The sequence below is a fragment of the Pipistrellus hanaki genome (genome assembly GCF_964339955.1).
Source record: "Pipistrellus hanaki genome assembly, chromosome: 1".
Lineage (NCBI taxonomy): Eukaryota > Metazoa > Chordata > Mammalia > Chiroptera > Vespertilionidae > Pipistrellus > Pipistrellus hanaki.
The window spans coordinates 34,440,640-34,584,818 of record NC_140503.1 but is presented as its reverse complement, the minus strand read 5'-3'; the positions used below and the strand labels follow the sequence as shown (position 1 = coordinate 34,584,818).

Sequence of the window (144,179 nt, the reverse complement as noted above, 5' to 3'; positions counted from 1 at the left end):
GGTTTTTACCTGGTGTGGGATAGAAATACAATGGACTCCATCACTCTGCACATATTCCTGCAGCCTTGAACACCTTCTTCTCCTTCTCTCCCTTTCTGAACTAACCTTTCCTTCTGTGCACAAGGAGATTCCTAGTAATTCCTGCTCATCCTGTAGGTTCTACAGAAATCATCTTCATGAGACCTTCCCTGGACCCAGTGTTAGATATATTTATGCCTGCTCCCTCAACAAACTCTGCCCTGGCACGTATCACACTGAATCATAGCTCTCTCTTATCTTTCTTCACCACCAGATTGTGTTTCTTGAAAAGTTTTATTTGTATATGTCATATTCTATTCCCAAGACTGAGTTCAGAGGCTGACACAGACCAGCTGAATCAAAGAGAACTCCAAACAAAGTTACATGTTACATGTAATAATTCCTTAAGAAATTGTGTTGCTGGGTAAAGCACACAGAAAACTTTGCTATGTGGGATGGTAAAAGAGCATACTTTTCAAGGATGAAGCGCCCTATCTCAAAGAGAAGACAATCCAGTCTGGCTTTTCTACTTTTGTTTGCTGTCTTCTATAACCAGCAGACATCCTCAATCCCTTCACCAATACCAGCTCTCCAAATGTATGTGGTAGAGGGAGAGTGCTCTCATCCATGGACCATCTCTGAGAAGGCAAAAACAGCCTGAGCTTTGGAGGTTTGAATTTTGGCAAAGCCATGGTCACACTCTACTAAAGAGCAACGTGAGTCAATGAACCTCTTTGATCATCAGGTTGCTCATTGGTAGAATGAGAATAACAGTTCAGAGGGTTGTTTTGAGTATAAATGATACTACAGATGTAATGTGCACAGCACATGGTAGATGCTCAAGAAAGTATTATGAATGTCTTATATCTTCAATGATATGTATAATTTTATCAGGTAAAAGTTTTCTTTTTGCAGATGTTTTCACTTCCTTAGAGTCAGAAAGTTCTATATCACACATGAAGTTTGGAAATGTCTTAGCACTATATCATGCACATATCTATATAGCTCTATATCAAAAAGAAAACCTAGTGATAATATATCCCTAGGTTAAAGAAAAGGTCTTAGGAAATCCCCATAGCAACCATAGTTATTTTTTTTTACATGTACATCTTTTAACTTTATTTTTATTGTTTCCATTATTACAAATGTCCCCATTTCCTCTCCTTGTCCACTTCCACCCAGCTCCTGCCATCCCGCCCTTCCCTCTGGCCAACACCACACTGTTGTCTGTGCCCATGGGCTATGCACATATGTTCTTTGGCTAATCTCTTCACCTACTTTCATCCAGGCCACACTCTCTCTTCCCCTCTGAAAGCAGTCTATTTCATGTATACATGCCTCTGTTTCTGTTTTATCAGCTTATTTTATTCATTAGATTCCACATATAAATGAGATCATATGGTATTTGTCTTTCTCTGACTAGCTTGTTTCACTTAGCATAATATTCTCCAGGTCCATCTATGCTGTCACAAAAGGTAATACGTAGTAAAGTTATATATGTTCTAAATGTATGTAAAATATTCATAATTAACCCTCATTCATTCTTTCATATATTATATATATATATATATATATATATATATATATATATATATCACATACCATTAAAATTCACCCTTTCAAGTTTAAAGTATGCAATTCAGTAGATTTATTATATTCTGAGTTGCAACCATTATCACTAACTACAGGATATTTTCATTACCCCCAAAAGAACCCATGTACCCGTTAGCTATCACTCCTCATACTCCCCTCCCCCAAGTCCCTGGTAACCACTCATCTTTTTTCTGTTTCTATGGATTTCCCCATTTCAGATATTTCATATAAATGGAATCATAAATATAAGAATGTGAGGGTTGATTCCTAGACTTTCAATTCTAATCTGTTGACCTATGCATCAGTCAGAGAAACAGAACTAGCAGAATACACACACACACACACACACACACACACACACACACACATACACACACAGAGAGATTTATTGCAGAGTTGGCTTATGCTATTGTGGCAAGTCTGAAATTCACAGGGCAGACTGTGATTAAGGGCAGGCCGAAACTATCAGGCACAAGTTGAAGCTGCTACACCCGGGCAGAATTTCTTCAGGGAAGCCTATATTCTTCTTCTAAGACCTTCCCACTGATTGAATCAGGCCCACCAGATTATCTAGGATAATCTTCCCTTCTTAAAGTAAACTGATTATAGACTTTAGACACATTCCACAAAATACCTAGACAGCAACACCTGGATTATTTTTGACTGAATAACAGGGGACAGTAGCCTAGCCACGCTGACACATGAAATTGACCACCACAGCCCACATCTCGCTTAATGCCAGCACAGCATGGTCTTGGTAGTACAGCTTTGTGATGTGTTGCAATAGGGAAGTGTTTCCCAACTTTGTTCTTCTTTTTTCAAAATTGTTCTGGCTATTGTAGGTTCTTTGCATTTCCACATGAATTTCAGAATCATCTTGTTAACTTCTGCACCCACATTCATTTTACATTAAGATAAATTAATGAATCAGTAACTTTGAAATCTATTCCATGTGACTTAAGGAAGTGGGCCAAGACACTCTGCTTTCTCTCTGAGGATCATTTCCTGTGTTTATTTGATACAAGCACCAGTGCATGTCAATGTGAAAGAGTGAAAAAGCACCATGGGTATCAATGGATTAATATGACATCCATTAAGTAATTTCAGTTCTCACATATCATAACTTAGTGTTTCTCTCTCTCTCTCTCTCTCTCTCTCTCTCTCTCTCTCTCTCTCTCTCTCTCTCTCTCTCTCTCTCTCTCTCTCATTGTTAAAGAGAAAAAGTGGCATGTTCCACATTTGTTACTTCATGTTATTATTGGTGACAAGACAAATGATACTATCACTTTCTTCTAGAGGATGAAATATCCTCTCAAAATCATTTTGTTCAGTCACTCATGAATTTCTTAAATCTTGACAAAGATCTAAGTCCTGTGAAGTAAGTGACTGTGGCTGGAGAGATGAGTAAATGTGGTTTCTGCCCTTGGGAAGCTTGGGGAAACTATCAAAGCAAGCACAGCACAGACACAAAGAAGCCAGAGCCAGCCCATCTTGCTCTTTGGCCAATGGCCCATTTCTTTACTCAAGTATCAAATTTGCCCCCATTTACTGGGCAAATTTGCCCCCATTTACTGGGCATTTTCTAGTCATAGGGTTGACTATTTCTTTCTTTATTTTTCTATTACAATTGACTTTTTCTCAAAAACAAGCCAAGCTGGTAGGGAGTCGCTGGGAAGTTTGGTGCTCCTTCAGGACAAGAGGGTAAGTAGAAGGCTCCTGATAACTGCAGCTTGGCCCAGGTCCTCCTCCCTACTGGGTTATTTCGTTTTTTAGGAAGGTTTCTCACCCCCCAGGCAACCCGAAGTGATTTGTGAAACAACAGGTATTGTTAATGGCCACTTGCTTAGAAAAATTCCGAATTAGCAGTTGGCCCTTTTGAGGCTTACTCTGAGAGCTCCTCATCTTCACTGGTCTTTGCCAGTTCTTGCAAGGAATGGAGCTAAAAGCTCTTAGAAATGAAAGAAACAAAAGCTTTACTTTACAGACAAGCTTTCTTTCTTCTTTTCTCTTTTTAATTCAATAATCAGATCCCTGGGAAAGCCATACGATACTGAGGTCAGGGGTTGGGAAGTTGTGTCCTCTGCTACTCAAAACTGCACCCACAGTTGATGTGGGGTCTGGGGCAAAAAGGTGGTTTGGAGTTTTGTTTGAAGACACTAAGTTCCTTATGCCATTGTGTAATAAGGATGTTTTTAAAGGACCACTGAAAACCCTTTGTAGAACCATGCTCCTTAAGGTTAAGCACCTTAGTATAAAAGGATGGTTTTTGGTTTTGTTTTTCTCAAAATAAAGATGGTCTGGGCATAGATGTTGATTATTCTTGAGATTCTCCAACCAATGAGGCAGAACCTGGCACCCTCCCCTGACCAGGCCAGTTTAAAAATCAGCATGAAAGCTGTGTAATCTAACCAACAGGATTGATCAGGTCAGGTATTAAGGGCTAAATGGATTAAACAAAAGACATTCCCCTTGTAACAAGACGGAAAAACTTCAAAGGTGGGATTTGTTCTTGTTATGACAAAGAAAGTGGATTTGCAAACTGCCTTGAGGAACACCCCTCTGTGACTTTCAATTTGCTCTCCTCCTCTTCTCTTCCCCCCTGGCTCCCCGAGCCCTCCTCAGGGTAAGAACTTCAGGTTAAGAGGATCACATTGAGAATGATTTTATTTTGTTTGTTTTTAAAGACCAGGCACAAGCCCTGATCAAATGGCACCCATGTCAGGGCGCCTTCTAGTTCCCATTGTTCAGCCATGTACCAGTGGCAGTGAGCAGGTGACACAGGGAGCACTGGTCAGATCCCTTAGCAGAGTAAGACTGAACTCTCCAAACTCGTACCTGCATTTGGCATGAAAATCCCAAGAAGAGACATGCAAACAAGAAGCAAAGTATCTTAATGAGCCAAAACCGGTTTGGCTCAGTGAATAAAGCGTCGGCCTGCGGACTGAAAGGTCCCAGGTTCTATTCTGGTCAAGGGCATGTACCTTGGTTGTGGGCACATCCCCAGTAGGGGGTGTGCAAGAGGCAGCTGATCAATGATTCTTTCTCATCGATGTTTCTAACTCTCTATCCCTCTCTCTTCCTCTCTGAAAAAAATAAAATATATTTTAAAAAAACAAACAAAGTATCCTAATGAGTTAAAGAGTCCTATACTCCAGGAGAGGGATTACCACACCTCAGTGCATAGACTTACCATCCTGGCTCAGAATTGGCCACATTGGGCTTTATTCTTAATACCCTGATGCAATGTTATAACAACTTATTGTAATAGCACATATGTAAACATAGCTTATCTGCTGGGAGTTCAAAGCATTTTGTAGTCTTGGTAAGATATATGTGCATATATATATTCACATACGTATGTATATATAACCAATGTATTCATCAGTTGTCACACCCAAACATCATTCATTGCCTCTATTAGTGGGAATGACCAGCACATGTGTCAAACACAAGGCCCGCGGGCCAAATCCAGCCCGCCAGGCCTTGCAATGTGGCCCGCACTGTGCTGTCATCACTGCACTCCGCTGTCAGTTTATGACATTGTCAGTTTATGACTGTTCAGTAAACCATTCGGCCCGCGATTTAGGCTGGATTTTAGATTTTGGCCCCTTCTCTGATTGAGTTTGACACCCCTAATAGAGTATAGGTTGCCCATGTTTGAGGTCTGTAACAGTCTGTGTTTGTAAGCCATGCATCTGCGACCATCCAAGGCTCAGCAAGTGTCCCTGCTGACTTTGATTTGGCTCCATCCCATGTCTAGAGTTAGACTGGCTGCAGGTTGATCTAGGCTGGTGTGACTGGGATGAGTCAGCCCTTGCCAGGCTGGTCTCGGTACGGTCCCATGGTGGTGGCAGAAGTACAAGGGAAAGCAAACCAATGCACAGCCCCATTTCAAGCCTCTGGTTGGGTCCAGTCTACTAACATTGCATTGACCAAAGCAAGTCACAAGGCTGAGTTCAGTCTCAAAGTACAAGGCGATTCTTAAACTCTCTTAGACAGTCTAACACTATTTACAACCTTAGATTTCAACTTAAAACCACAAGTTTAAATCAATTTCTGATTCACACATTTTAACACTGGAATTACAAAACGGACCCATCACTCTAATAGCATAGATTCTCTTAAATATCACAAATAGTAATATGTATCAAGAATCCACAGATTCCAACTCAAAGATACTGAAATTACACATTGAGTCTCTTAACACTTACACGTTTCGTTCTACCTTCCCAGAGTTAAAAGACTTGAGTTATCTCAAACCATGTCATGGATTGAGATTACTTAATGAGTCGGAGGTCCCAGGCAGGACAGAGACAGGATTCTTGTCAGCAGTCTGGATGATATTTCTTCCAATGCCTGATTGGAAAATGTTCAGAGTTGGAGCTGGTAGGAGTTTGGACAACTATGAAAGCATCTGGGCTCTGACCTGCAAAGGCGGCTTCAAAGTCTGTTTATCAAACCAAATAATGATGGGCTTCAAATGCTACACAGACTTATTTTCAGAGTTATTGGGAGGTACCTCTCACTTGAGGACATTCCTGTTTCAGTTCTGCTTAAAATAATTTCCAAATGGAATTGTCGTTTTGGTGGGAACACACCCAAATTACCACTCTGTTCTGTGGCAAACAAGTGTGTCCTCAAATCATCATTCTAAGATCTGTGAGGTGACAGTAATGATATGTCTTTCAGGGACTGGCAGAGGGACTCATCCCAACAATGTCTTGCATCCAGAATTAGTTCTTCATCATCTAAATTAGACTTAACCTACTTAGTCAAATCTGGTGAGCACTCTTCTCCTGCCCCCTGGATGAGAGAGAAAACAGCCTATAGATCTTCACATCTCTAATTCCTCTGATTGGGTTGCCAGTAATGAAATGAGAAAGAAGCTCCCTGAATCATTTTTAATCTGAGCCTTTTCTCTGAGGAATGGTCCCTGTGGAGTTAATATGTTGCTAAGTAATTACTAATAGATCTCCATTGCTTAGCAAGAATTCTATACCAAAGGCAGGGTAATTCTATTAGTAAATGAAACCACAATATTATACAGTTCTGAGGCTTCTAAATGTGTATTTAATTATCCAGGTAATGTAATTATGCAATCAGTTCTAATCTGATATCAAGAGAAAGTTCTTGGTGTTGTATTGTGGGTTGTTGTTCTTTTTTTTTTTTTTTGGCAAAGTTTTGTGAAAGGGTCATGCAATTAATATGACACACTTAATTGCTGAAATGTAAAGATATCGTTGCAAGAATATTTCACCATTTAAGCATGTACACTGTAGTAGCTGCTTAGATCTTTGCCATTACTAATGTATTTGTGGCTTCTTATCTTATAATGACCCATGGTAATAATTAGCCCCTTGATAGAACAATGACATTAGCACTGTTTTTGCAAAGCTCAGTTCTTCACATGATTCCATGGAACAGAGAAACAACAGGACTTTGATTCCCTTAAGTGCTCTTAAGAAATGTTTTAAAAATCTATCATGAAAATCTACTGAAGCATACAATTTCAAATATGTGCCTTACTAGAAAAAGAAAAAAAAAATCAAACATATGTAATTAAACTTGTACGTTATAATATATAATTATATAGATAAATTAAATTTTCATATGCAATCATATAAATAAGATTCTTCTCTTATAGCCTATAATCACTTATAAATACAGACTTCAAAAAGTTCCTTAAACAGTTGCCTTGATTCTTAAGGCTAATATCTACTCTACCACAATAATTATTTAAAGTCCTTTTATTTCAGGCACATCTCTACCACATAAACAAAGGCCCCTGTATGCTTTATTTCACTTTATTTTCTTGAATATTTTAGGTGTTTGCACAAATATTTAGGTGTTTTAAGAAAGAGCATAGTAGCTTAAAGAAACAGGTAGTGCAGACAAGAATGTATGTGCCAATACATTCACCTTTTGGTAAGCCTTCCTTTGTCTTTCTTGAACTGAGAAAATTTCTAAAGCCTCCCATTATCACTTTTGAAATTAAGTGAGCTAACTAAAAATGTCATTTCAAGTCAGATATTCTTCTCCGTTGTTTCTTCTTGCTTGTTTATCCCTTTGGCCAAAACTGTGCAAATGATTTTTCCCCCAGCACGGGTAGAAGTCTGATGTGTGGTTGTCATTATTTAACATTGTTTGAAATCTTGTTCCTGGAGGACAAGTATTCAAGATAAGTGAGCTGGAAGTGTGGGGAGAGTGTGTGTCATTTACTGATGGGGAAGCCAAAGGGTGGAGCAGTGTAGTGTCTGAATTGGAACCAAAATGCATCTTCTTTAGAGTCAGGAAAGGAACTTGCTGGCATCATGCTTGGGAATGAATTAGTTTTCTATTGCTGTGAAGCCTTCTATTCATCTGGGTGCATCAGGCTGAAATCAAAGTGCCAGCTGAAGCCACAGTTCTCATCAGGGGCCCAAGGTCTTTCTGTGGACATAAACCATTTCCTTGTGGTTGTAGGAATGAGGTCTTTGTTTTTCTGTTTCCCTGCTAGCTGTTGGCTAGGGACCACTCTCAGCTTCTAGAGGCGGCTGCAGGTCTTCACCAGGTGACCCCCACAAGCAGCATGATCTGGATGTTTTCTTTCTTCCACACCATCTGGAGTGCATCTCTGTCTTCCTCTCCTGTGACCGGCCAGAAGAAACTATCTGTCTGTGAGGGGCTCATATGATTAAATCAGTCCCACTTGAGTAATCTCCTTATCTTAAGGTCAATTGATGTGGAACTTCAATTACATTTGCAAAACCCTTTCAAAATAATAACTATATTAGTGCTTGATTGAATGACTGGGAGAAGGAGTGTGTATACCATGGGCTGGGAAACTTGGGGACTATTTTAGAGTTTTGCTCCTCCTTCTCCACACAGGGGATTTATCAGGGCCTCAACCTTTTGTTATTGCTGTGGCACCTGAAACTTCCCCATGAGAAAGTCATTTCTTTGAGCTTAAGCTTTATATTTCCAAGACTATCTTGTAAAATAAAAGCGCATACTCCCTCGACTTCTGTAATACTATTGTTGAGCCCCTGCTATTTGCCAGGTACTATCTATTATCCTTTTCTTCTCAGTAATCCTGTGAGAACAGTGTTATTATCCCCACTTTATAAATGGGGAAACTGAGGATCAGTGAGATAAAAGTATGTGCAGTCACACCACTGTTTACGGATGGGGTTGATGCTCAAATTTATGGCCGACACCAAATTGATTTTTACCGCCATACCACTTTACCTCTCTACCAGCCAGAGTGCTGATGGAAAACAAATATCGCACTCAAAGAGGTGCAGTCAAAAAGAGCTTAGTTAGGCCCGTGGTTGGCAAACTGTGGCTCGAGAGCCACATGCGGCTCTTTGGCCCCTTGAGTGTGGCTCTTCCACAAAATACCACGGCCTGGGCAAGTCTATTTTGAAGAAGTGGTGTTAGAAGAAGTTTAACTTGAAAAAAATTGGGCTCTCAAAAGAAATTTCAATCGTACTGTTGATATATGGCTCTGTTGACTAATGAGTTTGCCGAGCACTGAGTTGGGGGATGCTTCATAGAGGTATGGATAGAATTAATAGGATTGACAAGAGGAGGGAGCAGCATGAGCCCTGTAGCATGTGTGGCCAAGAACCTGAAGCCAGGAGTCCACTTTGCCAACTGCCATCGGCCTCTCAGAGTGGGTGCACATCCCACCCCAAGTATGAGAGGTTGGTGTTTAAAATGTGTGTTTTTGTATATCTTGGTTCCTAAACCAAACCAACAACTTCATCTGGTGCTCAACCAAAGATATAGCAATTCCTGTTCCAATCCAAATGAGACTGGCTGGTCTTATTCAAAAACAAGTATGTTGGAATCTATAGACTTTAAGAGCCCAATCCCTATGTACAATATGATTCTACCACAGCAATTGCACAAATTCTACAAAGAGAGGGCATCCCTTCATTGAACTGAATGAAGCATTCTCAACCATTCTGTTCCTTCAACATTATATCAGCATTTATTAAGTGCCTTCCATGCATCAGAACTACATGAACAAGACGTGTGCCACTTCTAAAGGGCAGAAGCCATTTGGGTCCTGGCAGTCTGGCTTTATGTCCCATGTCTCCCTTCTCCCTGTCCAGCACCTTCCCTAGTCATGCTTCCCCTTCAGAATCTAATGATTCATGATTTCAATTCCCGCCTGACAGCTGTCACTAGCAGGAGCACAAATCATTGCATTGCCTCTCTTGGGAGTACTTGCCTCTTGTCTGCCAGCAGGGAGGGCAGGCTTCCCAGGTCAAGGAACCTTCCCCTTGACTCCTCAGACCCAATGGTATCTGCAGCTGCCCACCGGCCTGCACACAAGTTGTGGCCTGCAGAAGCAAGTCTTAAGTGTTTCCAAAAAAGGTAAGCCAAAATAAACTCAAATAGATCTAAATAGTGTCTTGCCTAAGCAGCGAAGAGAAGGAAGCAGGCCTCATCTCTCTTCCTCCGAGAGGCCATATGCTTTCAGGCCTCAAAGAATGCCCCATTTTATACAGTTCACTACTACTACAGCATTAAGCCTGAATGGCATTTGGCGGCAGATAAAGTTTCTCTGGGTCACGCAGCAGCGGGCTGTGTAGCCCGATCTTGTTTAGAATTACATTTAAAACCTGGAAATAAAATGATATGTCCAGATAACTTCTGTAGTAAACCCCTAACCAGTTATGCTTCAGGTTAAGCCTCTGCATTTCTAAACAACATGCCTTTATTCTCTCCAGGCCAATACTTGGACCTTCTTGCAGGCAATATCAAGTAGCAAGAGGCTGAATGTACCCTCTGTGAGAGCATTAGAGGATAAGGGCCAAGAGGCAGGGCCTCTCCGCTGAGCAAATCTCCATTTTTTATATATCTCAACACACACACACACACACACACACACACACACACACACACACATCAAATTGGCTCGTTCCTCTTGGTTTCTTGAGTTATTTTTTATTTATTTATTTATTTTTATTTATTTATTTTTAAAATATATTTTATTGATTTTTCACAGAGAGGAAGAGAGAGGGATAGAGAGTTAGAAACATCGATGAGAGAGAATCATCAATCAGCTGCCTCTTGCACACCCCCTACTGGGGATGTGCCTGCAACCAAGGTACATGCCCTTGACCGGAATCGAACCCGGGACCTTTCAGTCCGCAGGCCGATGCTCTATCCACTGAGCCAAACCGGTCCCGGCTTGAGTTATTTTTTATTCTCCAAAATTAAAACAAGTAAACAAACCTAACAACAATAAAAAAGTCCACCACTCCATAAAAATAGAACTCTTGGTTTTCTCAATCCCTCTCCTCCATCTCTCACTTGCTTGAATCTCTTCTGGTCATTGATTTGCGTCCCCTTGCAGTGTCTTATTTCACAAAATCTCAAAGTGTCAGCATACCAGGAAAATGGACAGACTGCTCTTTGGGGCAATAAAATAATTCAATCCTAACAACAGAGATAGAAAAAGGACAACACTTGTTAATCCTCATTTTATCGCTAAGAAAATTAAGGCCTACAAGAGAATGCAATGTCTTAAGCAAGCTTGACAATATGGCCATAATGTTGATGGGGGCTGTGCTACTGTCTGTCCCTTGTGGATGAATCCCGTTTCCTCTGGACATCCTCCTGGCCTTCCCTTCTGCCTCTCACAGAGGAACCTTTTCCATTAAGCCCATGTGCTCACAGTAACGCCGGGCACCAGAAGAGCCTGTAAGCATTGACAACAGTTTCCTCAGGCTGTTGGGATCAGCTTCCATTTAAGACCAGAGCTCATAAATGAGTTGCTAAGATTTCTCTGCTGCACATGCTCTCCCTCCCCACCCCCCCAGCCAAGCACTCTCTGGTACAGAGAAGGGGAAGGCTAGGCGCCGACACATGTTTCAGTCTATCAGGGCAAGGACGTGGCATCTGTGGGCTTCCACCAGGCATCCTCTTATTACTTTACAAGTAAGAAGGATTTTTTCTTCCCCTCAGGGGGGAAAATGTTTCAGTAGATTCTCTTGCTAAAAGAGTCATTTAAATATTACTGGTCACGTCACATTGTAGTTGTTTGAAAATAATTATATCCATATCACAGACAGTAAATAATAGATGTGCGTTCGCTAACGTTTTATTCATGTTCTGTTTTAATGTGGCAAACTTAGAAGTCATTTAATCTCCCGGTAAATTAAAGTGGTGGGGGGTTCTCCACACAGAAGACCGCTAGTTATTAATTCCGGGCAGTCTTCATCTTGTACAATTAGTCACTGTTTGCAGCTGGAAATGTTTTATTAATTTTCCATAGCAGTTGATTTTCCACAGTTTCCTCAGTTTAAATTAAGCAGTAAGAGCTGCTGTTTCTTCTTAAATAAATTTTCTTTCCACAAAAATACATGCCACTGGCTATGTCAATTTTCCCATTTGATTAAAGTGCCAGCAGGCAATTAATAACTTAATGCATTTTAAAGTACTTTTGGAAAAAGTAATTTGAATAGCCAAACGTGTGCATTTAAATTGATTGTTGCAGAAGATTTAATGGGCAATTGAAAATCCTAGAACCTTGGAAAGGACGAATGCAGCCCAGCAACCATGTCTGGGGGACTGTAGGGTGGTCGCCATAGAAGGCCCACAGCTGGCACTCACACTTTGAGGGGAGGAGAAGAGGTGATTACCACTTTTCAGAATGTTGAAGGAAAAAAAAGGCAACCTCAAAACGGTCTTCTTGGGGCTGTATGGAAGACTCTAGGCTACGATGGTGTGGTCTGAGTGGAAAAGCCATTTAAAAAGCAATAAGAAAACAATGGGTAAATCTCACAGACATTATGCTAACTAAGTGAAAGAAGCCAGGTACAAAAGGACAAATATTGCATGATTTCATTTATGAGGTGCCTAGAGTAGTCAAATGCATGTAGATAGAGGGTGGATAGTGGTTGCCAGGAGTTTGGGAGGAGAGAATGGGAAGTTAGCATTTAATGAATGCAGACTTTCTGTTAGAGGTAATGAAAAAGTTCTGAAGTTAGACAGTGGTGTTGGGTGTGCAACATGATACTTAAGACTCAAAGGATTTAGAAGGGTAAATTAGACTATATATAATATAAATATACATTACCACATTTAAAAAAAAGAAATGTAGCCTTTTTCCATGGTCAAGATGTAGAGGCAAGGATGTGCAAATTTTTGTATTTTCCTGGGTCTTTCAGGAAGAATCATGACCAACTATACTGATGACACAGGAGCCAAAATTCTGTATGTTATCTGTGAAGTGGATTGAGGAATGGCCCAAAAGACTTCCCTGAACTGCTGTGGGTGACATGGTGATGGCCATAGTCAAGAAAGCAAACCAGAGTTTGGAAAGAAGGCACACCCAGCTAACTCATCCACAAAAGTCATCTTGAAAAAACACTTTCTTTATTTTGACCATTGGGTGGGGATCATTCCAAATGGTAGTAAACAACAGAGGTGAGATGAAAGGTTCTGCAATCACAGAACCAGTTGCAAAGGTGTTTTGCAGACATGTGTCCAAAGCTGAGACATTGCATCATTCTCCAATGTGTTTAAAAACACCTCACTCCATTAAACAATTATTTGCTCCCCTACTCCTGCAAAAAAGAAAAAACATAATGACGACATTCAGAGCAAATAGATTTCCTTTTTTTTTTTTTTTTTGAGAAAACATGCTCCAGTGTTATCTATAGTGAATCTGAGCTCCCACTGGTGAGTTGTATGCCTCCCAAGGTTCAGTTAGGATTGTTCCCAAACCTGTTTACACCAGGCTATTTTAATTATGCAATTTAATTAAATATTATGTAAGCCAATGAAATGTGAGCTCACAAAGAGTTGTTTCTATGAAACCCAAGTTGAATGCCTTAGTAAAACTTGATAAAACTGAGCCATAAAAAAAATATGACAGATGTACTAGGTGTGGACAAAGTCAAATGTAAGCCTGGGGGAAGTTCTAAAAATAAAAAAGCATTCTGAACTGAGGGTGCTTTACAGTTGCTTTTACATTTTTACTTCACTTGATGAAAACTGAAACTGGAAACCAAGGATGAGGCACTCAGGAGCCTAGATGACCATAAACTCCAGAGGACTCTGACCCAAATCAATTGCATTGAATAAAATAACATTCACCAAATTTCAAGCATCCAAAGCAGGGAGCCAATAATCATTTTTATAGCAAAGCCTATGGACTGGTACTAGCTGCCTAGTGCTGTGTTGAGAGGTACACTGACGTTACATCTGGATTTAGCATGCACGCTAAGAATACATTTTTTCCATGGGTGTGAAAGGGAGACAATGAAAATGGTGCCACATATTCACCATGACTGATTTAGAAAAAAGATAAACACAAATGAAAAACCAAACATTTTGCTGAAACTGGTTTGGCTCAGTGGATAGAGCGTCGGCCTGCAGACTGAGGGGTCCCAGGTTCGATTCTGGTCAAGGTGATGTACCTGTGTTGCGGGCACATCCCCAGTGGGGGGTGTGCAAGAGGCAGCTGATCAATGTTTCTAACTCTCTATCCTTCTTCTTTCCTCTCTGTAAAAAATCAATAAAATATATATTTTTTAAAAAGGATAAAAAGAAAAACCAAACATTCTAACTGCTGGTTATTATTTTTTAACTCTTTGCCAGATCTAAGCTCAAGTCTGTTTTTATTCCCACAAAATGGCATGAGTTGTCCAGTGTACCCTTCTTGTTTCAATCCTAGCACTAGCTCCTCATGGTTACAACTGACACGTGACATGTGACAATGGAGACAGCAGAGGGGTAAAGGCATGTATGGGAGTGGGGTGGGGGGGCAATCATGGAATGTGGACACATATGTAATACTTTAATCAATACAAAAAAATTGGGGGGGGGAGAAAGAGGCATTCTCTAGATGGACACTCTGCCATCCTTTGGATGCCATCTCATGTTCCAAAATGGCTACTCAAGTCCTACCCATTATTTGCACCTTTCAAACAGAAGGAAGAGTCAAAGAATAGTATACCTCCTCCCATAAAAAAATTAATCTAGACACTACTCTTACATCCAATCAAAAAAATTAACTCAAAATGGATCACAGATCTAAATAGAAGACAGAGAACTATAGAAGATAGCATAAGAGAAAACCTGTATGACTGTGGGTATGGTGATGCCTTTTTGGATACAATACCATGATCCATGAAAGAAATAAGCTGAATTTTATTAAAGTTAAAGGCCTCTGCTCTGTGAAAGGTAATACCAAGAGAATGAGAAGATGAGCCACCAAAAAGTGGAAGGAAATATTTGCAAAAGACCAATCTGATAAAGAACTGTTAGCCAAAATATACATATAACTCTTAAAACTTAAGAAAAATACCTGATCTAAAAATGGGCTAAAACTTGAATAGACATGCCATCAAAGAAGATATACTGACGATACAAGCATATGAAAAGGTGCTCCACATCATATGTCATCAGGAAAATGTAAATTAATACAATGAGATACCACTACACATCTATTAGAATGGCCAAAATCCAGAACACTGACAACACTAGATGCTAGCAAGGATGTGGAGCATCAAGAACTCTTATTTATTGCTGGTGGAAATGCAAAATAATAAAGCCACTTTATTATTTCTACAAAATTACACATACTATTACCATACAATCCAGCAGTTTCTTTGTGATAATTGTGTTTAGAGAGTGCTAAATGCTGCTCTCACCACTCTCACCTCCCCACTAGAGGCAAGTTTATAACTCTCCTATGGGGAGTCCCAAACCATCCCATATCCTTCTACTCCATCTCCAGAAAATTTCTAGACTAAGAATCAGCTCATCATTCAACCCTAAAACAGAAAAGAATGCAAATTTCTAAGTATTTTTTGAAAAAAAGCTTATAACCAAAGTCATAATAATAGATAATATGTAGAATTTAGTAGAGTTACCATTTCTTTCTGCCATTTTTGGAGTGTATTTGGTGGTGTATTTTATTTTCCTTCCTTCCTTCCTTCCTTCCTTCCTTCCTTCCTTCCTTCCTTCCTGCCTGCCTGCCTGCTTGCCTGCCTGCCTTCCTGCCTGCCTTTCTGCCTGCCTGCCTTCCTGCCTTCCTGCCTTCCTTCCTTCCTTCTATCTGTCATCCCAAACGGGATTCAGAGTTAGTGAATAATTGCTGACAAATGCAAAAGTTCTAAGTCTCTGGAACTTTGGTTGCTGATATAGAATACTCCATGCTTTAGGCAACAGGACACAGCTATCTGCTGCTGGATCTGGTATCAGGCATCCTCCAATGCTCAGGTCCCTACCCCAGTACCAGGCAAGGGTGCTTTGGGACAGCACTTCCTCTCTCCCTTTCCTAAGCTTTTTCTCTTCTGCATTATGCCCCTGCCAGTTCCCCCTGAGCTCAATTGCATTGATTCCAAAAATCATCAATATATAAGCTTTTTTTTTTTAACTGCTTCAAATATTAAGCATGAGTAACTTCTGAAAACTTAAATGGAAAAGGTGAGTTTACAGGCTATTGGATATATAATGTTCTTTACTCTTGGTTGAGGGAGAGAGCATTCTAAGCAATAATTTTAAATCCTTTTCAATGAGTACCTTGAAGCAATGAAAAGGGAGTAATAAAAAGCAAACTCAGTGGAGAAAACTAAGCTTAAATAACAAATAACTTATTCTATAAAATCATACGAAGTACTGGAAAGGATTCTACACAATTTTCCCCATGTAGCAGCTGAAGAAGTAAACAAAAATGTTGAATTCTATAGTAGAGAATTAATATAGTTTTGAGGGCGGCATTAAAATACCTGAATATGATGAATCATTGCCACAAATGGACTGGCAAAGATATTTAAACGACTTTAGTGGTATGAAACTTAATAAAATGTAAACATTGGGTTTTGAGCTAATGATAAGCTTGTCTTCCCATCTCTTCCCATATCCCCCCACTTCTGCCAAAAAAAATGAACACTTTCCAATATTTACAGAGACCACCAAGCACTGTGGTTAAACCAGACTCTGGAGCCAGACGGCCCAAGTTTGAATTGCAATTCTGTCACTCTGAGATATACAGCTTTGGGTACATCAACTAAATGCTCTACACCTTGGTTTTCTCATCTATAAAATAGGGCCAATAGGTGAGTCACTCATGTGAGGGCTTAGAGGGAAGGCCAGCACACAGGACACTATGCATCAGCTATTTCTATTTGCTACACATGCATTCTTGGCTTGTTGGGTAGTGCCATCTTTAGGACTGTGAGCTCTGGAGGAAATGCATCTGTCAGCACGCTGAATGCCTTAGTCTTCACAGAGGGATGCTTGCCATCTCATGGTTCCTCATTCTTTAAATTTTTTTTTTTTGTTAATTGACTTAAAAGAGGAAAGGAGATAGAGATATATATATAGAAACATCAATAGTGAGAGAGAATCATTGATTGGTCACCTCCTACACGCCCCACAGCAAGGATTGAGCCCACAACCTGGGCATATGTCCCACTGGGAATTGAACCATGACTTCCTGGTTCATAGATCTACACTCAACGACTGAGTCATGCCAGCTGGGTGGTTCCTCATTCTTGGAGTGTAGGGAGGGGAGTGTCTTCCCATCTCACTCCCGCTGCTCAGGGTGCTCCTATCTGTGGTAAGAGGCCCAGTGGTCATCTGTTCTATCCTCAGGACTTCACTTAATATTTACTAAGTACCTGCTATGTGCCCAGTGAGGTGTTAGTAACACTGAGATTGGTAGGCACTACTTGCTCTGGAGACCAAGTGAGACACAGTGAGAAGCAAACGAATAGACATAGCACAAAACGGACACTATGAGAGCCACAGGATGCATCAGCCAGGCTTGGGAAGGATCAGGAAAGATTTGATCCAGAAGGTGTCACTGAATTGAATGTTGAAGACTTGGTGGGCTTCTCCAGATAGACAAGAACAGTTGAGGCCAAAGAAACGAAGCACCAAAGTGCCCAGTTGGGGAACAGCAAGTCATATTCTATGGCTCTTGCCCTGGTCCTGGATTAACCCTCTGGCAAGGCTGTGATGAGCCCATATGGGCTCTTTCTAGTGAAGAGGACAGCGTTCTCTGGAGGAGTGAGAATAGGTGGGACCAGCCCCCACTGCTAGGGCTGGGTGCCCTATGTTGTGGTCCTGTACTCTGGCTCTCATAACTCTTGGTTATACCAACTGTTGTTTTTCTCCTCAAGGTCAAGAACTGCATGTGCGCTCTCTCTATATATATATATATCCTCTGGGATAGCATATCAAATTGAGGTTCTCAGACTTCGTCAGAATCATATAGGGGGAACATTTTTAAAATGCAGGTCTCTTTGCACATCCAGCTCTGCTGACTTAAAGTTCTGGGGTGAGTGCTGGAAATCTTCATTTTTAATCAGATAGGGCAGGGCAGACACAGACTTTTAAAACACATTCCCCAGGTAACTCTGGTGTGTGTTATAGTAGAAGAAACCATCGCTGAAGGCCTAGAAAAGAGCCTGGCATATTACTTACAAATTTTTTTTTAATTTAAATTTATTTACTTATTTTGATAAGTAGATATCTAAAAGGGGAACATGGTGTAGATAGAGCAGAGAACAGAGGAATGGAAAGCCGCTGGGGGTAACAATGGACAGCTACTTCCATCAAGAGGAGCACTGACATTCTGGGATGGGGGAGGGGATGTGTACAATGACACAGGCCATTCTGAATCTTCTGCTCCCCAATATAGCCTCTCAGGAGAATCCTTGACTCAGAGCCCTCCCCTCTGTCCCTTTCCCCAGCTTTTTCTTTTTTTTTTCTTTTTTATTATTATTATTTTTAAGTAAATCTTTATTGTTCATATTATTACAAATGTTCCTCATTTTTTTTCTCCCTCCATTGCTCTCCTCCACCAAGTTCCCACCCCACCCTCTGCCCTTTCCCCACCCCCCATTGTCCTCATCCATAGGTGCACAGTTTGTGTTCAGTCTCTTCCCACACCCTCCACTCCCCTTTTCCCTGAGAATCGTCAGTTCACTCCCCTTCCATACCTCTGATTCTATTATATTCACCAGTTAATATTGTTCATCATATTTTTTTTTAATTCCCTTGGTTTTTAGTTTCATTTGTTGAAGTTACGAATTTGTTGTTCATAATTTATCTTTATTTTCTTTTTCTTCCGAAAGAATCCCCTTCAGCAATTCATGTAATTCTGGTTTGGCAGTGATGAACTCCTTTAGTTTTTTTATTAGTGAAGCTCTTTATCTGGCCTTCGATTCTGAGTGATAGCTTTGCTGGGTAGATTATTTTTGGCTGTAGGTTCTTGCTATTCATCACCTTGAATATTTCTTGCCATTCCCGTCTGGCCTGCATGTTTTCTGTTGAGAAATCAGCTGACAATCGTATGGGTGCTCCTTTATAGGTAACTACCTGTCTCTCTCTTGCTGCTTTTAATATTCTCTGTCTTTTGCTCTTGGAATTTTAATTATGATGTGTCTTGGTGTGGTCCTCTTTGGATTCCTTTTGTTTGGGGTTCTGTGTGCTTCCTGGACTTGTTGATCTAATTCTTTCACCAGGTGAGGGAAGTTTTCTGTCACTATTTCTTTCAGTATGTTTTCGGTATCTTGCTCTTTCTCTTCTTCTGGGACACCCATAATTCTGATGTTGGTTCACTTGAAGTTGTCCTAGAGGTTTCTTACATTATTTTCAACTTTCTGGATTCTCTTGTCTTCTTGCTTCTGTGGAGGAGTATCTTCTGGCTCTTTATGTTCCAAATCTTTGACTTGATTCTTGAGATCTTCCATTCTGTTTTTAGGACTCTATAATATTTTTTATTTCAGACAATATATTCTTCATTTCTTGTTGACCCCTTATTACTTCTTGTTGATCCCTTATTATTTCCAGTTGATCCCTTTTCATATCCTCATAGGTCTCATTTATTTTATCTAGGAAATTCTTGAAAAACCTTATAAGTGTGGTTTTGAACTCTATATCCAGTCGCTTTTTGTCCTCCATTTCTTTCGTTTGTGATCTGTTTCCTTGTCTCAGCATTTTCACAGCTTCCCTGAGTTGGTAGCCTTAAAAGTCTCTGTGTTCAGCTTGGATGGGGCGAAGTTTCAGGGTGGAGCCTAGAGCCTTGGCTTCCATCAGCCATGCCCTATGAGACTCCTGAGTCTCAGTATTCCTCAGGGTCCTTCAGTACTCGTTGCAAGCACCTCTGAGAGTAAAGTGTCCTTGAGTTTCGCGGGCTACCAAACAGTCTATGAGCCCAGAACTGGGGTTCAGTTCAGTTGGAAGTGGGGTTGGAAGTGGGGTTCAGAGCAGTCTGGAGCTTTTGTCTCCTTCCCTCTAGGGCAATCCAGCGGCACAGTCAACTGCCCGTTCTCTGCGTGCAATGTGCGCGCCTTTGGGGGCTCTCCCTTTCACAGCTCCCCTGAGATTCCGCCTAACATCCCAGGCTCCCTCTGTATGAGCTTGGGTCCCCAGGGTCTGGCCTAGAACTGGGGTTCAGTGCTGTCGGATCTGGGGTTCAGCACAGTCCGGAGCTTTTATCTCCTTCCCACTAAGGAACACCAGCCAGGCACTCAGCCTCCCCCTCCTCTCCAGCTCCATCCTCTCCGCGCGCACAGCGTGTCTCCGTACCTTAGGCTTTTACCACTCCTCTGCTTTTCCTTCTGGTTTTCTCTTTCCTTCTCGTTGTAGAATTTCTAGTCAGTTGACTTTCCTGTAGTTCTGGGTAATGTCCATTTTGTATTTTAGTTGTATTTTATTGAAATTGTTGTGTGAGGCTGCAGTTAGGTGTTACCTATGCCACCATCTTGGATCCTCTCTGGCCCCCAGGTTTTTCTTGTTCTTGTTTTCCACAGGGAAACTTTTTCCTAATTGCTTCTCTAGGAAGTGTTAGCCACACATTTAGGCTAGCTACCCATGTAGCCCCAGTGAATACAAGCTCACAGTTTGTTGGGGTTTGCTATACTATAGTTTCGCATGCTCCTCTTCACTCCTCTTTTTTAAAAATAGAAACATTTTTCCTTGTCCTTTACAGACCAGCTGATGAAGTAGCCAACATTTTCAACAGATAAATGTATCAAAAATGCCAGGTAAATAGATTCAGATGAATATAGTGCCAACACCAGGTAAGAGCCATGTAAGCACAGTCCTTCCAAGCCATGGGGTTCAGCCTGAGCTGTACACTGGAATCCTCTGGGGAGTTTTAAGAGTCCTCCTGCCTGGTTCCATGTAAAGAGATTCTGAGGTACTGGTTTGGCTGCAGCCTGGGCATTGGAAATTTTTTTAAAGCTCCTGTGGGAATTCTGATGTGCCATCAGAGTTGAGAATGACTGATCTAGAGATCCCATCCACTGAGAAGTTCAAATGGTAATCTTCAAGCATCCCAACAAGTCAGTCTGTGGAAGGATAGTTAGGGCAGGAGGGCATCAAATCATATCATCAGAGCTCAGAGCTGGATTCAAGGGTGGCTCAGCAAAACAGGTGTTCAAAACCCTGCTGTCGCAGCTCCAGAACTGGAAGGAGATGGAGAAAACTACACTTACTACAACACTTTTCAGGCTGGAAGGAATTCTTTGATGAATTGTTTGAAGTTTAAAACAATCAAAACCCAAAATGGCATGCTAGGAGGGGCATTTGAGGGTTTCCAAACTACACAGTTCAGTGCATGTTCAATATCATGACCCAATCTGCTTGGGGTGCTGCCAAAGTGGTGTCTCTTTTCTCTAGGAGTTTATAACCCTACTGGGGAGAAGGTACCTTTTCCCATACAGTACTAAGCAATTACATAGCAAACTATATCTCTAGCACAGATTACAGAACGTATACCTATATTTTAACTCAGTTATCTCATTGGCATTGAAATGAAATATTTAAGCACCTAAACATAAGTGTTATTTCTTTTCCATATATTAATCAATGAGAGAGAACTTAAATATCACCAGGTCTAGTATCGTCATGTTAAAGGTAATGAAAGTGAACTCTGGAGAGGTTAAATGAATTGCCCAAAGACACCAGCTACAGAGAGGCAGAGCTAATAACTTAAGGAAGGGACTGTTATTTTTCTTTGGATTTCTCCAAAGTGGCTGCCAAGGCTCTTCAAAATTCCACATTGCCCTCCAAAATGAGTTTCCCAGAACACCACCTGAGGTCGTTTAAATGACAAAATGCTAGTCCCTCACCTAGGTTTAAAGCCACATTCATCTGTTTTCAGTTGAGAAAGCTGCTAATGGCTCTTACCATGCCTTTCCCAGTTGAAGCACAGAACCAAAACATTTGCAGCCTGAGGATTCCCTCCCACTGCTTGTAGATCAAACATAAACAGAAACAGTGGGAGGCCAGGCCATCTCTAACTGAGAGAATCAATATCAATGAAACAGACAAAATCCCAAAATCTCAAAATAATGAAAACAAAGATATCCGAGTAATAAAATCTGCTAGAATCACAAAGACAACACAACTCCGATCTCAGCTGCTCGAAGAAAGTGTCCATTAACAAGGGATTAACACAAGGGAAGTACACAACCAGTCAATAGGAAATGAAAACATTTCACACAGTCTAGTTGCATTTGAGCCCACCCTAGGATTAAGGATGTGGGTGTGTTGAGATGCTGTGGTTCTGACTAGAGAGGGAGTCTCTGAAACCCTTCAGCCAGATAGATACCATATTAAAGAAACACCCAAAACTGCTATTTGTTGGACTGAAAATTTGGAACCGAGAAGCCAGAAGATGAGGCAAAGCACTGATTAACTGTTCTTTGCTAGCTTGGTCTGTTATAATTTTCAAATTTAAATTTGAAAGAAAGCCTTAGAAAGAAATGTCTTGATCACTGTAGTTATCTTTTAAAATATGCATTTTAGTCAAAGTTCCCAAATGTAAGAGCTTTAAGGGAGGGAGGAAAGACCAAATAAAACAACAACAACAAAAACAGCCAAAACACTGTAGAATAAAATTTTATTAGCTTATCACAAAATGAGTAAAATTCCATTTCCATGCCCCATTGAAGACAATGTGGCCATATTTCAAAATAAAATCATATTTTGAATGAAATTGGAGGCAAATATAGAAAATTAAATTATAGTTGACCAGTGGGCATAAATTAATACAATAATCATACTCTTGTAATGGCAGTGATATTCCTAGTTAATAGCCAAGCAGTCCAGAGAGTTGAATTGAAAGTATGCTATTTATATGATAAAACTTTTTTTGCTTATTTTATTTGTAGTTATAACTACATCCATTTGTCAGCATATCTGTAACCAAATGCAACGATTTCAGATAAAGTGGATCTAGTGTGTGTGTTTGTTAATCATTAGCAATTCTCAAGAAGATTTCTAATTTAAGAAAATGCCTTGCCCTGTGAGCACTCTGGTCTCAATACAGAGGTGGCTTGGTGTGAAAATGTGCGTTACACCCCTGGAAATGTATTACAAAGAAGAGACCAGAGGAGAGGGAATGGCCAGACTTTGAATCCCTCATAGATGTTGAGCCAAAATGGGTTCAGACCATGTTTACTAGTAATAGAAAGTCTCACCAATGATCACCAGTAGCTCATATTTCACACATGACAGATCAAGACAAACATTTAATCCACCAAGGGACAGATTAAAGTGAGACTATCTCATAAAAACTCTGACTAGACCATAGGGTTTTCCTATGATGGACTTGTCACTATCCTAGAAAAAAAAAGTCATATTTATGGTGGCATGGCTTTACCCATTCCTTCCAGTGCTCTGCAAGAGGTCTGGTTCATCAACGGCTGTCTAAAAGAGTCTTTCCTCCACAGCTCTTATGTCTACAGGTGTATGTTTACACAGGCTCACAAAAAATGATTTGTTTTCTAACTACTAAAATATTCCTTATTTCATCTACTGTCTCCTAGAGAAAAGCATTATTTCAGCAAAAAAGCAAAACTTTGTCCCAATAATTTGCTACTTTAAATGCAAAGGATTTGAGGCAAGTGTTTGGGGCTAAAAATATATTAGCAAAGACTTAGAAGAACAGACAAAAATACTTTGGAACTGTTTTCTATATCTAGCTGTCGGGAAATCTTTTCATATAGATGGTCTCCAAGTCTTCCACAAACATCATGTAGCAATGTAGCAATGCTTAGTTAGCATCCTGCCTTTTTTTTTTTTTAATTTCCCTAATCAGAGACTATTTTAATGTTCAACTGATCAGCAGGCAAGTGTGCTGCATTCACCATCATCCATGAGGAATTATAAGAATGGTGACCCTTACCTGTGGCGTTTTCAGAATGGTATCTGTGAAGATGTGGGAGAGAGATTGGCTCAACATGGGAAATTAGTGGAACCTGAAGTGGTAGGAGGAAATGAACAGAAGTAGGAGATGCTTGATGCATGGAATGAGAAGATAGCAGTGAAGAAGAGGGAAAAATTTGAGAAAATAGAGTGGTGCTCTGGCATGATGGTCAGTGAGCACAGGAGAGAACAAATGAGGTGGAAGTCATGCAAGTGGAAGATGAGGGGACACTCTGGGAAGGAATCAGAGTCTGAGGATGAGGAATACAATGAAGATGAGATGGAGCCTCGCCTTAAACCAGCCTTCATTTGAAAGGATTGAGTAATAGTTCAAGAACAGAGCAGAAGGCAAAACACATGGCTGAGGAGAGGCACAAGTACACACTCGAGATTGTAGAAGAGGAGACCAAGAAAAAACTGGGGGAAAACAAGAGGTCCCTGGATGCACTGAATACTGATGATGAAAATGAGGAGAAGAAATATGAGGCTTGGAAACTTTCGGAGCTGAAGAGAATCAAGAGGGACAGAAGATATTGAGAAGCAGAAAGCAGAAACTGAATGCATGTGAAACCTGAGGAAGAGAGGCCAGCTGAGCTCCAGGCAAATAGCAGTTATTTCTAACAGAGCTGCTAAGGGCAAATATAAGTTCTTACAGAAGTATTCTCACCAGGGTGCCTCCTTCATGGCTGAGGATGAAGAGACTTCAGCGCACCTATCCTGGAAGATCATTTCAACAAAACCCTTCTTCCCAAAGTCATGCAGGTCAAGAACTTTGGGCACTCTGAGTTCTTGTGCATCAGGACACCACCTCCTTGGACAGCAGAGGGCCAAGAGAGTGCCCAGAACACAAAGTTCTTTGAACAAAAGGCAGCTGGGGTACAAGATGTATTTAAATGGCCATCTGCCAAGAAGTGGAAAACAATTTAAAGTTCAAATACTTATTCTTTTGGCTGTAGGACATGCAGACAAGTCTCAGCATCTGAGCCTTGATTTGCTTTTACTGTTATTTACATGGCCCATGTATCTAGCCTTTCGCCATACTTGGAACTCTAGGCAACCCAGTCTTTGAAGGTGCTTTGTGAAGTTTGGACTCATGCTTAAAAACCCACCATCCAGCTAGGATTATTCCCACTTAAAATTATTTCTGAGAAATCTTAGATTTCATCACTGCTCTGGATTTCCAAATTGCTTTCCCCAGACCCTTCGCTTGGGTCGGAAACATGCACATGTATGTGAACAGTGTGTTGTTTCTACCTTACAGGAAATCTAAGCTCACTGAAACTTGTATTTTTGGCTGGAGTCCATTTTTCTAATAAACATACATTTTTAATCCATTTATGAGAAGCAAAAAAAAAGTGGAAGTCTCCCCTATCTACAGGCTGGTGGCTAAACTACCATTAGAACTTAATTTCCTCCTCAGATTTTTACTCACAGTTTTCAGCTTGGAGAAATTTCAGAGTTTTTTTCCCAACAGAAGACACAGAAGCATGGGGAGAGGATCCTCTCCAGAGGAAGAGGGGGACAGCATCTAAAATAAATTCCTCCCACTTCAGCACAGGCTAAGGCCATTGCCCAGAAAATTATCATTTAAATAATGAGGAAGAAGGGAGTGAATATTTATCGTAGTGGTTCTCAACCTTTTTAATTCTGCAACCCTTTAGTACAGTTCCTTACGTTGTGGTGATCCCCAACCATAAAATTATTTTCGTTGCTACTTCATAACTGTATTACTACTGTTAATGAATCATAATGTAAATATGTTTTCTAATTTGATCAAATTGGTCAAAACCCACAGGTTGAGAACCGCTAGCAGGGTCGACCCTTTAATACAGTTCCTCATGTTGTGGTGACCCCCAATCATAAAATTATTTTCATACCTACTTCATAACTGTAATTTTGCTACTGTTAATGAATCATAATGTAAATATCTGTTTTCTGATTTTCTTAGGCGACCCTGCTAGAGGTTCTCAACCTGTGGGTCGCAAACCGCTGCTGTAGAGCCTAAGACCATCGGAAAACACAGATATTTACCTTACGATTCATAACAATAGCAAAATTACAGTTACGAAGTAGCAACAAAAATAATTTTATGGTTGGGGGTCACCACAACATGAGGAACTGTATTAAAGGGTCCACGGCATTGGAAAGGTTGAGAACCACTTATTTATCGAGTGTCTACTCACATGTGCTTTGCTGAGAATCTTATATAAAAGCAATATTAACTATCATTTTTAAAATAACCATGTGCCCTTAGGCATTACCTATGTGTGGGTGTTTTTTTTTTTTCCAGTTTATTCTCATGACAATGTGATCAGTATGTAGGTAGTTATCTCCATCCTATATAATAAAAGGCTAATATGCAAATCTATCAAACAGAGGAATGACACAGGAGCTGCCCCTGGTGGTCAGTGCACTCCCACAGGGGGAGCACCGCTCAGCCAGAAGCCAGCTCATGGCTGACAAGCGCAGCGGCAGTGGTAGGAGCCTCTCCTTCCTCCACAACAGCGCTAAGGATGTCCAACTGATGGCTTAGGTCTGCTCCTGGCAGGGAGCAGGCCTGAGCCATCAGTCGGACATCCCCTGAGGGCTGCTGGACTGTGAAAGGACACAGGCAGGGCTGAGGGACCCCACCACCGAGTACATGAATTTCATGCACCAGGCCTCTAGTTTTACAGAAGAGGAATGGAAGCTCAGACAAGCTAAGTAATTTGGCCAACATCACACAGGTTGTTATTCTAATTCCTGCTAGAACTAGAGATTGGAGCTGCCAGACTGCAATATGGCTGTTTGCTCTTTTTCATGCACCACAATGGCTCTCAACAGGCAAAGCTCTTCATGGGAAAGATGGCCATTTTCTTTTACTCTTCATATGCCCAGCTCTAGTCCATTTCTCACTCATAGTAGGCACTCAGTAAGTGAATAAAAGTAGAGAAAAGACTGGAGAAAAATAGGTATGATGTGTTAATGTATTGCAGAGAGAGGGGAAATAAGAAACAAGTGGGTGTCCTTCATAATTCAGAGTGATACCACGTTGCACCATTTCTGGTCGGCTGCATTTAATGACGCCCGATTTACATGGTCATAAAGCAAGTCAACTGCAGCGACCATCATTTTGTGAGCCTGGTTGGACTCTTCTTACCTGCTGATTTCCATTAAATGCCGTTTAGAAAAATAATTATGTGACTTTGCCCTGTTGGCTTTAAGTATAAATAGTCAGTGTGGCTGCTAAAAATATAATAGTCAAGGAGTGCAGAGAGACAAGCAGTTATTTTAAAGGTGCTTTAACTGAAGACAGGAGAGACTAGATGGTTTCTCATTGCAATCTGCCACACGTGCGCTGCTCACTCTGCTGGAGGGGCTGTGCCATCCATGTCACAGAGTCATCAGTCATGGATTATGGCTGCAAGGGGTGCCTGGTTTAATCTCATTTCTGAATGAATTAATATTATTAGTTCTGATAAATTAATGGTATTAAACGTGCAAGGTGAGTATGAATAGGGTCTACATCTACCTATTACCAAATGTGCCTCATTCTTGAGTAAGAAAGCTTATTGAACCAATTCCGTGGAATCAATCCTCTATTCTAAATTATAAAATACCTCCTTAGAAACTTAAAAATATGGCTTACTACACCTGTGAACAAGGGTTTATAAAGATATAGATTTGTACTTCAGTCCATGTTGAAAGTGGCTACAAACGGTCCGTCACCAGAGAAAGCTATGACATTGTGGTAGTTTACACATCCTTACAAATGTAATTATAAGTATATTATACCCAAGAACATCTATCTTCTATAAAAGCTTGGAGCTTCCCTACCTGCCCTTCCACCTTCCAATTAATAAATCATTGCTGAGGTCTACCCAGTTCCTTGGAATTAAAAATGAAGTTGTGTTTAAAAAAACAAAAAAACAAAACAACAACAACAAAAAACCAAATGCTTCAGTGTATCTTAATTTGAAACCATTTTTATTTCCTAATCCAAATCTAAATGAAATATGTTGTCAGATTCCCACGTCAGCAAAACTAAACTTTATGTCTATGGTTGAAGTTTTGTGAAGACGATGATCAAATGTGAATGAGTCTAGGTGATTGTTTTGTCTGAATGATATTCTTAATTATTGATTTAAGGGCTCTATTGCTGTGAACCTGCTCGTTTTAAATCCTGGACACTGCGGCACACATTGTGGCATACAGCCATGTTACCTTTATTCTCTGCTTTAAAAAAAAAAAAAAAAAAAAAAAAAAAAAAATCAAGGTTTAAAAAAATAAAAACATTGTCTTAAAAATAATAAGACTTTGTTCAGGTGATAGGTAGAGATTCCCTGAAAGGTAGATTCTTCCCCCCAGATTTATGGCGATCCTATTATCTTCTGGGGATTAGCAGTTCTGACCAATGAGATGTAAGGAGATAAAGCTTTTGAAAACTAGTGTCAAGCATAATGCCTGGTACTTGATAACTATACTTACTGCATTCATGAGATGTATTTAATCTAGGTATTCTTTTTTTTTTAAATATATTTTATTGATTTCTTTTTACAGAGAGGAAAGGAGAGAGATACAGAGTAGACAGAAACATCGATGAGAGTCATCGATCAGCTGCCTCTTGCACGCCCCCTACTGGGAATGTGCCCACAACCAAGGTACATGCCCTTGCCCGGAATCGAACCCGGGACCTTTCAGTCTGCAGGCCCATGCTCTATCCACTGAGCCAAACCGGTTTCGGCTCAATCTAGGTATTCTTAATGGGCATTTAACAGGAAGATGTTCTATACACCTGTACAGAACTCTTACACTTTTAATAACTCTTACACTTTTCCCTAAAATGTACATAAACATACTCAGGTGAACATATCATTCCCCTCCTTGATTCCTATTAATTTCTTATTTAACATTTCTAGCATTTTTCACTTTAGTAAAGCCTTTTGTCAATAATCTATAGAAGTGCTGTCCCAATAGTCATCTAATGCAAGCCACATACAAAGTTTTAAATGTACTGAGACCATTGATGTTATGTTTAATCCAATGCCCGTATATCCTTATTTTAATTGTTTTCATTATATTCAGGAAATAGATGACATTAATTTGTAAGAATCTTCTGAGGATATGTCTTATCCCTTGAATGACATTTAACATCCCCTTCTCATATTTTCTTTTTTCTTAAACAGAACATTATATTTAATACACAAGTATGATACAGTCAAAAAGTAACACACCAGAGTAAAATAACAAAAAAACATGGTTATTTCATTTGCAATGCATGAGAAATGGTTAGCATCTTTAGTCATAAACAAGCTCTTAAAAGCCAGTAATGCAAGGAAATTGGGAAAAAAATAAAATGAAATAATACAAGTGATGATTAAGCATTAAGCATATTCGGTGATTTTGCTGAGCAGTGGTGAAAAATAATTTCTCTGCAGTATCAGAGTGAGCAGAATAAAGACACTGGCACCTAATGTTTTTCAGTTTTGAACAGTGTTATACAGTCCCTTCTCATATTGTCAAATGGGATCAGGAAAGAAAAAGGATTTCAAAGGTATTTTTCTAAGAGAAGGCTGAGCAATGCTTTAAGCTAAATTTTCTATGCATACATGGAATGTCATGAATGGGAAAACACACCATGTTTTGATTAGTAGAGAGTCACTACTAATACCATAGTTTGCATTAGTCATTGACCAGTGACAATGGCATGATCTAGGCAGCCAAATTCTAGCCCCAGGTCCAGCTAGCCTCTCCATTTCCTCTGGTTGGAGAACTAATCAATTAACTACTCTATAAAACAGCGATTCCACAGGAAAGTAGAAACAACTGTTCATCTCCATGGTGTGTGTGTGTCCCAAAGCTTCTTTCAAACTCGAGTTTTGCAATTTTTAAACACCTTTTGAGTTGCTCTCTCTGAAGCCATCTAAGTGTTCCTTTTCACCAGGATATTTTGTACCCCCAGGTAGGCAGTAATCCCCAACAATGTTTTTAGCTCTAACCAGTATTTAAGTGCTTAATTTATTTTCAAGTTCTATTTGTTTTGCCATGACACTAATTTGTGGTTAGGTTATAATGATAGCTACCACAGTCATTTAAATTGCTGGGAATCTTATTTTGGGGAAGAAAAAAAAAAACCCTAAAGTCTTATTTTTATTATTTTTGTTTAAGAATTCTCTCGGAATTTCATTTTCCCCATTCTACCCCATTTTTGGGTATTTTAAGAATAACTAACAGTGAACTTGTCTGTAAAATTGCCCTGAGCTATTCTTTAAGTTAATTATCACTTCTTTTGGTTCTGTGAATGGCTGTTCAATGACACTGTCAGCAAGTGGAATGAACCAAATTACTTTAATTATGGAGTAATTTGCACAGAGTGATGGTAATTAAATCTTGATCAGTTTAAGCGAGAGAATTAATTGCTCTAACTTGGAATGCACACCACAGCAAGAGGAATTGTTTTGTAGTTTAATTAGCACCATCCACTAAAGTCTTATCATATCTAAAATTAGACAATTAATGATTTTGATATTATTCTCACCTTCATAAGAACTAGGACAGAAAACATGCTGAGAAAAGTAATGCACTAGGGAATGATAGAAAACTTAATATTCTTGTCACTTGTTTAGATATATTGGTTGCAATCTCTACTTTGCCTTCTGGATAAATGTACAAGTGGAAATATAATACTTCCATATAATTAGCTTCTGGCCCTACTTCATTTCTAAATTCTCTGATCTGTACAATAGTATATATTTCCAAATTTGTTAATGTTTTTCATTTCTACAGCTTGAATTTTATTGTGATTCTTTCCATCACTTACTTCTCTTTGGTTTGGAGGAATCCTACCCTGTGAAAAGGTGTTTGATACATTGTTCAATTTTATAAAGACCCCAATCATTTGCCCGTGCTTATTCTTTTATCCATTCTGCAGCACTGGAGAATACTTTGTTTTTAGAGAAACTTTCCTGCCAAGACCTAGATCAGTGATTTTCTGCCCTATTAGAATCACCTACAGAACTTTTTTTTTTTTAAATTTTTTTTTTATTGATTTTTCACAGAGAGGAAGAGAGAGGGATAGAGAGTTAGAAACATCGATGAGAGAGAATCATTGATCAGCTGCCTCTTGCACACCCCCCACTGGGGATGTGCCCGCAACCAAGGTACATGCCCTTGTTGGGAATCGAACCCGGGACCTTTCAGTCCACAGGCCAACGCTCTACCCACTGAGCCAAACTGGTCCCGGCATCACCTACAGAACTTTTTAAAATGATCGGTGAGCCCTAGCTGGTTTGGCTCAGTGGATAGAACTGAATGGTCCTAGGTTTCATTGCGGTCAAGGGCACATAAACAGGTATCAGGCTCGATCCCCAGTGGGGGCGGTGCAGGAGGCAGCTGATCATCATTGATGCTTCTATCTTTATCTCCCTCTCCCCTTCTCTCTGAAATCAATAAAAATATATTTTTTAAAAATTACCAATAAGCAGGCCCATGGCAGGATTTGGATGGGGTAGAACCCATGCATATGTTTTCAAAGCTCCTTAGGTGATTCTAATGTGCATCACAGGTTGTGATCCACTGATTTACAGAGTCTTTACATCCATCCCATTAACTCTCAGAGAATTATCATAGAATTTTAGGTAGAGATTGTCTGGCTGATTCAAGTGGTCAGGATAGAGTATGGGGATTAAGACTTGCACCTCCTCTTCAGACCCTCTGCTGGTTCTGTCCCTTGAGAGCCAATTCTTCATAATGTTTCACATCCGTGCTCTAGAAGAAAGCAAGTTGATAGATATCAGTTTACAAACTAGGGAAGCAAAGAAGCAAAAGAAATGAATGAGATTTATTTAGTTATCTTGGGCATTGTCTTATTAAGCTCCAAATAAAAAAAAAGACATTGTTCTAATCTCTAGGCCCGTAGATATGTGTGCAGTTGCTTTCAGGGTCATTTAAGTGTCAATGGGTAATAAGGAAAATAGAATTAGTCAGGGGTATGACACTTTTCAGCTCATCCCTGATGTGTGTAATAAGTAAGCTTCTCAAGGTCATGTATTGCCAAAGCCAGGATTTGAACCTGGTCTCCTAATTTTAACATTTGGCAGATGTAGAGCCTCTACATACCACACACTCTAGCTCAGAGTTAACACAAGACAATGGGAACTTGACTCAAGAAAGTACATAGGGCCGAAACCGGTTTGGCTCAGTGGGTAGAGAGTCGGTCTGCGGACTGAAGGGTCCCAGGTTCGATTCCGGTCAAGGGCATGTACATTGGTTGTGGGCCCATCCCCAGTGGGGGATGTGCAGGGGGCAGCTGGTCGATGTTTTGCTCTCATCGACGTTTCTGGCTCTCTGTCCCTCTCCCTTCCTCTCTGTGGAAAATCAATAAAATACATTTTTTTAAAAAGAAAGGAAGTACATAGGGTCTTAGAAGTGTTTACACAAGTTGACTTGAGAGTTGGATTAAAAAAAAAAAAAGCCAAGGAAATGGCAGGTGGAGGGAAGAGATATATTAAAGCCAATGGATCAAAACTATTGATAACTTACTCCTGGGAAGAAAAAGGAAAAAAAAAAAAAAAAAAAAAAAAGGTAAATTCAGCAAGGGAATGAACAGCAGAAGATTCCTGGAGCAGCTGAGTAAGAAAGAGGGAGTTGGGAAGGGCTCATGACAGGATTGGGGCTTTTTCTGGGTCTTTCTAAGGAGGTTTTAAGAAAGTGCAGGCCCATTCTGTATTGAATGTCATCAAAAACAGGGCTAACTCAGTAATTGGGTATTTAATAATTTTATCTAGGACAGTGGTCGACAAACTGCGGCTTGAGAGCCACATGCGGCTCTCAAGCTGCAGTTTGCAGCTCTGTTGACTGAGTTTGCCAGCCACTGATCTAGAAGAAAGAATTAAAGTGGGCCTAGCATTGTCAATAGTATAGCCTTCCATGTTAGCTAGGAAATAGGCATATTTAGTCATTTTTTTAAATCTTAGAATATCCTTGTCTGTGTGTTCCAGATGTGGTTGCAGAGAGCTATCTGATCCTTGTTCTGTGAGCACAGTATGCTCAGTGGGAACACCACAGGCTAGCTGCCTGGAGTGCTTTTTACTTTCTCAAGGGACCAGGCGCTTGGTGGCCATTTTAAGGAGTGAGGGCTTATATGTTAAAAGGGTTTTAAAAAGCACAATAACATAATACAATTTCAGTTTGGACACACCCCTCCAGTGGCTATGTGGAGGATGGTTTTGAATGTGGTGAGACTGGATACAGATGGTCCAATAGGAATAGAGGAAAGAAAATGTTCTGGGAGAGAGAAAGAAAAGGGCTGCTAAATGATACTCCATGGGCAGAAAGAAAACACTTGTGCTGCAAAAGAATTCAAAGAGAAGCAATACAAAGTTATTTGGACAAATCAAGAGCGTCCCTTTATCTCCATTATTTCATGGGGGAAAATTCTTTAAAGTTTCAGATTTTCCTTTTTTTTTTTTTTTAAACTAAAACCCAGGGTTTACTAAGTTCCTGATGGACAAATAGAATTTCTTTAGGCACCTGAAACTTGTTTCAGCTCTAGTAATGTCCCTACAGTAGCCTTTCCTTACTTAGGAAGGAAAAATTTTGCAATACAGGGGTGAGCAACAGTAGGTTCACAGTTGTGAGTACACGAAACAGAATTCATTCTTGTATTATTATAATCATAACCTGCATGGCTTTTTTTTTTTTTTCATATAAATGGTAAACCTACTGTTGCCCACCCCTGTATATTTATCCTGGTACAATTCAAACCAATTATCCCAAGCAAAGAGATAGGTTAGCCCAGGTTTTCTTGGGAAATGGATTCCTTCTGCTGACCCTGGGCCTTGAGTTCTGAATCAGCTGCCAGGCCTGAGCTGCAGATAGGAAAGGCAGATAAAACAGGGCCAGGTCACCTGGCTTAGCACTTTTGTATTGTAAAGGGACCATTCTGGAGGAACAAGAAATTAGAATAGAAACCTGTTAAGTAAGAGGAAAGGGAGAAAATTCTCTTTCACATCAGGCAGGAGATGGATTGTCAGTAACTGAGCGTGAAGGAGAGGGGACCATCTTGTTTTTGAGAAACAGGGCGCTATGTATGTGGTTGTCCTGCTTTTTTAAATCCATGAAATTGTCCTTTATGAATGTAAAGACAGATGCACAGAGAACATGTGGTAGAGGTTTGAAAAGGAAAGCAAACCATGAGCCCAGTCACAATAAGTCATAGTATTGCAACTATTAATGGCCATTAAGACAGAAATTTTAGCCATTTCAGGGAAAAGGATGTGAAGAAATCCAAGAGTCTTTCCTTTTAGTCTTTTGTTTGTTCTTTGGGAGATTGCCTCAAGTCACTTAATTGTAATCTGTGACAGCGCATTTATGTAAATAGCTCTGAGCAGAGTGCTTCTTAGCATTTACTTCTACTCCATTTAACAAACGTTTTGTGGAACAGACGTTGGTTTGAGAGCAACATTTTATAAACTCAGATATCTTGTTTATCCAGTACTCCGACAAGCCTGTTTTGTAGATTAGTCTTTTCTAAAACTGTTTTTAAGTCAAATAAAACCCTCAGAAAGTGAGGATTTTGTTAATTCATGACCTTGTGTTTTCAGTAGAGAGAGAGTGGGCTTTGCAACCCATAAAATGTGTTAATGTAGGGATAGAAATCTTTATATTTCCACTTACACTAGTTCCAATCAACAGAACGGATTAGGCTCTAAATAATCTGACATTAGCATTAAAAACAAACACTTATAAGCATGTGTATCCATTACTGTGGTACATTATGTATGAAGCTTTATTGCTTGGTATTAAGACATATCCTGACCCCAAACACATTTAGTAGAAATCATGACTCTGTGAAGTAGGGTAGGGAACACAGATTATAATTTACATCACGTTTTCAGTTATTAGCTGAGGAAAGTCTAATGGCCATTTAAGAACCGATTAGTGAGACAGCGGGTTAAAGAGAGGGTACCTTGTGACATATTTTGCTCCCCTGCCTTTAAATGCCTGGCTTTGGTGCTGAAGGACATCTGGGATGAGCAAACAGGGTATCAATGTTCAGATTACACACCTGAACTAGCACAAAAGGCACGCCAAGGTTTCCCCAAACCATAAACCAGTTCAATTATCAACAGTTTGGAAGTGGCATAGCATACAGCTGTAGGTGGTTAATTTAAATTTTCCAAAACAACAACAACAGTGTTACATACTTCAAGATATATTTTCCTTTCCTCCAAACTGCCTACATTTTTCCAGTACCTAATATTACTCAGTGACATATTTCTTTTAAAAATATGTTTTTATTTATTTTAGAGAGGGAGAAAGAGAAACATGAATGTGACAGGGAAACATCAAGTGGCTGCCTCCCACGCACCCCCAAACCAGGGATTGGATCCACCACCTGGGCATGTGCCATGACTGGGCATCAAACCAGCAACCTTTCAGTGCACAGGACGATGCTCAACCAACTGAGCCACACCAGCCAGGGCAATAACATTTATCATTTTAGGGACATATAGATATGCAATACTTTGTCCTTCCTCTCATGGAGCTTACAATCTACATGAAGGACTCTTAAAGGTAAAGTGGTGACATGTTAAAATAATTCAAAATCAACAATCTAAGCCACAATATATTGTCTAAGTGTCAAGTAAGTGGAGTAGATCATGTAAGTACTCTCAGCTTTTGACAGGCAAGAAATCATTATTGTCTTGGAATAGTACATTGAAGCTTTATTAGAAACTAGAGGCCTGGTGCATGACATTCATGCACTGGCTTGGGGTGGGGGGTGCAGGCAGGCGGGCATCCCCCAAGAGATCCTTAATGCTGCCCTAGAGGCTGGAGAGGCTCTCACCACTGCCGCGGTGCTAGCCAGCTGTGAGCCCCGCTCAGGGCTTCTGGCTGAGTAGTCAGCACACTGACTACCAGGGGACAGCTCCTGCATTGAACATCTTCCCCCTGGGGGTCAGTGCGTGTCATAGCAACCGGTCATTCTGCAATTCAGTCAATTTGCACGTTAGCCTTTTATTATATAGGATGAGTACTAAGTCAGTTCATGGAAGATAGATGGGGCAGTGGCATACTGGTGGAAACCAGCTCTTCAGCTGGAAGTGGGGGGGGGGGTGCTGATTTTGCAATTTTCATAAATACTCACATCCTTGACTAATTTAAAGCTACCAACCCAACATCATTGAATGTAAAGTGGGAAACAGATGTTCACAATTGGCTCTTGTGAGCCAATGACTACACATAGGTGGCGAAGATTCATTCATTGCAACAAGTATTTTTTTAAAAAAGAGAAAAGATGGTGTTTGGGGGTTTTCCTAAGAAATGAAATAGCATTTTGCCTTCTTCCCCCTCTTTAATTTCAAAATTCAAGCACAGTCCTAAATATAAATCAAATATCTTTGAAACTACATGAAGGACCTTTCATACTTCAGGTAACAATGCTGATATAGTGCCAGCACTACCCTTGGGGTTGCTTTTCCCAGGGGCGATGATAGTCTCACCCTGATCGATCTATCCCTTCTTTCTCAGGTCTCTTGTGAGCAAGGTACACATTTACAAGGTGATGGGACCAGATTAGAAGAACAGGCTATGTTCCCAGAACAGATCAAAGTTACATACAAGCCCAGAATTAGACTGAATTTCCAACTTGGTAGAACTCGGCTGACTGCTCTCGTGGCTATATTTGTCAAGTGTTCAGTGGGGACCCCAAGTCCTGATCTCATTGCTTAAGAAATGTTATGCCTCGGGTGAAGCCGACTTTAATTCACCATGACTACTAAAACAGAGGCTTTGGAAACGAAAACAGAAGCAAATCTCCCACATAAGATCAGAGCTCTTCGGGGGACATTCGGCAGCAGCTGCTTGGGATATTTGTGTGTATCCAAACAAAATTAACATGACAAATATTTCTAGCAATTTCACCAGTGCACTTGCATAGCTGAGGGGAAGAAAGGGCAAGAAAGGGCAATTTGCCTATTCATTTATTTGCTTTAGAAAAAAAAAGATTAAAACAGACCTCATTTTCCTTGTTTCAATCCTTACCTCCTTTCTGTTTCTTTTCCCCATTTTTGCTTTCCCTATCCCCCCACCTTTTTTTGGTGTTTTGTTATCTCCCCCTCCCATGAACCTTGATTAACAGACAACCCCAAAGCTTACGAAAACAGCTCTTGAAAGAACTGTTCTGAGTTTCTGGAATAAGATTACTCCAATGATCTTTAGCAGGAATCATGAAAACCCAGAGTCATTGCTAAACTTCACAGTAGTTCGAGATAAAGAAAACTGCACCCTAGGCCAGAGCACAGGTCCCATGCCCCTCTCTTTCAACCTAGAAGACCCCAATCCTGCATCGTTTTGGAGAGTTTCTGGGTTTCAGGCCCAGATTTGCATCAGCTGAATAAAGCCTGTGACCTCACCTTATTAGAAACACCTGAACTGTTTCTTTTTTCCTGACACAGCAGGTATTTGTTGAGCCTTCCTCTGGCCCAGCACTAATCTAGGGGCTTTGGGCCATCAGTGAATAGTAACCAAGACCCCCACCCTCTCAAGTCTAATTCCATGAAACCACGGGCAGACTGATTTTGGATGAAACACAGCTTTAAAGAAGGGTGTCATGAAAGTAAAGACTGAAGGCAGAATTCTACGCTTCTGGACCCACTACCCATTCCCTAATTATTTCCCTCCAGAATCTCCTTTCTGAGATCCCATTTTCATCCTAAGTTGTAATAAACTGACTTTCACTAAACACTATACTTTTCAGAAAGGACCCCCAAAATACCAGACTCTTCAAACGGTATCAAGTGGAAAATGAAAAACACAAATCTTAACTTATTTGACAGAAGAGGTCAAACACGAGACAAAAAGACTGATTTTTGAGAGTAAATGTAAAGCCCCCAGCTGACAGCACTATCTAAGAATTACTAAAGCAATAAAGGACTACTACTAGGATAGTCTTTTCTTGTCTAGAATTGCTGTTGACACTAAAGACTGGACTACTTTAAGCTGATTATTTAGACTCTCTCCATTCTGACTACAGACCCAGCTGACTACTTTCATGAACCCACTCCCTTGTACATCAGCACTCTTCTTTCAAACATTGGCTTAGATTCTTCTCATCAACAGTCCTTCTGACTAGCTCCTGTCAAGCTGACTCCCAGGATCTATTTCTTCCCTGACTTCTTATAGTCACTAAAGTACTGTGAATTAGCCCTATTTCAATGAAACCTGGAATGTGCCAGGCACTGGAGAAGAGAGAGGAAAGAGAGTTTCTTCAGATGAATAGACAGGAGAGAAAAGGAGATCTTCGGGTGAACAGTCTGCAAACTGGGGAGCATAACCTCCGCCTCCAGCAGAGACTGAAAATTGGCTCCACAGAGACCACGGAGGCTCCCTCTTATAGAGAAAGTCTCCGCCCAGATTCCCAATTGGTATAACTCTATGCAAATTAAGTTCCAGGGATTTGAACAGTTTTTATTGGTCAGTGGCTCTGATCATGTGGCTCTGATTGGTCATTATGAAGCAGTTCTGATTGGTTGGTAAGTCTAATGAACCAACGGCAGCTGGCCCCATGGAAGGGAAGGGGGAAATCTGGCCTGGGAACCTGACCTGGTAGCAACATTCCAGGAATAAAGGGCAAAAAGCTACTGAAGTACAAGGTGGGGACTATGCCTGGGGCAGAGGGAGGAAAGGAAGGAAAAGCTTAGTGAGAACGTGGGGCCCAAGCTGCCCTGCATAACACCTGGGAAACAGAATGTGTCTCCCAAAAGAGTGGGACTCTGCTCAACTTTGCCACAGATTCCTGTGCAGTCTTCAGACCATGGGAGGCAACCATGAGAGAGCAATCTGATGGTAAATAGTAACTATTTTTAAAATTCAGTATTGAGAAGGGATAGTGGTGCCTGGTAGTGTTGCAGAAGACCAAAGAAAACCAAGAACGTTTCTGAGAATAAAAAGCAGAGACACTGTTTAATACACCAGTGGATTCAGGGAACAGCCTTCCAAACCTGAGTGAAGGAACACACATGGGGCCCTCCTTTATATCTCCCTCCCTGTGGTCTTTGTCCCACAAACATGGATGATGCTTCTGGTCCGTTTTGTGGGCCTTGCAAGAAGGCCCCCAGGTGTTGGGGGTCTCAGGCCATATCTGATGGTCTGGCCTGGCACCAGCGTTACTAACCCTCCCTCCGGGGCAGTGCACTGTTCACAGTAACAGGTTCTGCAAGACCGGTGTCTGGGAAGGAGAGAGGGACTAAATTATAGGTGATCAGGAATGCACACTGAGCTTGCTGGCTTGGATTCAGATCACTAGCCCCAAATATCAGGGTCACATTGGAATTAGGCCTTTTAGCCTTCTCATTAGTGATAGCCAAGCTGGGCAGGTGCCATCAATTAATTGCAGAAACCCTAACATCATTGAAAATACACCTCATTCTGAGCACTGGGCTAATGGACATTACATATGTTATTCACTTACTAGTCACAGTCCTTTGAGGTCATGTGACCTCCCAGATAGGATGTGACAGAACCAGGATGGTAGCTGACTGCATTTGTCCGAGCACACACATGAGGCATCCCCACTCCCCAGGGACTTCAGACACACTGTGGGCTGAGCTCTCCAGGGGCTAAATATCGGGGTGAGTTTTTCTGGCGGCTGTTTTACTCACGTGACCCTATTTGATTTTACTGTTGGTGAAAGCACAGAAAACGTGGGTGACAATAATAAAATAGTCCCATCGGTTAAGGAGAATACAGATAAAGTAGTCCAAGCTCAGATATCTGAAGGGATGGGCTTGTGCTGCCATCCCCTGGGGCAGGTCAATCACTAGGAAAAAACTGATGAGCACTGAGAGGGGGCAGATTGAGGTCCCAGCAGGGGTGAGAAAGGGAAGACAGCCTTGGGGTGTGCATGGGGGCTGGGGAGCCTCTCCCCCTTCTCCTTCCCACCCCACCACCCCTGGGGCAGGCTAATGAGCTGGTGCCTATCACGAGGCCCCTAAGAAGCAACTGCTCCTGAGCTACACTTAGGCTAATGGCTGAACTTGGGACCACCTGGGGGCTTTAAAAGTGGCCCCTCACCTCCTCAGACTATCATTTAATTGATCTGGGTGTGACCTGGGAGAGGGAGTGAAAGATGAGACAGAGGGCTGAAAACCAGGACTACAGGCTTTATTGGAGGAGAAGGACCTGCCGGGCTGTCTCCTAAGCGGGTGTAGCAGCACGTGCAGAGGTGAACACGCCTTCTGAGGGGAGGAATGGGAAGGGATGGGGCTTAGGGTACTCGGCATGCGCTGATTGGTGGTTTCATATAAGGCACATGATTAGGCACTTAGGTACTTAGGAATCGAGGACTTAGAGCAGTGTTTCCCAAACTTCTCTCATGATGAGAATCACCTGGTGGAGTTGTTAAAACACAGATTCCTGAATCCCAACTAAGAAGTGCTAAACTAGGATTTTTGAGAACATATAGGTAAAATTGTATACTTAGCTAGTGCTCTGAGACAGATTTTATATACAGAGCACTAAGTTAGGTATGCAATTTTACCTATATGTTCTCAAAAATCCTAGTTTAGCACTTCTTAGTTGGGATTCAGGAATCTGTGTTTTAACAACTCCACCAGGTGATTCTCATCATGAGAGAAGGTTGGGAAACACTGACTTAGAGTATTTGGCAGGTGCTGATTGGTGGTTCAACGTGCAGTCCATATAAGGTGCCTGGTTAGGTGCTCAGGATGTCCAGGCTGCATGTGCAGGTTACATCATATTCAGTTCATCAGTTGGGGGAATGGAGGATCTATCAGGGAGTCAGGATGATTAATAGCTTCCTTAGGTTGCCGAAACCCGTTTGGCTCAGTGGTAGAGCGTTGGTCTGCGGACTGAAAGGTCCCGGGTTCAATTCCGGTCAAGGGCATGTACCTGGGTTGTGGGCACATCCCCAGTAGGCGGTGTGCAAGAGGCAGCTGGTCAATGTTTCTCTCTCATCGACATTTGTAGCTCTCTATATCTATCCCTTCCTCTCTGTAAAAAATCAATAAAATATATTAAAAAAAAAAAAAAAGCTTCCTTATGTGATTCTAAAGTGCAACTGCCAAGGTTAAAATACCTGGGTTAGAGCAAGCCCTGAGGGAGAGTTAATTGCACCTAATATTTTGTGAGCAACCACAGGCACTGTGCTGGGTGCTTTATAGGAGTCCTTTCAACTCCTTAAAACCAGCTTGCAGGTGGGTGTGCTCAGCCCATTTTGAGATGTGAGTAAACTAAGCCTAAAAGCCAAATCAAGGTCACAGAGCCTACCCTGTGGGCCTGCCCCAGGCCCAATCCTTACCGCTGTGAGCTGCCTCTTGGGAGGAGGATGGCACCGTCATTTCATACCTGAACTAACTGGTAGGTAGAAAGAGACCAGAGAGGATCTTCCCAGACCCTCTTCGGGACAGACTGTAAAGGCTCCCGGCACCTTTTCTGCCAACATCATGTACTTGTCCTTGAACACAAGTCTTCTTCTCACAGGGGTGCTGCCATGACCTCTGAAAAGGGTTTGCCCCCGTTACCGTTAGCACTTCTTTCTCGTTTTTACAACAATGACACGCAAGGAGCTAAGGGATATAGCAGAGAAACACAGCAATATTAAATGAAACCATGTAAGGACTTGTATGCATGCATATAAGCCTAATCAATGGACACAGACACCAGGCGGGTGAGGGCATGAGCAGGGGTGGGGGATGGAGGGGGGGAAATTGGGGGATAAGGACACATATGTAATACCTTAATCAATCAATGAAAACATTTGACAATAAAAATATTAATAGGACTTCCTGTAATATAAAATGTATTTTTTTTATTACCATAGATTGGTCTCTAGTAGTATGATATGTATGACTTTATCTGTTTCCTCTGTTAGAGCCAGAGGAAACCATTTTCAATCAAGTGTTGCAAACTAGAGGGGGAAAATGAGGGTCACAGGAAGACAGGAACCACATTAATTTTTTTTTGAGACAGTAGCTGCATATACTTACATCTGTATTATAAAACACATGTATTGTTTTATTTATTAAATACTATCATCACAAACCTGCTGCAGAAATAAATAAAACTACTTTGGAATAGTAATATGGGGGGAAGGAGGGCAAATTATTTGAAAAGCAGTGAATGTCTCGAGCCCTAATTATTTAAAATGTGGTCCTCAGACCAACTACACCGGCACCCCATGTCGCTTGTTAGAAACGTGGAGCCTCAGCTCCACCGCAGACCTGCGGATGTCGCCGGCATCACTTGCTTCATTGTGTGGCTTTGGGAACATCTGTTTTGTCCTCTTTTTCCCATGAATTTCTCCCATAAATGTAAGATTTCGTTCTTTCTGTTAGAGTGCGGTTGCATTTCTCCCTGCCGCTCTTAAAGCACAGGAAGCCAAGATGAGCAGAGAACCCAAGTCTTGCCCATAACGAAGCCTTTTGTCAGTGCTCCTCTATGGCTCCAGGGGCCCGGCTCAGCTGCTGATATTTGATTCCGTTCTGCACCAGCAATCTTAGCATTTGGGAAGTAAAATTCATTTTTATCTCTCTGGCTTATGAAAGCCTGGGGCAGAGGAGGTGAAGACAGGGGAACTCGCAATGGGGATTGGAAGTATCAGGTGCAGCAGTGAGGTCAGACTGTTTTCCTTTTACGTTCTGGCGTTTTATTTGGGCCTTGGCAATCTATCCCTTTAAGTGGAGATGGGAGACTATCTTTAATAAGGCCATGAACAAAGGTGTGTAGTTTTAAAGGGCTCAGCATTTGACTCACAAGTAAAGACTATATTGAGTCACGCTCTGAACAGGGGTTAGGTTCTGCTGTTTGGTATAATTACTCTCGGAAACGTTACAGCATGATCTTCAGACACCTGCAATATTCATTGTTTCATTTAATAAGGGAATTAAGCTCACATAAATGTATCATTTTCACTCAGTCAAGCAATAAAATGAGTGACTTCTTAGATCGTGGATCTACCTGTTTAACAAACCTGCTCTGCTCCTCATTTTAGCATCAAAAATAAAGCCCTACCTTGGTTACTGAGCAGATTCTAAAACAAAACCTACTCGAGGAATAAATGCTTGGGAAACCCTTGGGCATTGAAGGACGCGGGTGACTTTGAAACAAACTACTATTCTTGCAAAGTTGCAGAATTATGCTATTATACTGTTTGCCTTTGGGAAAATTAATTATGAGCCTAAGTCATGGGTTAGAAATAGAATGAAACTGATTAGTGTCATAGGATAAAAATAAAAAGGGAGGCCCGTGACAGCTTCCTGCGTCCCTCCCACTCCCCAGAAAGGCTCTTAAAGGAACATTTAAAACACAAGCCTTTGTTCCCTCCATCTGTGGTGCTCCGGTCAGGTGGACCCTGTGGCGTGGCTGCAATATTTCAAACAGTCACTCACAAATGTGTCATTTGACCTGCTGTTCTTCCAAAGAGGTATGAAAAGTGTGTTTCTTGCTGAGATAACTTGAAATCAAGTAAACATAATCTCTTTAATTCTTTCTAAATAGTTCTATATTTTTAAGTCTAAACACAATAGAACACAAAGCTTCTGGCTTTTTTTTTTTTTTAAAGTTGTTTTATGTGTGTTGTTGAATTTTTTTTTCTTCCAGTTTGTGTTAGATTTTAAGAGTATAATTTACACGTTGAACCAAGTGCATATGTTTCCTTTACTTTAGAACACACACACACACACACACACACACACACACACGAGTCTGTGCAATGTTGCTACTTGGTTAAACAGATATGTGTTTTTATAAGAGCCCTTGCTATCTGTAACCAAAGACAAGTTTCTTGTGTATATTAAGCATCACTTGATAGAGCAGAGAAAATTCTTCACCAAGGCTTATAACAATTGCACAATATTTCCTTATGCAAAATTGGTTTTGGTCCATTGTTTTTATTTATCTGCAATAATGGTACTCACTCGAGTTTGTAATAACCCCGTCACGGCTGAAGGGAGTTTGTTTTAGGTATTATATCTATTATCGGCTTTCTCTGCCTTCTTCAAACCTCATCTCCAAGGAGAAAGTCTGGATGTAGCTCGGATTTAAGAAGAAAACAGAACACAAAAGCTTTCCTAAAATCTCACGGGGTTGGTTGTTATTTTAGATTGTTTTAAGATTTTTAATAATTTTTGTTTGTTTGCCCTTGGCGTTGAGCATTGAACAAAACAAACTGCCTTATTCTTAGAGAATTATCGGCTTGGGGTCGCCATATAACATTCTATTAATTTATCTCACTCTTTTGAGGCAAGCCTCCCTAACCTTTCGCCCGAACTAGTGTGCGCTTTGCCTCACCACCACTAGAGTGTGCTCTAGTGCCATGAGAGTCGGAGTTTCTGTAGATGGTTGGCAAAGGAGAGGGATGAAATACCTAGAAAAAATATCTCCCGTGACCCAGGGCCCTTTTGCTCTCCGGCCTTGAAGCAGCTTCAGGAGGAATGTAACTTTCTTCTCCGGGTATGAGTCACTGTTGCTCCAGCAAAGTCTGAGAGCAAAGGTCCTTGTGGCTGGAACACTTGTCTTCCCAGATCTCTAAAGCCCTCTGTCTGCTCAGGGCTGAGAGACCATAACCATAACCTCTGGGGCTCAGGAGGTACCCCAAGACCACGTTCACAGAAGTGTGGAGCTGCCTGGAGGCAGTGTGGGGGCCCAGCTCAGGTCCTGCTCTAGGGATCCCCCTGCAGCAGATGGTCAAGACAGGAAGAGGTAGCTCAGGAGATTTCAGGACCGCCCCCCTCCCCCCAATAATCTCCACCTAGCCCCTTTCAAAGCCACCTCAGATGAAAGTAGAAACTAAACAAAAGCAGTGCCTTTGCTATGTAATGTGTCCCTCTCCAGCTTCCAAGCAGAGCTCCATCAGTAGGGACACCTGTGATCCAAGGCTCATCTGCAGCGCCCCTGTGGGACTCTGCGCCTCCTGGGGCAAAGGAGCCCCATCTGTCCTCCTCCTGGTTCAGGGATTCTGGTCCGGGCAGGAGCCCTGAGAATACCAGGCTCTGAGGCGGCACCTGAGAGGCTCTGAGAACCCCACAAAGGTGGTGTGTGATGGCCAAGCTTCCAAGCTGAGCCCGGCTCTCTTCTTGCTCTGACAGTCTTTCAGCCTCGGTGCTTGTGTGATTTGCAGATGCTCTTTGAAGAGCAGAACCAAAACACAACAACCCAAACCCCGATATCTGCTCCTCACTCGGGCAGAGTGTGATCCTGTAAGGAGCACAGGTCCCCAATTCCTCAGCTTGTCAGGTGTGTCACCAAGGAGGGTTACTCAGACTTTCTGGGCTCAGTTTCCTTTTTTATACAAGAGAGGTGATGTGAGAATCAGGCTTCCTGTGGCATCCTGCTACCCGGAAAGGGAGAATCGGGCTCTCAGGGAGGAGACTCTTAGGCCAGTGTACTCATTCACTCACCAATTGGTCCACCTGCAGGGGGTGACTCAGTCCCATTGGTCACAGCTGCCTTAAAAAAAAAAACTCATGTGTTGTTCATCTTGGGTTTATATTATTTACTAAGCAAGCTGTCATTTCAGAGCAAGAGGTTTGACAGACTTGAAAAGAAAAAAAAATATCTTAGACACAAAGGTTTTCCTACCACAATATTGACTTGCACCACTAAACATGTTCTATAATACTAAAGGCACAGTGCATGAAATTTGTGCACTGCTAGGGTCCCTAGAGACTGCCCGCCATGGGCCAGGGCCGGGGCCTCCCTCCCTTTCCCCCGCCGGCCCCACCTCCTGGTCAAACTCCTGGATGAACTTGTGGTGGAGGGAACACTTTGCATACTACGCTTTTATTGTATAGGATGTGGGCTTTTCAAATTCATTGCAGTTATTTAACTGTCATTTAGAAGTATACTGTGGGAGAAGGTAGAGAGGACATAAAAATGAAAAGATATATATGGTTCCTACTTCTGAGCCACTTACATCCCTCCTGGGAATAGAATCCATACTTAGGCATTGTCAACGGAGATTGTTCCACAGAATTTTTTGTTTTTGTTAATCCTCACCTGAGGATATTTTTTCCATTGATTTTTTTTTCTTTTTTTTTTTAGAGAGAGTGGAAGGGAGGAATGGAGGAATAGACAGAGAAAAAGAGAAACATAGAAGAAGAGAGAGAGAGAACATAGAGGTGAGAGATATATATTCATTAGTTGCTTCCTATAAGTGCCCTGAAGGGGTCAGGGATGGAGCCTACAACCCAGGTACGTGCCCTTGACTGGGAATCAAACCCAGGAAGTTCGGGTGTGTGGGGGCAGTGCTCTAACCACTTGGCAACACTGGTCAGGGATAGAATTTATTGTGCATAATTACTGTTACTCACAGTTTATAGTGTGAACACTATTCAGTAATCTCATACCAGCATATAAATTTGGGAGTATTTCCCCCTGAAGCAGCTTTCTCATCCAATATAGTGACAGGAATATAGAATAGTATGGAAAGAGCATTCCCCCTAGCTGGTTTGGCTCAGTGGATAGAGTGTCAGCTTGCGGACTGAAGGGTCCTGGGTTGATTCTGGACAAGGGCGCATGCCTGGGTTGTGGGCTCAATCCCCAGTGGGGGGCGTATAGGAGGTAGCCAATCAATGATTCTCTCTCATCAATGATGTTTCTCCCTCTCCCTCTCTCTCCCCTTCCCTTCCTCTCTGAAATAAATTTTTAAAAAATACATTTTTAAAAAGAGCATTGGACTGAAGCCCAGTTCCAAGTCTGCCCTCAACCAGCTGTGTGGCTCCTGTGAGACACCTAACCTCCCTGGTATCTGCTTCCTTATCTGTGCAATGAAGGGCTGCAACTCTAGACCCATCAGCGGGCCCCAGACCAAGCTAATCAACAGGGTCACCTGGGAAGCTTTGAAAACGTGCAGCTATCCAGAATCTACCTGAAACTACTAATTAGAATCTCCAAGGGAGGGCCCCGGAATCCACAGTTTTAAAAAGTCTGCCACATGTTTCTGATTATCTTGCTGATATTTCCGGGTTCAGGAAATAGGACGTTAGACAATAGCCACCCTTGGTCTTTCTTTAAGATGCCTCTTCACTCATCCTTTACAAAATCTCTCACACCCACCTCTGGTCTCTTGCCTCACCTTTCTGCTCCTTGCTGAGAGATTTCCCAGCATGCTGCTGTGCCTCTGTGGTCTTAGGAACACACCTCTGCTTCTCCATGGTCCCATTCTGTTCTGACTGCTTGGGTTCCTGCCCCCACAGCGCACTAATTCCCGCAAGTGAAGACACTTCTCAGGATGAACCCAGTCTCTCCCATCTAGACATCCACACTCAGGCTCTGGGGCCCACCCTAGCCCAAGTCAAAGGCACTTCCAAAACGAACTCCAGGCCTCAGTGAAACATCACGGGGTACAGAGGAGATAGCTGTACCCCTTGATGCCCACGTGGTTACTGTGTGGGCCCTGAGGTAAAATGCGCGGATCTGAATTCCTGCACTACTACTCCTCACTGGCTGTGTGACCTGGGCAAGTTACCTGACTTCTCCAGAGCTTCCTTTCCTCATCGTAAAATGGGAATTAAATGTTTTCTAGCTCACAGGGTTGCTGGGGGTGTAAAAGGAGGTCACATGTATTGTAGCATTTTTATGAGTGTTTACTGATGCAGCAGGCAGTGTTTTAAGCATTGTGCAGGAATTAACACATTTCACTGTTGGGGGAAGGTCTCCAACCCAGCCACTACTCCATAACTTCCTTGATGAAGTGCCTGGCATACAGTAGGAGTTTCTCAAATATTCATTTAAAGAAAATCCGTGTTTATCCTCATTCTGACTCAGCTTATATTTAGGGCCCGAAATCAGGGCTCTTACTTTCTACATTGGGACCAGTCCTTTATCTCATAGTCCAATTGAAGCTGTACTCTCTACTGTTCTCTGAGACTCCGCCTTCCTACCTGTGTGCTTGGCCAGTTCCCTCTGACTCCATCTACTCCTAAGAGCTCTTTTGTGAGGCCTTTCTTTGCCATCACAGTCTTTTCGTTCTTCTGCCATCACCATGAGAAGGACATGACTGTGCTAGCCTGATGGAAGATGGGAGACACGCGGAGAGTCATGTCCTCCCAAAGAAGGATGTCCTAGACCAGCTGGCAGCCAGCCCATCCTCAGACATGTGAGCAAGGTCAGACAAGACCAGCAGAGTCACCATGACAGTTTCCCCAGAAGCATGAGCACTAATAAACCCTATTGTTATGTGCCACTGAATGTCTTGTTTTATAGCCTTATTATTTTTTATATATGTTTTTATTGATATCATAGAGGAAGGGGGAGAGAGAGAGAGATAGAAACATCAATGATGAGAGAGAATCGTTGATTGGCTGACTCCTACCCACCCCCTACTGGGGATCAAGCCCACAATCCAGGTATGTGCCCTTGACCAGAATCAAACCCTGGACCCTTGAGTTCACAGGCCAATGCTCCATCCACTGAGCAAAACTAGCTAGGGCTCATAGCATCATTGAAGCAATAGATGACTGGTGCATAAATGTTTAAGTGATATCACATGAACACTATAACAAAAACACAGAATTTGAAAAACCTGGAGAATGAATAATCCAGTTTCTTTTCTGTCCTGTAGAATTCCCCACATTCTGGAGGGAGAAATGTTATTGATTAAAAGAGACTTCAGAGACATACGAGTCAAAGGCAATGTCTGGATCTTATATGAACTAAAAAGGTGAAGGAAAACTCATGAACTATCTCATGCTAACTAGGGATAATATTCTGGTTATCATTCAGTATAAATATGTTCATTAGATATTAGATAAATGTTCCATAATCTTCCTTCCTTCCTTCTTTCCTTCCTTCCTTCCTTCCTTCCTTCCTTCCTTCCTTCCTTCCTTCTTTCCTTCCTTCCTTCCTGTCTACATATTTTTCATGAAATACTTTTGTAACATATTATACAGATAGAGAATGCATAAAAGATTTATAAATAGTTTCAAGATCAATTATAAGGGAAATACCCATGCAGCCACAGCCCAGGTTAAGAACAGAAACACTGCCAAAACCAGTTTGGCTCAGTGGATAGAGTGTCGGCCTGCAGACTGAAAGGTCCCAGGTTTGATTCTGGTGAAGGGCCTGTATCTTGGTGGTGGGCACATCCCCTGTAGGAGGTGTGCAGGAGGCAGCTGATTGATGTTTCTCTTTCATTGAGGTTTCTAATTCTCTATCCCTCTCCCTTCCTCTCTGTAAAAAAAAAATCAATAAAATATATATATTTTTAAAAAGAACAGAAACACTGACAACACCCTAAAACTCACATGTACCCCTCCCAAGTCACAGCCCCCACTCAGCCCAGAGGTAACTACCATTATCCCAACATCCGTGATGATGATTTTCTTTCTGATTTTCTCTACAGTTTTAAACTCTATGGATATATTTCTAAACAATATAGTTCAGTTTCACAACAGTCTTTCAACTTTAAATAGGAATTTTTGAGTGAGGGTCGCCCATATTATTCAATGACAGTGTGCTGTAGTTTGTTCATTCTCTTTGTTGTGTTTCACTGTATAGATATTCCAGGAATGGCACACTCTCTATTCCATGGTGGGTGGTGTTTGAGGTTGTCTCTGTTTGGCACTGTTACGAACAATACTGCTGTGAACATCTTATATCTGGCCTCGGGCTCCTCCAGGTACAGCCTGAAATGGAATTGCCGAGTTACAGGCTCTGCACATGTTTGTCTCCACTAGAAAAATGTCTGTTTCTGAAATGGTTTTATACCAATTTGTATTCCTGCTAACATTTTCACTGTTCCACACAGTTGCTAACATTGCATGTAGACTCTCATTTTTGCTAACCTGGTAGGTATGTAGTATCCCACTGTGGTTTTCATTTGCATTCCTCTGATTATTAATAAAGTTGAACACATTTTCATATGTCCACTTACAATTTAGGTCAAATTTTATGGCAGCAGCAGGTTCTCTGTTACTAGTTCCTAAGCGCGATCCCTAATGGATACACCACCAATGTCCTATTGTTATTTTATTCATTCATTACATAAATATTTGTTGAGTACTATTTTGTTCCAGATACCACTTTTGACACAGGTATACAGGAGAAATAAGATAGACAGAGTCTTCTGGGTTTGAAATGTTGTTTAGACGTGGAAATCACCAGGTAGTTGGGTCTTTTTAAAAAGTTGTCCCTTAAAAGAGTGGTTGGTGGTATGTAGCTTTCAGAGTGATCATCCTGTAGTTACTAATTACAGTTTTGGTAAAACACTTGCGGGAAAGAAAGCAGAAAGAGAGATAAGTCTACAGCTCAGCCCCGGTGCACTCTCCGGGGGAGGTCTGACGGAAGCAGAGTCAGGATGGAGGGGCCAGGGGCAAAGGGAAGTCACAGGAGCAGGCTGTCAGTGAAGCTGGAGGAGGAAGCGCTTCTGGGAGGAGCGGAGAGTCAGCATGCTCTCTGAGAGGCAGAGCTGGACAGAACTGGCCACTCTTCACCCTCAAAGGAAATTAAACTAATGAAGCTTAAGTTTCACAGATGGTCACTAGCACAGGCTCCTTCCAGTGCCTGTACCTAATTTTGTACCTGCAGTTTTATATATTTTTTTTGCTTAGATGACTTTCCAAATTGTATAAACTCAAGCCCCACAAAACCCAGATGCGCTATCCTTCCTCATCATCCTCCACCTCTCCGTGACAACATGTATTTCATTGACATTATTTCCTCCTTAGCTTCTTCTGGCACAGCCCTCTCTTCCACTCCTCTCTCCTCTCACCATTCCCTAAATGGAGATATGGGCTAACATTTGGCCTCAACCTTGTTCTCTCTACACTAAGCCGCTGTGAAATTATTCATTCATATCACCCTGACATGGATAATTCCCAAACTCATACTTCCGGCACTGCTCACTACCTCCCAAACATAGGCAAATAATGATGCCTTTTTAAAAGTAATTTGCCTTGATAAGCATTTATCATTTTAGAAAGCTCATAAACAAAAAATAAAATAAATTTTTAAAAAAGGAAAGAATTATATACTTGGCTCAGCTAGTATTACTCATTGGCATATTTTTTTGTAGGAAAAAAAACAAAAAACAAAAAAAAACAAAACCCAAAATGGAGCCTGTCTTAGTAACCTGTTGCTGAATAACAAATTACCCCACAAGTTAGTGGACTGAAACAACAACAGTGACCATCTCCCAGTTTCTGTAGGACAGCAATCTGTGTGAGGCCTAACCAAGTCCTCTGTCTCTGGGATTCTCACCAGCTGCAATCAAGGCATTGGGAGGAGTTATCATCACCTCAAGGCTTATTTGGGAAAGGACCCATTTCCTGTCTCCTTCAAATGGCATGGCCCAGATTTGGTTCCTTGCAGGTTGGTGCACTGAGGGCTTGAGATCCCCGCTGGCTGTGCGTTGGAGGCGGCCCTCAGTTTCGTGCCATGTGGACCTCAAGCAGCTCACAGCACAGCAGATGACTTCATCAGAGTCAGCAAGGGAGGTAGTGACCTCAAGAGAACACTCAAGCCAGATGAAAGTCAGTCACCTGTTGTCTTATTCTATTGCTAGAAGGGAGTCACTAGATCCAGCCCACATACAGTGAAAGGTGATTACACAGAGTGAGTACAGGCAGACCTCGGGTTACGTCGGACCACTGACAGGACTTACCATGGTTGATCTTTGTGGTTAAATCACCATCTCCCATTTATTTATTTATTTTTTAAAGTTCCATCATTTCGACATATGTACATATGTGCTTTATGTATTTTATTGTTTATTTACCACAGTAAAGGTCAGGAATTATCCTTTCTTTCTTTCTTTCTTTCTTTCTTTCTTTCTTTCTCACTTTCTTGCTTTTTTCTTTCTTTCTCTCTTTCTTTTTTACTGTTTCACTTCATTACTGCTGTGTATGTGCTCCATTTGAGTGATGTAGGTGGGTTCCAACTACGGCAAAAATAAAGTTACCTTGCGCCATAAGAATGGATTTCCAACGTAACCTGAGGATCTACTGTACCAGGAGTCAGGGATCATTGGAAGACATTTTAGAAGCAGCCTATCACACAGCTCCTGCCCTCCAGGGACTCACAATATAGGTGAGAAAGCATTATGTAGGTACCTGAGAAAGACTAAGGTGTGCTGGCTCAATCAATGCCAATCAGTGTAGATGTATGTTGCCCTATAGCTGAGTCCCTGTGTTCCTGTCAGATTGCTTGTAACAAGTTTTAGATCACATGTGTCAAACACAAGGTCCACAGGCCAAATCCAGCCCGCCAGGCCTTGCAATGTGGCCCGCACCGCGCTGTCATCACTGCACTCCGCTGTCAGTTTATGACATTGTCAGTTTATGACTGTTCAGTAAACCATTCGGCCCCCGATTTAGGCTGGATTTTAGATTTTGGCCCCTTCTCTGATTGAGTTCGACACCCCTATTTTAGATGGTCATTGATCCTCACTGTACTTTGAGAGATATTTCACAGAGACTGCCCTCCTCACCTCCCATTCCAGAAGAACTGCTATAATGATGTAAAATGTGAGCTTAAAAATCTTACTAAGAGTGTGCTATGTGCTTGGGCAAGAATCCCCATTCGTTTATGCAATGCTGCTAGTAGGGAAGGACAGTGTCCATTTCTCGCTTGGTGGTCAAAACTCCATCCAAATACCCCTCTTCCTTAAAAAAAAAAAAAAATAGGAGACAACACTACAGTATTTGGATATGAATTATTGATATTTGCATTAATTCAGAAACTCAAGTTTCTCAGCTCATCTGCTGACTTTTCCTCTTGCCATAAGAAAAGAAAAAAAGAACAATTGGCTTATTTTAATCTCTCTGAAAATTACTCAGCGATTTAATAACTAGCACCCGGGCTTATAGTCAATCGTAGGAAACACAAGCGATCAAATTAATTATGGAGTTACTTGCACATGTTGTAAGCACACTTCCCCTGGCTTTATAGCATGTGGCTCTGGGCTCCTAACCTTGGTCCTCATGTGTAGTTCCACCCCACACCAGATGGGGCAGAAGCAGCCTTTTCTTACTCCGGTTTCCGCCCTCCCCCCCCTCCCCCCAGCTTCTGTCTCTGTCAGACCCTACCAAGTCAGTGAGAAAGGGGGGACGGCCATGGAGACTGCAGACTTGTGCTCAGGATTGCCTTCTCAAGAGGAGTGCATTCCAGACAATGAGATTTGTACATACATATTATAATTGTATAAGCTCTTGTGCGTGATAAAACTCCTAGGGCCTGGCCTTTCAAGGCCCAGCATTTTCCTACCACCCCCCCCCCGCTCTGGCAGTGGAAGGTTCGGTCCGGCCTGTGGAGGGCCGACCCGGAAGTCGCCCCGCGGCGCGCGCTGCGCTCTCCTCCCCGCAGCGGGAAGTGGAGCGCTCTGCTGCCCGGGATCCTTGGGCTCCCCGGTTCTCCTCCTGAGTCCCCCCTTCCTGGGTCCCCCCTGGCCTATGGGCCTCCACAGCGACGGCGGGGGCCCGGCCCCGGGGCGCGCAGCCCGAGCGCGGCCACGGAGCTCCGCGGGCCTGTGCGGCGGGGCCGCCGTGTTCGCCGCCGTGGCCGCAGTGTTCACCCTCACGCTGCCGCCCTCGGTGCCCGGGGGAGACGCGGGTAAAGTACTCCCAGGCCGCCCCTCCGCCCCGCTCCCCGGGTCTGCACTCCTCCCGCCGCGGCTGGGCACTCGCGCCCTGCTCCCTCCTCCCTCCTGTCATTCCTTTGGTCCTCCGGCTTTGGGGAGCTTGTCAGTCTCCTCTGCTGGGACGGACCGCCCTCTCCCCTTCCCCAGGCCATGTGTCTGGCCCCGTTTTGCGTTCCATTCCCGTCCAGCCCACATGCCTTCCCGCTGCGTGTGGTGCTCCGGGCCGAAGGAATGGACAGGAGAGGTGACAGGTATCGCGGAGAGGACGCTAGTGCCGGGAGATAGGCCAACCGCGGATAAAGAGCTGCCCGTTAAGTGGGGATCATGTTGACAGCGAGAGGGAAGTGTGATGGAGAAGGGGTGGCTAGTAGCTCTTTCTTTTTTTTTAAAAAAAATAATTCTCTTTCGATTGAGTTTATTGGGGTGACATGGGTTAATAAAGGGATACAGGTTTCAGGTGTATGATTCTATAACCCAGCATCTGTGTACTGTACTGTCACTCACCACCCCACGTGACGCCTCCTTCCATCGCCCCTTATTACCCTTTACCCTCTTCTACCTCCCCCCTTTCCCTCAGCACCCCATTCCCTCAGCAGTCACCCTACTGTTGTCCTTGTCCAGGGGTTTTTGTTTGTTTAATCCCTTCACCCTTTTCGCCCAGCTCCTCAAATCCCCTCCCCTCTGACAGCTGTCAGTCTGTTGTCAAAGGAGCCTGTTTTCTATTTGGTTTGATTTATTTTGTTCATTATGTTTCACACATGAGTGAGATCACATGGTGTGTCTCTTGCTCTGGCTTATTTCACTTCGCATGATGCTCACCAGGTCCATCCATGCTCCATGCTGTTGCAAAGGGTAGTAAGGTGTCCTCCTTTTGTTTACCGCAGGGTAATAGTATTCCATCGTGTAAATGCACTGCACACAGCTTTTCTTTCTTTTTTCTTTCCTTTTTTTTTTTTTTTAATCTAGTGGCTCCTGAATGGCTGGTCAGGAAAGGCCACGGAAGAGGTGGAATTTTCGTGAATAACAGCTTTGCAGAATATTTGGGGGAGAATACTTACAACAGTGGAAGTCAGGTTGCAGTTTAAAGCAAGCTACTTCTATTAAAAAGCAATCCATGACTCATGTGCCATTTAAATCACGAGAATTCTTGTTTTGTATTTGGTCCGAGGAGAAACAAGAAGTAGTTTTAGTTTTGCTCCCAATTTGAGTGACCGTGCAATAATGGCCAGTAATTTTGTCAGTGCCCTAAATTCAGATAGTAAGTCTGTGGTTACCTTTGCTGCATAACAAGGTACTTGCTTCAAACAACGAGTGTTTTTTAGCTCCTATTTCATGTTTATCGGGAATCTGGGTGCTCTTCCTCGGGACAAGGTTGCAGTCATGGTGTAGGCTGGGCTGCAGGCCTGTCCAGGCTCAGCTTGGGGAGGACTCGCTTCAGAGCTCAAACCAGTTCTTTGCCATGTGGGTCCGGCTGAGCTAACCTCTGCCCGGAGGAAGAGATGGCCCCTTTGCCATTTTGTAGCTTAATCTTGGAAGTGATATACCATTGCTCTGTTTTAATCATGGAAGTTCATAACTCAAGCCCCCTCTCGGGGGAGGATCATACAGTGAGAATACCAGGAGGTGGACATCCTCAGGGCTGCCTACCACACACGAGGATCCTTGATGTTCCATTTTCAAGCCATTACCTTTATTCTTTTGGGACCCATTGCACTTGTAGGGGGATGGTTTCATGAGTACAGTGGGGAATGGAGGTACCATGCTTCCAAGGTTTATATTATACAAGAGAAATAACTATTTTTGTGAGAATTTTGACATTGGAGAGCATTAGTCAGGGGGTGGGTAGTTCTATACCTTTCCCAAAAGAAAACCACTGACAGGACTTATCATGGTTGACTGAAATTGAAATATTGAGGAGGGAGTGATGAATAATAATAACTAATACTGAGCACTTGCTATGTGCAGGTACAATGCTAAGTGCTTTACATGGATTATTATTTTAGTCCTCCCAGCTACTAGGGGTAGTAGCTATCAATATGGTAGCTACTTTCAATAACTATAAGGTAGTTACTATCAATATCTTTATAGCCCTGGCAGATTGCTCAGTGGTTAGAGCATTGGCCAGTGGACCAAAGGGTCTTAGGTTTGATTCCTGGTCAAGGGCACTTACCTCCATTGCAGGTTCCTCAGCCCCGGTTGGGGAGGGTTCAGGAGGCAACCAATTCATGTGTCTCATGTAGATGTTTCTCTCTCTTCCCCCCCCCCCACCTTCCCTCTAGAAATCAGTGGAAAAAAATAAATATCTTTATAAATGAGAAAACTAAAGCTGAGCGATGTCCAGAGTAACCCAACTAGAAAGTAGGGGCAGTTAAGGAAATAATCCAAGAAGGTTGACTTTAAGACATGCTCTCTTACTCTTTACTCTCTGTCAATTTATAATTTTATAAATTGTTTAATAAATGCGTCATCACATATATAGTGATATTTAGAGTATTTAAAATCTGATTGTTGCCTTGTCTTTATTAATGTTTTTTTTTTTTAATTTTCCCCCAAAGAATAAAGTTATCTATTCACTTTGAGTTACCAAAAAACTTTTTAGGTGCTCTTATTTGTTTAGTTTGACACTAGTTGTCACTTCTAGTACTGTTGTTCATTTCGGGGAACAATAAATTGTATAATCATATCTTTGATAATTTTATGTTGAATGGGCTGTTCTCCTTGAATGTTTGTGTTTATGAAATATATTTTATATCAATAAACAACCCATCTCAAAACTAATAAAGAGCATGTATTATTATTCCTGATAAGTCTTAAATACTCCATCAATCCATCCTACTGTGTGGCCTTGCCAATCTCTTGTACCACCTGATACACATAGTTGATTTATGGGTAGGAGTGCTCAGTCCTTTGGAGGAGAGGGTGAGAATCTAACCTTCACGTCAGTTTGTTATTCTTGGGGGAAACGAATTCACATTCGAATACTATCTTTAACAGACTTGGTGTTTGACAATATAATTACTATAAAATGTATAATATAAAGGAACTCATTTTTAATGATTAAGCATCTGCTAACAATTCTGAGCTTGCTACCCATTTATGTCCCAGACAAGTGATAAGAAGTATGAAGAAGGATCATCACGAAAAACAAAAAGCTGTGGTTCTCAAACTTGAATATACTTCAGAATTGCCTGGGAAAATTCAGCCCCAGTGTCAGATTGTCTTAGCGTAGATAGATTTGGGGTATGATCAAGAAATCTTCATTTTTATAAAACACCCAGATAATTTTGATTGCAGGTAGTATTAGGACTTAAATTTCAGTAGCGTAAAAGGTTGGGTGGAAGCAAGGACCCAGGAGGATCTTTGTTGTTTTTGACTGTTCATGTTTTTTCCTTTCATTATCATACATAATTTTAAGAGTAATATTTCCCACCCTAGCTGGTTTGGCTAATGTGGATAGAGCATCAGCCTGCAGACTGAAGGGTCCAGGTTCGATTCTGGTCAAGGGCACCTACCTTGGTTGCAGGTCCCCCAGCCCTGGTCGTGGTTCTTGCATGAGGCAACCAATCGTATGTCTCTCTCATCGATGTTTCTGTCTCTTCCCTCTCCCACTCTCTTGAAAAATCAATGGAAAAATATCCTTTGGTGAGGATTAACAACAAAAATAATATTTCCCTTTAGCTCTTTATCACAAATAAAGTTATAGGCTTTGATTTGAATGGTAGCATCTTCTTTGTATAGATTTTAGTTTAACCTTTGATAAGAGTTGATGGAAGTTTTTCATATTCCAGAATTATCCTTATACTAACAGAACACCAGCAAAGAAGAACAGCACATAGGCTTTCTAATGATAAGTAGTTAGAGAAAATGGGCTATATTTGTTAATGCTAACATTTTAAATGGAAGGGAATGACTAGTGGCCTTGAAATTTTGAACTGCACTGCACTTCATTACACCTACAGAAGTTTAAGAACAAAAAATTTGGTTAACATAGTTTTGGAATAAAGACATTAGAACTATCTTATTCTAGAACAAAACTATATACTTGACAATAGTTACAAAGGGAACAGTTATTCGAGACATTTTTAGATCATAAACAATTTCTTTGAAAAGTATGTGAGATACATAAATTACCTTTGGCTTCTAAGGTCTTCTTGACTATCTCCAGAAAACTTAGAATATGCCCTTAAGTAATTGACTTTAATAAGCAATATGGGTCTTTAGGTGCTTTTATGGAGGTTTTATGATGTAAGCAGTCATTTACCTAAGAGGTGTCTGAGGAGCAAGGATGACATATGATAGGTGTCAGTCAACCTCTATGTCTGGAGCTCGAATTAGAGTCTGTGTGTGTGGCGAGAGGAGGAAGAGGTGGTGATGTCTTGACAAGATCCTGAAGTGGTTAGAATAATATTTGTAACTTAGTGGAAAAGACAGAAATGAAAGCAACTAATCAGAATAAAAGGCAATCTAAACAAATGCTAAATATAGAGATTCAGGCAGGTTCTATAAGGAAGCAATGATCAATTCTGATGGGGGAGTTAGCTGTGGAGGGAGTATGTGTAAGGAGACATGTCACCGAGAAGGTGACAACTGAGCGATATGGATTTAGAAGAGAATACCAGGTGAGAAAATGAGCAATAAGAGGCATGAGAGAGGACCATTCCAGAGGAACTGTGGGTAATCAGATTTGACCGAGGTGAGCATAGGTTTGTAAAGGGAACTTGAAGCCAAAGAGGGCTTGCATGTCACGCTGAGGAATCTGAATTTCATTGAGTAGGCAGAGAGCAGCCATTGAGAAATTTTAGACGAGGGATACGATCTAGCCTTTTGGGTTTGGGGGAGTAGGTATGGGAGTGGCATTTAATGAGTGACTTCAGTATGAAGAGGAATTGAAATAGAAAATTGGTCAATACTATTGTAGTCCAAGCCAGAGTAGGTAAAGGTCTACACTGTGGCTAGGGCAGTCAGTAAAAATTAAGAATATTGATATTCATTGAAGGATAGAAAATGGGCATTAATACATTTACTAATAGATAATAAAACTTTCATAAATCATCAGTTAATGTTGATTGATTTCTTACATTGTCCGGTATTACAGTATACACAGATGAGTCAAAAATAGTCTGTGTTCTGGATGCTTAAAAAATATTAACAGTCTCTTCCTCTGCGTTGCTGCATTGCCCATCTCCTACTGGGCACCATGGCGGCCCTCAGACCCCTGGTGAGACCCAAGAATGTCAAAAAGAGGACCAAGAAGTTCATCCAGCACCAGTCAGACCGATATGTCAAAATTAAGTGGAACTGGCAGGAGCCCAGGGGCATTGACAATAGGGTGCGCAGAGGGTTCCAGGGCCAGCTCCTGATGCCCACCATTGGTTAGGGGAGCAACAGGAAAAAAAAGCGCATGCTGCCCAGTGGCTTTCAGATCTTCCTGGTCCATACGTCAAGGAGCTTGAAGTGCTGCTGATGTGCAGCCAACCTCACTGTGCTGAGACTGCTCACGTCTCCTCAAAGAGCCCAAAGCCACTGTGGAAAGAGCAGCCCAGCCGGCCATCAGAATCACCATTCCCCATGCAAGGCTGCGCAGCAAAGAAAATGATCAGACAGATTATGTACACATTGTATTTGCGTTAATAAAATCGTAAAATTCTGCCCAAAAGCAATGTTAACAAAACAGGCACTGAATTAATGCATTATCATTTTAAAAATAATTGCTAATGGCAAGGAACTGGAGAGGGCTAAGTAAATAGTATAAGGATTTAATAGTTTGAAAATATATATATATCACGGTAATTGGAGTTTACCAAAATAATTTGGAGCAAATAAACACGTGGAAATTGTTTAAAACAGCGTTTTTCAACCGCTGTTCCCCGGCACACTAGTGTGCCGCGAGATGTTGCCTGGTGTGCCGTAGGTGCAGACAAGACAAGAATTTTATAATTTTTCACTATTTTGTTTACTTAATATTTCATAATAAAGTAATTATAAAATACTTTCTTTGTGTTTATTTGATTTCTATTCAAGAGAATTACTTTATATATTGTCAATATAGGCACAGAGTTAAATTTTTTAACATTTTCTAATGGTGGTGTGCCTCGTGATTTTTTTCATGAAACAAGTGTGCCTTTGCCCAAAAAAGGTTGAAAAACACTGGTTTAAAAGGTAGGCAACCTAATGACTGTAGAGAAGGCATTTGAATGTCAGATGTAGGGCAATATGGCACACTATTTGGATGTCTGCACTTTCTACATTTCATACGGTTACATCTTTATAGACAGTTTTGTACTATATTCTTGAGGGATAATATGTTACATTAATGCTCTCTAAGAGTTTTAAAAAATATTTTGCAAGTGTGTACAACTTTCAGGAGGGAAAATAAATGTTTTTGTAAAAATGAATTCACCTCCTTTTACTGACCAGTTACTAAAAGCTACCCAAGATAGTTTATTCAATAAGACCTAAGGTGGAAAATATTCTTAGACTAGTCACGCTGTTAAATCTCTGCAGATTTAGTTTTATCCGGTAAAATTAATGCAAAACCCCAATGCAAGCATTTGGATTTTGAAAACTTTGGAGGAGTGTCATTTTCTAATAGTCATTATTGGTTTTACATTATTTTTTCACAGGGGAACTGATCACAGCCGCACACGAGCTTGGAGTAAGTATTAGTTTTATTGTTTAATCAATGCTCTCATTAACAGTTTTAGGAATTAAGAAAGTTTAATTAAGCATGGAATAAAGTAGATTAATTTATTTTTAAACCCCAGTTTTTACTAACTTATAAGTTCAGTATGTGACAATTTACTTTAAGTTTTAAATCCAATTACACTAAATTATAAAGCAAAGTCTTTACTATATGTACAGTAGCCGGCTTATTATCACCCTAAAATTTGGTATAAGCTGTGGAGAATAAAATAAATCGGGTTAACAGTTTTTAATAAGTTTATTATTTAATAAACTTTATTATGGCGCATGATCCCTTTAGGCAAGACCTTAGGACTGTCAGCATGGTGGTAATCCGACGGCAGTGTGGTCTTTTCAACTTTCTCACCAATACGATATTTCAGAACATGCTTCTTCTTTCTTTTTTTTTTCCAACAGCCTTTTTAAATGACCCTCATGTACTATGAACCCCGAGAACAAACTGCTTAAGAATTGACAATGAAATATGTCACCCTTTCTCTAGGTGACATACCATGTGATAGACCCTGCCAAATCCACTGAAGAAAATATTTATTTGTATTGGCACAGAAGGATTACAATAGAAAGCCACTATTAGCCAGCCATTCGCTCTTAATCTTTATACTTGCCCGAGGAAAGGGCTACTTGTTCGTGAAAGCCGGTGTGACCCTTCCTTTGCCAGATGAGAACCTTCTAACCGTTGTGAATTTTCCCGCAGGTCGCCCATCCTCCTGGCTATCCTTTGTTCACTCTGGTGGCTAAACTGGCAATTACACTCTTTCCTTTTGGCTCCATTGCCTACCGAGTCAATTTTCTGTGTGGTTTATTTGGAGCGGCAGCTGCGTCACTCCTTTTTTTCACCGTTTTCAGGTACAGTAGTTGACTAGTTAAAATCCGTTTTGACTAACTGAAGATGTGATTTTCTTATAGCCCAAATACAGACATTAAAAATTGAGTTTCGTTATCGTCTGGTTGGTTTTCCAATATCACCCATGCGACTCCACTTTCATAATCTATAGTGATTTCATATGCATTTGACCCCTAAATGATTACACAGTTAATTCTGCTTCATACAATGGCATGAAAGTATCACCAGTTCATTATCACAATTCTCTGGTTAGGCAGAACTAATAAGGTTTGTCGTTTTATGAAAATGCAGATGGGCTAGTTTAACTCAACCATAGGAAGTTCATCTTCGGGTAAATGATAAATGTCCTTTAATTACTCACGGTATTGCTGATGGGCAGCTGCCTATCAGGTTCAGAGCTAAGACCCAATCCTACTGTATTTAAATATGCACATGTTGTATACCTTTTGAAATGAGGCTATTAACTAAAGAAATCATTTGGGATGTGGTTTTAGTAAGGTTTCACTTTGTTCCATTATAGCTGTAGGGAAAATAGGCAAATTGGACCCCACTTATTTCATTGATGGAAGGCTTTCTTAGTTTTGAGGGCTACAGCACTGCTTTTAAAAAACAGGTCATTAGTTTAGGATATTGGTGAACTCATTTGTCTTTGCTATTTCTGTTTCCTTCATTCTTAACTCAGTGTAACCTATGCCTAAGAGGATTAAAGTGAAAAATACAAATTATACTTCCTGCAAAGGGAACGCCAAATTAAAACACTTCTTTCAAAAACTATTGTAGGTTTGATTATAAAACAAATAACTTTTGTATGTAAATATAGTAGAATTTGAACAGACATAATTTCAAATGTCATTTTGGAGGCCAATAGTTTCATTTTGGTTAGTCATAATATTGCCCCTAAACTAAATTATTTTCTAAATTGTCTTTTAATTATTTATAGTAAGGTAAAAGTTAACATAATTATGACTTTATACTTTTAAATCTATTTGTAGAAAGCTTTCAGATTCAGATGTCATAATTGTTGATCATTCACTAAATTTTTATTTATATTATTTAATTTGTTTATATTTCAGTCTTACAGGTTTTCAGTGATAGCCATTTTTTTAAGTATGAAATGTTTAATATCTCTGCTTGAATTTATGTGTATTATGAATGTTATTATATTTTCTTTTTCTAAATGATTAGAATAATCTTTATTAGATTGCTCCTTCTGAGTCTTTTATAATTAAGAATCTATCATTATTTCTATTGATAGGAAAACTGATCTTTTTTATTTTAAGTATTCAGGTTGAAATTTAGACTTACCTGTTCTGTATTGAAAGTGTGAGTTATTAATTTCCACAAGACACTTAAGACAGACGTTTAAAGAAAAGTAATACTTGTATTTAGGTTGTTCATCTGTAATTTAGAAGATTATTTCTATAACATATACATATGTTTAAATGCTGTGTGGCTATAAATAGCTTTTATGCAAATAAAGAGCTTTGCTTTCTAAAACTTTTCCATATTTTTCAGTATATGAATTGTTGATGCTATTCTACATGAAAACCCCTATAAAAATCCTTACCTTTATAGAATCCAAATAGTTTTTAACAATAATTTCCCTTTGAGTTTTCCTTTTGAGATTTTAAAATAGCTTTTCTTAATTATTATGCTTGTCTATAATGGGTTTTGGATTAGCACACTAGTATGTAACCCTTTTCTTTTAATATATAGTCTTAGTGATAAATTTATGTACTCGCTGTTACACGTTTTTAAACCAAAAACTCTTAATATGATAAACTGAATATTTAAGTTGCTTTAGTAATATAGTACTTTGAAAAAGTTGCTTTCTTTCAGAAAAGGGACCTAACAATATTATCTCTTACATGCATTTTCATATGAAAATACTTCATTATTTTGAGTACAAATAATTGACAAGGTACACGTCCTTTGGGAGCAACCTAGTTCAAGTGGCAAATCTGTTTTGTCAAACAATAGACACCCTTCAGGAGAGAGCAAGCCATCTCTATGGTAATAGGACTAACAGTAGCCTATTGATTGAGTGGAAGAAGACATTATACAATGTCAGCTGGCTTGTTACAATTTCATTTGTTGTATGACCTGAACTTAACCTTTAAAACCTTTCTTCTGTGAATATAAACCCAACCGCAGGATGCAGTTTTTGTACAGCCATTACAGTGACAGCTTTTTTCCAGCCCTACCATACAGTAAATGTATTCCGTTACAGGTTGATTCCTTTATCAGAATTCATTGAGGAAACATTTCACCACTTTATTCATTTATACACCAAATCATCATTCTGTTTTGTTGTTACATGTTGAGGAGTTTTGATCCAGGAAGCTGTTTTATTCTTTTTTTTTTCCCCTGCCACTTAAGAGAACATTACTGTACATATGGGATTAATGCTGACTGGTGTGCAGTAAATTAATTCTTTTAACAGGTTTGGGTTTTTTTCAGGTAATTGTTCACATAGCATTCACTATATTTAGCTCTTGGGTGGACTTAAAGACCTTCTGTACCTTTTAAACAAAGATTGTATTTCAAAAGCAAATTTCTGTTTAAATGTGTTGATGTAAAAAGCTTCACTTTTTTTCAGTAAATATGACTTGATTGAGAGACCGATTTATTCGTTGTTTCCAATTACTATGTAATTTTTGCCTTTCTCTTGCTTTTAAAAGCAGTAAGATGTCATTAACACTGCATTTTTTGGTCAATCTTTTCCAGGGGTTGGCAAGAACTCATTTATATATTTGCATATGAGTAAAGCAGCACATGGAAAGCTATCTGTATCACTGTAGTTTATTGAATTAAACATAGTGAGACTATGCCAGTTGTTTCTGTGTGTATTTATGTATTGTCCCCTTCTGGGGAATTTTTAAACATGCCTAATGTTAAGGGAGTTTAATGTAATACATTTAATTTATATTACATAGAATTCATTTTATTAATGTGTGCACCTATGCATTTAAGACTGTAATACAGTTAATGTTTAATAGTAATTGAGATTTTCTCTTTTTTAAGGCCATTAAAGTAAATGATTTTTGAGTTTGTATGATATTTAAAGCGTTAAATTTGAAATTCACAAATCCCAGTAATACAACATAAAAAAAAGTTAAAGAAAATGTAAATCACTTACATGAACACCACCTAGCATTGCCTTGTACTTGAATCTCAAATTTATTTCCTAAGCAACATGATTCTAGGTCCTATATACTAATAAGGAAGGAATACTGAAATCACTATCATTAAACATCAATGTGCTTACATTTCATATATCCTGGTATCACTAAAAGAAAATGGATAGTATTGCATAAAAACTCTTTACCTCAGGAAAAATTTAAATCGCTTATGATCTCAGATGAGGGCATATCTTGCATCATTTACTTTGGTTGCTACAAGGCAGGGAGTAGAGTCTCAACAGGTTTGAGAGTCAGCATACCCTTTTCAAACTGTTAGGGGCCAGAAGGAGCATTAGAAGGATTGATTCAGCAGTATTTGTTGAGCACTCAGGTGAGTTGAAAGTAAACTTGTTTTAGTTTTTATAATAAAAATTCAGCGCTTATTTTAAAGAAAGACAAAATTACCAACCTTTAAACAGGCAGTTTTTAAAATATTTTCTCTAAAAGGCACTGTTTCAGGAAACTCACACTAAGAAACTTTCTGAGGCCATTAATAGTACACAGTAAGAAATCAGATCGTTTAATGCCAAGCAGGTTACCTAGACTATATGAATATTAATAATAATTACAGGTATATGGAAACTATGCTTGTTTACTATAAAGAACCTACAACCAGCTTCAGGAATATTTAAATATCTCTGGCAAATCATTTTGTTCCATTATTTTATTTATAGGGTATTTAATTTTTTATGAGTTGTACGTTTCTAAACATTATGCTGCTGCTAAAAAGAATTTGATTAGGAAAAAAAACACTTGATTCTGAGCACTGTGTCTGCTGTTCGTATAGCTTCAGCTAAAATTCCCTTCAATAAAGAATAGAAAAAAGGCATACCTTAGAGAATATAGAATCTTCTGCTTAAGGGACATTTGGATTTTCCAACTCAAAGAGTATTCTAGATGATTGCGGTAGAAAATAATGTGAAACTCTGCCTAATTTCAGAGGTAACTATGCATAAGTAACAAATAGTCACCAAATTTTTGTAGTTGAAGAAGAATGAAAAGTACTTAATTTCCATTCACGAGATTATCTGTTTTGATCCCTGGTTAATTGATCATATATTTCTCTCATACTTGTATTAAAATTGCATTGACTCAGACTGGGTAAGCATCTTAAGAGCTTGGTTCATTTGCATTTTCTTATAAGTAGAGGGACATATTAGGCTCAAATAACAGCACTTCATTTTGAAGGGGAGAAAAGCAGGGCAAAAACTCTTTTTTAAGACTGTGGAGTCTTTTCTGACAGCTAGTCAGAGTTAGAATTAGTTCAAGGAAATGTTAATAATGCACCGCCTCGCCTAATCCCTTTGATATCACCAGGTATCCTCCTGTTCATGGGTTAATTGCTTTAAAAGCAAAGGCAATATTCTGAGCGGTGGGCCGCTTCACCTTTTCACAGCTGTTACCATTGAGTGACAACTAAATCCCATGTGTAAGATGAGGAAGAGCTCAATCTCCAATTGGGAGAAAATTTATGTAAACCACAATCCCTTCAGAATGTACGGAAGTCATAGACTTTCTTGATTTACTCTGCTTTTCCCAGAAAGCTCTATTGTTCACTTTCCTAAGTCCCATCAACCCTTTGTAGCAGAATATCACAGCGGCAGCAGATAGCTTGAAATATATAAATGCTATCATAGCTCTGATTAATAGCAGTGCTTATGAGTCAAGTCTGATAACAGTGCAGCTCTCCACTCAATTTCAGATACTGCTAATGGAATCTGTCTTCTCCAATTGTAATATGAGAAGGCCTAATTTGCCATGGAGCTTGGAGCTGTCACCAGTAGGGGATTGTGGGGTCAGATGGGAGCTGCCAGGTTTTTGCCCTGCAGCTTGTATCTCTCACTTTGAATAGAGCAGCCCCCTGCCTGCCAGTTAGCTGATAGGCCGCCATGGGGTTTATGCCACTATATACAATAGGAAAGGGCTACATAGGCTGACTTTATAATTGTGAAGCTAGCTCATATTTCCACAGCTACTGTGCTGCATAATTTCTAATAAGTGGTTTTAACAAATGTCAGATTATGAAAAGTTTCCTCAATTACAAAAACTTATAAAACATTTAAATTGCTAAATCTGTTTCCTGCCGAGATTTTGCCACTGGAACTAGTCATCAGTCATTATGGCTATAATAATAAATGCATATATTTCTTAAAACTACAAATAAAATCACAGGTCATAACTCCTATAGGTTTGCTGCTTTTCAAAGCCAGGGCAATAGAAAACAGGCTTGATGATTTCAGATGTTAAGATGTACTTGTAACTTTGCATAACAAGACTACCGAATGCCAATTTTCTATTGTTTATTAAGTTGGTTAGGGTTGTTAGTGAACGTAGTTTAATACCCTCATTTGGTTGATTTTATTATTTCAATCTTTTAAGTTTACTCATACACCTTTAGGATCTGAACAGTTTAAAAGTTATGCAGCATTTTCTAAGTTTTGACTTAAAAAGGACTTACTATGATGCGTTGGCCCATGCCTTTGAGACTGATATGCTGGAATATGCTTTCAACCAATTTCGATTTTGTTACTGAATACAAAACACACTATCAAAATTGAGTAACAAGCTAATATTGAGGTCATGTGTGTTTTTAAACATTTCAAACAATATTGACAAAAATCTGTAATTTGGGAGTTATTTTAAACTACATAGGTTGTGCTTAAGAAGATAATGCCTCCCGGTGTGCAGGTTATTTGGCATACCATGAACACTTAGTAAAATGTAAAGTAAATGATGGTGATTTCTATAAAGCCCAGTCCAGTGTTTTTCTTTTAGATATTCAGGTATAAGTTGATGGGATATAATAAAGTGAATTGTTCTAAGCTGTGAATAGCTTTCTCGTTTACTGGTTAATGCATAAATCTCACTTGTAATGGAAATTGTGTGATTGCTTTTTATTTATGGAAGCTATTCATAATCTTATTCCTTCCATTTCAGTGGTGCTTTTTCCTCTTTTTGTTTTGAAAGCGTTTACATTTTTTACCTCCAATTTTACTCAGTGGTTTAAAACCAGGGCTAATACTTTGTACTTTTCCTTTTTGTGTGCTGGTGGTTGATATTCATGTAGCTGAAAATTCAGGGTAAAACAGTTCTTTTCCTTTTGATTGAGTCTCATGAAATAAAACAAACCGTGGTAGGATTTTATCTGGAGGAAAAGTAAATTTTTGTGAAATTTGGAAAAAAGGACTTATTTGCAAATTTATTTTAAAGATGGAAATGTCTGGCATTTTTTAGGTGCCATGGTGGTGGCTTTGGAGGTAGATATAACTTTAATACACCATGTCCTAAAGTATTGATGTATGTTCATTAAATCTAAACTTGAAAATGAAAGGAAAAAATTTAGATTGTACTGCTCTCTAAATGGCCACTGGCTATAATCTGCCTATAGACCGCCTGGGACATAGTAGATGCTCAGTGTGTACTCGCTGGGTGCTGAGTTAACTGCCACGGAAAGAGAAAGGTTCAGCAGTGCACCTTTTTCCAGTAGCTTAGCTTCCCAATTGGGCCATTCTCCGGGTACACTGAAGATTTAAATAAATGGGTGTTGATTATGTGAATGAGCCAGAAGGTAACATTTATATAATTTTCATGAATATGGCCCAGAAAGATAAGAGCTTGGGAGGATAGAGGTGGTAGACTTGCTATTAATTGTATCTTGTTTTACCACACTGTAATCCAATGCATTTTTTAGTCATTGATATGAGTTGACACTAAGAGTAATTTACTTACTAATAGTGCCCAAATCCTGCATTGTGGACTTTCTATTCGACTCCACTTACTTCAAGGAATTTTCCATGTAGAAGGAAGGTAGTGTACTCTCCGTGTTGGATTCTTTGCATGCAAGTAACGTTGCAGACAAATACATTTGTGGATTTTTATGAAGCACGTCAAATATGTGTTCTGAAAGAATCTCAGGTTTCTGTTATTTGCCTTTTGATGAAAGGTTAATGGAAAGAAAAATATATTTATCATCAATAACAACCTGTGTCAGTGTGTAAATTGTAACTTCCTGATTTATCCACTGTGTCAATAGATGAATAGTTTTCCATCAGTGAGAAAACTATTGCACAATCAGTACCTCTCTAAGGCATCTTCTCTAGGTCTCATGGATTTTGTGGACTGAAGAGAAGGCAGTTATGTTTTAACCATGGAATTCTGAGCATCACATTTGTTAGGATGCTCTTAATAGCATCATGTGTACCTTACCTCATCTCCACCCCCCCAGTGGAGAATCTCTGTCTTTTGCATTATCTGAATGAAATTTTAAATACTTGATCACCCTTCCCACACAACTATCATACTCTCAGTGTATCTCTTCTCATTGACTAATCGGTTGCTATCTTAGAATGTGAGCTGCATGATTTTAGTGTCAACCCAAGTAAAGCACAATTAGGTAGATGCACTTACTGCACATATACTGCAAAATAGATTTTATATTTAAAAAATAAATATGTAATAAATTACAATATGTAACATAAAATATCCTATATAATAAAAGAATAATATGCAAATTGACCATCACTCCAACACACAAGATGGCCACCCCCTGTGGACATAAGATGACCTCTACAAGATGGCTAGCAGAGGAGGGCAGTTGTGGACGATCAGGCTAGCAGGGGAGGGCAGTTGGGAGGGATCAGGTTTGCAAGGGAGGGCAGTAGGGGGGCACCAAGCCTGAAGGGGAAGGCAGTTCGGGAGAACCAGGCCTGCAAGGGAGGGCAGTTGGGGGCGACCAGGCCAGCAGGGGACGGCAGTTAGGGGTGACCGGGCCTGCAGAGGAGGACAATTAGGGACGACTGGGCTGGCAGGGGAGCAGTTAGGTGTCGATCAGGCTTTCAGGGGAGTGTTTAGGGGGTGTTCAGGCTGGCAGAGAGAAGTGGTTAGGAGCAATTAGGCAGGCAGGCAGGTGAGCAGGTGGGAGCCAGAAGTCCTGGATTATGAGAGGGATCCCAGATTGGAGAGGGTGCAGGCTGGGCTGAGGGACACACACATACCTATGAATTTCATGCACTGGGCCTCTAGTATTTATATAAAATAAAATATACTTCAATACATTTTGGATTATTTGCTATTTTGAATCATCCATATAATTGATTTGCTCTATTAGTATGAGACCTTGAAAATTGAGAATACCTCTGAAACAATGTAAAAATTTGCTTTTGATTGTTAGTATTAATGTGTCTTTTACAATGCAGTATTGCATTACTAAAATAATCATAGTAATGGTGTTTAAAGTGTGATCTTTATTGCCTCATTAGATGTTTGTAAGTCAGGTTAGATTCTAAAAATATGTATTTCATTTGAAGAAATGTCTCCCTTGAACTTCTTCTGTGAGGTTCTATGAGAATTAGGTTGAGAATAGAAAACATTTTTTTCTCATCTTATATCTAATTTATCACAAGGTGTTCTTAAGTTAACATGGAAAATAGTTTAGACTGTTTGGCAATTCAGAGGTGAGTTCTGGTGAAAAGACTTTATTTTATTGACAATCTTGTTTGAATTCTTTTTCTTTCTCCAGTTTACTATTAGTTTTGTTGAATTATTTTATCAATTTCAGTAGAAAAATGTATCTTTTAATTTTAAGATGCCACTCTACACACTAAGTGTAGATAAATAAACTTATTTATTTCTTGGTTGCCTTTTAAAAAATAACTATTAAGCATATTTACTTAAAACAATAAAAAGAACATTGAAAGTAGGGCTCCCAGATTGCCAAGTGAAAACACAAAGATGCTTCTGATTATGTCATTTTTAATTTAAAAAAACAATATTCGATTTGGTCTCCGGGTAGATCACAATTGTCTTATTTGAGGGACACATACATATATAGTCTGTCTGTACATTTGACTTTATGGATGGACCAACCAGCTCATTTTGTGGCCTCAGAACAGCAATTTTATTTAAAATTCATCTATATAAGTGACTGTTAAAAGCCTAAGTGACTGTTACAACTCATCGACTGGAATGAGCAGAACTACTGGAACAATTGGTTGGCCAGTCACTATGGTGCGCATTTAACAGCAGGGGCAGACAACGCAGGAGCTGTCCCCTGGTGGTCAGTGTGCTTCCACTGCCAACCTCCTGTGTGCCTCCCCAAAGCCGGCTGCCCCCCCCCCCCCCCATCGGCCCCAACAGGCCAACCTCCCATGGTCCCTCTCCCCTGCCAGCCGCACCCCTTCATAGACCTTGATCACTGACCAGGCCAAGGGATCCCTGACCCATACACGAATTCGTGCACTGGGCCTCTAGTGTTTAAATAATAATGTGAGACTGGACATTCCTTCTATATATTTCTAAAAAAAAAAAAAAATACTTAACCAGAAATTTGTACTACCAATTAATTTAACAGTATGATATGCAAATTTATGAATAGTATTTTACTCTACTTATACAATTTAACTTTCCCAAAGAATGTTATAAGTACATGTTGTAGCCTTTTCAGGAAAATAAACATTCTATAAAGCGTGTGTTCTGTTTAGAATTACTCCCCCAAAGAGTGAGGTTACAGCTAACTTCTTTATTCACTCCTCGGCACCCTTCATTGAGAGGGATTCTAATTGGCTCCTAGGGTAACAAAGGCCCCAGCAAACAAAGCAGGTAATTGATTCATTGCAGGCTCTAAGAATTCTGTAGATGCATAGGATTTATACCTTTCTTTTAAAACTCATAAATAAATAGATAATAAAAGTGCTTATTCCATCACATCATTTGCTCCACAAGTTTAAGACTAAATTAACCTCAGACATTTTTATCAAAGAGATTTTTACAGCATCACTTAGCATCATTTTTACTGCACTTTTAATATCTTCTTTTATCTCAAAGTCACATGGCTTACCGATAGGGAAGGTTCATTGATATTTGGTTCAATAAGGTGTAAGACGGAAATTCTGAGGTATTTTGTTTAACATAAAAAAATTTGAGAAAAATGTAAAGGCTTCCTTTACGTAGCAGTAGGTGAAAGGCAATATGAGTAATGTGAACCTTCTGTATTTTATTTATCGTTCCCTTTGAAATATTTATGTTATAGACAAGGAATAAATTGCAATATGAAAAAAATGCTTGTTAAGTAAATTATAATTTCTATACTCTTGCTGAAAGAATATTTAAATTTGAATTAAAGTACAGAATGCTGAAATGATTATTCCTTAGTATCTGTAAGATATATCCATATGGAAGTCACTTAATTAAAAAAATAAAGTAAAAAAATAAAAATGAATTTCCCCTTAATTTTGTTATTAAGACACCACTTTTATAACAGTAAAGGATAGCAATGATATAGGACGTAGCTCTTAAAAGAAACAAAATTTACCCCAATATTATAACATCTTTCCTTTTCTTTTCCACTTTTTACAGTTGAAAAAAGTTGAATTTCTAGATAATGGCAGAAGTAATTTTATAAAGCATTATTTGGAAATGAATTGGCTTAGGTTGAAGTAAACAGAAACTTGCTATTTAAAGAGCGTTGAAAATTAAAGATAAAGTACGACTGAAGTGAATATATATGAAAACATTTAGTTTCAAAAATCAAATAGCTTTTCTAGGACCCACAGAAATATCATATATATATATTTTTTTCAGTCATACTTTTAATCTTAAAAATGCACTAATATGCTGACATGGCTGTTCTGGTATCAGTGTTCCAAAAATAATTCTGTTGGCTCTGTAATATACTATTTAGAGAATCTTAAGTTCATCAAATCTGGTTTCCTTACTATGTTTTCATTAGGTTACAGTTAAACATTTTTATTCTTCAGGACTTTATTTATTTAGAAATATAGAAAAATATCTATCCAGTACCTATTTAATACACTTAATGTGAATCTGGAAAAAGGGCAACAACCGTGGTCTTCAAAAGCAGGGAACACTCCTTGGAAAGGTGATACTGATGCTGAGTTGTAAACAACCAGTGGGAATTGCCCAAGTGAAGGCAAAACTATTCTGGATACAGGGAACCTCATGTGCAAAGAAACCCAGAGATGGAGAGAGACAGAGCTCATATGTACAGAGACTTACAAGTCATTTAGTGTTGCTGAGACACAAAGTGTGAGATGGGCTTTATCAAAAAATGGAGCTATGGGTGACTGAGATCCAATCATAAAAGATCTTGTGTATCATGATGAGGAGCTTATAGTGTTTTACAAAGAAGACTTATTAAAGGGTTGGAGGCAGAAAAGTACAAGACTAGATAAGGTTTAGATCCCTCCCTCTGGTGGCAATGGTGGGCTTAGGACTGGAGGCAGACAGTGTACAAAGCTGTTGCACTAGTGTGAGCCCGAGGTGATGGTAATAGCTGAAATAGGGCAGTGGTGATATGGATGTAGACGAGAGGAAGAGTTTTTAAAAATGTTTATGAAGTAGAATTGTCAGGGTGTGAAGTGTTCAACAGGGGGAGAGAGGGAGGAGAGCTTTGATAGTGACTCCTACGTTTCTTACCTTAGATAACTAGGTAGATAATGAAAATCACTAAAAGGACATAAGAGCAGGAGCCATTTCAGGGAAGAGGATGAGAAATTAGTTTTGCACATGTTGACAATGAAATTCTCCAGGACATCCAGAGCTGGAGTGGCTTTGTGGTGAGGTGTACAGCAGTCAGTCAGAGATATGTAAGTCCTAACTTAAGGGAGAGGCCGTGCTAGAGAAAGGTTTGGTTTCTCCAGTTTGTAGCGGGCAATTGACATCCAGAGAGTAGATAAAGCCACCCAGGCAGAGTAAGTCGAGTGAGAAGAACAATTGCCTGGTAATGAAATCTTGGGGAACACTGACTTTAAAGGAGTTCATGCAAGAATAGGAGCCATTCAGAGAAAATGCAGGAGGCAGATCAAAGCTGTAAAAGGAAAACCAGAGGGATGTGAGGTCCCAGATGTCAGCTCAGTAGAGTGTGGCTGGGGGAGTGATCAAGACAGCAGAGAGGTACCAAAAGCCTATTGTATGAGGCGGTTAGCTGGTCACTGGGGACCTTGGGAGAGCACTATCCACAGAGTGCTAGCTGGGGTGAGAACGGAGGGTAGAGGCTGCAGGTGTGGGCCCTGTGAGATTAACACTGTGCCTAGCCAGGGCCCTGAAACTTCGCTTTGTGAAAGCATCCTGACATCAGCTTGCTCTTCAGCCCGTTATCTCTGTCCAGGAAGGTGAAAGGAAGCATGCTCAGATTATGCAATATGCCTTGAGCAATATAAGGGGACCTCTACCTATGGGCTCAGTGAATAAAATGAAGACCTTCTCCAAAGTCTTCAGAAATTCCTCATGCTTACCGTTGCTGACATCATTGTTTGATTTGTCAGCAGGGCTCAGCTTGCTGTGCACTGACATGGGCATTACATGTCCTCGTTAGCACGCATGCGATGCTGTGGCAGTGGGCCTCACGCCTGTCGTCTACACTGTACTCACCCTGCAGACTTACCCATGTGTGGCTTGTCCTTCAGGACCAATACTTAGTTTTAATGAAAATGTTAAGATTTTGAGGACAGCTTCACATTAAACTTCCATTTCGCTATTTTAAACAGTAGAGTCCGGTCTTATTTAACAGGTGGTCACATCCTTCCAACAATTGGATGTCCCCTTCCCCAGCCTACTTTTCACTCCAGACACTTCAGCTTTCAGTCTGCTCCTTTCCTTGATGCCCTTATACTTGCCTCCCATTTCTCTGAGACTGAGAACACTTTGCTCATCCTTTTGTCTCCTCCATCTGCCACCTGTGGCTTTACCTCCTTCCCTGTCTAATGCAGGCCCCATGGTTCATTACTTTAACTCTCTTTCCATCTTGCCATTCTGACTGACTTATCTAGCGAAGCCCCTAACCCTGGCTCATCCACAGTCTGCAGTCTCTAGCCGCTTCTGAGCATAGTGTTACCAACAAGTCCTCATTATATATCCCTACGCAGCTTGTGGAGTTTTCCCACAACAGATACCTCAAAGTATCTCCATTTTTCTAACCTGTACATGTTATGTGGTCAGTAAGTGTTGACGAATTCTGAAACTAAGCACAAACTTTTAAAGGCAGTGTGTTCAAGTGTGTGCGTTTTAGGGGACATTCACAGTTTGATTTAAAACATTACTAAAAACCTTTTATTGTCACCTTAAATTGATTATCTCTATAAAGCTGTGTTTTTTACAGAAGGAAATATTCAAATCTAGAATTGAAAAGGAATTTCTAGGCAGGTATGTTCTAGTGAAACCACCATTGGCTGTCCTCTCTGGGCACCAGACACCCCAGCTCACACTACCAACTGACCTGGATTCTCAACATTGCCCCTCAAAGTGCTGCCATCAATTTCTATAGAAATCATGTAGAAATGCCACCAGCTATGTCGGAATGTATTTGCCTCACCAGCTTCCAAGTAAAGAATGGAATGGGTGCTTCTGATAGGCAGAGCCCAGGTCATACACCCATGCTCAGAGTCTAGCTGCAAGGGAGGCTGGAAAAGTATTTTGTATTTTCAGCATGTATAATAGGAGAGGACTATGCCTCATTGGCTGGGAAGGGATTTTAGATTACCCCTTTGTTTTCATTTTATATTGGGACTACAACTCAAATTCCTGTAAGACAGTTTGATTTCTAAGCAAGCTCATTGAGATACTAAAAAAGATCAAGATTATAGGTTTGATTTCCATTACTGGTTTTATGATGCTACCTCTCTTCTATAACCATATTCAGTAGTCTAATAAATCATTTCTCTGATACCAAGGAAAATTGGGTGTTAAGAATCTATTGATTATTATTTGCAAAACCATCCTGGCCTTGGTATGGGGCCGGGGGGAGGGAGGTAGAGATTCAGAGATAGACCTGTTGATGTATGCTTAGTCTTCAGTAAAATGCTACTGTAATAAACTAACTGTAATAGTCTAAGGTGACTGGATAAATTTTGTCACTGAAGTTTATCATTTATCTTCTCTTCAATTTTTAAAACTGTATGAAATAGATGAAAAGGCAGTTATTCCAATAATTGATGGCAACAATCCAAACACTTTAGGATGTCTTCCTGAGCATAATAATGTGTTAAAAATCATGATAGATTAATGAGTCTTGAGTTTTCTTCCTGAGGATGCAGACATATCAAGACTGTCATCTCTTCAGTTCTCTTTAATTAACTGATGGTTTTAAACTTTGACTAATTGCCCTTTCCAGGGGGCGGAGGGTGAGATGGAGTGTTAAAACCAGTCTTGAGAGATGCAGAACACCATTCAAGCTGCTAGTGTGTTGTTTTGCTGAAAGAGAAGTAAATACAATTCTAATAACTGATAAAACTTTTACTCTATTCTTCACACCAAATAAAGTACATTTTATCGTTAATATAGAATGAATTATTTGACATTAAAACTAAAATAACCACCTTATATCCCATAATGTAATGGCACTAAATAGCTAGACGAACAGTTTAAATTCTGGTTCTGCTGCTTAATTGCCATTGGCCTTGGAAGAATCACTTTGCTTTTGTTCGCCTCAGTTTCTTCATTTGAAAAGAAATAAATAGTATCTATTTAAATGAATTTTTCGTCTTTTAAGACCTTGAAATTTTTTGATACAAGCCAGTTATTTTGTAGAATGTTCTTCAATTTGAGTTTGTTTAGACTCAGGTGATGAATTTTTTGTAGGAATGTCGTAGATATACTGTGTTTGTCCCACTTCTGGGCTGTTAACCTTGATCATGTGGCTAAGATGGGGTCTGCCACTATAGTTACCCCTTCTCCCCCATGTAATTAATCTATGTAAAGGGAGATACGGTTAGACTGTGCACATATTTCTGTTACTCTTAAATCTTTACCCATTAGTTTAATACCCATTGATTATTGTTGTTATGGTGATTTCTGATTCTTTCATTTCTTATACAGTTATTAGTTGGCATTCTATGGACTTTTCCTTCTCCCCTGTTTACAGACAGTCCTCGGATTACATCCAACTCGATGTACTTTGTTTCGTGGTTATATTGCCATCTCCCTTTTACAGTATTTATAAAAAAATAAAAAAATTAAAAAAAAAAAAAGTTCTGCCCTAGCTGGTTTGATTCAATGGCTAGGAGTGTCTGCCTGTGGACCAAAAGGTCCCACGTTCATTTCTAGGCAAGGGCACATGCCTGGGTTGCTAGTTTGATTCCCAGTAGGGGATGTGCAGGAGGCAGCCAATCAATGATTCTCTCTCATCATTGATGTTCTCTCTCTCTCTCTCTCCCTCTCCCTTCCTCTCTGAAATCAATAAAGATACATCATTTTGATGTATGTACATATGTGTTTTATGTTTTTTATTTATTTACCACAAGTAAAGGTCAGGAATTGTTATCTTTATTTTAAAACTTTTTGACTGTTTCACTTCTTTACATGTGTGCTCCATGTGAGTGACGTAGGTGTTTATGTAGGTGGGTTCTGACTTATGGCAAAAATACGTGTTACGTCCTGCCATAGAAATGGATCTCCGACGTAACCTGAGGACCTACTGTGTTTGTAATACTACTTATTCATAGATTCTTACTTATTCATTGGGTTACAATCTAGTACTATAATCATTTTGTTGCTCAAATTATTCCCCCAATTTGATGAGTGAGAGTCCCTTTAAGCTGGCTCCTGCGTTCTTTGTCATGTCTCTGTTTGAGCACTTCCTTAATTTCTGACACAGGGTGTTTCAGATTCATCTTGTACTTGAGCTGCCCCATGCCTGCAATCAGCCATTTCTCCAAAGATGCTAATTGATATTTCAGTAGAAGAAGGGATCTGTATCTTATGCTGACTTTCCAAAGTAATATCAACAGAAGATGCGTAGAACTTCCTTTTTAAAATGTTACTAATACTTTAAGATTAATTTATTCTCTCATTTCACTAAGTTTCCTTCCTGTGCTTGGGGCTAGATGCTTTCAATAGAAGTGAAATTTAACTCCAGCTCACATTTCAGAAACAATGTCAAAATAATGGCTACAGACATTTAAATGCTATAAATGTTCAGAGGTGGACTAGAAACCTGGGGATTTAAAAATTTGAGAAAGAGTGGAGTTTGAATAAGTGGAAAGGAGCAGGGAGGACATTCATTTCAGGGTTACGGCACAAGCAAAGGTGTAACACTGGCAACAGGCATGTTTTATTAGGGAATTTTGAGAAGCCTGGCTAGTTGGTGGAGAAAATAATGTTGACACTTTGTGGCTAGGTGGGCAGGGTTCCTGGTCTTCAGGCTGACTCATTTAAAATATGTCCTGTAGGCAGTGAAGCTTGGGGGCTATGTAGTCATAAAGGGTATGTTTAGGGAGTTTAATCTGCTGTTATATTGCAGAATAGAAAAAAAACAAGACAAGTCAGAAAACGATTAAAATAATTGAGTCAAAGGCCATAGGCATACAACTTGATAGGAATTTGGAATAAAGAAGTGACTTTAGTGTGTTGAATCAGGATAACTGGAAGAATGGGAGACTGTGATGAAATGAGAAACTGGTGATTTTTATAAAGGAAAGAAAACAAATTGCAAAGAGAAACTCAAAGGAAAAAAGGTTTGACGATATTAAAATTTTTATTGTAACTTTTCCCCCTATAATGGTTGATTAAGAACCATATAATTACTCCATAATTTTTATACAAAACAATATAGTTAAAAAGTGTTGATGTGGGGTCATATAAATCAAAATTATTAGGTACAGAAGTGCCTGCTGAATTTTATAACTCTTGCTAGACATAGACATTTGTAATAACTTTAATTTTCATAGCTTTAGACTTATAGTGGAATAGGACGTTGTTTTGGTTTGATAAACACTAGTATTTTCAACCATATTACCAGTCTCGAGGCATGTCTCAATTGAGATCCGGATTCCTGACTGATTTGAAATACATGGCTCTTGTTGGCATTTGGGGAGTGGAGAATTTGTTTCTAAGTGCAGCATTTAATTCTTTCTGCATTATTAAAATTCCCATACCCGTTCCTCTCTTTAAAAATACATTGTTTTTAGCTTTACCTCTGTGTAAAGAAGAAATCATGAGAATCTAAGCACTTAGCTAACAAGGTCTTAAAACCACCAAATACTGTGACCAAGAGATGCTTCACCATATGTTGGGAGATAGGTATAGAAAGTACCCGGACCCAGACATTCCCAGGAAGTGTGAATGAGGATTCCTGAATAGATATTTTGCCATTTCCTTAATTTTTACAATTTAGCATATTCCAGTCTTAACTTTGTAGATAGAGGAAGAGAAATGACACAGGTTATCTCCCTAGCTACTAACTCTTCAGGCTTTCTGAACTGGCTTGAACCCTAGAGCAGCGTTTTTCAACCGCTGTTCCGCGGCACACTAGTGTGCCGCAAGATGTTGCCTGGTGTGCCGTAGGTGCAGACAAGACAAGAATTTTATAATTTTTCACTATTTTGTTTACTTAATATTTCATAATAAAGTAATTATAAAATACTTTCTTTGTGTTTATTTGATTCCTATTCAAGAGAATTACTTTATATATAGTCAATATAGGCACAGAGTTAAATTTTTTAACATTTTCTAATGGTGGTGTGCCTCGTGATTTTTTTCATGAAACAAGTGTGCCTTTGCCCAAAAAAGGTTGAAAAACACTGCCCTAGAGGTTACATCTGAGAACTAAACGTCATGTCACCCAAGGATACCAAGCAGGTTTGTTCGTTGGTGTGTTACTAGGTTAACATACGGGCTTCCTAATTAAAATATGTTGGAGAATATTATTACGTGGAGGGATGCACTAACCATGTAGCGTGTTGGGATGGTGCCGGGTGACTGTCATGATTTCCACTGCTGCAGTTATAAAAAAGGAGAACAAAGTCGGTTCTTTCTGTTGGGAAAGAAGATTTCACGTTATCTGTATTTGCAGGCTTTCTGGCTCTCATGCCGGAGGAGTCCTTGCTGCGGGCGTGTTTTCATTCTCTCGTCTAACGTGGCAGTGGTCCATCGCGGCGGAGGTGTTTAGCTTGAACAATCTGTTTGTGGGGCTGCTGATGGCTCTTACTGTACATTTCGAGGAGGCAGCAACCGCAAAAGAAAGATCAAAGGTAACCTATTTTGAGCACAGTGAAATCACTTGGTGTTTTCATTTTTAGATAGATGCCATGTTTCTTTTAAACTTTGGTTTAGGTATTGTTTACCTATCCTGATTGCTGTTAAAGTAATCTAGGCATGTGGAGAGAGAAAATATTCTCAGGTCTTTTACTGTGGACCATGAGAGTCTTTCTAAAAGATGGGATTTCCCCAGTCCCCCCACCACCCGCCCCCTTGGAGTTCAAAAGTTTTTTGGAGAAGGAGGGGATTCTGAAATTCCCTTTGAGTCCTATGGGAAAGATAGGCTTATTGGTTAATTCCACCATTGTGTGTGTGTGTGTGTGTGTGTGTGTGTGTGTGTGTGTGCGCGCGCGCGCGCACTCGCAAGACAAAGACATCAGTAATATGCCAAGCTCTAGATTGATCACTTTAAATTATATACCATTATGGTACAGTGACTTATTCCCCAATTCCAAAAAAAAGGGATCAAATTTGTACTTCTTTAAAATTTTAAATTCTTGATTGTTGAAAGTATTACATATGTCTCCTTTTTTCCCTGTTGACCTCTCCCCAAATTTGTACATTTTAAGAGGAGAGCACCAAATGTAAGAATGAAGTAGTTCAGAAGAGATTACAATGAATTCTAAGGTAGGCACTATCATCAAGATAATTTGAAGCTCGAAGGAAGCCTGTCTCCTTAGAACTTACAGTCTACACATTGGAAAATACCAAATCATCTCTGATAAGCAGAATTGTGTTGTTAGGGAATATAGAACCAAAAAACCATTGTGGTTATCTGTGGTTTCCATAAACAGATCTGTGATGATGCTATTAGAGTTTTTTGTTGTTTAAAATAAACTTTTTTCTGAATCTGAAAATAATGCATGTTAAAAAAAAAAAAAAGTAATAACACTACCCATTGACAACAAGGTTCTAAATAAATAGTGTTATATTTCATTTATTTAATTTAATGGGGGGAAAAAGTAAAGCAAATAATTGCTGAATTTTAGTTACAGATTTTACTCAAATAAGAATTATATATCTGATTACTGTTAGGACTTATCTAGTCCACATACAGGACTTTTTGAAATTTAGTTTGAAAAAAGTTATTTAAGGTCAAACTGCAATGCTTTGATGAGAATGAAAAATATTAATAAAAATAGTGGTAATAAATATTAATGGCTGGTAAAAAAAAAATGACTGCTTGTGTCTAAGCAATTGATTTTTAATGTGACCTGTGTTATGCCTAGTTTTAGTATAAAGAATAGCTTTTTACTATTGTGCTTAATTAGAGTTTTAGGTGAATATTTAACTTGTTTTTTATTTTTGTTTTATTTTCAGATAGCTAAAATTGGTGCTTTCTGCTGTGGCCTTAGCTTATGTAATCAGCACACAATAGTACTCTATGTTTTGTGCATAATACCATGGATTCTCTTTCGACTTTTCAACGAGAAGGTAGGTTTTGAATTTTGTAAAAATGAAAGTTCATAATATTTTATTTAGGCCCAATATAACATATGCCACCATGACTTTACTTTTTTTTTTTTTTTTTTTTTTTTTTTAGTTTTATATGTCGTTTAAATTTCCTTAGGTCCTAACAACATTGAAGAAACAGGGTTTTTGACAAAAATTCTGCAGTATTGATTACAGTGGCATCTGGCCTATTTCATAATTTTCTTATGGATTCTGAATGGTTGGAATCTCTGCTCAGGCAGCAGGAATGCAGTTTGCCAAGATCTGAGCGCTGGTTGCTTTGTCAGCCCGGCTTCCCTTCTCCACCTCTATCTGGTCCTCAGCGGTTGAGCCCTGCAAATGCCCCCAGTGGTTCCCATGAGGTGAGACCCCAGTGAGCTTCCTGGAAAGCGTCCCACAATGCTGGAGGAACTGGGTGTCCACTGGGACTGTTTCCCCCTGGGAAACTGCAGCCCCAGGGTGTCCTCTCCATGCGGTGTGTGCTGGCCCGCCGGAGGGGCGGTGCTTCCAATGCAGTCCTTCTCAGTCATTGTGTTCCCGGGACACAGATTCGGGTACTTGCAAATGGTGTTTTGTCTAGGGATAGCAGTTGGTTGATCTTTTTGTGAGGAAACTGAAGTCAGGAATGACGTATGTTATGAACTTAATGGTGTCACTCTTAGCCAGGTTTCATTGAGAAGTCTGAGAGGTGGGAAGAACCTGACAACCAAGTGTTGGATCAATGGTCGGCAAACTCATTAGTCAACAGAGCCAAATATCAACAGTACAACGATTGAAATTTCTTTTGAGAGTCAAATTTTTTAAACTTAAACTTCTTCTAATGCCACTTCTTCAAAATAGACTTGCCCAGGCCGTGGTGTTTTGTGGAAGAGCCACACTATAAGGACCAAAGAGCCGCATGTGGCTTGCGAGCCTCAGTTTGCTGACCACGGTGTTAGATGATTGAGAGGGGAGGCCATGCTTTGTGTAAAACATGCAGGACTTGAAGCTGACACATTAGGAGGCTGGTTTGAGAGCCTCTTGGCCCTGTACTGAGGCCAGATACTGATGAAGAATGACATTTTGGGAAGAATGACTCTTCAAAGGACCTGCCATTTCCATCATTTAAATAACAGAGGCTAGAAAATAAGGTCTACCAGTGGAGTGGCAGGGTAGTTGGATTTGAGACAGAGTAAGAAGTCCTGAGTCCCTTGGTTGCAATTCTGGCTGCTCACTTGAATGATCTGGGAAGCTTTGAAAGAGTATGTGTTTATATGTGTGTACATATAGGGTGTCCCAAAAATGCATACACACTGAATAATTATAAAACAGTTTTTATTAAAATACATTTCATTTTCAGAATTGAGCTATCAGCTGTTAAAGTATATATACATTTTTTGGGACACCTGTATATTAATGTGTGTGTGTGTGTGTGTGTGTGTGTGTGTGTGTATACATACAGGGTGAGGCTTAGACACTGATATTTTTTAAAAGCTCTCCAGGTGATCTAATGCATGCACAGCTAAGACATGGAACCACTCTCCTGGGCCCTGTGGATAGCTTTCATGTAACTGCCTCCTGTTTCTTTCCTGCACAAAAGGAAAATTCTGCAGCAGTTGCATCTTGCCATTCTGTAATATGCAGAAACTGCCACAATGCAAGCATTTACTTTCTTTAAGACTACTTTTAAGAATAGCAAAGCACATTGTTCAGTTAGTTATTTCTTACATTCTTTTCATGCTGTCATTTTTTATGTATCTCATTGCCCCAGTAGGAAATCAGTACTATAATAAAAACACTCAAGAATCAATTAAGAATGTTTATTTGAAAATATTAATATAAGTCAGCTACTTGTTAAACATCTGGTGAATGTGAATCTTGATTCTTCTATCCATTGTCACATATGAATTTCCCTTTTTTGTAAAGAAAAATTGGCAATTTCCAATGATGATATTTGTAAGAGATCCTCTTTCCCAATTACTAAAGCAACCACTATTTGAATCTTTGTAGTAATACACCAGAATTCTTTTGGACTTAATCTATATAAGACTTTGTCACTATTATACTTCATTTTAGAGGTGTGCCAATGAGAAATATATTCTCTATAGAGGCAACCTTGTTATATAAAACAACACATTTCCTTTAGTACTTCATTCTATATGTAAATTGAGGATAGATAACATTTGGGTGAGCTGGGAGGTTATTTAAAAGCTAGCTTCATTTGTGCCAAATATTTCCATGATATGACCCAAATTCTTTTTTTTTTTTTTAATATATTTTATTGATTTTTTACAGAGAGGAAGGGAGAGAGATAGAAAGCTAGAAACGTCGATGAGAGAGAAACATCCACCAGCTGCCTCTTGCACACCCCCTACCGGGGATGCGCCCGCAACCGATGTACATGCCCCTGACCGGAATCGAACCTGGGACCTTTCAGTCCGCAGATCGACGCTCTACCACTGAGCCAAACCGGCTTCAGCATATGACCCAAATTCTTGCAGAAAGTTTCATATTATAATGTATAGTCATAAGAGAGTGTATAGCGAAACTCTACTCCTGATGAAGGTGATGAAATGAGTTTGTATTTGGGGGCATATCCAATATTTGGGGGCATATCCAAAATAAACTGAACAACCTAATCTCTTCCAATTGAGTTATCTCTGCAATGCTGCATGTCATGACATGGTTTTAATTTTAAAAGATGCAATAAAAATGGTACTTAAGGGTCTTCGCTAATATTATCTGCTTCACTCAGATTTCACCTGCCATGCAAAGGAGTTCAGGCTGATGCAATTTTCTAGTAATCCCTGGCAATCAGAAGGTTTAACATAGTATTCTGTGGCGACTTCATATAAATTGAGAGATCAGAGCTGAGTAAACATAGTTGATGTTTTCCGTGATGTGTTCTTGAAGTTCCAGGATGAATCTTCTAGGATAAACATTGTCATACGACACACTGTGCTCTGATGCAGGAACTCTCCTGGGGCTCTGTGTGGAAGTTGAGCCTGTGTTTCTCTGCTGGTTTGCTGCCCTACATCTATCTTCCTATCTCATCCTACCTCAATCAAGCCCGCTGGACCTGGGGAGACCAGACAACGGTGCTGGGATTTTTGACTCATTTTCTCAGGGAAGAATATGGAACATTCAATCTGGTAAATTTATACTTAAAGCTCTTATAAGGAATAAGTGGCAAAACTTCTGTGTTCTGCCTGGACCTCCATTGAAAAAAACAAAACAAAAACAATGTTTGTCAATGACAGTATGTAGAATTTTTATTTCAGTTATTTACGGAACAAAGTTGCCCATTGAAATGTGACCTTTAACATATGTAAGGGGGAAAAATGGAATCCCTTAACCTGATGTTGTACCTACGGACGGAAATGCTTCCAAGTGCTGGCAGCAGAGCCTTTTGAATGCTTGTTACCCTAATGGTGTCACTTTGGGCTCTTGGTCTGAGATTTAAAATATCTGGAAAAGATTGAAGGAAAAAGTTAAACTCGAAATTTTTAATTTACTTTGACCCAAACTTTTTTTAAATATATTTGATGAATAGTATTCATATTAGTATTTAGTGTAATGCCTATATGTAAAGTCTTTATAAAATATAATTTCACTAAGTGTGTAAATTTTACTGTGTCCTAAAGAAGTTCAAAAGGGCTTGTTTTTCTTAAAACGTATTAGGGGAAAACACTGAAGTGGTTACTGTATCAGTTATCTGAAAAATAAAAGTATAAACAGATGGGTTTTTATTTTAATACTAGAGGCCCGGTGCACAAAATTCATAAACAGGGGTGTGTGTCCCTCAGCCCAGCCTATACCCTCTCCAATTTGGGACCTCTTGAGTGATGTCCAACTGCCCGTTTAGACCTGATCCTACTGGATCAGTCAGACATTCCTCTCACAATCCAGGACTGCTGGCACCCAACTGCTCACCTGCCTGCCTTCCTGATTGTCCCTAACTGCTTCTGCCTGCCAGCCTGATCACCCCTTTACTACTCCCCTGCCAGCCTGATTGATGCCGAACTGCTCCCCTGCCAGCCTGACTGCCCCTAACTGCCCCTTCAGGCCTGGTCACCCCTAACTGCCCTCCTCTGTAGGACTGGGTCCCCCCCAACTACCCTTCCCTGCAGGCTTGATTGTCCCCAACTGTCCTCACCTGCTGGCCTGATTGCCTACAACTGTCCTCCCTTGCAGGCCTGGTTCCTCCCACCTGTCCTCCCCTGCTGGCCATCTTGTGTGTGGGAGTGACAGTCAATTTGCATATTACTCTTTTATTAGATAGGATAGACAGTTGTATCAGACTTTTCATTATTTGTGCTTTTTTGTTTCTTACTTAAGAAGGCAAATCTCAAAAGAGTACAAATTATATCACACAATTTATACAAAATTCTAAACCATGCAAAAATTAAACAATCTATTTCTCAAGGATACATACAAAAGTAATAAACCTACATATTTTTAAAAGTTTATGGGAGATGAGGAAGGTCAGGCTGTGTGAGATACCTTATGTACTCATGCAGTTCTATTTCTTAAGTGAATGGTGGATCTATTAAATTAGTTTTAAACTTTCACTTAAATATACATTATTCTAGAGACTCAGTGCACGAATTTTTTACAAATTGGTGCATGGGTAGGGTCCCTCTGCCTGGCCGGCAATCGGGGCAGATTGGGGCCATCTCTCTGAGTCCTGATCGGGGATGATAGAGGCTTGCTGACGGGAGAGGGGAAGGGGAGGAGAGGCGACGGGAGGAGTGGGGTGGAGGAAAGAACCCCAGGAGGCCCAGGAGGTTGTCTGGTCGCGGGAGGTTGGTTGTGGGAGCAAGCGCACTATCACAAGGGGCCAACTCCTGTGTTGAGCATCTGCCCCCTGGTGGTGAGTGCAAATCATAGCAACTGGTCCACTGGTCAGTTGATGCCTTTAGCTTTTATATATATTTTATAGATATTTAATAATAAAAGCATAATTATTTTTTGACTTGAGAATTTGACACTCCTGGTTTACTTATATTGATCATTCCATTAAAATATTGTTTGAGGACCATTCCAGATTTGAAATTTGTATAATTCAGAGACAATTGTGAAATTATAGACTAACAGATGATAATGAGCTCTAATCAAAGTGCCCCAAAAAAGAGCTTAAAAAGATTCTAAGTGTAAAGACTATTAATTTATTAATGTGCTAGACATTTCTGCTGGATTAGTTTGACTGATTTTTAGCCAACTATTATTTCTGAAATTTTTCCTAAACGATATTCATGTTTAATTTCACTGATTTTGCTTTAAAAATTTAGTAAGGCTCTGAAGTAAAGACTTGGAATGAAGAGAAATGTTGCATTGTATATTTAAAGCATGTATCTTTCAAATGGAGATAGTTAAATAAGATAGCTTAGCAGAGTTTTAGTTTAATGCTTGTGTAAATGAAAACTTTTCTCACTTATGTTTAGGCTAAATCTGAAATAGGATCCAGTATGTCTGAAATTTTACTGTGAGTATGAAATATTTGGAACTGTTTTAAAATGAATTCTCTATTTGTTCCTTTGAGTGGTTTGAGGGACTTCTGAGTTTCTCTCTTTGTGAAGTGGTATGTCTGTGAGTACTTTTCACCCACATAGTTGGCAGTTGTTTTGCATATTGTCAAGTATCCTACCATCTCCTTCAGTAAGAGAAAACTGAAAATGAGCAATAAATCCAACAATGAATGCGGCTATTAGGAGACTACATAAAACCTATAAAACTAAATGCTTCAAATGTAGTGTTTATTTAAAGTTCATGCTTTGTTCTGATTTTGACTATCTTCTTTCTCCCAGACATTTTAAAACATAGTATTTATCAACATGAACAATTATTTTCTTGTTATCTTGAAGTGAGCTATGCTTTTTTAATTCTTTGGCGCTTAGTATATCTAATGTTTCTTAAGACTTTTCCTCTAGTCTAGACTGTCCTTAAGCTCTTTTTCTGAGATACATTTTTTAACGTTCAACCTTATTAAAGCCAGCTCAAGCAAATATATTTTATCTATTAGCTTTTTTGAAAAAATGGATTAATGTTTGCTTTAAAACTTACACAAATTAAGACAACTTGGAAAATACCCATATAAATTCTGTAATTTTTTTAAAAAATATTTTCAATATGAAATGAGGGAAGAATAGTTTTCTATAACACTCAAGTTATCTCTAATTATTAATTTTGGATTCTAATTATTAATTTGAAAACCATTTGAAAAATATGGGGAGGTTATGGCCAGTTTGGCTTACTTGGTTGGAGCATCATCCCATATCCCAAAAAGAGGGGGGTTCAACTCTGGATCAGGGCATATGCCTAGGTTGTAGGTTTGATCCCTGGTCAGGGTACGTGTGGGAGGCAATTGATCAATGTTTCTCTCTTATATCGATGTTTCTCTCTCTTTCTCCCAGCTTCTTCTCTCTAAAAATCAACTTAAAAATTTTTATATAAATTGTCAGGAGAATATTTCAACTCTATACATAAATCAGTTCATAGTTTCTCTTACTTGCTAGCTTGTTTTTCTTTCATCCTTCCTTCTTTTCTTTTTTTAAAAAAGGACACAAAATTATTATGAAAAGTTCAGAAAATACAGTTAATAAGCAAAAATACGAAAATGCAAATTACTATAATTCTAACATGTAGAGGTAACCACTATTATTAATCCATAATGTTTTTATCTATTTTTCCAATATTTTTAACATATTTGTTTTTTTAACGGGCTCATAATATACAGGGGTAGGCAAAAGTATGCTTATAGTTTTTATATGGAAAAATAATAACACAAAATAAACTTTTACATACTAATAACTATAAATCTACTTTTGCCCACCTCTGTACACACTGATTTATTAGCCTCCAGTTTTTAATTTTGTGCTGTACTTTGAAAACATTTTCCTGCTATCAATTATTTGTATATAACTTTTGATGGTTTTCACAGCTGATTTTAAATATTTCTCTTTATGTCTAAGACTGTTTTGCTGGGAAGACAGCAAAGAGGCTCAGTTTCCCTTTTAAAGATAAAGACAGCTTTGCCAGTGTCTCGAGGCTTTTACTTTCTCCTTCTTTGCTCTGCGTCAAAGACTCACTGCCTGCTCTTTTTTTTAACCTATCTTTCGGGGCTGCTATCATACTCAGGATTACTAGTGTATTTGCTTTAACAAATCCCACATGAACTCCAAAGAACTCTCAAGAGCAACCCTAGACTAGACATCTAACTTTCATAAGTAACACATAAAAGTCATCTGTTAGGTAGTTATATGCCTCCTTTACATTGAAATAACAACAGTTTGGCTGTACCCCCAGGAGGGGAGGGGGAGGACTGACAAAAGTGATGACCACTTACACTATTTGTTCGGACAAGATTATAATGTAAAAATGGAAGCATAATCCTTATACTCTCTGTTTAAGAGAATTTCTAGTGTTTAATTGTTTCAGGTGGACAAGAGTGTTGAGAAAGGGAAATCATAATTAACTTACTAGAAAATCCTTCAAAATGATGGAACCTAATCATCAACCCTTTGCCAGTCGAGCAAATTAAATTCTTTCCCCCACGCATATCTCTAAATTGCAATCCTGTACAAGGAAATTATTGAATCTAACCCTAGGCAGTGACCATGTTTTAGAGCTTACATTTAAGCAACAGATCTCCAAGAATTAATTTTGAGGCTGACTTCATTCCTTTTGAAGAATGGCTTGAAATGGGCCTCATGCTGGAATCAATTTTTTCAAGTGTATTTGAAAATGAGTAAGGATATCTTCCCATAGTTGATGAGTCTCCATTAGTAAAATACACATTGTGTGGTTTCTATAATTATGGCATCACATTTTCTCCAGTAAAATTGCCAGTAGGGAGAAGAAAGTTCTTTGAGATGGTATATAGAATCATTTCTTTTTCAAAAAAATGGACACTGCTAGAGCTCAGATGCCACTTGGAAAATGCTTGTTAATTAGTTTATGAAGGCAATGGAAGAATTTAGTATAATTATAAGAAAAAATTATGCATTTTCTCAGAGATTCCTTGAACATTTTTTGAACCAAATATTATAGAAAACAAGGAAACCTTTTTAAGGAAAAAAGTAACCCAGAAATGAATGGTTGGAGATCATTTCTCTTGTCCTTTTTTAAATTCATGATTGGATCTTCAAAAACATGCTTTGAATTAACTTTGTTTTTAATTGCTAATTACTGGAGGCCAGGAATAAGTTCAGAAACCCATTTCAGATGACTTCTTACAAAGCCAATTAGAAATACAGATTGTTTTTACAATATCAATACAGTATACTAGTATCACAAACACTGAAAATTATTTGTTCCAATGCTATCCCAAATAATATAAATTGATAACCAGATGTTACCATTGGAAAAATATCTTAAAACTGTTTAACTCTTTCTTGAAGTACTTTCCCCCCGAATTTGAAAGAAAAAAAATAATTTTCAATCTGACTTCATCCCTTAAAATTATTCAATACATAATCCGATGTATTTTACAAAGAATGTTTTATTTGGAATTAACCAAATTTGTTTTCTGTCAACAATAAGTTCTATCGTCTTTTACAGTTCTCAAGTAACAAACATGAGGATTGAACTCTCATTCAACATCCAAGCCCTTGCAGTTTGGGCTAATCTATGTTTAGTAAGAAGGTGAGTGATATAATTTTTCCCATGTTTATTAATTAAATTAATATTTTTAATATGTCATTGTAGAACATGGCCACTAGTACTTTATATTTCAAATAAATTGCTCTAACCACTTCTATGAAGGCAAATATGTATTATTCATAGTTTTTGTTCTGATTATAAATTAGTGGTTTTGAAAGATTGAGCAGTGTATTATAGTCTAACTAGGCGAGTCATTTAATGTCTTAAACTTTGGTTTGATACCTTACTCTGCCCATAGCCAATTATTATTGCTTTACAAAAGAAACAAACAACTATTTGAATTCCTCTAAAGATAAAAGTAACCTCCAATGATTAAAAATAAAAACCTAAAAAAATAGAACTATTAACCACTAATTTCTAACCCATCAAATATTTTTTTATTTAAATGTATATGTACTATGTACATTTATAGTTTTGTTTCCTTAATATCTAACATTATATTGTCAGGATTTCTCTATACCATAAGAATATTTAAAATCATTTAAATGTCTGTATAATTAAATATTCTCCTATTAGAGGATCTTTAGAAAGTTTCCAGTTTTTCCACTATTATAAGTAATACCAAAGCATTTTTAGAGATTAATCTCTATCCACATTTCTAGTTATTGCTTAAAGATTTATTTACACATGTCAAATTACAGGGTCAAAATGTGAATATTTTTAAGCATCTTGATATATATTATCAAATTAGCTTTTCTTAAAGACTGTACCAGTATACTTTCTCAAGCAACCACATTCTCGCCAGTACTATTGCAATTTGTCATTTTATTATTTTGGTGCATGAAATTATCCTTTTGTTTTGCATTTTTAAATTACATTTTAATTTAACAAGATTAATAATTTGCATTTCTTCTGCAAATTTTAACTTTGTATCTTTTGTTGCATATTTCCTAGCTGTCTAGAATTTAGAAGACAGTGTATTTTATGACTATGTTTTGGTTATCTATTCCAATTCAAATTTGAAACACTGAGATCCTTCTCTAGTCCTACTTAAAAATGGAACGTTTTAGAGTTCCAAATATTTTCCTATAGTTTTAAAACTATGTAATAGTAGAATTGGTATTCATGTACACAAATAATTTTGGACCTATTTTAATTTTTTATAGGGATAGACAGAACCCATCATTAGTGTGGCTTTTTACTGGAATGTTTTGCATTTATTCATTGTTCTTTGCTTGGAGGGCAAACTTAGATATTTCAAAACCACTTTTCATGGGTGTGGTAAGTTTTATTTAAATAAATCTTTTGACCAGAAAGTTTGTGAAGAATATATTAGTTTGTCTCTCATGAATCTTGTAGAAAAGCAGATCATCTCAGAAGTAGTTAAAATTATATGTGCATTATTATAAATCAAAAGTTAAATTATTGAACTAGTAAGGCAAAGGCCTCTTTTTAGGAAAAATGCATTGTTTAATTAACACAATAGTTAAATAGAAAAATAAATGTAAGGTAGATTTAAGTTAGGCATTTTATGTGTGTGATAGATACTGGTACTACTGTATTTCTCCTGGATTTTTTTTCTAAATAGCAAAGAAATATGGGTTTTAATTGGGGGCTCTTATCAAAACAGTTTATTATTTCTTATCCCACCTGTCCAGGCCTATGCAAAAGAGCAACCACATTTCTATTTTTCCCTGGCTGTTATTTCTGAGCTTCCCCATAGTAGAAACTCTGTAAATATAGACAATTCTTAACAGCTGAAACAATTTTTTGTGTGTTCAAGTGGCCCAATAGATAGTATCCTATTTAGTCACCTGAGTTCAGAATCAGTTGAGAAACAAGATAACAAGCAGTAGAATCACCTTTATCACTGACTAGAGGCCTGGTGGACGAAATTCGTGCACAGGGGAGAGGGGATAGGATCAGGCCTAAATGGGCAGTCGGATATCCCTCTTAAAACCCAGGACTGCTGGCTCCCAACTGCTCGCCTGCCTTCCATCCAGATTGTCCTTAACCATTTCTGCCTGCCAGCCTGATCACCCCCTAACAACTCCCCTACCAGCCTGATTGATGCCTAACTGCTCCCCTCCCAGCCTGATTGCCCCTAACTGCCCCCCCTTCAGGCCTGGTCACCCCTAACTTCCCTCCCCTGCAGGCCTAGTCACCCCTAACTTCCCTCCCTTGCAGGCCTGGTTCCTCCTAACTGTCCTCCTCTGCCAGCCTGATCAACCCCAACTTTCCTCCCTTGCAGGCCTGGTTCCTCCTAACTGCCCTCCCCTGCTGGCCTGATTGCTCACAATTGCCCTCCCTGATCCCTCCCAACTTTCCCCCATCCCCGCTGGTCATCTTGTGGTGGTGGCCATCTGTGTCCACATGGGGGCAGCCATCTTGTATGTTGGCTTGATGGTCAATTTGCATATTACTCTTTTATTAGATAGGATAATAAACCATTTTATTATCTGTGAGCAAGGGGGCTTCCTCATTCTGCATTCACAACAGTAGAAGGCAGACCTACCCACTAGTCACAGGTTGTGCTGCATAGGCCAGGCCTTCTGTACCCCACTCCACTTCACTGTCCCACTGGTGCCAAAGGGTCAGAGTCTGCCACTGGGCAATGCACGTCCAGTCCCAGCTCCCAAATTTCCTAGTCAGCTCAGTCCATACCGTCCCGCAGGAAGAAATAAGTGAGAGGGCAGCGAGTGTTAAACTAATGGCACTTCTGCACATGGGAGGGAACGTCAGGAGTGAGGCAAACGCCTTTCTCCACCTCTTCCACTTTCCATATTGCAGGAGGTCAACGCCAAGTCCATAGTATCGAAAAGAATGTGTGGGTCCCAAAAGGGAGCTTCACATGTCAAACTGGGAGGAAGGAATGTTTGAAAATTGAAAACTAAAGAAACTTGGAGTTGGATTGGGGAAGTCAGTAAGCAAGACCTGAATGACAGCAGGCATAAGCAATTAGGTATAAGCAGTATATTTGTAAGATAGGTAAGTACCAGATTGATTGCAGATCAGTCACCTTGTGTGCCTCTTCGCAGGTGGAGCGATTCTGGATGCAGAGCAACGCTGTGGTGGCAGTCCTCGCTGGCATCGGGCTGGCCACACTGGTTTCCGAGAGTAACCGAGTGCTGAACACCAAAGGCCTTCAGTATCTGGAGTGGCTTTCAGCAGCTCTTTTTGTAACTTACCAAATATATTCTAATTACAGGTAGGAAGTGGTTCTTTTTATGACAGCACTCAAGCCAGAGATGTTTGGATTATTTAGATTCTAGAACTTTATTTCATCTTCACCTTCCACCATTTTTCAGAGTGAGACAGCTTGGTCTGAAAGCCATGGTCCTTAAACTTTTGAACCAGAATCTCAGCATGAGTGATAAGTAGTTCAGGGCATTGCAAACTGGGTGGTGCATGTAAACCATTTGTGTATTTTCCTCTAAGGAACTCGAGAGAGAGTTAGTAGAGTCTGCAGTATGTGTAAAATTCCATGATGTAAAAAACCGCTTAGAGAGTAAAGACATTTGGGCATTGTCGCATGCCCTAAAATAATTCACACTAGGCTTCAAAGATTTCATTTTTTTGAGTAATACCTGGCCCTTACCTAGTTCATACTGTAGAAGTGAATATTAATTATCTATAATAATAAAAGCTTAATATGCTAATTAGACCGGACGACCTTCTGGACGAAGCCGGGGCTGTGAGGGAAGCCCAGGTTCTGGGTGCCAGAGGGAACCTGGTGCCAGCAGCCAGGGGAAGGAAGGCCTACTCTTGCATGATTTTTGTGCATCAGGCCTCTAGTTTTAAAATAAAGGTCTAAAACAAGCATGTCACACTCGTGGCTCATGGGCCACATGTGGCCCACGATGAATATTTTTGTCCACAATGAATATTTTTGTGGCCCAGCCAGTATAACGGTATGTAAGAAACATTTCAATAAAAATTCATAACTTAATTTTTACAATATCCTGTTATACATAATTATTAATAATGAACTACAGCATTTGCTAATGACTAATTACTATAATCATCTTGCATTCATTTCCCTTAATGCGCCTTACACGCAGGTGCACCATTTCTCTCCACTTGTACTAGTAGTGAATATTTTAGCAGCTGATTGCCACATCATTAGTCTTTAAATTACTTGTTTGGTGTGCACAACAAGAAATATTTTGCTCTCGGAGAATAAGAAAAACAGGTTTATTTGCATTACACTTATTAATTTGTGCAGTTATTCAGTGTCTGGTAACTTAATGTTCAAGAAAAATATTATTTTTTATTAAAATGTTCTGTTATTTTACGTTAACGATTACTCATTTATTTCAGCCCTTTGTATTCAGCGTGTCTCTATCGAAATAAACCTATGTTTCTATGACAGTTGAAGCTTTTGTTTTTTTGCTGCCCACACAAACTTAAACCTTGTTTATTTGGCCCATGTTATCCTTTGAGTTTGATATGTTTGGTCTAAAAGCTTCTTTAACCCATATATTAGTATTATATGTATTTTTCAAAATCTTTTAAATAATCATTCTAATGAAAATCTCAGTCTAACCTAAAAGATGTCCAAGTTTTAGGTGATAATTCATTTATTTCCAGCAGTATTGAGTAAACATTACAGAAGTGGAAGAGTCCATGGGAGTTTTGTTATAAGATGATTTGATTGGTATTTTACAAAGTTTAATTCCTCTGTCACCTTAACTTTAAAAACCGATGTTCTTTAGAATTCCTGGGTAGAGCCAGTGTTAGGAAGGCTGCATCACCAGGACACCTGGTGGGATTCCATACCCAACTCCACAGCTAGCTGAGAAGGGCTTGCCAAGCCTGCAGTGAGTGTTTACCCAACCTTGCTTTTATCCCAGTCTTCTGGCTCAGGTCTTTGGCAATCCAGGTTCAACACCAGGGATGTCAGCACAGGCTGGGTGGTTTTATTCTGTTTTGATTATTTTATTTGCCCCAGGCGGATGGGATAGGTAGCAACACTGCTGGGTGGTAAATGTGAAGCATCATCCTGCAGAGCAGGGGGTCATAGGAGGAAAAGAGATGCATCCATTACAAAGGCAGGGATAATATTTTGTTTCTGGTAAGGCTTATTTGCTTTGTGACACTAGCCTGCCAATTCAAGTTTCGGCTGTTTCTCAGTATCATTAAATGCCATAGACCTGAGGAGACAAGGAAGGACCTTGCTTGCTCAGTTTTTTGATCCTTTTACTCTTGTAGTCTTTTTCTTATGTTATGGGAAATGCTCAGAATTCATGCCGGTTTTTCTTTGAAGCTAGAACGTTCACTTCATCATTGAAGGGAGTAGTGCTGCTTTTGCTATAATGCTTGGAGAGAAGTAACAACTCAACCCTCTGTTCCTTCCCTCTCTCCTCATGGGCCCCCTTCTCTAACGATTGCTTAGTCTGGAGGGAGAGAGAAACACAGGGAGCCTGTGGCTCAAGGTGTAGAGCGCGCCTGGGAAGGCACCTGGGCATTTCTTTACATTGCCAGCTGAATCCAGGGTGGTCAGCAAAGCCACGTACTGGAAACACGTTCTGCCAAAAGGCAGAAGTGTTATCAGCTTGACCTTCATTTCAGCCCAGGTGCCAGGGGGTGAGGTTTATTATGTAAATCCAGCCAAGCACCAGGAATGAATAGGAAAACATCCTGGTATTTGGGGGTATAAAATAAACACGCCACATGGGCTCTGGGTCACTGTCTCTTCATCGGAAGAGGGCAACGGTCCCACCTGGTCCCAGCTTTTTCCTTTTATCTCTGTGTCTTGTTTCTATCTTTTATTTTTCTCTCCCCAGCCGCCCCTACTCAGGAACTGGACCCGCTCTCTAGCCGTGCTGGACACAGAAAAGAGAAATATTTACATCAAGGAAGTGGTGCAAAGGGTCACTCTGGCATGCAAGAGTCAGACAAAGAGCATCCCAGTGTATGCTGCAAACTGGCAGATTTCTTTTTGCATTTCTGGGTATTCCTTTGCACTACGTGGAATTAACATGAAATTACCTTAAATTCCAGGTGGAATCAGAAACCTTACTTCTTTTTAGTAAAATTGTATATGATTTTAGGAAAAAGGAAAGGTCTTATTCTTGAGTCCTAACTGATTCTCTTTTTATGAAAATGATTATAATTCTAGACGTGAAATAATACATTGATTTTTTTCAATTGCACAATTAGTTCCTTTTTTTCTTCAGATGACAGTGTTCACTTTCAAGTATAAGCATGTTGTTGGGAAATATAAATTTGAATACTTTGAAGCAGTAAATATAAATTGTGTGATGGGAAAGGAATGAGGTAGAAAATAAGCCCAGTCTTAATAAATCTGAAGCAATATGCTGCTATTTTAATGTGGGGTTTTTTTTTATTCTTTTATTTAGCATTTGTGACCAAAAGACCAACTATGTGATTGATAAATTTGCAAAGAACCTTCTAGCCTCCATGCCTCGTGATGCAATTATCTTACTCAGAGGAGATTTGCCAGGAAATTCTCTCTGTTACATGCATTATTGTGAGGGACTGAGGCCGGACATTTCATTAGTGGATCAGGAAGTGAGTATATGGAAAATATACTGAGAATATAGTAATTGTAATGATTTAAAAACATGTTTGTTTTTTTAAAAACTCTATTTTAACAGTGTATGGGTACAGATATCATGATCACTTTTAGAATATATATCATATTTTTTTATTTATTTCTTAAATAATGGTGTAAGTCCTATGAGTTGCCTCTGTGTTATTTAAACTGAGTGTTGTATGTTAAACCACATTTTAAGAATGTGTTTCATGTTAGATTCAAATAATATCCTAGGTCTCTAGTTCACATGACAAACCATGGGAATATTTTATTGTAAATTTATTTTTAAATTGTTCTTTTATATACAAATTAACACTGCCCACTGGTCTAGGGATTAGAATAAATTAGGTTGAATATAAAATAAGTCATGCTGCAGGTAAGTAAACATTTCACTCAAAATAGAAATTATTAACCATAATTCTGCTATAGAATTTTTTGTAAACTTAATGATTATATGCAAAATATATGGTCAGAATGGACTTGTGAAACATCCTGGAGCTGAATCTTCTAGAACTGAAGAAATATATTTAAATTATAAGATTTATTATTTAAACTACAAATACTTAAAAGGGAATAAATCTATCTATTTTTAGAGCAGTCATAGGAAAAGAGAAATTCTTAATCTTAAAAAAATACTATGATTACTTTGGTTGAGAAAATTATTAGACGCATTACTAATTTAACAAATTTTGTTGAGTTAGTGAATAACTAAAACTTTTTTGGAGAAAACTTTATAAACAGATTTGCAAATATAGAGAAACTTGCAAATGATACATTTTTTAAAAAAACAAAACTATATTTTATTGATTTTTTTTACAGAAAGGAAGGGAGAGGGACAGAGAGTCAGAAACATCAATGGGAGAGAAACAATGATCAGCTGCCTCCTGCACACCTTCTACTGGGGAAGTGCCCGCAACCAAGGTACATGCCCTTGACAGGAATTGAACCTGGAACCTTTTAGTCTGCAGGTCAACGCTCCATCCAAACCAATTAGGACACAAATGATACATTTTTATAAGCAGTTTGAATTTATACCTAGTATGCCGATTAATTTTATCTTTAATCTACAATAGCTTCTGACAAAAGCTAGCTTATTTATTGATAATATGGTATCACAGTATGGTTTTAAATACTGTTTGAGTTGGCAGCTACTATAGTTGAGGAGTATGGATTTCAATCTTAATTAGACCTAAATTCAAGTCCTCATCACTTCTTGAATATATGACATGGAACTAATAACTTTTTTCTCTCAGAGCCTGTTTCCTTATTTATAAAATGGAAATGATCATCATATAGACAGAATGCTTTTGAATTTGCAAGAAGCAAAATATCTGATTAAGATAGTTTAAACTATGGAGTTTTTAATCTCACATGACAAGTAGTCTGGAGATAGTTGGTTTTAGGTTTCTGTAATTCAGTGATGCCCATGTTCTGGGGCAACTTCTCTGCAGGTACCTTGACCTGATGGATGCCCTCTTCCAAACATCACATCATGAAACCAGGCCACAGACTTCTTCTGGGGCCTGCCCCACCGCCTTTCTCTATTGGGAGTAACATGTAACCCAGAAGCCCCAAGCGGACCTCCATTCGGGCCACACTAACCAGAATTGTCATATGCCCCCTCCTAACCTGTCACCAACAAAGGGGAATGACTAGACCCAAGCATATTGCTGCCCTGGTTACCTGATCAAAGTCAGGATTGTATTCATGAGAAGGGAGAAGGTATTAGCTATTCAGTGGGCATTCAATAATATCAGATATAATTGTTCTCACATATAAGATTATTATGAGAATTAAATGAGAAACAATGTCATAGCACACCATGGGTATTTAATTAATGTTAATATCCCAAGAACAAACTATTGGGTAGTAAAATCAAATTCAATAAGTTTTTATGCCCTAGCTGGTTTGGCTCAGAGGGTAGAATGTCAGCTAGTGGACTGAAGGGTCCCAGGTTTGATTCTGGTCGAGGGCACATGCCTGGGTTGCCAGTTCAATACCCAGTAAGGGACATGCAGGAGGCAACCGATCAATGATTCTTTTTCATCATTGATGTTTATATCTCTCTCTCCCCTCTCCCTTCCTCTCTGAAATCAATAAAAAAAATAAGTATTTTGTGAATATTTTCCATATACACTTACATTAAAAATACTCATTTTTAATTAAATGACTTAGGTATATAAAGCAAGTAAAACATAAGCATAATTGTTCAAACAATGATATTCAAACTTTAACAAAGTTTGAAAGTATAAATAGGAGTATTTTTCTAAGTTAAATTTTTTATTTCAGAGAGGAAGGGAGAGGGAGAGAAAGATAGAAACATCAATGGTGAGAGAGAATCATGGATTAGCTGCCTCCTGCACACCCTCTATTGCTGTTCGAGCTGGCAACCCAGGCATGTGCCCAGACCAGGAATCAAACTGTTTCCTCCAGGTTCATAGGTTGTTCTTTAGCCACTGAGTCACACTGGCTGGACTTAGAAGTATTTTCTTTAAAAAAGAAAGAAAGAAAGAAAGAAAGAAAGAAAGAAAGAAAGAAAGAAAGAAAGAAAGAAAGAAAGAAAGAAAGGAAACCTATACAAATAAAAATATATCTAAGTATATATTAACTACAGAATTAAGAAAAATTACTTTTCTAATATTAATGATTTGTTTTAAATGTCAGCATATGTATTAATTTGGAGATACTAATAAATTCAGATAATTTAGCCAAAAGGTTTTTATCTTTGAAGCCTAGATGATTATATGATCAAGCTTCTCCAGGGCAGGGATTATAGATAGCTTCTTCATTATAGGTGAGCAATACCTTATTTTTTGAGTGGATGAAAGAACATATAATGGCACATCTTTATTTTGTCTAGATTGTCTAGTCTGGCCATCAAAGACATTTCAACTTCAGCAAACATAATTTGAGAATTGTTCTATGCCAGGCAGTGTGCTAGGAGCAGAAGCACAAAGGAGAGAGAGGATACAGTCCTTTCCCTCTAGGAGTTCATAGTCTAGCGAGGAAAAGTCTAGAAGCTATGCTAGAGGAAAGTGCAAGTGCTGCCGGAGCATGTCATTCTGCTATGGAAACTGGGGAGGGTGTCCTAGAGGAAGTGATATGTAAGCTGGTTTTGAAAGCTGAGTACACATTCTCCAGAATGGGGGAAGGTCATGCTGGATAGTCCCTCAATTGCATGAAAGCAAAATGAAACTAGATGCTGGCCTTACCCAAGAGAGTCATAACTTAAGACATGACATCCTAGGTTTAAGTCATTACAAGACTGGTCAATGCCACATACCTCAGTTATGCTTGTATGTATTTTTTCAATTATGTTTATTTTTTTAGGTTGTTTTATATATATATATATATATATATATATATATATATATATATATATATATATATACATACACACACACACACACACACACACATTGATTTCAGAGAGAGGAAGGGAGAGGGACAGAGATAGAAACACCATTGATAAGAATCATCCATCGGCTGCCTCCTCCATGGCCCCTACTGGGAATTGAGCTTGATACCTGGTCATGTGCCTTGACTGGGAATAGATCCATGACCTCCTGGTTCACGAGTCAATGCTCAACCACTGAGCCACCCTGGCCAGACCAATTATGTTTATATTCGATGAGCATATACCCACATTTTAGAACTTTTTTTGTACTTGCTAAATTTGATTTTTCTCAAAGAGGTCTAATAAATGCATGACATCATATGTTATTTTTCTGGCAGATGATGACTTATGAGTGGTATTTACCCAAGATGGCAAAGCATTTACCAGGTGTCAACTTTCCTGGGGACCGGTGGAATCCTGTGGAAGGAGTATTACCCAGTGGAATGGTCACATTTAATCTTTATCGCTTTCTTGAAATAAATAAACAGTAAGCATTCTTTTAATATAATAGCTTTCCTAAAATCTTAAGCTGTTCTAAAATTGTTTATGTAGCAGCTGTGCTTCATCCAAAAGACCAATTTTCTACACCTATTTTCCTGTCACCGGTGAGATTATCTTTGTAATTAAATTGAATATCTGTGCATAAATGAGACCAGGCAGAAATAAACGTTATTGTTCTGGGTAAAGGAAAAATAAAGACAGATTAGCAAGAATAGCAAATAAGATCTTAGTACAATTCAGAGAAATTGGAGATGTGCCTCCTACTTGAAATCATTTCAGGTGAATCGCAAGCAATTATAGTTTCCCCCTGATCAACGCCATGGCTTCCTTTTAAGTGTAAAGGAAATGGCTTCCAGGAATAATCACATCACTACATAAAAATAGCTTAAGAATTTCTTATAAAGGATAAGGCATTTTTATAAATAAGGAAAACATATACGGTTGTATTGGCTAAGATAACATGAGAATTGTGAATTCCATACTTGAGAACATAAAATTATTCATAGTTAAGGTCAAGAATCAATAACTCCTCCAATAGTATAGTATTGAACATTTCTCCTGTCTGTGAAGTGCGTGCGATTGTCCAGAGTGCGAAGAAGAAAAACTTATTTCATAATTTCTAATCTCTTCTAAGGGGGACTTCAGAAATACTTTGTAAATTGCAAAGTTAAATTATCCCTTACTAAGAACATAATAATATACTTTTGGTGTTCAAAGCCTGGAGTTTACTCTGGCTCCTGAAGTAATATGAAGGTAATGGATATAAACATGCTGTGACAATAGCATTTAATTGTTCTATTTTGGATTAAAATTCTAAGCACCATTAACATCACCAAATAGGTATGTGTGTGTGTGTGTGTGTGTGGTATTTATTGGACATTTATTGACTATGCCATGTTCTAGCTTATATTAGGCCCTGGCAATATAATGAGACCAGTTCCAAATTTAAGTAGACCACAGCCCAGTTGTATATAAACATGGGTACAAATACAACTGGCCATAATATGATAGGATAAGCTCTATTCTAACAAAGCTTTCTCAAGTGTGAGACCCAGTAAGTGTTCAGTATGTGTCTCCTGAATGGGTGATTTAACTGACAGTATAAGCCAAGTGTTCTGGGAGCATGCTTGAGGAAGCAGTTAATTCTGCCTCGGGGCATTCGTTCAACATTTAATAAATATTGTGTGTCCAGCGTGTCCAAACAACTGTACTAGGCATAGCTTCATGGATATGATCCCTGCTATTACAGTGTTTTCCGATACGGTTGCAGGATCAATCTTAACTATGAAACAGATATACGAGAGCAATAATACAAGAGTTGTTTTCCCTGTCAGCTTTCAAGAGTATTTATCTTTCATTTTCAGGAGTTTGAGTATGGTGTACATGGCTATGGATTTCTTTGAATTTAACTTGTTTGGGGTTTATTGAGTTTCTTAAATCAGTAAGGTGTGTCTTTTCCAAAATTTGGGATCTGACAGTCATTATTTTTTAAACATTTTTCTCTTCTTTTAGAATTCTGATGATATGAATGTTTTTGCCCCACAGGCAGTTTCTTATAATGTTACAAACAGATAGGTTTTATCACTTATGTCTGTTCACTTCTCCCCAGCCCCCCAAACAGCTTTTTTCACACCAATGTAAATTTCCAACAATCTGTTTGGGAAAGATGTAAATAAACTGAAATGGCTTATTGGTGACTAGCGTTTAAGGAGTCAAAAACGACGCATCATGAGTTACATTTATTTAATATTTAGAACTTTAAGGTAAAAATATATCATATATTTTTTTCTGTTTTCTATAGAAAAGAAACTTTTGTTTGCATAGGAATTCATGAAGGTGACCCAACCTGGCAAAAGAAATATTCACTTTGGCCATGGGGCTCTTGTGACAAATTGGTTCCTTCAGAGATTGTATTCAACCCTGAGGAGTGGATTAAACTTACAAGAAATATCTATAACTGGACTGAAGAATATGGACGGTACGAATAGAGTTATATTTTTTTCCCTAGTATAGCAATTTGTGTGCCTGAAAGAACACTGTTTTGAGATGACTAAATTTTTTGGATACTTTCTATTTTTATTAGTTATTAAAATAGTCATTTGCTGCCCACAAAGTATCATTATAGAGAAAAAGAACATGTATTTCTTGTCCTCATATTTGAAGAACAATGGGACAGTTGAAGGGAAAGGGAGGTTGTAGCTGAGTGGACATAATAGTTAGAGGCATGAAACTCCTGTCTGCCAGCCTGTATCTCATATCCTTAAGGTGGAAGAGATTCATTAACTACGGCTAAGCTTTAAAAGCCACTCTGGGCCCTGGCCTGTGTTGCTCAATGGTTATAGAGTTGGCCATCTCGGGTTGTGGGTTCCTTTCCCAGTCAAGGGTGTGTACCTGGGTTGCAGGTTCAATTCCTAGTCCTGGCCGGGGTAGGTGCAAGAGGCAACCAATTGATGTGTCTTTCTCACATTAATGTTTCTCTCTCTCCCTCCCTCCCTCTCTCTCTCCCTTCCTCCCTCTTTCCCTTCCACTCTCTCTAAAAAAGTATGGGAAAAATATCCTTGGGTGTGGATTAACAAAAAGAAAGTCACTCGATAGCATGTGATAGTTTCTACATCATACACTTGTCATATTTTCCTTTCTTCTAGAATGGCAGCTAACTTCTCTATAGGGAAGACTGGGCCTTGAAATTTTCCTCACAATTGTTTGTCATCAGCCTGGCTATGTTATTTTGGGCATGCCTACTCTTTCTTGAAGCAACTTTCTCCCATTTGGAACCTGAGTCACCATCTAAAGAAAGGCGCCTCCATTGCCTATGTTTAAAATACGAATTATTTAAAGATTAGATAATTATTGCTTGTAATTCAAGGACAATAGGCAAGATCATATAAAAAATGCTCTAAAGGATTTGTTAATCAAATTGAGCAAATGGACTACATTGCTATGCTCCAACCAGAGATGGGTAGGTCGGTCTACATCAGAGCACTCTGAGACCACCGTGAGGAGAAGATAGAAAATAACCTCTTCCGTAAATGACAGTACAAGGACACAATAGTGTTCAGTCAAAATGGATGCATCAGAGAATGTTGAATTAAGAGAAAGGAAGAAAATCGGTAAATAGTTTAGCCAGTGTTCCTTGAGCAGCATCCAGTTCCAGCAGTGAAGTGGCAAAGCCAGGAGTCCCTCCTCTTCAGGCCTGTCCCCTTACTTCCCAGCTCGTTGGCTCTTAGCTGTGTCCATAGCGTGACTGAGGCCTCAGCCCTGCCCCTTTGCCTGACGGTGACAGTTCTTAGAACAGCTCGTTCCCTAAATGCCTCCAGCCTCTTTCCACCAATTCTTTGTTTGCTCCCATGAGGCACTGGGGCTCATTATACAAATTAAGAACACATTTACCAAAATTTCAAATTGCTAACAATCCAACTTTTCTAGGAGAATAAGTTTTTTATTTCAGTCTCTATTGGTACATCAAGATCCAGTCTATATATTTTTACCCTCCCCCAAGGATATTTTTTCCATTGATTTTTTTAGAGACTGAAAGGGAGGGTAGAGGAGGGGAGAGAGAGAAATATCGATGTGAGAGAGATACCTACTGATTGCCTCCTGCACAAGCCCCTATTGGGGGTGGGGTGCAAAGCTGAAACCAGGATATGTGCCCTTGACTGGAATCGAACCTGCGACCTTTTGGGCCACAGGCCAACACTCTAAACCACTAAGCAAACCCATCTAAGGCAAGATCCAGTCTATTTCATTTGCCTTGGAAGATTATAAAAGACTAGAGGTCCGGTGCACGGAGAGAGGGTGGGAGACAGGCAGGGAGTCCCCTCAGCCCAGCCTGCACCCTCTCCAATTCGGGACCCCTTGGGCTGCTGGACATCCCTCTCACAATCCGGGACCACTGGCTCCTAACTGCTCACCTACCTGCCTACCTAATCGCCCCTAACTGGCCCCCTCTGCTGGCCTGGTCACCCCCAGCTGCCCCTGCTGTTCGGTTGTTTGGTCACCACTCACTAATCCCCCTGCCGGCCTGGTCGCCCCCCGCAGCCTGTTTGGTCATGCAATTGGTTGCAATGGTCACTTGGGCTTTTATATATATAGATTATATGTCCATGGCAATAAATGTGGCTGGCAGAAAAATGTTACTGTTTTCTTGTAACTACAGGTTTGATCCATCTTCTTGGGAATCTGTGGCCAATGAGGAGATGTGGCAAGCAAGGTGACTAATCTGCACGTCTGTGTTTGCGGCTCATTGTTAACATGGCAGAGAAGTAGCCTGTGGCCCTTTTCATTGAGGAAACAGGGGTGGGTGGTGATCATAAAAATGACATTTATGGGCAATCATTTTGTTTGAGGCATTAGACTAGTTTCATCCTCACAACAACCTACCTGAAAGTTATTATTATCTCCATTTTACAAAAGACCACACTAGAGGTGGAGAGGGTGCTTGTCCGAGGCTCCTTAGCTGCTGCTAGTGCTGGATCTGACTCAAACCCACACCACTCCTGTCCTCTCCCGCCTCAGCTAAGCCGGAGTGAGTGTGATTGAGAAGTTGATAATGACCGTGCCCACGTATATTAGTTAGTTACTTAGGCACATATTGCATACTTCCTAGAGGCCAGGCATTGTGCCAGACACAGAGACTGCACACGTGAATACAACATAGTTCCTACCCTCACACTGCTCAGACTATGGAGCAATCAGATATGTTAAAAGATCTGACTATGAATGTGCTTGATTCTGTACATTTCCGTTGTTCCTGTATGGAATGCTTCACGATGATGCTATTGATTCTCTTGGTTCCTGTCACTTAAAAAATAATTCAAAGTACCTAATGCTAACAGACTTTGGCCTAAATATTAATGTAAAAGTTCTAAATGATGCAGATGGGGGTTGGAGGGTCCCACGTACATAGGACGTACTTCCTGCTGCAAAGGAAGAAGCCCACTCCGGGCCAGGGTCTGAGCTTTGCCCTGAGGCTTGACTGATAGTGTATAAAGGGTTTACTTATAAGTTTAAAGAAGTTTTAAAAAAAATTGTCAAGAAATCCAGCTCCAAATTAACAATTATAAAAAATAGACGTCCTAATAAATGGTGTTGGGAAAATTGGACAGACACATGCAAAAGAATGAAACTAGATCACCAACTTACACCATTCACAAGGATAAACTCAAAATGGATACAGGACTTAAACATCAGACGGGAAACCATAAAAATACTAGAAGCATCCACAGGTAGCAAAATCTCAGACGTATGCCAAAATAACTTCTTCACTGATACTGCCCCTAGGGCAATGGAAGCTATAGAGAAAATAAACAAATGGGACTACTTCAAAATAAAAAGCTTTTTTACAGCAAAAGAAACCATCAATAAAACAACAAGAAAGCCCACGGTGTGGGAGATCATATTTGCAAATATTACCACTGATAAAGGTTTAATCTCCAACATTTACAGACAGCTTATACAACTAAATAAAAGGAAGATGAATGATCCAATTAAAAAATGGGCAATGGACCTAAACAGAATATTTTCAAAAGAAGACAGAAGGAAGGCCAAAAGGCACATGAAAACATGCTCAAAGTCACTAATTATCCGAGAGGTGCAAATCAAAACAACAATGCGGTACCATCTCACACCTGTCAGAATGGCCAACATCAACAAATCAACAAACGACAAGTGTTGGCGAGGTTGCGGAGAAAAAGGAACCCTCGTGCACTGCTGGTGGGAATGCAGACTGGTGCAACCACTGTGGAGAACAGTGTGGAGTTTCCTCAAAAAACTGAAAATGGAACTCCCATTTGACCCAGTAATCCCACTTCTAGGAATATATCCCAAGAAACTTGAAACACCAATCAGAAAGGATATATGCACCCCTATGTTCATAGCAGCACAATCTACAATAGCCAGAATTTGGAAACAGCCTAGGTGCCCGTCAGCAGATGATTGGATCCAAAAACTATGGTACATCTACACAATGGAATACTATGCTGCCATAAAGAAGAAGGAATTCTCATCATTTGCTGCAACCTGGATGGAATTGGAGAACATCATGCTGAGTGAAATAAGCCAATCAACGAAAGAGAAACACCACATGACCTCACACATCGGTGGATGATAAAGATCTTTATAAACTGATGAACCAAGAGACAGATATAGAGAAAGTAAAGCAACAGGCAGACTGTCAAATTACAGTGGGGAGGGTAGGGATATCAGGGGGAGATAATAGATCAACCGAAGGACTTGTATAAATGCATATAAGTACAACCAATGGACATAAAACTATGGGGAGGGAGGGGATGTGTGGGAGGGAGGGAGGGGGGCAATAAAAAAAAATCAAGAAAATATGTAAAAAATAAATAAATAAATAATAATAAAAAAAAAATAGACGTCCTATAGTTTATGCAATAGTGTTTATGAAAATGTCAGAAAACGGCATATTTCAAGTTATCAGCCTAGTTATAGGGACAAATACTTGGCTCTGAAGAACTGAACAAAGATTAGCCATACATTTGCACAATTCTCCCCTATGATTGAATGCGGGAAAGCTGGAGGAGCGGTCACATAAGAGAAGAAAGCAGGTTATTATCCGGGTGGGTGTTGATTTAATTGGTGTGCAGAATGCCATTTGGATGAGTTCGCCTGGTCACAGAGTGCAGCCACCTCTGAGGAGCTGGTCACATGCGGCCTGAGCCATTGCAACGGGCACCGAACTCAGCAAGTCCTCCGCTCCCCTCTTCTCTTGCGTAACAATAGTGCACATCTGAAGCGGAAATGATGTATAATAGTGGCGCTGAACACAGCTTTTTTCCTAAAAGATCCGGCAATCAGTGTGAAAGCAGTGTCTTGGCAGTTGGGGAAAGAAGGGGTTACTGTTGGTTCAGAGTAAACGTTTGAATCTGAGAGAAGTAAAAATGATGCAATAAAGGGTTTTGTATGTTCTCTATCAGTGGAAAAGTCTGGCAGATAAATTTGAAGTTGATGGCATGATTTTAATGAAGTGTTTTTCCTCCACCCTTCCAGGATGAAAACACCATTCTTCATTTTTAACCTGGCAGAAACTGTGAATGTGCCTTCAAATGTGAAAGCTCAACTCTACACTCACGCATATGACGTATGATATACTTCTACATAGATCAGTATACTAGCGGCCTGATGCACAAAATTCATATGCTCGGGGGAGAGGGGTCCCTCAGCCTGGCTTGTGTCTGTCCTCTTGCAGTATGGGAGCCCGTGGGGAGCAGGCCTAAGCCGTCAGTTGGACATCCTTAGCCCTTCTGCAGAGGCAGGATAGTCTCCTGCCACCACCACTGCACTTGCCAGTTATCAGCCCGGCTTTTGGCTGAGCGGCACTCCCCCTGTCCTCAGATGCTCAGTGCAGGAGCTGCCCCCTGGTGGTCAGTGTGCATTATTGCGACCAGTTGTTCTGCCGTTCGGTCAATTTGCATATTACCCTTTTATTATATAGGATTTGTTGTGAGGGTGGGAGTTGTTGGGATGGAGAGAGGGTGTGTCACAGAAATTTTACTTTTTAGTTTCCAGCTTTATTTACCATTATAAAGCAGTGTAAGTGGAAAAATACTCATGCATCACAAATAATATCTGAAGTAAATAGCTGTCATTGGCAAAATAATGGTCCCCCTAGAGATGTCCAGGTCTTAATCTCCAGAACCTGTGACCTTATATGGTGGTGGGATGTGGCAGAGGAGGATTAAGGATCTTGAGGTGGGGAGATTACCCTGGATCATATCCAGGTGGGCCCAGTATCCTCACAGGGGTCCTTAAGAAGAGGGAGGCGCGAGAGTCAAAGTCTGGGAAGGAGAAGGAGGTCAAAGAGGAAGATCTGAAGATGCTATGCTGGTGGCCTGAGAGATGAGGAAAGGACCACAGTTAGGGAGTACAGGCAGCTGGAAAAGGCAAGAAATGGATTCTAGAGCCTGCTGATTTTACAGTACCCTTGATTTTATGACTTTTGACCTCCAGTAATGTAAAATAGTAAATTAATGTTGTTTTATGCCACTATATTGTGGTGATTTGTTACCACAGTAATGGGAAACTAACTTTATTTCGAAAAGAACTCTATTGCAGGAGTCATGACCCTGTGACACTTGAGACGACAGGGCCAGGGCTGGTGGAGAGTTCATGAGAAAGATGAAGGGGAGGAGCATAGCTTTGTCTTCTGTGGTCCCAGGAAGCCAAACAGACGTTGAGACCCAACCACGCTAAAGGGTCTTAGTAGAACTTTGAAAACTTGATGAAGTAAAGAACAGGAACAGTTCCCGAGTACTTGCTCTGTACTGGGGAGTGTGCCCCGCCCTTTCCACTTGTCCCTCATCAGAGAGAGGCTCAGGAAGAGAAAAAAGACTACGGGGAAAGGTAGAAAACATTGCCGAGTGAGGGAAAGAGTGGAAGGCTGGCCCTGGCCGGGCACCTCAGTTGGTTAGAGAGTTGTCCTGATACACCAAGGTTGTGAGTTGATTTGTAGTCACAGCACATACAAGAATCAACCAACCCTTACTAATAAAAGCCTTAGTGGTCATCACACTGTGATGCCCTCATGTTATTACAAGATGGCTGGGTGCACAGCGGGCATGTGCAGGTGGGCAGGGCTGGGCTTGATGCTGCGTGCGCAGCATAGAGCCTGCCTGGGAGCCCCGCCCCCTCCCAGCTCCAAATACAGAGCAGGGATGAGGCAGGTCCCCTGGCTCCCTAGGGGCCCCACCTAGGGGTCTCACCTCCTCCCAGGTTGGTGAGGCCTGCCTGGAGGCAGGACACCTGGCTCTGGCCTACCTCTTTGAGGCAATCCACTGAAGACTCCTGGATGGGAGGGTAGGCCTACCTCTTTGGGGCGATTGATAGAAGGGCTCCCTCACTGTGACAGAGCACAGGCCCGGCTGGGGGACCCCCCCCCCCCCCAGTGCATGAATTTTGTGCACAGAGCCTCTAGTGAATTTATAAATAAGTGGAACAACAAATGTCTCTCAAATCAATAAATTACACAATTTTAATTTAAATGTTAAAAAAAAAAAAAAAGTGGGGGTTAACTTCCTACCTAGCTTTGGTGTATTTGAAAGTATATTTACAAGAGTGCAGGATGATTTTCCTGTTTTGTGAAGTGAAGGAAATTCAGGGGAAACTTGCTTTAAAAAGCAACTTAAACACTGAACATTATAAAATGTCAAAATGGCGTATCACACATGGATTGAGGAAATTTTCTTGTGGACGCTACTTAAAAATAAATTAGAAATGCATTTGTCTGCTCTGGAGTAGGCATTGGAGAAATAGATAATATAGCGGGTTCCTTTCAAGTGAGTGCTATGTTGAATACAGTCGTTAATTCAGAAAGCACTTGTCCCTAGAGAAAACATAGTTGCTGTTCTGTGCTCTCATGGAGTCTACTGTAAACTCAAGTTCCTGTGGATCCCACTCCAACTTGACAATCCCAGGAAGGCTGAAATTCCCATGCAACCAGTGTAACCTTCCATTTCGCAGACACATACCTACTTTTGTTAAATTTTCATGTTTTCCCACCAGAAAACTGTATCAAAAATAAATAAATTCCAACTCTGTTTAATTAATACTACCTCTGGTGTTGAGAAATAAAATGTCTAATTCCTGTGGACCAAGTTTTCACTATCAAAATGGCAATTATAGGATACTAAGAAGACTTTTAATGTTTCACTCTAAAGATATCTCTTCAATTCTTATCATGTTTGGCCTTTTTGATGCTGGGTTTGTTTTAATATGGCTATTGTTATTACTCTTGTTTTAAAAGTACAGAGACATTTATGTAAGAATGAGGGACAAAATTGAAATTCCTTCAAGTTCTTTTCCCATGCAGTTTTTTAAAGAAAGCTATTTTTTTTTTCCTCCTCCAACAGCTAAATTTAGAGTTTCAAGCTTTCTGCCTAGTGAGTAAATAGCTTTCCATGAATTAGAACTAAATCTCTTTCCCGGAACATCTTTCTGCGGGAAGAGCATTTGTCCTGACGCAGTGCGTCCTGGGTTTCCTCTGCAACATCTGAAAAAGCCCAGAAGCAGTTTTAGACGGAGCACATTTGCCTCCTGCCGCAGTAATTACAGTGGCATCCTTGCATTTTCTGCATGGCCTGGCAACGATTAGATTCCTACCGCAGGCTGTTCGGATTTCTTTTTCCTTGTGTTATTAATTCTTCTGTGTTTTCTGGTATTTTGTGGGGTAAAAAAGTAAAGGGATAAGAATGAAATGCCATCATTTTTGCTGTCTTCCAGCTTTATAAGGAGATTGTCTACTTGCAAAAGGAACACCCAGTGAACTGGCACAAGAACTATGCCATCGCCTGCGAGCGGATGCTGCGCCTCCGGGAGGGAGGCGCGGACCCCGAAGTCCTGTTATCGGAAACCATCAGGCATTTCCGCCTCTACACCCAGAGAGCGCAGAATGACCCGCAGCTGGCTGATATTTCTGCCGCTCTGAAGCACCTCAGAAAAGAACTGCAGAGTCTGAGAAACAGGAAAAATGCCTGAGACAGCACAGTGTGGGAAACCTGCTTGTCATCCTGCTTCCAAAATGTTGAGGTCCAAAACTTTTCCCTCAGACAAAAGAAACTATGAAAAATTGAAGACTTAAGTCACTTCCCAGATAGAAGTAATTGGGGGGGTTGGGAGTAGGTAGGGTGATTATGACTGAATTATGTTGTTTATGCAAAATCTGTTTATCCCCCGTCCTCAAGTTAGCATGTCAGGGAGAAGCTTCTGAACATCCTTCCCACTTCCTCAACCTTTCACCTGATGATGTTGCTCCATTAGATTCTAAAAGAGAACGCACTCTCTTCATATACTTAAAATATTGACTGTGAATCTTCTAAGGGCCCTGCTTATTGGGATCAGTTTTGAAGGTTATATTCTTCAAACATTAATACCATACCAAAGACATTTTCTGTTTCCCAAAAGTGGCTTAAAAAAAACAAACAAGTGAATCTTGTTATGCTGCAAGTCAGAATTCTTTTATTTTTTATTAGCTGTGGTTGTTACATAATCTCTTGTTTCAAGCTAAGCACCAACCAGTGATATTTTGAAAAAAGTTGGGGTTTTATTCTCCGAAAGCACTGAAAAATAAAGTTAATTCATTGTTTGCTTTTTTTAGTCGTGTAAACTGGTTGGTCAGTAAAAAGATTTTTTTTTAGTTCCTTAATTTTATATTTATGCTTTGCTTCTGTTTGTGCTCATGAATCTGGGCCCAATAATTAGTAGGCTCCTGCTGCCAAAATGCAAAAAAAAAAAAAAAAAAAAAGGCGGGGATTCGAGGGGCTGGATGGGGAAATAGTTCAATAAATTCATTTCTGTTACAAGCATCTTTTATACATATTACTAAAGAGAACATAGTAAGAAATGCAAATAATAGTTCTTTATTTTATTATGACAGTTAATTAATAGCAACCTGTTTTAATGAATAAAGTCACTCAGAGTCCTTCAGCACTTCCTAAGTAGAGGCCCGGATCCGTAGGGATTCTTTTCCCCCCGATTGTATAGCTCCGAGACTCCGAGCACTATATAGGCCCCTGTATAGAAATGCTCACTAATGAAGAGGGAGGGCTAGAGGCTTGTCTGCATTCAAAGATCACTGGTGAGTCATTCAGCGAGAAAAGGCCCCTTACCAGGAATAGTCACAGTTCCGTGGCATTGTACTAGCAAAAGGGTCTGATCAAAGGTCTCCCGTGGAGCTTGCATGGTTCCCTTTCATACTACGACCATAATTAAAACCACTAATTCTCTTTTAAAATGCTGCAGGATGCCATGTAGGCATCTGTCTGGAGTGTCCTTTGTGATGTCATAAGCTGTTAAGGACCAGCGCCGAGGGCTTTTGAGTGAAATGCCAGTCATGAAGGTGCTTCAAGACAAGGGTGCCTCTAAAAGCTTGACAGGGCCTTGACTGCACAATTCGAGCTGAATTTGCCCCTTGTCAGCTGCCAGTAAATAAATCCCGAAGGGGGAAACGCTGAAGTTTCATTACCTGATCCGTGGGGCTTTGTCGGTTTTGGCACCACACAGGGGAAGCCCTTGCCCCGCCATTCTCTGGGTTTGAAGATGTCCATTGGAGCCTGCAGTGCCTGGACAGGGTTCAGAGCGGAACCTTTTGAAGAGTGTCAATAGTTGTAACAGTTCAGCTGTTAGGAAGACAAATAAATGGAGGAGCTCATTAATCCGCTTTTGGCTCTCGGTGCCTTTTGCCCTTTTATCACAGCCTTATTAGGCTCCTACTCATCTTGAACCAGAAAAAAATGAATTGAAGTTGTTGAGTACTAATTGGCAAAGACTTTTAATCATGGGCCAAGAACTTTCACTGACTTGAAAGTAACTTCTCCACGGGGAGGAACCGAAAACCTGGTTTACCTTAAAACAAAAACCTGCTGGAGTTCAGCGTGGTGTGAAAATTGAAGGAAGCCTTGGCAAATGGTCTACGTTTACCCATTTGAAGGAGATTGTGTAAGATTATGATTTCCACTTTTCCAAAATCAAGTATAATAAAAATCGTATAAATGTTCCCTGGAAATGCATTGTCTTTATTGGTTCAGAAAAGAGATTGCATGCATGAGATGTTCATGTTTGTTTCTGAACATCTATATGTACATGGTTGTAAATCTTTGAGCATCTACACATATATGTGGTGCTGAAGGAACTTTATTAAAAGTAGTATTTCCTACTTAGATCCTTAAGAATGGCTAATGAAGACATTTTCCTTCATATCTGCTTTTTCAATTTGTCTATATGCCGTATGTATATATACACACACATATATATGTCTATGTCTATGTATATGTATATGTATATGTATATGTATATGTATACACACACACACACACACACACACACACACACACACACATCTGACTGTGCTTTGTGTATTGACCATTGTCAAATGGTGCCCAGATTTTTCTGTAATTGTCCAACAAAGACTTTGGACCATTCCCTCTTTGGGAAAGCAATGATATAATGGCCCAATGTAGATAGGATCATAATTTTTTCAATTTTTGAAAGCCATCAGGAAGTGAAAAAAAGAGCAAATTGAGCTGAGATTTGGGCATGTTGGGCCTCATTCCCAGATCAACTACCTTGGAGAATCCTTTCTCTCCGTTGCACGAGGTTAAACAAGTTGCTTTCTTTTTTTCTCTTTCTCTCACTTTTCCTTGGCTGGTGCACAAACACCATAACATCTGACAGAAGGGGTTTCCTTCGGTCCAACCCCCGACGTGGAAGACAATGTGAAGAGATGACTTCTCATGCGGATTTGGCCGGCATTTTCCTCGCAGTGTCCCCGGAGTGCCAGGGGTTGGCAGGGCGACAGGAACCCCACAAGGCCAACTTCTGCCTGGACTTTGGCCTGAGGATCCAGTGAGAGCCTGCAAAACTGTCTGCCTGTCCACATGCTGCTGTGCCCTGCTGCCCGGCCCGGGGCTGGCACTCACCAGGGCGAGTGGAGAAGGGGCTGTTCGGCCCATGTTCAACCAACCTCCTCCCTGCCCTGTTCCCGCTGACAGGAGGTGTGCTTGGTTCTTGATGTTGATGTGCTTGGTTCTTAAAGGACCCAGTTTAAAAACAAACAAACAAAACAAAACAAAACAAAACTCTTTTATTCTATTACAATGCAGCCAATATAGAAGGGAATCAATTATTAGTGTGCTCTTTTGAAATACTCAAATAAAAATTAGGAAATGTTATTTCTGTCTATATTCTTAGTATTTTCTGGTGATAGAACCATGATGGTTAGCCTTTATGATAATTAAATACAGCCCATTTTGAGTGCCAGGGTATGTTTGATACCTTAACAATAAGATATAAAAAGGGGTGGGTTTTTTTAAATTTTATTTATATTTTAAAAGTTAAATAATGTGAGTTCTTAATCATAGTTCCCACCAGTATTTCTCAGAATTTACAAATGTTAGTACTTTTAATACTAAGGAAAACAATAGAAAAGATTGGGGGGCAGGCGGGATGGAACCTGTTACAGCAAATCCTTTCCCTCTGTTTTAATTCTGGTGTATTTTACAAATGCGCCACTATGGGTTATTACTTAAAATTCTGTTCTAACTGGCTCCAAGCTGTATGGCAGGTAAAGAAAAATATTCCCACCCAATAAGAGATTACACTGCTTTTATTCATTCTCATATTTTGTTGTGGGGGCAAAACCATTCTAAGGCTTATACTCACAAACAAATAAGTGATGTTTCCAGGGGTTCTGGAAACATCTAAAGGCCAGGATCTTGGCACAGCATGACAGAGCAAACAGGGAGCCGAAGCTCTGAGCAGCGATCATATTCGATGAAGACGTCATTGTCAGTACCGTCGAAAGGTCTGTTTGGTTTGGATTAGCATGGATGGTGTAAAAAGGCCTTGGGAAAAGCAGTGTGCTTACCTGGATATAGGAAAGTAAATGAATAGGACTATGGCTTGAGAAAGGAATTTTTCTGGGGGGAAAAAAATCTGATTGCTTTTCAATGATGTAACATATATTTGATGGAAATTGTATGTACTGGGAAAAATAGTTTATGTCATGTAGGAAAAAAAACAGAAAGGTGAGGAGGATGGATAGAAGTTCCCAAACCATAACCATGAAACCCACAATTATTGGCCTTTCTATACACAGTGATCTGGGTCTTTTCTGCAATCCTACATATGACTGGCGAGGCTTTTCGGTAGTATAAATATTGTGGTTTTAGAAAAAGTCAAGTTGGTAAGGTTGAGAAAGTTTCAAGATACAGCTAGAAAACACACAGGCAAATAACTGCCCCACATTCCCATCCCAGTGACCCAACTTTAGCACCCACGCGATATCATGTCTTTTTGTTCATAGCTGTCATCACAGGAGGATAATGTTAAATAGGTTGAATGAAAGATAAGTAGAAATAAGCCAGATCTAAGGTTTAATAGTTTTGTTTAGATTTTTAAAAATCCTCACCCTAGGATATGTTTATTGATTTTAGAGGGAGGGGGGGAAGAAGGGGGTGAGAGAGAGAGAGAGAGAGAGAGAGAGAGAGAGAGAGAGGGAGAGAGAGAGGGAGAGATTGAGAGATGTATGAGAGAAACATTGATCAGTTGCCTCCCATATGCTCCTGACTCAAACCAGCAACCTAGGTATGTGCCCTGACCAGATAAGGTAAACTTTTTGGAGTATGGGATGATGCTTCAACCAACTGAGCCACCTGGCCAGGGCTAGAACTTCTTATAAATCTGTATAAATAGCATTGGAGGGAAAAGTATGATTGATGGAGTACAATCTTTATATTGTTAAGTTCATTAAATATTATAAATTTGTAAATGGAGATTATGTCCTGTTTTTTAAAACATACACACAAACCACAATTATTTTCTACTTAGAAGTATTTCTAGGAAATGAGTTATTTTGTAACATAACCTTTTATTTATTTATTTTTTTTGTTATATTTTATTGATTTTTTTTACAGAGAGGAAGGGAAAGGGACAGAGAGTTAGAAACAAAGATGAGAGAGAAACATTCATCAGCCGCCTCCTTCACACCTCCCACTGGGAATGTGCCCGCAGCCAAGGTACAAGCCCATGACTGGAATCAAACCTGGGACTTTTCAGTCCACTGGCCGACACTATCCATTGAGCCAAACCAGTTAGGGCTGTAAGGTAACCTTTGAAAGAAGATATTTTGAGATTTCTCTCATCTACATGAAATAGTCCCAACAGTTGAACCATGGAAAATATCCCTACCCCTTGTGGCTGTTGCTTATATACAAAAGTGCGTGTGATTAAAGAGAGGGAACCCTGCTTGAAAAATCAGACCCAACTTTTTCTTCCTTGGATTATGGTCTGATGGCACCTACGAGAAGCACCTATTACCTTAGACCCTTGAGTATCATCTAAGACAGAAGAGATCCCAGTAACACCCTGGCATGCCGAGACTTAACTCAGAAAGTGCCACAGAGGGCCCATCGAAGATTTGAGGACAGAGTGAAGGATTCGAGGACTACAGTCTTCTTACAGTATCTTTCATCAAAACAGAGGGAGGAAACATTATATAATTTTGTATTAATAATACATGTGTAATTAATAATTGTATTATTACCGGTGCTCTTAAAAGTTAATATTTTAAAAATCAAGGATTCTTTTGAAATACTCTAACAGAAACGACAAAAACTTTAAAATGGGTGGTTTATAAACAAGATAATCCACTTAGCACAACACTAGGGTGCCTTTGATTGGAGAGTACTTATACTGAAAGGTTGTTTTTATTTAATGCGTCATAATTTTTCTCTAAAATTATAGCATATTTCTTCAATATGTGTGTGGACTAGCATCTACACCGTTTTTATAACTTTTTTCGGTGATCAGAATTTTGACCATGAACCTATGTGATCACTCATTTGGCAGCAGGCCCTCGAAGTGCAGGATTGTGCCCGGCTGAGGTGACTGTGAAATGGGTTCAATTTAGTGGAAATTGAACAGATTTTCTTAGTGAACTAAAATAATACAATAATGCATCTGAAATAACAAGGCTAAGTATTGCTTCATGAAACTCATTCACATATGAATGTGTGTGTGTGTGTGTGTGTGTGTGTGGTTGTATGTATTACATGTGTAGTTGTATACTACACATACGTTGGCCTAGCAGAACTTAATCCAATTTTATTAAATGTTAATGCCAAAAGGGCTAGTAAGGGTTCGCCTAGTATAACTAGCATGACTGACCTAGTTTAATGGATGAAGAAACTGAGCCCTGCACTGAGTAAGCACCTTGGTTAATGTCACACAGCCAGGCAGTGCAGAGCTGGTCCCAGAACACACGGTTTTTGGCTCAGTCTGCGTACTTTCCCCTCTCCCATCACAGCTAAATGAAACCAGCTACTTCTACTACCAACGTTGTCACCTTAAAGTCCCCAAATAATATGGACAGGTTAAAATTATGATAAACTTTTCTAGAGGTAAATGGTGTGTGAAATCAGGAACTATGTCATAGGAAATCCATGCACCAAACTTCTTTCTTTCCTCCACCAAATCTCCAGAATGCAATTTTACTTTTTCTCTTTGTTTTCAGCAGAGCCAGTTACATCTCTAGCTTTTTGTTGATCTTGATCCTCACCCAGGATATCTTTTCCATTGATTTTTAGAGAGAGTGGAACGGAGGGGGAGAGACAGAGGGAGTAAAATATTGATGTGAGAGAGACACATAGATTGGTTGCCTCCCGCACACATCCCTACCAGGGCCAGGCTAAAACCAAAGTACACGCTCTTGACCCTGATTGGAATCGAACCTGAGACCCTTCAGTCCACAGGCTGACTATCCACTGAGCCAGACCGGCTAGGGCACATCTCTAGGTTTTTGTTTGTTTGCTTGTTTGTGTGTTTTTTTAAATTTCTTAATTGATTACGGTATCACATATTTGTCCTCAACCCCTCATTCCAATCCCCCCCTCACTCATGCCCCTACCCCTCTATTGTTCTCGACCACTGGTTAGGCTCATATGTGTGCACATAAGTCCTTTGGTTGATCTCTCCCTTTTATCCTACCCTCTCTTTGAGGTCCAACAGTCAGACCCATGGCTCCTTATCTCTGGGTCTGTTCCTGTTCATCAGTTTATGTTGTTCACCATTTCCCCTAGATGAGTGAGATTATGTCCTACTGGAAATATAATTATGAGAATGGAAAACGAGACAAGCTATAATCGTTATGCTGAAAGGCATATGAATCAGTCTGTAGAGAGTTTCTTTCTGGGCCACTAGTTCTTTTGAGACCCAATTTCAATGTCAAACAGTTCCTTATGTGTACATGTCAGCAATGATATTTCAGTTCTGGATGGTGGGCAAATGGTGGTAATGCAGGCCCAACCCTCTCTAGTTTGGTCCTGAGCAACCTGCAGTGATACACAGATGCTGACTGCTATTATGGCAAGACATCATCAGCATCTTCTATCTCTGGATTGCTTCTTTTCTGCCTTCATGGTTGGAGTAGTCCTGTCAATTCCTCTCTGTTGCCAGAATCCACATGGTCTCTGAGTTGTTTTCTAAAAATATACAAACATATTCTTGATCAAAAGTTAATAAAGGAATATTTTCTATAAATTTGATGTGGGATCCTTTTTCATTTTTTGCCCAAATGATTTTTCTCTGGCTTGTTTTGACACCATGTGTGTTTTTCATGGTTGTCTTACTGATAGCATTACAATCAATTTTCTAAAGTATGAATTTTCAAGATGTAATTTACTTTCAGGATATTTTTCCTTACATAATATTCTTCTACTCGCCCCCCCCTTTTTTTATTTAAATATTCGGAAGCTTTTGAAAATTTTATAATGTAGTAGTCTTGTTAGCTTTTAAATTTCAATTTTTTGCACTATAATATGACTGCTTTAAGTTCATTTCCAGTTGTGAGATTTTATCCTGAGATGAACTACAAATAAAAATTTTAGTTAACACTTTAGGAAAAGCTTTTTGTCCAGTGCAATTAGTTTTCCTAAGACATCCCTAGGTTTGACAGAGAATTTTCCTACCCATTCTAGATTTAGGAATGTACACTGAATGGCCAGATTATTATGATATCTGAACACATAATAATCTGACCACTCAGTGTATATACTATAATAAAAAGCTAATATGCAAATTTTCCCCTCCACCAGGAGTTTGACCAGCAGGCAGGCCGACCAAGTGCCATGTCTCCTCCCCCTGGCCAGGATGGCCAGGATGGCTGGACCCCACCCATGCACAAATTCATGCACCAGGCCTCATATATATATATATATATATATATATATATATATATATATATATATATATTATATAGCCAGATTATTATGCATTCAGAGATCATAATAATCTGGCCACTCAGTGTATCTCCAAATTAAAAGGTTTTAGTGTAATAAGAAAAGTCACTTTGAAATCTAGTGACTTAGCAACATAAATTACAGGCTAGCTAAATGAACTACCAAAAACTCCATTTAAAAAATGTTGCACTTCTTGAAACAGATATAATATTATATGTCAACTCTAACTGAAAACAAACAAATAAACAAACAAATAAATGTTGTGCTCATTTATGTTTTCCTTCCCCCTCCTGAGCATGGTACAAAACATACTGATATTTCTGCTTGGCAGAAGGGCCTATGTCCCAGCTCCACTGGAATGTTCATTGAGTTGGGAATTTGACTCTTCCTGCCAGAATCCAAGACCATCGAGAGCCATTGTTCATGATGGTTCTGTTAGCTTCGGCCACTCCATTGAAAACTGTAACAGTGTACAGAGGCAGAGGCCTCTGAAGACTTGGATGCCTGGCTTTCTGATCATGAGCCTTTCCCATTCAGTGTTTAGGTGACCATTTCTTCCAAATTTGGCTCTTGGGTTATATGTATGGTTTGTCAAAATACATAACAATAATCACAACTACCGTTACTGTAACAACTAATCACTACTGAATGGCTTCAATGGTCTTAAATCACCTATATTTCCTGCATTTGCTGTCAGCATTGGAATGCAATTGGCCTTTCATCTTTGGGAGACAACTACACTTGTCCCACATGAGACAGTGACTCCTGATGTGACCACTCAATCCATGCTACCCGCACTATGCTCTTCTATTGAAGATGACCTATGTCACAGGGTGAGCATTCTCCTCTCCTTTTGCACATCCCCTGGTGAACAGTGAAGTATCTGATCCACAGAGCCTCACCCTGTTGAACGCCATGAGCTATTTGTACAAGGTAAATGTGTGAACCTACATAGGAATCACACAAAATGGAACTTTGTTTTGTTTTATATTTTTAAAATTTAGTATTGAAAGTATTACAGATATTTCTTCCCCTTCAGTGACCCCCACTTCACCCTGCAACTGCTCCCCTCCAGGCCCTCACCACACTATTGTCTGTGTCCATGGGTATGCGTTAGAACTTTGTTTTAAAGCAATGCCATGAGATTCCATAATGACTGTGAAACAGGTGACTGCTTGAAATGTTGATGAGATATATCTGTGTTCCTTTTTGGTATAGTGCTGGCAGGATAAATTAACTCCTTAACCAACACCTTTAGTTCACCCTGAAAGCTCCCATAACAGTGGGCAAGCTCCTGCAGGACTCAGGAGGACCTGCCAGTGAGGGAGGACGGCTGTCGTTCCCGCCGCCTCCCTGCAGAGGCACACTCAAAGATGGGTGCCTGGTGGACTCATGTTTGTGCCTCAAAGAGCCAAGAGCAGAAACTTAGTCCTTCCCACCTCTTGCATTCACATTCCCAGGGTACAGGCTATGTTGGAACACACAGGCCTCCCTTGTCTAGATCATACCAGAAGCACTGTTCAGGATAGTGGTTAGTGCCAGACTCCCAGCTCTGTCACCTACTAGCTGCTGACTTGACACCTACTAGTGTCTCTGGGTCTTAATTTCCTTTCCTGTAGAATGGGGATATGACAAAGGAACTTAGGTCATGGCGTGTCAGTAAGGCTAAAACGAGTTGGTACATACCAAGTACATTGAAGAGTGCTTGGTGCATGCCAACTACTTATAATCTGCCCATTCCATCTGCTTTATACACCGAGTAAAAGAAGTCTTCAGAGCCGCCTGCTGCTTTGCTTCCCAGATGTTTAAAAAGTCCTCACCAAACAGATACCTGGAAAACTTAAATCAATTTAAATTACAATGGTAATTACAATCAGGTTATTTAAATTATATGCAAAACTGGCAATTACAAGAAAGCAACAAGGCCTGGCAGGCATGGTTCAGTGGTTGAACATGAACTTAGGAACTTGGTCCTGGTCTGATTCCTGGTCAGGGCATAAGCCCAAGTTGAGGGCTTGATCCCCAATAGGGGCATGCAGGAGACAGATAATCAATGATTCTCTGTCATCATCAATGTTTCCACCTCTCTTTTCCTCTCCTTTCCTCTCTGAAATCAATAAAAATAGATTTTTTTTAAAAAAAGAGCACCCAGCTGGTGTGGTGTGGCTCAGTGGTTGAGCATTGACCTATGAACCTATTTTCTCTCATCATTGATGTTTCTACTCTCTCTCCCTCTCTGAAATCAATAAAAAATATATATATATTAGAAAGAAGGAAGGAAGGAAGGAAGGAAGGAAGGAAGGAAGGAAGGAAGGAAGGAGGAAGGAAGGAAGGAAGGAAGGAAAAAAGGAAGGAAGGAAAGAGCACTGAGCAGATGAAGAAGTCAGTCCCATCAATCAGGTAGACATCTGTCAGCCTGCAGGCGCATGCGTACACCCACACAAGGGCGGGCCCATTAGTAAGACCATCCTTCCCTCTTTCCACAGCTCCCACACACCATGACCCATCTGTAAAGAAGCTTCAACATTACCATTCGCCTCTTTTCCCCAAACTTACATTTTGCCATCTCTACATTCTCTCCTTTATTACTCAGTGTAGATTCCATTGGTCCCAGAGAATTCTTAAAAAATAGTCTCCTCCCAGCACAGCTTCTCCTGGCACCTCGAGGACAGACGCAGGACAGGTAGCTTGGGGTCCTGCACTCAGGGCCACTACTGGGCCTTCACTACCATGCTGGGGCCGGGGGCGAGATTTCTGAGTGGGGAGGAAGACAGTGCCCAACTAGATGTTTTATAAATGAGTACCCCATTCGCTCACGTATTTCTTTTATTCATTTAATCAATAAACTTTTTTTTGTTTGTTTATTTTTGTTTTTGAGCTCCTACAATGTGCCAGGCCGAGGTGCTAGGTTTTCAGAGGGAATGGGGACCCAGACAGACAAGGGCCGGTCCCCTAAAGACCTGCCAGAGCCTAGAGGGGGAAGAAGCCAACATGCAAGTCTTACATCTGCCCAAGGATCCTCCTGCAGTGCCACCATGGAGGCGACCAAACCTGCTTCTCCTGCTGCAGGTGCTGACTGAGAAAGGTTTACACCGCACTCGGCACAAACTAGCAAGTCTCCCACCAGTGGCGACATCTGCATCTCATTCTTAGGTTATCTAGAGCCCCCTGAATCCACAGATCAGTCCTTCTGCCCACACTTCCATTTTACCCCCCTCTCTCCACACCCCTTCCCCCATCCAAAATCCATAATCCTCTGCCTTGACTTGCTGATCTCAGTAGCACTAGATTAAAAAAAACAAAAAACAAAAAAACACTTCTCATTGTCACCTACAGCGAAGAAATGTTCTCACTTCTTCCATTGCCACCCATAGAAACAGAGGAAGGAGGATGTATATAACAGAAGCCTATGTGGGCCCTGGCCGGTTTGGCTCAGTGGCTAGAGCGTTGGCTTGTGGACCAAAGGGTCCTGGGTTTGATTCCAGTCAAGGGCACGTACCTTGGTTGCAGGCTCCTCCCCGGCCCAGGCCTTAGTGGAGGTGCATGCCCGAGGCAACCAATCGATGTATTTCTCTCACATCAATGTTTGCCTCTGTCTTTCCCTCTCTCTCCCACTCTCTCTAAAAATCAATGGAGAAATATCCCTGGGTGAGGATTAACGAGAAAGAGAGGGAGAGAGAGAGAGAGAGAGAGAGAGAGAGAGAGAGAGAGAGAGAGAGAGAGAGAGAGAGAGAGAGAGAAGCATATGTGTATGTGTATGCTTGGGCTCAGATTTCCAGAGGGGAGGGGACTTACTCTTTCAGGCCCTCAGCTCACTCCTTGCTGAATGTTGCTGGAAAAGCAGGTCCCACTGGCCCAGAGCAATGGGAAGGAATCAGCGCTTCTGTAGTGTTCTGGCCACAAATGCATAACCTCAATTTAGCCTGAAACCCAAACTGAAAAATGTCAAAGCCATGGGAGACGGGGAAAGCAGAGTGTCCCCTACTGAAGGAGACTGAGGACACATGACGACCGAGGGCAACGTGGGACCCAGGGTTGGGTCTTGGGATAGAAGAGGTGCTGGTGGCGACACGGTGAGCTCTGAGTTAAAGTCCGCCGTGCAGCTAATGGCATTGGTTTTGATCATTGCACCGTATCACGTAAGATATTATAGTAAAGGGGAAAACGTATACAGGAACTCACCGATTTTTACCACTTTTCTGTAATTCTAAAATAATTTCCAAAAAAATGTTGTTTTTTTGTTTTGTTTTTTATAAAGAAAATGTTTTTAAGGCAAAGCACTCCTTCCCCCTCTCAGTCTTTGTCATTCTTTGTTGACTGCTTTAATCCTCAACATGAGCAGTAGAACAGTGGTCTTATTACTTGGGCGCATCAGTGATCAAAGAGACAGCTCCTTAAGGCCAAAGGCCACAGGCCTGCCACCGGTGCTGTGCTAGGGTAGGTGGTCCTCCTTGACCCTGGGACTGAGCCCCTCCTAGTGGCTGTCCAAAGGGTCCGGGGTGAGGACGGGCATCTCCAGGGAGCCCAAGGCTTTGTTTCCTATCGCGGGGAGGCTCGGGAGAGGTCTGTGGGATTAAATTCCCCACAAAAGTCTTTGGACTCTTGGGTCTCGAAAGAACTGTTGGCCCAGAAAGAAGCTCACTACAGACTGATTCATATGCCTTTCAGCATAACCAGTATAGCTTGTCTCGTTTTCCATTCTCATAAGTATATTTCCAATAGGACATGATCTCACTCATCTGGGGGAAATGGTGAACAACATAGACTGATGAACAAGAACAGACCCAGAGATAAGGAGCCATAGGTCAGACTGTTGGACCTCAGAGGGAGGGTGGGGATAAAAGGGAGAGATCAACCAAAGGACTTGTATGCATACCTGTGAGCCTAACCAGTGGTCAAGGACAATAGGGGGGTGGATATATGAGTTGGGGGGGAGGTTTGGAATGGGGGTTTGAGGATAAATATGTGATACCTTAATCAATAAAGAAATTAAAAAATAAAAAATAAAAAATCCTTGGACTCACACCCCATCGGACAACAGCAGGGTCTGTCTCAGATTATGCCTGTGGTTGGGTTTCTCTCTTCAGGCAGACACTACAGGAGAAAAGGGAGTGAAGGCGAAGCACCCATAATACCCTCATTCTTTCCCAAGATGATTCATGTTTTGTAGCTTCATTAGCATTTGCAGATAGAAATACATTTTAAGTGGCATTATGCTAAGTAATTATTTTTTACAGGATGTGAAATTAAACACATTTTACTCAGCAGGAAATGATTCCTGCCATGGATTGAGCTTGGTGACAGCTTGAGAGTTTGGATGGTGGATTGCAAGAAGGAGCAAAGCAATCTATGTATTTTTTTAAAAAAAACAACAAACAAACAAAAACCCCACCAATCTGAAATATTCCACCAAAGGTAAGTCCTTGCAGCAAAATAATTTTGGCTGGGTGGAATATTAAACCTGCTACTATAAATGTCACGCCTTACATTCCTAAAGCAGATGCGGAATGACGATGCCAACAATTAATTGGAAGTGACGCGGCCTGCCTTGTGTACTCTATCCAGTAGAGGGCACAGCAGATAAGCCTTGTGTGCGGCGGCGACTGGGAGGCTGATAAGGCTTGTTTGTAATTGCCTCTGCAAAGATATGTGGCCACATGCTTGGATGCTCATTTGCATTTAGGAATGTGGTTCAGAATAGGAGGTTTAGGTTTATAACTTCGGTTTCGTCTGTCAACACATGGGAGACCTTTGGTGGTTGCGAGCATTATGTTTACCAATGCGCAATGTTAACTGGCTGGATTTAATTGTTACAGTACAGTGAATTATTCTATTATTTCTCCCCTCTTCTTAGCCTAAGGAAAATTCAAACTTTCCAGGCTTTAAGGCAGGATCAAATGGCTCTGAGCATGTCAGCGTCTCAAGAGCACGTTATTTTCTTATTGGATTGCATTAACTTTACAGATGGATATTTGAAGGAGAATTAGAAGGCTTAGCGATGGGAAATTTGGGGAAGAAAAGAATAATGTCTTAAGGTTTCTGGAGGGGGTTAACCGCTAAGTCATTTTGAAAGCTGCTGATGATAATTCTCATGGCAAGAAACATAGCAGGCCCTGAAATGATCGGGAATACGGCACAGAAATGCTAAGAAAGAAGAGAATCTTGTGTCACACCTGGAGTTGCCAAAGGATTATTCAGGTTCTCTCTCTCTCTCTCTCTCTCTCTCTCTCTCTCTCTCTCTCTCTCTCTCTCTCTCTCTCTCTTCCTGGCACAGATTTCTCTTGTGTAAACTTTCCAAGGTCTAGGTAAAGGATGTTTGGCAGTTCCACTTAGTTTAAAAAACAAACAGTCCCCTGTCCCCAACGCACACATTTGGATCCTGAAAGACAGAAACATGACAGGGACAAACAAACCTTCATCAGTAAGCACTCTCATGTGCAGCTGAAGGGAAAGCTGGGGGAATAAACCAGCACATCATGAAGCCTAACAGAAAATAATGCTAAAGAGAAAACCACAGGCCTACCTCCTGCCAGGGAATCGACTATTTCCTGAGCATCAAGAGGCCAGGAGTGGACAAGCACGGCTGTCTGTCCATGCTGTCCCCCAGCCAGGCACCAGCCATGTGGATCTGGAATCCCTGTCATCCTGCCCCTGCCTCCGCCCCCACCACAGACTCTTCCTAGCTCTTTCCACCATTGTGGAGCCTTCCACACAGTCCCAGGATCAGAGACACCCCGCTGGGAAAGTGAGCTGGCCTCTGGGTGGGGAGCCAGGCAGGAGGGCTCAGGGGTGGGCAGAAAGCTGTGTCCCCTTTTTAGCTTTGACTTTTGTTCCAGGAGCAAGTATTACCTGATCTTAGTATTGTAGCGAAATGGAACCCACACTCATCGAGAAAGAGTGGCTTGCCCATTCCCGGACCTGCTCTGCTCAACCCCTCTCCCCGCTGAGGGCATCACTTTCTCACTCCAGTGTTCTCACATAAAAATAAGCACTCTTCTCTACCGAAGATCTTGTCAGCATTGCTCCCTGGAAACATTAGCTGTTCCTATTGTGCTGCTTCTTTACAGATGGACTCCTCCCCCGTGTGTGAGGGGGGTGAGGAGGGTGGTCCTGAAGGTCTCCCGGAGGAGGGAGGGGAAGATGGGAGGGGAGGAGGGAGACAACAGGGAGAATGAGGAGAGGCTGTTCAACGCCAGTGGACCAGTGGGTGTGGCGGGAGAATCCCACCTGCAGGCGTATACATTTAAAGGTTGAGTTTTAGGCTGAGTTCAAGTTTCATGTGAAAGTTTCTCTGCCTCCCACTCACCCTTCGAAAATCCTGTTGGTGGTTTGTCACAGAAGATTGTCTACGCACCCAAAATGGCAAGAGCCAGGCTTTAGCCGCAGCTACCAGTAGAAAGGACAAATCTTGCCCCCCATCTTCCATAGCTGATTCTTGCCGGGGCTGACCGGCAGACCCTGAACGACGGATGAATGATGACTCTCACACACTCTGTGAAAGAGAGGGCTAAGGCACCACCTGGCTGTCCCCGCCAAGTAGCCCTGCTCACCTGCCTCCTTTGGCTTTTATTGTCATAACAGCTTGAACTCAAATTAACCTCTATACACAATCAGCAGGGTAAGCATCCTTGAGAAAGTACATGCTTCTACAAGATTGGGTCTAAAGATTAAACATAGATTCCAGCAAAACATCCCGGGGGATCAGACTTGTTTGGAAAAGTCAAGGCAGGGGCTGCCACCTTTGGCAAGGTCCCCTCAGAGGCCCCCGACCTTTGGGAGAATCCTCCTTCCAGACATGCCAACCAGGCCCTGTGTTTCCCCACAGATTCTCTTATCTTAAAATCTTTGTAACCAGAAGCTATATTTAATATTGCAGATAACTACTCTCCTGGTGCATCAGCCAGGGTCCTGTTGCCATGACCAGAACTTATTCCAGCGCATTTCAGCAGAAAGGGACTTATGACAAGGCATGAGAGGGCTCCCAGGACTACTGGGAGGGCTGAAAAGGCAAGCTCTGGGTTTAACCTTCCCAGGATGCCCCCAACACTGCTCTGCAGAACCCAGTCGCCCACAGAGCTGTGCCTTCTGCAACCAGGCAGCTCCAGGCCAGAGCCGGAAGCTGCTGCCCTGCTCCCAACTCCAGAGCCATGACACCACTGGCAGCCGCAGGAAGCCACCCACATGCCCGCTGGAATCCACACCAGCCAATGGCTGACCCATCACAGCTTTCAACACACACGAAGCTACAGGGAAACTAAAAGTGTGTCGTGCCGGTGCCTGCCAGCAGAAAACACAGAAATGAGGGCCGGCTCACTGCCACCTTTGGGCCCCCATGGGTGCATCTGAGCTGCCGACCCGTGTCACGCCCGGAACCCCGGAGTGCATACCCGCATGGAGGCTGCTGGAGGAAATGGTCAACATCAGTCTACCATCTACTACCCTGCAGGTCACAGAGATGAGAACTGCATTCTGGGGGAGGGGAAAAAAGAGCCAATAGTTTCTTTTGAACCACAAAATACGTATGCCTTCAGAAATGGACAGATCAGTCATGCAGGATTGTCTAACAGGAATTTATAGGACCTGAGGTTGACACACAAAAAGGGGGGGAATGGGAAGTATTTCCTCCATTTTAGCAATAGATGAACTAGCAAAAGGTCAATGCGTTGTGCCTGTTTTGTTATATCTAGCGCATGTCAATCAATACATGATTAGAACGTGGTGCAGAAGGGCTAAAGAAAGCAGCTAATAGCGTGGAAGCCGGTGGGAACTCCCTGCTGTGAAGGCTAGAACTGAGGAAGGAATCTCTGGTGGGTCTGCAGGACCTGGGACTGCATGAGCCAAAATCAGAGGGCCTGTCCATAGGAAGGAGACAAAACAAATCTGCCCCTTTCCCAGTGGCATTGGAGAAGCCATCCTAGGACAACCTGCTGGAAGGCAGAGTGAGTGTCAGACCTGGGGCCAAGTTGTTTATGCTAAAGAGCAGCTAAAGAAAGAATTTCTGGAAATTCAAAGTCAAGTGACCCAAGAGACGACTCACGTGCACTGCTCCAAGCCTCTCAGAAGCTGGAAGACATTTGTAAAGAAAAACATAATCTACAGCAGAATAACAGCAACCACAGATGCGGAAGAGACAGGAGGTGGGCAGGAGCTAAAGACAGCGGCAATTATCCTGAGGGAAGCCCTCACAGAGGCTCACACAGGCTCCAATGGAAAGTCAGAAGTCCAGCGGAGAACCAGAGCTGAAATGATAGCTGAGTCCAGAAGGCCACACAGAGTCACCAGTATAAGGTTCATTGGGCCTTGAAGGCAAGCCGAGTCAACTGCTCTACAGCTTTGAATTACCTTCAGTGCAGACACGAACTGTTCTAATCTCTTCACTTATTGAAAAAATAAAGCTAACAGATTTTTAAAAGTAATTAAAGAATCCTGACCGGTTTGGCTCAGTGGATAGAGCATCAGCCTGAGGACTGAAGGGTCCCAGGTTCGATTCCAGTCAAGGGCATGTACCTTGGTTGCAGGCACATCCGGGTAGGGGGGAGGAGGGGAAGAGGTTGTACAGGAGGCAGCTGATTGATGTTTCTCACTCTCTATCCCTTCCTCTCTGTAAAAAAATCAATAAAATACATTTTTTTTAAAAAAAGTACTTAAAGATAGGTATGGTATTTTTTTTTTGGGGGGGGGGGAGTTTAATTTTATGAGGCCCAAATCAAAATAAAGATGCATTTCCATTATAATGTGGTATCTGCTCTAACAAGAGAAGCATAGAGGAAACCTACCCAGACGCAAAGTGGAGGAATGTCACAAAAAGCTGGGGGGTGGGGAGACCAGGATGAGAGGGGGAGAGGAGAAGGACAGACAGAGCAGGAGGCAGGAGCAGGAGGAGAAAGAGTATTTCAGGAAGAAGGAATCCCAAGTACAAAGCCTTGGAGCAGAGAGAGAGTACAGCACATTCAAGGAACTTACAGACATTCTGGGTGGTTGAAAGGCAGAATTTGAAGTGAAAGTGGCAAGAAATGCAACTGTGAAGCAAGCACAGACCAGCTCCTACAGGACCTTCAGGGCCACATTAAAGAGTTTTGGGTGATTATACCTGAAACTAATACAATATTGCATGCCAACTGTAATTGAAAAATAAACTTTAAAAAAAGAGCTTGGGCCCTAGCTGGATTTGCTCAGTGGATATAGCATCAGCCTGCAGACTGAAGGGTCCCAGGTTCAATTCTGGGCAAGGGCAAATGCCTGAGTTGTGGGCTCGATCCCCAGTAGGGGGAGTGCAGGAGGCAGCTGATCAATGATTCTCATCATTGATGTTTCTAGCTCTCTATCCCTCTCCCTTCCTCTCTAAAATCAATTTAAAAAAAAAATATGTTTTTTAAAAAAGAACTTGGGTTGCATGTTGACGGCTGTGGGAAACTATTAGAAGTGTTTGGACTGGGCTGTGATGCCCGGTGAATGTAGAATGACTAGGGTGACCACAATGTGGAGAACAGACCAGGAGCAGGAGCAAGGCAGGGAGAAGGGATGCTGTGGGAACCCCTTTCACGTCCCACGTGGTTCAGGGTTCAGGTTCAGGGTTTAGGTTCTGGAGAAGGCTGCACACAATAAAGAGACTAGAAAAGTATTAACTTGGGAATATTGGGGGCCGGGCGGGAGCCCACTTCTAGTGGGAGGACTACCGCCTTGCTTAGGCCTTGCCATCCCTTTTCTTCAGGTTTGGGATACATCCTTAGGTAGGTAATTTCAGTAACAGGCAATTATCTTATCAGTAAGGATTTACATGCTTATTTGGTGGGGGAGTTGCCTCAGTTACCATTGTCTTAATTAGATAGGGAGTGATTGGCTCTGACCTTTCAGAACTTCAAGGTTGACCAGCCTTCAGGGTTCCTTGTCCACATCTTTGTTAATTAGTGAGACAATGATCGGTTTCCGGCAGGAAGCCAATCAGAGGCGGTTGCGGTAACAGAGGTGGTGCTGTGGTCTGAGCCAGGTAAATGCAGTGGGAAGGAAGCAGACTGGGCATTTTCTAGTGTCCCTCCCACCTTGAAAGGCTCCCGAGACTGCCTAACACTCCTGGTTCTCATGATCTCTGGTCCAGGACCACCACAAGCTTTCTTCGCTCCTGTTCCTTTACCTCATAGCGATCTCCTATTTAGTTGAGAAAATAGAAGCCATTGGAAAGCATTTCTTCTTTCTTCCTTGCCATCAGACCAACCTGTGTTTGTGCCAATGTCCCCCTCTCCAATCCGGAACCTGCCCCCTTCACAAGCCAACACTGGAGACCTCCTCAAGGTCTCTGCTCCTCCCGTTCTCTTCGTGCCTGCATCACTGGTGTCTCATTCCTCTCTTTTCCCCTCCATGATCTGGCTTTGCTTCTCTCTGCACGATCCCCTGATTCTGTTCTTTTTTTTTTTTTAATATATTTTATTGATTTTGTACAGAGAGGAAGGGAGAGAGATAGTTAGAAACATCGATGAGAGAGAGTCATCGATGAGCTGCCTCTTGCACACCCCCTACCGGGGATATGCCCACAACCAAGGTACATGCCCTTGACTGGAATCGAACCCGGGACCCTTCAGTCCCCAAGCCGACGCTCTATCCATTGAGCCAAACCGGTTTCGGCTCCCCTGATTCTGTTTTATTCCTGGCCCCAAACCTCCAAGCTCTTTCCTACCTGGAGGGTCTGTGCATAAACTGCTCCGTCTTCCTGAAAAAGGCTTACCATTTGCCCTGGGTAGAATAGTGTCCCCCACAAAGTCATGTCCATCCAGAACCTCAGGATGTGACCTTAATTGATAATAGAGTCTTTGTAGATATAATCAATTAAGATTTAATGGCTGGTGTCCTCACAGGAAGAGAAGGAGATAGGAGCACAAATAGCAACCAAGTGCTAAGCGTTAGTGAGAGGCCCGGGCCATCCTGTTAGGCCCGGGCCATCCTAACAGCCTGTCTCCCAGTTAGGATGCCTCTGCTCAGACCTGAAAGTGTGGTCTTTGAGATGACTCAGCAGTTTCCCATTCCCAGACCATCTCGGGGTTCTCTGTCCAGACCACCTCCCAGGGTATTGGACAGTGACTCCCATGCTGGGGTAGGGCTGCCTCCACACCTTCAAGGCCCTCTTCATTCCTGCCCTGGGCAGCCAAGGAGTGAACTCTACTTTTAGGCCTGTTAACTTCGGCTTGATCTCCCACTTGATCTTTGTTTCACCCCCGATTTGGAGGCATGAAACATATTTCCTCCTCCTCCATCTTTCCAAAGGGCTTGCAGATACCATCTGTAGGGACCTCAGGGAGCTTGGTGGAGAAACCCACAGGATGGCTTTGGAACCTTTGGTGCCCTCGGAGGCTGGCGGTAATTAGCAGTCCCCACCACAGGGTCACCTCTCACATCACTCTGTGTGTGCTGAACGGAATTAATAAACACCCGGAAAGAGGAGGCCTTAGCATCGCGATACCGTTTCCCCTGCTTCATCGTTCACATGCTGCTGCCCTTCCTCTGAGCTCAGTGCAGGGGTGCTGGAGGTTCACAGGGTTGCCCACAGCTCCCGGATCCTTCACGCCCTGGCCCTGTGCTTGCAACACCAGACACAGTCTTCCTCCCTCTCAGCTGCTGGCCAGAAGCACGGCACTGCCAGCCTCCTACAGTCCCTGGATCCCCACTTAGTAACACCCCTCCAGTACTGCTTTCTGGCCACAGCCCTGTTTCTTTGCCTTCAGAGATTGGCAGAAAGCGTCCACATAGCCTTCTATTTACACATTTAGAATGAAATGTGTAATGTTATTGTAAACTGAGATGTTTCTAGGGAAGGTCAGTGAACCACGTGAGCCTGCAAACATTCCCCGCTAAGTCTGTTACCTAACACACCTTTGCATTTCACTGCCAAGGCTGTTTGCTTTCTTGAGATGACAGCATATTTCCCTGATTCTTAAGATGGAGCTGAGCCTGCCTGCCCCAGCCTTGTGGGTTTGTGTTCTGGGGCACCCTCTTCCAGGACCACTAGGCCTGGGTGAAGAGGGGTGTCTTGGACTAGTTGCCTAACCTTTCTGAGCTGCTGTTTCTTCATCTGTAAAATGCAGGCAATGATAATTATCCATAGAGGTTTGAAGAATAACGTGATGTAATAAATGCGACCTGGCCCATCGTTAAGTGCCCGTTCACGATCCGTTGCTGTTACACACACTACCCAGAGTTTGGCAGTGGCTCTCCTCTAACTCTTCTTCCCTTCCTTCCCTTAGTCTTAGCTGGTCTGTCTCCTCTTCTGGCTCAAGCTCTGACTCAGACTCAGTTTGTTCACTTTCAGGCCCTTCCGACAGCTTGACTATCCCCAGGTCCTGAAGCCAGGTCTCTGTTCTTCCAGTTGGGCAACATCACCCACATTCCTGAGCCGCCCTTGGCCTCACTTGTTACCCTGAAGAATGAGCACACACTTACCTGGAAATACATACATTGGTAATACATGTGGTGGTTGATTACTCCAACATGCATTTTATCCTTCTACCATTGGGTTGTGATATTTACCATCTGAAGAAACAGGGAAGTTTCCAGAAGCCATCTTATAACCATGAAGCTAATTCTGACACGGTAGACTAATCAGCAAGAACAAGTGAACCTGAACACTTCAGTAAAATACTGGTTGTCTGAGTTGTCTCTCCAGTAGACTGTGGACTTGTCTAAGATAGGGACTTTGATGGGTCTGGCACATAGTAGGCCTACAAGCAATGTTTACTAAATGGATAGGAGTTTGCCAGTCAGTGAATAAACAAACAAACAAACAAACAAACAGTATTCTAAGAAAAGTGCATTAGTTCATGTTAGACACACACAAAACATGGCATAGCGTGTTTAAGAACAATAAGTTAAAAATTGCAAAGGATGTATGAAGAGAATTTGTGAAGCAAAGCTGGGGAGAGTGGTACTGCCTGACAGCGCAGGATCTTCATGTCATGCCAAAGGCTGTTTTTTGGAGCAATGTTAGGTTTTCAGGAAAAAAATAGAGTTCCTCGTACTCCCTCTTTTCCTCACTCTCCCCTAATGCACACTGCTCCCCCTACTATTAACAGCTTGTATTAGTGTGGTGCGTTTGTTACCACTGATGAACTGACACATTAATAGTAACTAAAGTCCATAGTTTACATTAGGTTCAATCTTGGTGTTGGATGTTGGATGGGTTTTGACAAATGATTGATGTCATGTACCCACCATTACTGTATCATACAAAATAGCTTCACTTCCCTAAAAATTTTCTGTGTTCCACTTATTCTTCCTTCTCCACCTCCCCTGAAACCTCTGACAATAACTGATCTTTTTATTATTTCTATAGTTTTGCCTGTTCTAAAATGTCATATAGTTGGAATCATAGAGCATGTAGCCTTTTCGGACTGGCTCTTTCACAAAGCAATGTGTATTTAAAGGCATACACCACCCTCCAATGCCTTCTTGTGGCTTTATTGCAGAATAACATTCCATTGTATGGATGTACCTCTGTATATCTATTCCATCTATTGAAGGATATTTTAATTATTTCCAAGTTTTCAACAATTACAAAAAAGGCAGGGTTTTGCATGAACATAAATTTTTTAATCATTTGGGTAAAATATCAAAGAGCTCAACTGCTGGATTATACAATAAGACTATTGTATAGCTTTGCATGAATCTACCAAATTGTCTTCCAAAGCAGCTGTACCATCTTTGCATCATTATCAGTAATGAATGATAACTCCCGTTGTTGCATGTCCTTGCCAGCTTTTGGTGTTATCAGTGTTCTTTTCAATTTGGGCTGCTCTCTTGCTGAAACTGGTTTGGCTCAGTGGATAGAGCACCGGCCTGCAGACTGAAAGGTCCCGGGTTCGATTCTGGTCAAGGGCACGTGCCTTGATTGCGGGCACATCCCGTGGGGGGGGGGGGGGGGCGTGCAAGAGGCAGCTGGTCAATGTATCTCTCTCATCGATGTTTCTAATTCTCTATCCCTCTCAATTCCTCTTTGTATAAAATATATTTTTTTTAAAAAAACTGTTCTTTTTCCATTGTGTTACTTATACTCCTTTGTCAAAGATCAGTTAACTATATTTGTATGTTTGGAGGATCTATTCTGTTTTATTGATCTACTTATCTGTTCTTTCACCAATACCACACTATCACAATTTACTGTAAGTCTTAAAGTCAGGTAGTATCAGTACTCCAACTTTATTCTTCTTCATTATTGTGCTGGCTTTTCTGGGCCTTTTGCCTTTCCATATAAACTTTCTAATCAATTTGTTTGTATTCTCAAAATAACTTGATAGGATATTTATTGAGATTACATTAAGTCTATAGATCGAATTGGGGAAAACTGACATCCTAAGTATTTTGAGTCTTCCTAGCCATAATTATGAACATCTCTTCATTTTTTAGGTCTTTGATTTCTTTTATCAGAGTGTTTTTATTTTCCTCATATAGACCCTGCACATATGTTAAGTATATACCTAAATATTTCATTTTTGTGTGCTAATGCAAAGATTGTTAACGTTATGCTGTAGGCAATAGGAAATCAAGGAAGTTGCTAAGCAGAGGAGTAATGTCTTATAAATGTTTTTTTTTTTTTTTTTTTTTTTTAAGAAGATTGTACTAACAGTGTGGAAGATGGATTAGATTTGAGAAAAACTGGAGGTGGGAGAATTTATTTTTAATATGTACAAATGGAAGTAAAGACCTAAACTGAGGAAGTGGCAGAAGGTATGAGAAATGATGAAGATAGCCTGGCTGGCGTGGCTCATTGATTAAGCATCCATCTATGAACCAGGAAGTCATGGTTTGATTCCTGGTGAGGGCACATACCAAGGTTGTGGGCTCAATTCCCAAGGGGGCCTGCAGGAGCCAGCTGATCAACGATTATCTCTTATCGTTGATGTCTCTATTTCTCTCTCCCTCTCTCTTCCTCTCTGAAATCAATAAAAAATATATTTAAAAAAAATAAATGATAAATCTAACTCAAAAAAAGAAGGCAATAGTAAGAATGTTCTTTTTCTGAGAAAGCCAAGCAGACAGATGTTCTAATCCTTGAGAACTGTTCACCTACACTAGCCTTGATACTCCAGGGAGGTGGCATTTAGAGAAGAAAAACGGCAGTGGTAACTGCCTATCCAGCATTCCTTTAGCCCGCCCAGCCCCCTTTTTCCTGCCTAACATAACCCCAGTTTTGCTCAAGTATCCTCCTTCTCCACCTGGCCAAGTACAAGGGAGGCCAACTCCAGCCCCAGCTCCAGGCGTCGCCTGATTGGCCTAAGGGTGACCGTATCCTCCTTGCCAGGACTGGCTCTGGAATAGGCTTCTGGTCTAATTCTGGGCAATGAGACAAAAGGGGAAGTCTGCTGAATGGGATGGGGACAGAAGCTGGAAAATACTTCCTCCATCTCAAGTGAGAGCCACGGGAAGCAGTGGTCTCCAGCTCTGCTCTGACAGTCGTCATGTCTTTGTGACTCCCAGAACTGCCTCAGCCTCACTGCACCTGAGGACGGAGCCAACAGTGAAGGTAGACAAAGCATTGTAGAGCTGCTGAATCAAAGGCACTACATTTCCTAACTTTTTAAGGCAACATGAGGTGGGATTTCTGAGACTTATGTTTGAAAGCTCCCTATCTATTGCACCTGTCCTTATTCAGCAACTAAGCTAAAGGAAGCTTGCCTGCTATCCACCCACTCCTCTGAGGATGCTAAGTTCTTTCGTAATATCAGGCTACATCAGACCTCAAGAGTAGACCTCTGTCAGCTTGTTCACTGCTCTAACCCCTACATCTATTACCTGACATTTAGTTAGTACCTAACTACCTAATGTACCAAACAAATGATTGAATTACGGAAGAGCTAAAATCTGAATCACATTTGTCAAGCTACTCCTCTTCCCTTGCTGTTTTCTTTCATTAAAATTTACCATTGAGTTGTGACTGATGTATGCCAAGCACCAAGGATTATAGCAAGAAATAGCTGTATCAGAATAGCCTCTGCATTTGTATATAAAATGATTGTCAAACACACTGTACGATGTTTTCAGTGTTCCCATATGAAGTCTCCAAAAAAACCCCAACTTTAATGCCAGAAAAAAAAATGTACATGTCTCTTTCTTATTCCACTTCCTTCTAGCAGGGTAGATGGACCATCTAATTGGGTATCCTTTTTGCTATGGCTGCCAGGAAGCTCAAACCTAATCTGATGCCAAATCACTGTAACTATTACACTTCACAGTCAGTACCTGTGTCTTCCCTCTTTCCATGGCGTTGCTTTTCTAATTTTAGTTGAATAAACTTATTGTGCTTGCCTTTAGAGTAAGATGCTTCAAATCCTTTGCAGAGAGAGGTGCGTATATGAAAAAAAAAAAAAAATTAACAGCTCAAGTCTAAAAAGCCATGCAGAGCCTGAGTTGGCACCACTTGCTCTTTGTAATAGCCTGGGAGGGCCCCCAAAGTAGCCTGGTGCTTTATCTTTACAAACACATGTCGGCCAGAGCAGCGGTGCTCACCGGAGATCTCCGGAGACAAGGGCAAAAATCACCCGTCATTTTCTCCTGAATGGGTGTCTGGAGGACCATTCAGGCTCCTAGTGGCTGGATTTGGTGGGACGGATTAACATGGAGAGCCCTTGGAAAATCAGCATCGCCCCTGCCTGCACCGGCTATTGTTCCAGAGGTGAGTGTTCTGTCTAGTTTTGAAGATAGAATCTCCCTCCTGCCTGGCCCCAGCCCTGTCGGCTTTGTACCCAGGCTCCAGGGTCCTTCCTCTGACTCCGGGCCACAGGCCTCCCCAGCCGGCCCTCTGTGCCAGCTGACAGAGGGTGCTCTTGTATAGCGGATCTGACTCCCTCCCGATGCTTTCCTGCTCCAGCCGGACTGCCTCCACCCACGGGGGCCCTGGAACCCTCACAAGGGGCAGATTGCCATGTTTATTTGTTTGTTTGTTTGCTTGCTTGTTTGCTTGCTTGTTTTTCCAAGGGCTGGCCTAGGCCACGCTGCAAAATCACTGCTGAGCTGGCCTCATTCCCCATCGAGCTTGTGTGTCCCCTGTCTGCACCTTGATTTTCCCACAGGTGGAGGCTACATATGGGAGGGGCAGACGTTGGTTTGCTGATATCCTATGTGTGTTGGGGAGGGGCATGAGGGAAGGAAAGTGGGTAGAGGGAGAGAAAGAGAGAGGGGGAGAGACAGGGAGAGAGAAGGAAGACACTGTTCTCTCAGAGTTCTGCAATAATAGATTTCATGATTTAATTGGAATTTTAGTAAATCTGCTAAGACATTTAATGGTTTAAATTTTTTTCCTGTTCTGCAAAGAAACAAAAGCTTCTGGTTCACTCAGTGTCTTTCAACAACTTTAATTTCACTCGTAGATTACAGATGGAAGTAGCATTTCCACTCGATTGCATACTGGGCATTAAGGAGACAAAACCCTTCATTGTTCGCAGCCCTCCGAATTTTTTTTCAGACACTAAGCCGTAGGTGGTATTCTTTATACCTGACATCAGAGCACTTTCGTCAGGCGTTTGGTTGGCAGGATTTATTGCGGCCCGTGGTGGGTGTGTGAAGCAGGGGAAACAAGAAAATACCGCGTTCAGGTGGGCAGAGAGAGGGGCGCGCAGGCCCGCCGGCCGATCGGGTAACCGCTGCTTTTCAAACTGTGTAATTAAAGACCTTCAGAGTTCTTCGAAGGGAATTAATTAGTAGAGAAAGGCTGTTTTGTTTACAGTCCTAATCATCAACATAATCAAAAGCCAGCCTGGATACTGGTGGCAAATTGGGCTGAGTTCTCCGGAAGCCAAGAACGCCTCACGCAGAGCTTTTCTTGCTCTGGGAGGTTCGTTCCATCTGTGCGTTAACTTGCCCTGGGGTGGAGGGGAGCGGGCAGAGGGGGAAGAGGGGCATTGTGGGTAGGGTCGGCGGGAGGCGCCCTCAGCATCGTCAAAACGCCCGCAGCCTCCTGTGGCGTCCTCATCACTGATACCCACCTGTGCGCTGTGTGTTGGCAGGCTGGGATCAGTGCTCTCAGTTCACCTGCCTGCACCCAGACCGCTGCACCTGGGAAGCCCTAAGGGATCATCTGGCAATGTGTCACAGCAGGTCTCAGTGGCCTGGTGGCATCCGAAATACCTGGAGTGCTTCCTCATAAATGAGGATGTCTGGACCTCACCCAGCCTTATTCAACCAGAACCTCCTAGCCAAGGGCTTCTCAGATGCAGCTGGGTTTGATATGCAGACTAGTAACAAACCATTTGGTGGCCTTTTGGTGAAAGGACATGGGCATGAAATGGAGAAAAGGGCTGGGTACCCCAGGGCAATGGTCGGCAAACTCATTAGTCAACGGAGCGGCAAACCGCGGCTCGCATGTGGCTCGTGAGCCGCAGTTTGCCAACCACTGCCCTGGTCCAGAAAAGGCTGGTCGCCAGGAGTAGACCCCTGACCTCAATTATAGACTAAAGCTGCTAGGAGGCAGGCTCACTCTTTGCAAAGTACAAATGAACCTTCGCCGTGAAGGACCATCTGTAACCCTCGCCTGAGCAATAGGGGAGAGACTGCAGGGCGGCTCCCCTTTCCCTGAGAGAGCCATTTCGTGGTGCCAGGAGCTGTTTGAAAGGGCCGGCAGAGCTAGGGGAGGGAGATGGATGGATGGGACATATGACCATGCAGTTGGTGAGAAGCAGGTCTCAGGAGGATCTGGATTTTATAGGCCCAATTTCACCTGATGCTCTTGGTGATCATATTCCAGGGCAAGAGCTCAAATGCTGGGCTGAGCCAAATGCCGTCTTTCCCTGGCTGCCTCTGTACCACAGACAATCCATTTTCTCTGGATGTTATGGAATATTTAGGCCTAGCCGTGTAGCGTCATTTCCAATAGAAGTTTATACTGTAAAAATAATGCAAGGATAATATGTTGTTAAAAATAATTTTTTTAAACAAGTAGAGGTGTATCAAGTGGGGAGGGGAAGCTCTCCCCAGAATCTCACTCTTCAGAGATAATCCATTACTGGGGTCAGCCACCTCATTTCCAAGATGCTGGGGTTCAGAAAGGTGAAGTCGGCCCCTCTGTGGCAGAGCAAGGACAGGAGTCCCCCCTCTCTGCCCAATGCTCTCTCCACCTACAGCTCTGAGGGAGGCCTCTCCTAGCACCCCAGATATCAGATACTTTGAGGCAACCCACAAGGAGGTGACTAACTAATTTCCCATGCTTGGGTGACCAGCATGCTTCCCTGGTGAAGTCTCCTCAACACCCGATTATTCCATAGTATAGGACACACCCTCCGGTTGATTCCTCCTCCAACCTTCTGACCATGGCACCCATCCATTTCTCATCACAAGGCTTCACTTTTCTGAGCCAGGTTCCCAGAGGTTACTGATTCTCAACGAGGAAAGCAGAACTGAGCATGCTCCGTAGCTGTTGGGTGGCTGGAGTGTCTTGGGGAAAACAAAGAGGGAAGGCAAGGGGAGTTACCGTCCCCAAGCAGAGCCCACTGTGCCCTTCTGAGTTCTCCCAGAAGCCCTTGCACCTTCCCCCAACATTCCTGGGAACTCGAGCCTGCCTCTGGTTGTCACATCTTTCTACAACATACAATCTGGATGCCCCATTAGTGACTCCCCATGAATGGGGCATCCAGGTGCAGTTTGGTTTCAGTTCAACAGCAAAGCGGAGGTTCCTGCTTCAGGATGCATCTTGTTTGTTCAGCAGTCCCCGGGAACAGTCGTGAACAGCCCAGGTCTCTGTATTTGCAGAGTCATAAGACAATAAGTTTCATTATATTAACTGTCATGTATTAAGCATCAAGTATGTGCCAGGCATCCTCGATTGTGCTCCCCGTTAAGTAATCAGGCTAGGTGCTCCATGTAAGTTATCAACTCTCACAGAGAGCTTGTTAGCATCTGCGTTTATAAATGAAGACACAGAGAAGGTACCAAGTAACCCAGCCAGTTCCCAAGAGAGTCAAATTTCCAATCCAGGCTGATTTGATGGCAAAGCCTGGGGGTTTATAAATGTGGATGCAGGCCTGGTCAGGTCCTAGCCAATACCTCCCACACCTGACACAAAGCTTATGGAGAAAGGCAGGGTCAGCTAAAGGAAGGCCCGATTTCCTACGCTGTACCCCAGAAAGTGGACGCTAACCAAGGCTGTCCACACGTCATGGTGGGTGGAACTTCTGGGGACTCGTGGCAACTGCAGACTCAACTGGGACTCAAAACTGGTCATTATGCCTTGCTGGTTTATTTACTTATTTTATATTTAGTCCCCTTTTCCCCTAGAAAAACGATCTTCGCCTCTTTGGAAACCCTTGCCGGTGGCTCTGTGGACTACAGGAGCGCATACTGACTGCAGCAATTGATAAAGAAATGAAGGCTCTGTCAGATCCAGAGGGAAGATGGGGATCTCTGGGAGCTCTTACACGGAGGGGGGCCCAGCCAGCTTGGACAGCCAGGAGTGCAGAGTGGCTTTCCCCCCCCTTTTACCACTCTAAGCCAGGTTCCTGGGGGGCCTCTCTGGGAATCCTCTTGCTACTTTAGCTTAGCTTGACTCTCCTGTGTATTTGCCATCCCATTGTTGGAAGAGACCTTCATTTTCCTTCTTTTCTCCCTTCCCTGGGCCCCTCCTTCTCTCCCTCCTCCCAGATGTTTTTGCATCTGTTAATCCCAGTTGGAAACCTTAGCAAGATAACAGTCTTGTTCTGTGTAGATTGCTTCCAGAACAAATACCGGGGTAGATCATTTAGCATTCGGTTTCAGGAGGGCTTAGAGGGGGGCTGCCCTCTCCCTCCCAGGACACCCAGTGAAAGCAAAGGCCAAGGACTTCCAAGCTCAGATGGAATGCATGTGGATCAGGTTCATTTCCAGGACGGCCGCCGCCTGCATGGAGGGGATATTAGAAGCCACCATGACAGCAAAGTAGTTTTATGCCGAGCGGCTTAGCGAGCACTCTGAGAACTAGTTTAGGGAAGCTATCAGGGTGAAAAATAGCAAGTCGCGAAGTTTTAATGAAACTAAGTGTGGATCAACATATCATAAAGAGCATCCAGGAGGACTTAAAAGATCCACGGGTGGAAATGAGAATGGATCTTCGGGATTTATTTGGCAAAGCCCATCTATTTTGATCTTTTTTCCCCCTCGTTTCATATTAAGGCTCCTGAAAGTGTGTTTTTGTTTGGCTGAGGCTGGAGGAGGACAGCCGCCATTGGGGCTTTTACACGGATGCTGCCACTGAAGTTTAGCGGCATTAATTGACTGATAAGGGCCCAGGCATCAAATAGCAGAGAAAAAGGCCATCGGAGATTTTCTTGCTTTATTACTCTCTGCACTTCATTTACATCTTAAGCCATATTGGTGATCCAGATTTGAATAAAGCCACAGCTTAAGCAAGTGATTAGATCTCAATAGCTTGGATTTTCTGTGAAATTGCTGTATTTTTACTAGATGTATTTAGAAATACTGGTGAAAACTGACACCTTGGGTAACTTTATCATTTAAAATGGAGCTTCGGGTGAATTAAATGATAATAATAAAAACAGCTAAAAGGGGGGTATTAGTCACCAGGCCTTTGACTCGAGCAGTGTCAAGGGTTAGAATTAGACAAAAGCCAAGCTCGGCACGACTTGGGCAATAAAGAATGCAGATAAGTCAACCCACCACCTTCCCTTCAGCCCACTCTCCCCCAAAATGTTAATCAAAGCAGTGATCCCATAACCTGAAGAAAAATAAGGAAGCCAAAAGGAATATATAATGCAACAAGGAGCTTTTTTATTATTATTATTATTCTGAGGTTTTTCTTTTAATCATGAAGCAATATTTTTAACTCTAAGGTTAACCTGCTAATCCTTAAGCTGGTGATATGACAGTGTCAAATGTGATGGGATTTCATGATTTTCATTATTGTTATGTATTGTTCTTTCCCTGCTATTCCATATTAATATTTATAAATGCCCTTTTTATAGAACCAGGAGGGCCAGAACCCATTATTAAATTTTTTTTAAATGGACAAACCTCGCATCCAATATAGTTGATTACAATTTAGAACAAAAAGGATTTCGGTAGTAATCCACTTCTTGGTTCCCGTGGCTGTTGATTTGGGTAGACAGCAGAGCTCCTGGTGGAATTATTATTTTTTTTTAAGCTACTGTTTGCACAAAGTAACATCCAAATGACAGAGAATAACAGAGTATTGATTCTGCTCCACGAGCAGGTGGAAGGCGCCGGGAGCAGGTAAGAGGGCACCATGGAGGAAAGGTGTGCATTTAAAATGCCAAGTCACCCGCCAAGAGCAAGGGTAGAATGAAAGAATCGATTGCAATTGTGAAGAGAGGGAGGCTGTTCATTCGGTTGTTTTCAAGGGCCTCGTTTACTTGACGAGTGGGCTCTGAAGGGTCCAGTAGGCATCCACGTGTGAGAAAGAGGAAGTCTCCGTGATAGGGAGGCAAATCAATCATCCCGCCGCTGAACCAGAGGCAAGAGTCAAAACTGACAACTAATCTGCAGAATCCGTTCCCCTTTCAGCTCCACGGGGTGCAATCAAACTTCCTTTAGAGTCGGGTAGCAAGAAAGGCTCTCTGCCCAGCTCACAGGCGTTACTAGGCTCCCAGCTCCTGGCAGCCGAGAAGTCTAATGCCCCAGAGGAGTGTCCATGGGAGAAAGATATTTTATTTTACTTAACATAACATTTTCCAATCTGAGAAAGACCAATGTCATATGATCTCACTCATTTGTGGAATCGAATGAACAGAATAAATTGACCAACAAAATAAAACCCTAAGCTTGGAGGCAAGGACCAGACTGACATACCTCAATATGGGATTGGGGGGGGGGGGGTGCGGGGGGAGACAAGAAGAGATAAACCAAAGAACTTACATACTTACTAGAGGCTCGGTGCACAAAAATTTGTGCATTTGAGGGAGACGGGGGTTAAGGAGAGGAAGAGGGAGATATTTGTAATACTATCAACAACAAAAAGTATATTAAAAATAGATAAAATAAAATATAATAGCTATAATACTAATAAAAATAAAATTAATAGGATTCTCCCCCTCACCCCCCAAAATAAAGATAGCTTATGGCCAACTGGTCCCACTACTCCTCTGTCTCCTAAAAGGCCTGAAAAACTGGGTGTGATGAACAAGAGTGTGTAGGATTGATTGGCTGTGATTTGCTGGGAGGGGGCCTGGGTGGCCTGGTTTTGCAGAGGGACAATCCAGGAAGAAAAAGGATCATGTCTCTGCTCGTCAAGCCAAGAACCCAGAGCAGTGACGGCAAATGGTTAGCAATGTCTCGAGTCTTATCCTTTCGGAGACATGCTTTCAAAGGCGATGTTTTTTTTTTATTCTTGTTTATAAATATTTTCCCCAACTTAGTGTACAAAGCTTCAGCATGAGTCCTAAGTGTGAGTCCTGGCTCTTCCCCTTCAAGCTGTGTGACCTCAGGCAGGTTACATAAGCAAATGTCCTTGATTGTAAAATGGGGAAAGTGACACCTGCTTTCTGCTGTTGTGCAGATTAAATGAGGTCGCTGCATGATGTTCAGGCCGTCTGGCACATAGTAAGCCTGCAAGTAGTCACAGACTTTGGATCATTTTTTCTGTTCTCCTCTCCTGGCTTGGGAATTGCAGCCCACGCATCTTTGTAACTATAGGTTTGCATGTGCAAAAATAATAAAGTAGGCCAAGTGGGGTGTGCAAGGGCCCAGGTTGCCATGTGTGGCTTCTGGAATAGAATACCAGGGCATTTCTTTTTAAACGCGTCTAAGGCATTGTCCAACACTAACAAGGAAAGAGGAGTCAGAACTGATGCCTAGTGGTTCTGACAGTTATTCTATTACAGTGCAGAGTTACGGCCACGGGGAGGGGAGGTGCTCGGTCTCAGGGAGGCGGGGGGCGGGTTATTGTATGCTCAAAGCAGCAAAGTGTAACTCAATTCCAATGAAACCTAAGTTCAGTGAAGCCATGAGAAGGCTATTCATCATGACCAATCTTTAAAGAATCTGGCCTCGCCTCTGGGGAAACATGTCTTATGTTTCAGGCAATGTGGAGTTGGTTCCGAAACTATGCAAAGACTCAGACTTTCCCGACTGCTCACACACCCGCCAGGTGCCTCTCCTTGCTGTCCCGCATGTCTTTAGGAGCCTTCATTTGAACTCGCCCTAGAGGGAGTCCTCCCGAGAGATGTGCCCGGGTGCTCTTCTCCTCCTGTTCATAGGGGACCCCAGACTTCTTTCCATCTTGTCCTCAGACTCCTGGTGACTTAATTAGGCCCTCGTGGAACTTCCTTCTCCACCCCCATTCACTGCCCCCAAACTGTTCACCTCCTACTGCCGTATCACAATTACCTGTCTTCTGCTTCATTTCCTCAGAAGGACACTGAGGAAGCCACCTGGCACTCCCAGGAGAAAGCTCAATAAAAGCGTGATCAGAATTCAATATATGCATCAGGGATTGGCTTTAGCCTTATGGAATAGTGACATTCTCCCTCAGATAACATTCCCTTGGTATCAGACAGCTGTGGTGCCCTTTCTCACATGGACCTAGGCCACCTCTGAGCTCCAGCTGTTACTGTGACAACACCTGTGCCCAGGTGTAGCACTTTCCTTGGCTGTGCTTCCTTCCCACAGCTCTCTGCACAGGGCTTCTGTCCTAGCACTGCCCGTGGCAGCCAGCTCAGCTGTGCTCACGCACCCAGGCACAAACCTGGAGGAGCGAGGTAGTCAGCACTCCCAGAGCAAACTGACCAGTGGAGATAAAAGCCAATAGGTAAAGTTCCCCTTGTCCCTCTCTGCCACATGGTTCCTCACACACTATCCCCCTGGGGATGGACATTCATGGAAGATGACACAAATCAAAGAGCAGTTCATTTGGGATTGCGCATGTATTGATTATGCAGGGGTTTT

The 144,179-nt window shown here is 41.0% G+C and overlaps 1 protein-coding gene and 1 pseudogene across 4 annotated transcripts; both read left to right on the top strand.

Moving 5' to 3' along the window:
• The first annotated feature begins 53,058 nt into the window (after positions 1-53,058).
• On the top strand, positions 53,059-110,671 carry TMEM260 (transmembrane protein 260). 3 transcript variants are annotated; one of them, XM_084869921.1, is made up of 16 exons: positions 53,059-53,334; positions 59,986-60,017; positions 60,759-60,910; positions 78,894-79,071; positions 80,399-80,512; positions 83,482-83,661; positions 85,954-85,994; positions 89,069-89,152; positions 90,277-90,391; positions 92,149-92,318; positions 95,473-95,644; positions 99,405-99,553; positions 101,369-101,545; positions 103,724-103,777; positions 106,579-106,669; positions 109,807-110,671. In XM_084869921.1, exons 1-16 carry the CDS (start codon positions 53,175-53,177, stop codon positions 110,059-110,061), a joined length of 2,124 nt encoding a protein of 707 aa, XP_084726047.1. In that variant the 5' UTR covers positions 53,059-53,174; the 3' UTR covers positions 110,062-110,671. The 3 variants fall into 3 exon arrangements, with proteins under 3 accessions (XP_084726047.1, XP_084726048.1, XP_084726049.1); XM_084869923.1 differs by lacking the exon at positions 53,059-53,334 and adding an exon at positions 53,468-53,613; XM_084869922.1 differs by lacking the exon at positions 103,724-103,777.
• On the top strand, positions 58,464-59,123 carry LOC311614784 (large ribosomal subunit protein eL32-like; annotated as a pseudogene). The gene has a single exon. The product of its transcript is annotated as a large ribosomal subunit protein eL32-like (transcript).
• Positions 110,672-144,179: the final 33,508 nt, after the last annotated feature.

Excerpts from the sequence above, each read along its gene's own strand:
- TMEM260 (XM_084869921.1), top strand. The coding sequence starts at position 53,175 with ATGGGCCTCCACAGCGACGGCGGGGGCCCGGCCCCGGGGCGCGCAGCC. Across the intron at positions 92,319-95,472 it reads CAAATATATTCTAATTACAG|CATTTGTGACCAAAAGACCA; the intron begins GTAGGAAGTGGT and ends TCTTTTATTTAG. Across the intron at positions 95,645-99,404 it reads TTTCATTAGTGGATCAGGAA|ATGATGACTTATGAGTGGTA; the intron begins GTGAGTATATGG and ends TTTTTCTGGCAG.